The 144,179-nt window shown below is 38.4% G+C and overlaps 1 protein-coding gene across 1 annotated transcript; it reads left to right on the top strand.

Moving 5' to 3' along the window:
- The first annotated feature begins 10,415 nt into the window (after positions 1 to 10,415).
- On the top strand, positions 10,416 to 119,410 carry FRMPD4 (FERM and PDZ domain containing 4). The gene is made up of 16 exons (XM_041416489.1): positions 10,416 to 10,468; positions 55,245 to 55,405; positions 57,456 to 57,558; positions 89,971 to 90,016; positions 98,327 to 98,431; positions 99,608 to 99,715; positions 102,667 to 102,798; positions 104,888 to 105,007; positions 105,742 to 105,878; positions 107,143 to 107,269; positions 109,606 to 109,695; positions 110,269 to 110,451; positions 113,559 to 113,697; positions 114,274 to 115,335; positions 115,661 to 116,932; positions 118,059 to 119,410. The coding sequence occupies exons 1-16, from the start codon at positions 10,431 to 10,433 to the stop codon at positions 119,408 to 119,410; spliced, it is 5,175 nt and encodes a 1,724-aa protein (XP_041272423.1). The 5' UTR covers positions 10,416 to 10,430.
- Positions 119,411 to 144,179: the final 24,769 nt, after the last annotated feature.

Raw genomic sequence — 144,179 nt, forward strand, 5'->3', positions numbered from 1 at the left:
TTTGGTGTAATACCTATTTTTCATATTTTTTTATGCTGAAGTTTTTTTGAGAGGGAAACTGGAGGAGCTGGCCTTGTGAGGTCCCTCCCAAACGGAGCTGTCCTGTGGTTCTGTGACATGTGTAAGTTGGTAGGCTGCTGTTGGAGCATGAACACTGCTGCCTCAGAGCTCAGCAAGAGCTTTTGCTGCTCGTTGTGTAACATGAAAATGGCAGACAGCTGCATGGTTTGGGGCAGCTGGTACTAGAAACATCATTCAAGGCAAACTCTAAGCCTTGCTGCTAGTCTTAAAGGCAGACAAAAGGAAACGGTGCAGTCACTGACTTCACCAAGTGTATTGTAAACTGAGTAAGGGGCAAAATGTGATTCTAAGTTGACAGAAAAGTGTTACTGGTGCTCCTTATTGTGGTTTTCTGGGATAGAGGGGGCTCTTGTCAGAGATTTAAGTTTGCCTTGGTTCTGGTTTCCTTTTTTTTTTCATTTGCAACCAAGATATTTTTTCCTTTGTCTCCTGTCCTTTTGCAGCTTTACACATTTGTAGCTTCTTGTGTGGAAAGCAGTAATTAGAATTTCAGGAAGATATGGATGTTAACCAGTAGAGAATGCAGGAAAAAAGATTTTGAAAATAATTCCTGAGCAAATGTCTAGATCAGTTGTCATGGGAATCTGGCTCTGTCACTTAGGACAATGTTTTGCCCACCTTGTTCTAAACTTGCCTGTGGTTTGGCCTGGGATGTGTTGAAGGGACGAATGCTCTGAGACCATTTGTCTCCAGTTTTGTATTGGATCTGCACAGCTTCTGTTCAGATCTTCAGTTTAAGGCACCTCATATTCTGTTGATGCATATAGTTAAGTAGTGCACTTGGCCTCAAGTATGTAAGCTCTAAAATAAATTTGAAACATGAGACTTTGGTTCCACTTTATTGGCTCACACTTCATGAAGTCACTAAAGCTAAGGAAAAAGTTTTAACACCCCACTCCTGAATTATTCTTTCTCATTTGTTAAGATTTTACACATGCCTTGGTTTGTGACATAATTCTGCAGCAGAACGTGCCAAGTGTTGGTAATTTCCTAAGAATGAAATTGCTTCCAATTTTTATGTTGTTTAGAGTGCTTTAAATAACCTCCTGTCTGGATGCAGGCTTCTTACCACTGGTGAAAACGTCTGACTACTACATATCATGTCCTTTACTTACAATATTTCTCAGTATGTTGCCATATAAACCATAATTTTCTCTATGGAAAAATACAAAGGAACTCAAAGAAAAGAATAAAAAATCCCAACCTTTAGCATGATAGCAGTAGAAACACAGGCTTTTCTGCATATATCTTGAGAATGTGAGCAGATTGCTCAGCACACGTTTTATCTGGTCCTTTTCTGAAGTTCTTTTTAACTTTTGCTGGGGAGTGAAGTATACAAAAATGCGTAGTGTACCCTTTTAATAGCAGGATGGCTATTTTATCATATATTCCCAGTTTGGAGAATTTTGGTATAAAGGGAGGTGGAATATTGAGCTTTTGGGTTATTTTTAATCTACAAAGGAGAAAAAAAATACCTTGAACTACAACCATGTTCTCATATATAGTATTTGAAATTAGATCTAAGACTAGCAGACTGATTAGTTTTGTAATTAAGATTTTTGAATGGGAAATTCTGCTTATGGAAAGCAAACTCAGCCAGTGGTAAGTGGCTGCATTTCATTTCAAGGTCATGAAATATGTTTTGTAAGGAGATGACCCTTTAGCTCTCAGAACTTCTGTAATCACTGTGCAGTGATGCTTCACTGCTCAATGATGCTGGATTTCTGTGCAGGGAAAATATTTAAAACATACTTTTCTTTCACCTCCAAAACGAAGAGGATAGTATTGGTTTCATTTCATTTACAAAAGGTGTTTAAGATAGGCTTCCTTTATGTGATTTATTGGCCATTTTATTTTATTTCCCAAGAAATTGAATGGGGGAGATTAAGTCATAGGAGAAAGCTGAAGAATTGGTAAATATGAGGGTGTTCTCACTCTTCTCTTTTCTCTGCAGTACTCTTCTCTTAATTAAGGTACAGCCAGATCTTTTGTTCTACTGTTTTGCTGATGGAGCTCAGCTTGAGATGTAGAAAGAGCTCCTACCAAAACCAAGCAGTAGGAAGTTAGGCTTTAATCCAGGTTTACAGAAGCAATTTTGTTTCCTTTTTGGCAATTCACTTCATCCTTCTAATGCAAGGTCACTCTCCTACAGACTAAAATGTCACCTTCCAGCAACAGTATGCCATGAAGAATTTCCAGATGACCACAGGCCTGAAACATGAGTGACATCTTTACAGAATATAAGAAATAATTTACCAAGAAGTGCTTAAAATTTTTCTGAGCTGCTTTTTCTAGTATATGATTTTCCATTTTGCTCACAGCAGGCAGATTGTATTAGGTATAAAGATATTGAAAAAAATTCAAAATTTACTATGTAGAAAAATGAGATTTCCTTTAGCTTTTCCAAATGCTGTGTGCATAATTGAATTTTAATAACTATATACACCTCAAATTTTTATGACATAAAATGGACAGTTGTGTAAGAGGTGGTAAGAAATTATATGTTATACTGTTATTTTTATTTACAATATGATGCCACTTTACAGCATTGTGTTTGCAGTGCTTTACTCTCTACTACCATAAACTCTCATTATTAGTTGCAATGCAGTCAATGAGGTAGACTGCATTTCTATCAGAGGCTTTATGAGACATTTTTTTCATAAGGCAGAAATGGCAAAATTCCTGCACTTCTACCTGAAACACAGCGGTGAGTCATGGCTGCAAAACTGGTGAGAGGACAAATGTTCATTGAGACCAGAAGTAACACTTTAAAGCAAGAAAGAAACCCCTAAAAGTCATATGTGAGATAAAATTCAGCGTGTGATAATAATTGTGATTTTGTCAGGGGTCGCATTTTATGAAAAATTAATTTGGTGCCTGGTCTAGGGGTATGCTGCATATCATATGGTAAGATTTCCTGCATGTACTAGGTTGGGAGAGAAAAAAAAATGGTTTTCAGAAGATTTAGAAATAAATATCAATGCTCCATTTACTAAATGAGAAAGAGACAAATATGCTTCATATGTTTTCATTAGTTTGTTTTGTTGATTTTTTTTTTCTCCTCAAATACTAAGTAGGCCTGAGAAAGCCTAAGGTCAAAATCCCCATTAAAACAGAGAAAAATATCTCTCACACATCAGCTTTTAGAGACTTTCACTTTCTAGTGCACATCAGCATGAATCTAAAGCATCCTACAGAACAGAATGTTAAAGAACCTTTCACAGGCATCCAAGTCCCAACCACTACTTGCTGCTTTGGGTAATTTCTGGCTTTAGCAATACAAAATTCTGGAGGTGAAAGCAATTCCTTCAGGACTTGGATCTCTAATGGGGTCAGTGCACTTTAAATGAAAAGTCCTGGCAGTTTAAAAGAAAATAGGATGGAGACTTTTGTTTACTATGAAATGGGGGCACATCTTTAATAATAATGGATGTAAAACATAGAGTTAGAAGAGACAGGCAAAAGAAAAATGTGACCTGTATCAGATATTTTTAAAAGCCCATGAAACCAACCCCAGAAATCAACCCCACAACAAAACAAACAATGGACTTTCATAAGTGCATTAACTGGGCAGCAATGACTGTAGAGAATCAGAGTACGTGCACATTTTTTGCTAAAAGGGAAGATTTGGCTTACAGAGAAGTGGGCAGTGCAAGTAACACCTCTGTCAGTGATAAAGAGTTTATAACTTTTTGTGGAATCAGACACTAGAAAGGAAGCATTCTGGGGCAGGCAACGTACCTCAAGGAATGACAAGACCTTTGCCTGGTCCCTTTTCCAAGGCATGTGGAGATTGTTAGTGCCTGGAACAGTCCAGCATTGCCTGGACTGGACAAGGTTTGTTTCATACCTTGTCCCAGTGTCCTGCCTGTACCTTTGACATTTATGGGTCCACAGAGGACAACAGTGGCTCTTTGAGCTGCCAACACTCAATTCTGAGGAGCTTTCTATGTAACTGAAACAAACATGTTCCGTAGGTACTTCACTGTGCTGTTTGGTTACTTATGTCTTTGCACACATCAGTTACAGAAGAGAGAGGAAAGCAAAAATGAAATTTTGGAAGATACTTTGTGAAAAATGTTCTACACGTAGATCCTTAGAACAAAGTTTGTGTGGAGGTAGCATCACGTAGTTTCAGACTGAGAGGAACCATTCGTTGTACAGTGAGGTGTGTAATGGGTACGGTGTACATTTTGAAAAGGCACTGGTTTTGTTCTTCACCGTTCTGTACTGCCTGTGAAACAGACAGGAGTCTGAAATTGATGCTGAAGTTTTTGGAGCCCATGACTGGCTCACAAAGTCCACAAACAGACTTTTCTGGCCACGTGGAACTGTCCTCTTTTTTCCCTGAAGTAGTGATGGGCACCTGCTGTTATATTTCCTGCTTGTGTGGCAGGAGAGCTGACACGGAGCATTCCCCATGGCAGCCATGGAATCCCTGGTAAAAGGGATCCCTTACCTTTCAGATCAGCTACACAGCATGGGCCCTTGTTGTCTCATGACTGGCAGCAGGAGCAGTGACTTCTGGAGGAGGAATTCATAATTCCTTGGAGTGTCTTCTGTTCTCAATCCAGGCATAGGCTGCATTTAGAAAAAAACTGTTTTAGGCACTGAGGAGATGGAAGCTAATAATGAAATCTATGACAAAAACTGTCTGATAGGGTTTTCTAGAAATGTAGCTTCTCTACAATTGTGAATTGCCATAGAGGAGTTCAGTATGAATTTTTGAGTTGTACTTGAGGTTTTCTCTGGTCCCCCAAAGGATTTAAAGGTCGAGTGAAGCCCTTAGAATTGTTGTCTGTTTGGAGTAAGAATGAGTGGTACCTGGTGAAACTGTGAATAATTCAGAGCATCTGTGGTGGAAAATGGGGACAGGAGAAAAGGAAGATTGGGATTTTGTGGCTTCAGCCAGAGTTTGGGTAGTAGTTAACGCCTAAGAAAGAAAAACTTTGAGCTGGACAAACAAATTTCTGATCAACTGGTGCAAGGCAATCTGGCTTTATTCATAGACCTTACTAGGAAAATAGAAAAAACTAACACAAGGTAGAAGAATGGTGAATGCCTTTATTTTCTGAATAGCATTTGCATTTTCCTGATGATGCATGATGCAGGGAGAAAATTTCAGGAAAGTGTGAAGCATACAGTAGCCTTATTCTACCTTTGACCAGAGCATGGCTGTATTGCAGAATTATTGAGAATGACAGGTGTCAAAGGGCAAAAATATTTTTCTAGCATTTTGTTCTTATGATCAAATAAGAAAAGCAGTCTTGGACAACCATTCTACCTTTGGTGATTGGTTAATTACAAGCTTGAAACTCTAAACTCATTTGTGGGATGATACTCATCAAATTTCTGTTAACTGACACACACAGCTTCAAAAATAGAACACATTTAGATGAGGACTAAAACCCTTCTGCTTTCTTACCCATCAAAAGATTTGAAAGCTGAAATCATTAGGGTTCCCTTCTGTACTGAAATGATTTAGTAATAAGAGACTCAGTATGAATTAAGTTTTTTACTACAGCAGAAGGTGTCTGGGGCAGTTAATTTCCTTCTTTTGAGTTTCTGGCAGGACTGCTTCTCTGGGGGTTTATAGGACTCATCTCTACAAAGACAAGAAGTCTTTCAGTGTCCTTGATCCTGTATCCAGAAACTATTGTCCATCATGTCTGTGTGCCCCTCAGGAGAGTTTCAATAGCAGGGTATGATGATTGATTTTGATAGTATCCCTACAGATTCTTTAAAACTTTCATTTCTCATTTTTTCAAGTTAAAGTGGTACGATGGAGGTAAAAGTATTGCAGTAGTCTTCTGGGACAGGAGAGGATGAGCACTGGATTGAGAAAGAAGGGTTTCATTCCTGAGGCAGTGGAAGATTAAATATCATAGAGAGACGGTTACTGAACTCCACTTGTGTCACAATAATGTTTCCTATTTGCAGATAGACATGCCCTGCAGATACTTCAGGTGTGGTGTTCTTACTTTTAAAAACGAATAATACAAAATGTTTTATCTCTGGTGTTCCTCTTGGAACCTCCTTGGGATTATTGTGGCTAGAATTGCCTCTGTGCTGTGGAGCTGTGTGTCCTGAATAAGCAGCTCCGGGAGTGCAATGTAGCTTTTTTTCAGGATTCTTTCTTTTACGATGGGTGGGAGAGGGACTGACCTATGTATTGGCATGTGGGACACAGAGAGCTGCTTGAAAAGAGAAAATTGGCTTTTATACCAATGGAGAGTTGAAATGAAGTCAGGCTACATGGCAAGACTTGAAATTTGGAAGTTTTTTTCTTCATGTAAATATTAATATATGTAAAGGAAGCAACTGTTACTGTTATTGACTCTGTTACTCCATTCCCAGCGCTGAGTTTCTTGTGTTACATGGTCAGCCTCGTGTCAGTCACTGTTGCCCCTGCAGACAGTGCTTTCAGGAAAAAAATAATGCCTGTATATGAGGAAGTACTATGAACAAGATGATTCCAGGACATTGAATATTCAAATGGTAAACACAACATTATAATGTGAATCCCCATAATAAACATTATGTAATTTCAGCCATCCACCACAGTTGCAGCAGTTCAAGGGCTTGCTATAAAACAACATTAGAATATAATCCTTTAAAAAGTGGATAATACTACAGATTTGCACTTCTTCTTAAGGCATGGTTTATGCTGAGTATGTTCTGTATATGGCATAAAGAGCATATTACTGATACAGTGCAGGAGACTTTACATATGATCTCATGTTTCAGGTCATTACTCAAGCACAGGACAGAAAAAAGGCTGACCTGGGATGTTTGCTGTGGCAGAGCTATTGCATTATCAATCAGAATGTCCCTCCCACAGGACACACTGATTCCTTACACACCCCTTCAGTAATCACCACTTTGGTGATTTAATGAACTGATTGTTTAATGTCAAGCAATTCGGAGAGATCAGGTTTTATATTTCTGCAGCAGGAATGGCAAAAGCAGGTTGGGGGGATATTTTAGCTAATCTGCCTTGTTTTCAGACCTCTGCTGGCATGGTGCTGGCCTAGCTCTCACAGTGAAGTTTGACAGCCAAGAGCTGTGCTCCTAAAGGCTCTCCAGCAGCCAGGCTCTCCCACTGCTGAGAGCAAGCAGGGAGGGTGGTGGACAGCAGGCAGTGAGCAACAGCAGTGCCAGCGCTGCCTCTGCAGCCAGGCTTGCTGAACTAGAAGGTGCATTTTCTTTGTCTTTTTGGTCTTTGTAAGTGCCATAAATCTAGGCAGTCTTGGGGTGTTCCACCTCTGCCTTTGCAGGAAGGAAATGGCAAATGGTGATCAATGAGCTGAGGGATTTATCCAGGATCACCAGCATGGAGGTAGGATTTGGACAGGGATCTCCCAGGGCCTGATGGTCTTCCTCACCACTAAGGCATCCTCTTGACTTAAAGATTACCAAGATGGCTTTGTTCTTTCCCCAAGTGAAATGCCTGACTTGCTTATCATTTCTGGCATTTATTGCCTCTTTGCCATCTTTTGCCCTTCATAGTGGCCACTGAAGAGAATTCTTGCAGACATGCAGAATTATATTCAACAAGTGAAGGGAGGTGTAGAAAAAAATGCAGTTCACTTCCTCCTTTTTTCAGACTGTACAGGCAGCTAGGAACCCTAGTCACCTCTGAGAGTAAAGACCTTGTTTATTGTTATGACTTGAGTGTTTATTATTGAATTCTACCATAGCTATAGGAAAAATTATGTCTTTTTTCCTTGTGGAGCCACTGTGAATTTGCACACATCTAATGTAGGTGCATACAGTGTCTCAAGTGCTAATTTGTATCCCACTGATTGTAAGAAAATCTGGAGGAGTAGATCAGATGTAGACATATTTATAGTTAAGTAGGACAGTTATTACCTGTCATATATGATATGGTTCTGACACCATTAATGTTTTAAGGGCTCAAAGAAAGCTTTCAAGGGAATTAGATTTACCTTAAAATCCACTAATGCTGTAATCCATACAAAGATGAACCCTTAATTTGTATGTAGAGAGTTACAATACTGATCATCACCACTGGCCTATGCTCCTACAAATTGTCTGATAGTCTGATGTACTTCACTTAGGAATTTAAATGTCACTGTATCCATTTAACAGATGGTGAAACTATAGCACAGGTTTGTGAAACACATCTCATTAAAAGGAAAACTGTTAAATGGATGAGTATCCATTTATACAGTCTTGCTAAAAAAGGTTACATTCTAGTGTATTTAGTTAACTGCAGTGGTTAGGATTCCAAATACTCTGAAGTGTTATTTGAAGTCTGTACATGTAGTTAAGCTGACATTCTCACATTGTAGAATGGCTCCTGTGTAAAAGAAGGGATCCTTTCTTTGTCTCTCAAGCATATGGAGAAAAAGAAATGTTTATGCTCAGCTTAACAAGAAACTGCATGAGAGAGTGTTGTTGAAAGTATTTTGGATTTCTTCCTTGTATGACTGTTTTCTAATAAATTCCTTGGATCAGAAATGGATTAGTTGTACACTGGGGTAGTGTAGCATATCTGACATTTATGTGTTTGGTTAGCCTTGAAGAACTAATTTTTTAAAGAATTCTAGCATTTTGAATATTAGATTTAAGCCATGCCTTATGGCAAATACCAGTGTTTGAATATGGTAACAAAAATGTTTTTCTACTCCTTGAAGATAGAGTACTTAATGTAATTGATAAACCAAATGATACCTAGCATTCCATTGTAATGCTCTACTTTACATGTAAATTATATTTTGAAGCACCATATTTTTTCTCAATTGTGATTAATCCTTGAAATGAAGGGGGAGGGTTGAGCAGCTAGTCTGTTTTTAATGATACATTCCTCCTTTGGGAAAGATTAACTATGCACAACTTCATTGAATTTAGCAATTTACAATCAGTTGTTGAGTTGTCCATGGAGACCAATTCTGTTCCTTCAGGAGAGTTTGTCAGGTTACATTGTGCTCTGTTTCTCTAAAGAAAACAAGTTCTTTTGTCTCTATCTGTGGCAAGAGGTAGTAAATTCCTTGCTATGATTTGAACTTCAATAAAGCTAGCACATAAAACTAAGCTGTAATATATTTGATGGGCAGAGAAAAGACTGAAACGAGGAAGACAACTTATTCAAAACATGCTCTTATTTTGTGTAGTTTTGGTTTTCGTGTCAAAATTTCAGATTGTGTTCAGTGTTGGATGCTCATTCCTATTTGCTTGTCTGTCACATGCCCTTAGCTGGCCTTTAGCTTTTATGGTTGCTCTGCCTCTTCTTCCTGGTCTTTCCCCTTCTCAGATTGTACACAGATATTAATGGCTTGACTAGTTTTGCTAAAAGATTTGTTTGTTGTCTTCTGAACCTCTTAGTCCTACAGGAGAAAGTGGGAATGTGCAGTAATATCTAGCTTAATCCCCACAAGTGAGGGGAAAAGCATGTGTGCAAACGTTGAGTATTCCTGTGGGAAACTATGGTGGATCCTTGCTAGCTGAATCTTTTTTTGTGTGCAGTCAGTACCTCACAAAATATTTCAGATTACTGGGAAAAGAGTAATATTTCAGATTACTGACACCTGGAAGTGCTGCTGGGCCCTTCTTTGGGAGTGGGAATACTAGCAGAGAGTGCTGGAGCAGTGGGATATAACAATGTGTGGGCTCAGAGATGCTGCAGCCTTTTAAAGGTTATTTGGTGGGAAAGCTTAATGGATAATGATCAAGTGCAACAAGATTCACATATTCAGCCAATTTAGCGTGTTATGCATCAGTGTCATGGCCTTCCTTCATTCCAGCACAAGAAGAAAAAAATTGGTTTCCTAACATAGGGAAGGTTGATGCTCCTTCTTGTGCCAGGTGTTGCACTGTGTGTGTGATCTGCAGTGATGTAGTGGGTGGTTTGATTTGATTTAGTTTTTTTTTCCCTAAAACTGTGCTGAGAACTGGCATTTGCACAAGGAATGGTGATGAATGAAAATGCTTCCTGTTCCTTTTATTAAAAACTACTGAAAATTAGCACTATGTGTGTGGGAATGATGGAGAATGACAAATTCACTAACCAAAGGGTTGAACTCAAACTGTTAGAAATGACAGCGTATCTTTCTACTGACTGAAAGAATAGCAGAAATGTAAATAGATCTGCTAACCTCTGCTCCCTTGCCTGGGTTTTGACTCTGTATTTCACAACTGTAAAAGTACTCAGATGTCAAGTGAATCATTTGAAGTACAAGAGAGAAATAACTTCTTTTTTTTTTTTTTTTTTCCTGTCTTTTCCCCTCCACATTTTCCAAAACTGCAGCCACAGGAATAAGTCTTCAGGCTGGCCTCACCCTTCAGGAACCTGGAGCTTGAACCAGGGGACACCTTATGGATGGGAGATGACGGCAAACAGAGATGGAAGAGACTACTTCATCAGGTAAGAGGGCAGAGTGAGCTGTGCAGCATGGGGCACAGCACTGCAGCCCTGCTCTCGACTGTATCCCCTTGGAATCCTAATTCCTGCTTCAGCCCGACACAGTTAATGTTCACTGCTTTGATTTATGGCACAGGGATCACTCAGGCTGTGCTTTCTGCTCTTTGTTTTGGTACTTGGTTGCTTCATTTGCTCCAGAGAATGTTGATAATATAAGGACCTGTAATTCTTTGAGAGTTGCAAGTAAGGTCATTAACAAAAGATGAATAAAAAATAAAAATGACATGTTTAAAGAATGAGACAGAAGGTCAGTTCTGACTGAGACTTCCAACTGTCCTCCATGTTGATGCCTTAGGATTTAGCTTTTATATTTTTCAGATCCTGCACTGCTTTAGTGAATAGCTCTAAAACTCCACAGCCTGTCAGCTACTGTTCTCCTGTTTTATCCAGACAAAGCAATTCCTTTCTAGGCCTGAAACTCAAGGACACCTTATTGTCTCCGGCCCAGAGAGATGTAAACAACAGTGAAGAGGGGTGGCAAACTTGGAGTAAATGACTTCATTACCTGAAACTGTAATTGAGGATTAACCCCTTATATGGAAACAGACCAAACTTTTAACTTGTGACCATTGTCCATCTCAGGTAAAGCCCCCCGGAGGCTTTTGACTGCCCAAGGTGCACCTGTTGAAGGCCTTTAATGAAGACCACTTTTATACTCCTAATTTTGTTGAGCCTCCGTTTTAGGTAGCCACTCCAAGGCATCAATATGAGGTCTTTTGGTTTGTCTAATATATTCATTATACTGGTAATAAGAAAGTGTATGTTTGGATCCTGTAGAGTAAATATACTAATTCTTAGCTTTCCCATAGTTTTTAGCGCTGGTTAAAAAAAGAAGTATCAGTGTGTATGATATAATTGTTAACATAATTGGCTTTTCTTTTCCCATTGTAAGCTATGCATAATTTTTTTTTTAATCACTGAGTTGCCTTGGATAAAACACATTTTGCTGTTCTAGCAAATGTACTCTTAGTTGGCTTTAGAACTTCTTCACTAAAAAGGGGTGATGCTAGGGTTAGCAGACCATTGGCTGCTTGGCATTATTTTCTTTAGCTTACATTTCATTTTTAAGGTTAGCATTTTGATTCTCTTCTTGTGAAGTTCTGGATTTTTAAATTGTTATTTTTAATAACAATTTAATAACAATTTAATATTTTTAATTTTTGTCTTTATCAACCTATTTAGAAACTTGCAGATACTTGAAAAAGTCGTGGATGAGAATTAGAATTCTTTTAACACAGAGGAGAAGGATCAAACATATTTTTAATTGACTGTTAAAAGTCTTTAATTCTCTCAAGATCCTTCAGCTGCAAAAAATAATTGTAAAGCATAAGGCTGAAGATCCCTGTAACTGTGCTTCGCTTCCCTAGCCCTTCTGCCCACAGGGTATGCCTTGGCTTCCTAGGAGGCATTTGCTTTCGGAGCCAAAGCAAGATTTGTAGCAGCCTGGTGACCTGAAGGCTTTCAAGATTTAGAGCAATTTCAGACCTGTCCAAATTGGAACAAATTTTCTGGGTTAATGAGGGCTCAGAAGCTGACTTTGAAATGTTGTTTTCTTGCTTCAACAAGTATTTGTCATGCTTTGGATGTCTGAAAGATGGGCAGTATGAAGCTGAATGCCAGGAACAATATAACTGTATTAGCACAGGTTTTCTTCCTAAGTTAATTGGGCTTTGCAAGAAGTATAGGTGAGCCTCCAAAGTACTGTGCAGATGTGAGACTGTTGTTTCTGTTACTCAAGCTGCTGAAGATACCTGCACATCTCATTCTTACTTTCTGCAGACTGTTGGCATGCTTTTGTCTGTGTAATGAGATTCATTTGAAGGATTAATATCCTGATTATGAGGAGAGGTGCTACATTTGATTGCTCCTCTTTTCTCACTGGTCACATAATGGGATGCTGCACTTGTTGTGTAGCTGTCAACAGCTTTAGCTTACAAAAAGCAGTGCCTTAGTACTCATTAATTTTGTAATTTGGGCATGCTTACTAATCCTCTGTAGCAAATGATTATTTTGTTTATTTTTTTAATGGCTTTTAGTACCTTAAATTGCCACATCCCTCTCTTAAATTGAGAAAACTGCATCTAGGAAAAAAATCCATAACAGGGAGTGCCTTAAGTAATATAAGGCCTGTGGTTGTTTTGTAGCTGGGGTCGTTGTTTCAGGTTTTTTTCTCACGCTCTTACAAGGTGCTTGTTTTTCATTGTCTTTTGGACTCTGGTCTTCCTTCCATTTTCCTCTGCGTGTGGACAGCAGACTACGTGGAGAAAAATAGTCTGCTCTGAGAGGTAAAGGGCATGAGGCCGCTGTAGAAACTGATCTGTGGAAGCCTTTGATGTTTTGTGCCAGACTTTCCCACCCACCAGAACCTCTGAGCAGTTTCATGTGCAAGGTGAACACTGCTACATACCTACCTGCACATTGCATGGTTTACAGTACATATTCCTACAGTACATATTCATACAGCATTAAATGTTTTACAGCAACAGCATTGTCTGTAGCATGTGCACAGATGTGCTTCCAGAGCAGTAATGCATCTTACATGAAATGATGTAAGGAATGCATTAAAAGCCAGTACTTTTGGAAGCAGAATGAGATCAGGAAACCATCTGAAGCCATGTACTGCTGCAGCGAGGCACCAGCCATCCACCACTACTAGGGAACATTAGCCCAGGGGGCTACTACAACGTGACTGGGTAGTTCCATTAGATATATCTTGGTTTTAGAAGAATGACTAAAGACTAAGTAGAGCCAGTGACTTGCCAGTGAGTCCTCTGTGGAGGTGTACGTAGTATTTGTCCATACAGTGACTGCTATTTGGCAGAGAACCTCTCTCTGGCTTTCAAAACAACTGTTTTTGCAAATACTACATGAGACTATATAAATTGAAACAGAATTTAATTTTCTTTCCTTCATTTTCACACCTAGATTTTGGGAATGATATAGTGAGATGATTGTTGACTGTTATGCCAATAAAGACAGAGAGATCAGCGAGATAGCATTTTTATTGTCTCTAAGGCTTTTTATAGCCATGCAGATTAACAAATTGCATCACATTGAAGGAGAAAAAGCAATTCAAATACTTTGCTTTTGACTCTGGTTTGATTTTGATCTTTGGTTTTGATCAAAGATCTATAAACCAGGTATCATCACAACGAAATGTATGTGTGAGTTCTGTAAAAGGAAGTAACATCATTCATAGTGACATTAACTGCTTTTTAATTAAATAATTTACTTTGTGCCATATGTACATATCCATTCAACTGTAAGCAGACATATTGTAATTTTGAAATTGTGGGAGGAATAGAGAATCCAGGAGAATCTTCTGGTGAAATGAAATGTAATTATATAGTGTTGGTGCAAATGCTTTAAAGCATGAATGGGAAGAGATGTTTATTCTTTCTGCTGAGGCAAATTTGATTTCTTTCAAATCTCTGAAAGCCCTTATGACATGAGCTAATCAGGGGCAGCTTCCATCACCAGGCAGTGTTTTTGTAAAAGTGTGAGAAGAATCTTTTATCAAAATATTTTCAGATATTTCTATCAATTCATTATCTCTTCTGTACAGATGGCACAACCAGGGTCATTTTGCAAACCTCAAAAATATTTTTTCTTAAGTTTAGGCCATAGTACATAAAAGTTTCAGAACTTCACCCATTCCGTTTTAACTTGCCCCTTCTACTTGAAATAGTGTTTGATATAAGTAATGCATTTCAGTATGGGAGGATGGCAATCATCTAGTATTCTCCCAGCATATTTCTGTACTCCACAGCAGAATTAAACTGTTAATATGAAATAATTTGAATATGGTATATTTAACCACTTTAAAGTCCTAAGGGTTGTATTTGCATCTATTATATATGCAGTGTAGTATATGATTATGAGAAAGACTGTAATGTTAATGTGAATAAAAGCATGACACTTATTAAAAATGGTTTTGTGTGAATATAGTATTCCAGAGAGCAGAAGGAGCAGAAGGTTTTGGCTGATTTTGTATACAAAAGGTTAAGACTCATGGCAAGTTTAGGTCCTTATTTTTGCCACTGCTGTGATCTTACTGATTTTTCGACCTGTACATCTTTGTCCTTTCCCTTTTGCTGCTTGTCAGATCTAGAGGGAAGTTGATAGAGGGAAGTAAACAGGCAAAAGCTAATAAAAAGTCAATCTTACGGAGAAAGCAATAAATTTTATGTCGGTTTTGCTCTAAGCCAGTCCTTTCCATGGTCTGATGAAGCTGTAGAATGGTTTAGCAAGAAAGAATCCTCTGAAGGTCAGCCTGTCCAGCCTCCTGCTCAGACCATGGATATTACCAGGTGATGAGCATTGCTGCCACATGAAATATCTGAATGGTTTGAGAACAGGGTTGCAACAGAGTTGTATTGTTTTAAGCTGCCCTGCACCTGCACTTTAAGGTGCAAGTTAAAGCAACATTCACCGCCTTCAGAAGTCATACATTTTTGATTCCTATTGCTGTTTAATTCCCAAGGAACGAGATACTTTGGTATTTTGATGGATCTGGTTTCTGTCATTCAAATAAAGACCAGAGAATGTGAAATAAAATTAGGTGAAAGGAAGTGTAGCTCTTCTCATGTGAACTTAAAGTAACACAGGTTCCACTAAGGTGTAGTTAGTTATTAGATTCTCAAGATAGAGGGGTCTATTAGGTCAGTTTATTGCCATATCCTTGTTTGCAAGAGGTGCTATTGGTTGTGTTTATTTTGCTTTATTATTTTTATTGATTGCTATTGCTTGGGAGAGGATGATGGGGTCTGTCTGTGTTTCCACTTTGGTTTGCTCCCTATTTGACTCCAAGGATCCAGACCATCTGCACTTTGTGCATATTAGCTTGCTTCAGTACTCCAGTCTGGAAAAACCTGAGCAAGCCGGGATCCCAGACAAGAAATTAAAGGAAGCACACCCAGAGGTCAAAGCCTGCAGCATTATTACTGCTTGGTTTGAACCCATGAGTCAGTCTCCTGAGTGCATAGCAGAATTGGGAGAGTACTACCTGTTAAAAGTCTTCCTGAATTTTATTTATGTTAATATGGCGTGGTGGCTAGGGCAGTTGAAATGACTAAGTGACCCACCTAGCAGATGAGGGAAACTCTGAGGATGTGGGCTACTTCAGCAAAGTCTTTGATATTGTCTTCCATGGCATTCTCACGGAAAAGCTGGCAGCCCACATCTTGGACAGGTGCTCTCTTGACTGGACTAAAAACTGGCTGTATGGCTGAGCCCAGAGAATAGAAGTGAATCACATCCAGTTGGAGGCCAGGCACTGCAGGAGTTCCTCAGAGCTCAGTACTGGACCAGTCTTTTTATACCTTGATTGATGATTGGGATGAGGGGACCAAGGGCACCCTCAGTATGTTCACAGACAACACTAAGTGGGATGGGAGCGTTGATCTCCTGGTGGGCTGGAAGACTCTGCAGAGGGATCTGGACAGGCTGGATCAATGAGTGAGGCCCTACATGTGGTGTGAGGTTCTTTTGAGTAATACACTCAGTGCAGGTAGCTCAGTGTGCAGCTGCAGTGGGAGCTGGAGGTTGAGCTCTGTGGGGTGGCAGCTGGCACTACAGGCTGGGAACTGCCAACCCTTTGGATAACAAAGGGCACGGGGCCCTATGGCCCAGCCAGGTGACCTGACACTCAGAGACACAGCAGGAGCCAAGGATCCCAGACTTCCCTGTGCTAAAACTGTAAGGACATAAAAGCCCAGGTTTCCTTTTTTCAGAGTCCCTCCTCAGAGGCATTCAGCTCAAGCTGTTATTTTGTTATTACACCGTGATTAAATTATTCTAACCATCAAGACCTGTGAGACTCTGCTGTGGGAAACTTGGGGTCGAGCTGGTAAGGAAACCTGGTCTGATGATGAGTGTGGGGTGTGTAGCTGTCAAGGGGCCTTGGTGCCAGCTTAGGTGGTGTGAATGTGACAGAGTGACTCCTGGATGGTCAGACAGGAACAGTTGAACAAGTCAAATTTGCTGGCTCCTGCACTTCAGTCACAACACTCCCTGCAGCACTGCAGGCTTAGGGAGAGTGGTTGGAAAGCAGGCCAGTGGAAAAGGACCTGAGGGTGTTGGTTGACAGCAGGCTGAACATGAGCTGGTGTGTGCCCAGATGGCTGAGCCGGCCAACAGCATCCTGGATTGCATCAAAAATAGTGGGACCAAGAGGGCTGGGGAAGTAATTGTTCCCCTTTACTGGCCACTGGTGAGGCCACACCTCAAATCCTGTGGTCAGTTCTGGGCTCCTCACTTCAAGAAAGACATTGAGGTGCTGGAGCATATGCAGAGAAGGACAACAGAGCTGGTAAAGGGTCTAGAGAACTGAATCACATGAGGAGCTGCTGAGGGAGCTGGGGTGTTTAGCCTGGAGAAAAGGAGGCTGTGGGGAGACTTACTGCCCTTCTCAACTGCCTGAAAAAAAGTTACAGCAAGATCAGGGTCAGCCTCTTCTCCTGAGCAACTGACAGAAAGAGAGGACATAGCCTCAAGCTGAACTACGGGAGGTTCAGCTGCACTAGGGGAGGTTCAGCTTGGACATCAGGAAGAATTTCTTCATGGGAAGGGTTGTTAAATATCGGAACAGACTGCCCAGATGGAGTCACCATCCCTGGAGGTGTTCAAGAAATGACTCTATGTGGCACTTAGTGCTATGGTCTAGTTGACAAGGTGATAGTTGGTCAAAGGTTGGGCTTGGAGGTCTTTTCCAACCGAAATGATTCTGTGTTCACATCATATTTTGATATCCTCGGCGCCTTGTTGTTCACCAGTGTTTTTGTATTTAGGATCAAAAAATAAGTCTAGACTTCTTCCAGGTGCATCTGGCAAGCTTAATTCTTTTTTCTAAGGTATGTTATCCTGCATATTTAATCTCTGTGATATTCAGCTTGTGAAATCATTACATTTAGGTTGTCCTTGTTTGGCATAGTAGCTGTGCTATTCCTGAAAGATGAAATTCTGAAATGTCAGCTTTTGCCCTGTACAGAAAATAGAAGTAACATGTTTGTGTTCTTTGATAACTGTTGTAGCTCACAACATCCTAAATTCTCAAAGCATACAAGGTACAATATTTCTTTGCAATAAAACAATGTTATTATATTCTTCTATACTCAAATACTTACCTAAATTTTCTTTAGTTGTCTTCATATTATTCTTTTAGTGCCTGCTGTGCTTAGAAGAGGAACTCAGGTGTGTTTTCTGAAAGTTCACCTCTGTGCCTGTTGACACATCCTGTCTGGCCTGTGTGCTCCTCCTGCTTGTACACCCAGTTCTCATAGCTGGCCAGCAATGTGGAATGACACAACACAGTCATTGATGATATTAATGGCCTATCAATCAAGCATCCTGCTTATTAAGGACCACTAATTTATACCAGATGCAAAACTGAGGCTAACAGCCTGCAAATCAGTTTACTTCAAAATAAATAAGCACAGAAGATGATCAGACCATTCAGCAATTTTTAAAATTATTATTTTCTTTTTTTATGTCTAGGCTACCCCAGCCTTCTTATACACATGTTCTCTAGGTGTTTTCCTTGTTGGATAGTTCTGAAAACCATCAGTGGATATAAGTAAAATATAGTGAAGGCCTTGATTGTTGTTACTGTGTTGTTCATCTTCCTGAGTTTAGAAAAGGCTGTTGTTATTTTACCTTAAAACTACCATAATACATAAGGCCATAATGAAAGTTTGAAGTCACAGGAGCCACCTTCTGCCCTGTAGGTATGATGTTACATAGCACTTAATTGAGCACATTGCATTCTTTCGTCTCTAAGTACAGAAACAATGTTGACTGGACTCACCGGGGATTTATGTGATATTCACAAAAATATGAGCAGCACAACTGCTGCTGCTTCTTTCATGAGGGCACTCATCACTTGTGCAGGGCACCTTTCCTTGGGGTGAGGGGTGTGAGCAGAGGCAGCCTGGGCGCCTCCAGCCAAAGGCTGACTGCCGTGTGCCTCTTCGGGCATCTCCACTCCCAGGTGAGATGCCAAGGGGAAAAAAGGCAGTGGAATCACATTCTGGCCCACTTATTCCCGAGTCCCTAAAAGGGACATCCAATGAGATTGAATGGCAGGCAGTTTAACAGTGATAAAAATAGTACAACCTATATAATTAGCAAATAGAACTCTCAGCTACAGGTTACAGTAAAGCCTAAAATGCTTCATAGGATTGAAATGTACATTTGCAAAGTACATTTGTAATAAGACTTTCACTATTAAATTACATAGGATTAAAAAAATTAGAGCAGATATAAAATCTTATGTTTCAGACAAGCGGGTGAGTCAGCTGCTGACTGCCTAGGGCTAGGACGAAACTTCCTGTATTAATCAGGTTATTCTATAATTACAAGGTTTCTTGCACCTTCCTCTGAAGCGGGTACTGAGTGCTGTCAGAGAAAGAATACTGGACCAGGCGGACAACAGGTCTGATTGGTATGGTGATTCTTGGTTTTTTCTATCTCTATTATGTTGGGTTTTTTAAAAATTTCCTTGTCACTAATACGGATGGTTGATATGAATAGTGTGCTATTAGAGAAAGAGTGCTACTCTGCTTCTTTCAGACTGAATACAAATTTGCTTTCTGTTGCTAAGGATTTGACCTACTCAAGGACAGGATCATATGGTGAAAGGGGGAGTGGGTCTAGAAGAGATGAGCAGCAGCAGGGATACACAAATGGAAGGGACTGTTTAAAGCAAACCTGAATAATTAGAAAGGAGAAGAAGGAAAATTGTATAGCAACCTATTTATGTCAGTGGTTTGCCTAGAGACTACTCAGGTATGGTGAAAAAGAAAGTATTGCTAAATCAGCTCAACCTCCTGAAAAGAGAGGATGATTTAACAATTGTCCTTCCTTCACAAAGAGATGTTGCTCTAGCCGTAAATACAGCAGTCATAAATATGACAGACAAAGTGATGTTAATACTGGCTGGGATAAATCGTTGTTATAATGGAGGGTATGATAGCAAGGAGATGACAATTTGTGGGGTTGTTTTATTTTAACTAGAGCATGGAAAAATGGAGAGTTCATTTCATTGTAAGGCAGCTGTACCTAACCTGGTTAGTGTGCTGTAACTCAGGAGCTAGTCACAGCAGTGTGGCTCCCTCCCTCTCTACTGGCTTGCAGTTTTTGAGTCCCCTCTGCACACACATAGAAACCTCACTGACTGAACCAAGAGTATTTCTCACACTAGAAAGGTGAGGGGGGTTATACAAGAAGGTGTGAATGCGAGTGAGACTCCTCAGAATAGAAGAAGCTTTTGCTCAGTCATTTGCCTTGGGTTGCCTGGATGTAATTATACCTAAGTGGTGTACAGGGAATCATACTATGGGCCTCTGCTACGGCAAATTCAATGTTTCTGAGCTTTGTCTCTGTGTTTTCTCCAAACACAAACTGGATGAGGACACCATGAAAATCACAGAAGTATTGCATCCTGAGCACTGTTACTCTTGTGTGTTTGAAGGTGGATTAGGAAGGAATAACACTTCTGAAGCAGAACCTGTATTAAAAAAAAAAAAAAATCAGAGTACCCTAATCCAGGATCAGAGAGTACATTAACACAGAGGTGCAAAGATTAAATCCTCAGTATTGTTGGAGTACACAGTGTTTTAGGTAGGTGTTTCATATGTAATAACAATAGCACACCTGTGAATTGCAGCATGTAAATGCTTTTGTAGAAGCATTGTTTTGGTACACCAAGATACCCTTCCTGGGAGTGTAAAGCAAATTAATTATTGTAAACAGTTTGTGTGAGAATGGTAGTCCCCACTGGAGTCTGTTTTCTCAAGCATCTCTCTCCTATAACAGCGTGGTCCCTGCAGATCTGAGATTAAAGGTGTCAAGTTCTGGTTCTGCAAGCCATGGAAGTGTTTGGAAGAGTGGTAGAGGTTTATAAGAAGATAAGTCTTATTTTGGGTCACATGCTGGTATCCCAATTGATGCAAACACAGAGACTCTGCATATGAAAGAAAACCAGGCTATGTAAAAATGAAGAGGGGAATACAGCCCTAGAAACACCTAAAAGGTGTTTTCTGCAGCTTGCACATGGGGCCTTAGTGGCCATGAGCTTGAAAAATTAAATAAAGCAAAGCTGTCTGATACTTGATGATGGAACTGAGACCTTTCACAGCAAAGGCTAGGTGAAAATTTTCCCTAGAGCTGCAGTTACAACACTGAGAGAAAAATGTGCTGGAGCTGGGTGATAGAGCTGAAAAAAAAAAAAAAAAGGTATGAGAGTTAGCACACTCTATTGCTGCTGTTTAAATAGCACAGTTGAAGTTTACCAGTTCATCATTGTGTATCTACAGAATTTAAAATGAGTTACCTAATGTGTTATGCCGTACCAGGAAATACTGTATTTCCAGCAGACATTCATGTACTAAAGGACTTCATGCTGATTTATATGAAAGCCAGAAAGTGGCTTTCATATACATCGGCATGAAGTTCTTTAGTACATGAATGGCTAGTTCATGTACTAAACGTGGCTTTAGTTCTGTTGGATTAATTTCTCTGATATTAATATATTTACAATTTTCTGTAAAGAAAATCAAGAATAAACCTCCTGTGAGAAGTTCTTGACTGGACTGATATTGTAGAACAGGAAGATAATTTGTTTTAGAAAGACAAGATGATACTACCAAAAGTTTACTGAATTTTACTTCTCATTTGGTTTTAAATTGCCCTTCTTATAATAAAACACTGCCTAATTATACTCAAATTTCTCAGCTCCCAAATATAATGCTAAGAATCCTCATATTTTGTATGTTGTCATATATGTATAAGATTCAGGTAAAGAAGTGGTTCAACTGAACTCAAATTAATCTAGTCACTGACAACATTATGACTCACTGCAGTATTTTGAAAGCTGTTTATCTCAAGTTCGTTGGAATCCTGGACCGTTCCACAGAAGAACTTCAATTTAAAATAAACCAATCAAACTGTGTCGCTGAGCAATTAAATATCTCCATGGTAACAGGGATTAAGCACATAAGGTAAAGACCTGCTGACAGTGCAGAGATTATTTCAAATTTCTGGCTCTTCCAGCAGTAGACAAATGAATTTACATTTTCTGTATCAAACATTGAGAGACATAAAATGAAAGCAATTGAGCTACTTCTGTGACATCTTGGGACTTCAGACAGTATTTTCTTGACAGGGGAAGTAATTAGCTGGAATTACAAGAAGGAACTTAGTAGACAGATACAAATAAGCATTTGCTCATGGGATTTATTTAGCTCTTCATCATTAAAACCTGGATAGGCTTATTATTTAGGATACAAATAGCATGGAGAAATCTTGCCATAATTAAAAAAAAATTACCATAATAATAACACCATTTTAATTTTAATTTTTAAGTGATCTTAGGTTCACTTAGGAGAGAAGGTTATTTGCAGCTCTGTTATCAGGTAATATTTTTAATGAGAAATGTACTTCTAAAGTTATAGTGCAGAAAGACATAGTGATATTCAGTGAAGACATAGGGTGATGCTTTAATCAATCCTAACATCTTTCTGATTCTCTCTGACTCTATTCCTAGCTTTTTCATGTGTATTTATTAAAACTACTGGAAATGCACATCTACTGGCATGTGGCATTTTCAACTTTCAGTTATGTGGCTTAGGACTAGTTTGTTTTTCTTTTCTCAGATTGGCTTTTGGTTTGGTTCCTAGGGATATAGAAAGACTTGGAAGGGACCTTAAAGTTCCAACCACCTGCTGTGCAGAGGGAGGCTTTTCACTAGACCATATTGCTCAATGCTGCATCCAGCCTGGCCTTGAAAACTTCCAGCAATGGAGCATCCAATGCTTCTTTGTATGTGTCTTCCAGTTCCTCACCACCCCAAGAGTAAAGAATTTCTTCCTAGTATCTAATCTAAATCTAGCCTCATTCATATTAAAACCATTGCTCCTTGTCCTGTCATTGAAAGCCCTTGTAAAACGTCTTTCTGCAGCTCTCCCGTAGGGCCCCTTAAGGTACTGGAAGGCTGCTCTAACCTCTCCCTGGAGCCTTCTCTTCTCCAGACTGAACAATTCCATTTCTCCCAGCCTGTCTTGATAGGAGAGTTGCTTTTCTGCCAAACTGTGGGAAGCGGAAGTGCGCTGTAGCTCTTCGTCCTGTATTAGACACATGTAAACTCTTCAGTGCTTCTGCATTCCGAATGTCCTTTCAGTATTTTGAGCTCACGATATGTTGAGATGAAAGGTGTATGCTTCCCACCACTAGTGCTTACTAGTTTGAGGTTTGAAATTGTAGATGGACCCACAACTGACCCTCTTCAGCTGGAATTAGAATTTACCTACTCTGTCAGTCTACATTTTGTTGTCTGCTTTTGATCATGGGAGTCTGTACAGTCTTGGATGTCTTTGGCTCCCTGTTCATTTCAAGCTTAAGCTTAGGTCTCTATGCATAAAGAGACAGGATTTTTAGCTGTGCTCTTATAAAGAGACGTTGCTTCAATTGTCCTAGTTGTCTGACACTCAGCTTTGTGTTAGAATGTCTTTCCTTGCATATAGGGATGCAGTTATTTTTCTTTGCATCTCGGGATGAAAAACGTTTGTTAAAAATTCATAATAAATATGGCAGATATGTCTAAAAGTCATTGTAACTGGTACATTCCTAAAGGAAGAGATGAATACCAAGCACATTTGGTAAGAATAAGTGTAGCGTGTCTGTTTACGGCTGCACTCTTTAACCATTCAAAAAAAGCAGAAGCCCATGTTAAAGTTAGCTCCTGGCATAAACATCCAGCAAATGTAGAAGGAAGAAGTACTGAAACATTGATGAAACTTAAGGTAAACCAGAAAGTCAGGGGTATATGGAGGAGGTGTCTTAAGACACAACTTCAAAGATAAAGATAGATTTTTGGAGGAGTACTGTTTTAGATAATGCAGTTCCTGGGCTCGACCAGGTGGGAACAACAGTTTTACTTGGGGTCTAAAAAGATACTTCATATTTCTGTTCCTGCTTATTATCCCTTTTGTGCAATGTTTTCTTCTTGCTGCTGTGTTTATTGGTTTAGTTTAACCCAGTCAGTGCCTTGAGAGAAGAGACTTGGCAAAAAAAGCCATACTGATAAAAGGCATTTTGGGTTGGACCACAAGGTGCTGATTTTGGCAGCTCATAGTAATGACATTGAGAGGTGTTGTTGCATGATTCCTGTTGCCAGCATCCAATGAAGATGCAGTTCCACCCTTTTAGCAGTGTCCTATGGACATATGAGCTAATGATCTAACTCTGAGAAGGAAACTGTAAGAGCATACCAATGGTGTTGCACACTGAGAAGCTCTAACTTTCCAATCAGGAACCTTTTTAGTTAAAATATACATATAAGAAATAGGGGTTTCAATGCCTTCAAACACAGGCCAAAATTGTGGCTATGTCTTGAAAAATATTTGGTTCCCCAGAATGCCACACTATGACTAGCCAGAAGTTTCCAAAAGGCTTTGAACAGTGCCTGGTAACAGAAATCCCAACTTCAGTATACTCAAGCTCCATTTGAGACAGTCCTGTTAGTTTCCCTGACTAGAATTAATTAATGCAAGTGCAAGCTAATGGGCAGATCATAGAAACAGCTGCTTTCATGGCATGAGCCTTCAGGAACACTGTTCCTGAAGGAGGAACCCTATCACCTGAACATAATGTGTAATAGATGCACAGCTGGTTTCCCAGCCTTGCCTCTGTGACTTGCATAGGCAATTGAGCCCCGTGCTGAAAGCCTGGGCGCTGTTAGGGAGAGTGACAGGACAGGGATTCATGCAGAGCTGCTTGGAGGGGGAAGTTTGGTTGGATGGCTTGATTTTTTTCCATAAGCTTCTTTTCCAGCAAGCTGTACTCAGAGTGAGCTGGCATATCCCAGCCAGCCTTAGAAAAAAAGGATGTCATGACTGCCCATGCTCGAGATTTGTCAATGTGAAACAGCCAGGTAGCAGTTAGCTTAATGGTGCTGTTGTTTGACTTTGAACTCACATTTAAAGAATTGATCAGCAGAACCTCCAGAGAAATTTGCTCAAAAAATTGCGGGTTTTTGTCACTGGAGTTCTTTTTTTGTTATTGTTTTGTTGGGGTTTTTTTGTTTGTTTGTTTGTGTGGTAGGGGTTTCTGATTTTTGTTTTTGTTTTGTTTTGGGGTTTTTTATTTGGTTGGTTTGGTTTGGTTTTGTGGGGTGTTTTTGTTTGTTTGTTTATACTACAGGAGCATAGGAAGTCTGCCACATAAAATTGGGATCCTCATGTACCAAGTGGTTACATTTTAATTAGCAGATGGTAGACAGACATTGACTTTATTCTCATTATGGGCTGCAAATCTAAAGCATGAAAAGATTAAGTGAATTTTTTAAGGAGGGATTTACTGTCACCCTCTCCTCCTCAAATCTCTGTTAAAGCTTAAGAACTGAATGTGAATTTTTTCATAAGTATCATTCAGTGACAGATTAAAGCTAAGTTATCCACATGTTGCCAGACTAAGTATTGTGCCATATTTTTAAGTCATAATGATGTTTTAATGTAAATATTAATGATAGAAAAGTAATTTTATGTCAAGTGTTTGGCTAAATTTTCATAGAATACAGCACAAATGCTGAATGACTCTGCTACATGGAAGAGTAAAACGTGTTTGCAGTAACCAATCAGTGTCTTATTCCGTAATGAGCTTTTAAGTTCCTTGGATTGTCTGCCATTCCTAGGCTACCATAAAGGTTAGCAGGGACTATCTGAAAATTTAATTGGCTTCCCAAGCAGATTTTACAGCTCAGACTGATCTTTCTGCTACAGCAGCTAAGCTGCTACTGGCACCTGACTTTGTTACTCTAAAATTATTTTGGGATAGCTTTGCAAGACAGTATTTGCAAGTGGTCTATTCACTGCATTATGGAAAGGCTACTGCTTTCAATAAACCTGAAAAGCACTGTTTTTACTGGAGAGCTAAATGTGGATATATATGAGAATTAGTGGGATTCTCAGGGTAAAAACATGAAGGTAGAGGAGAGAGAGGCAGCAGAAGCCAGGAGTGGTTTATTCCAGTTCCAGTTTCAAGATTCAGCATGATGGAATAGAGTAGTGTGTGAGAATGAGAGACATGTATGTGTGTATATACACACATAGATACATCTCCTGCACTTGTACAGTGCTGATGCTAAGAATTTTAAAAATACATATTTAAGGAAGACATTTTTAATCATCTGAATTTATAGTCTAGTTTATTAAGTCTCAAATCTTTCAGTGATATGCATGCACCTGAAAACTGTTATAAGATAGGCATAATTAGCTGAATAATCACTTCTGTAAATACATTGCAAAAAAAGCAACAGATGTGTTAGGAAAGGTTAAAAGGACTGACCTACACTGAGAACTTCATAAAAAGCAGAAACTAGAGGGCTGTAGTGAGGTTTGCAGAAGTGTAGCATGAATTAATTCTTACAGTGGCTCTTTATCCATACAAAAAAGGAATGGGAGACCTCTGAATTTTACTGTGTTTGTCTGTGTTCTTTACACAAAGACATGATTAAGGTTTAATAACGAAATCTTCCCAATGATCTAAAAGTAATTCTTCAAACAACTGAGGAGAAGAATCTTGATTTATTAGCTGATTTGCTGAGAGAAATCCAAGTATCATCATTTGAGTATGTCACTGGAAAATGCTGTTGTAGAGACAGGAAAGTATTATTTATTGCAGCTAGACATGTTTGAGAAGGGGGATTCAAACTGTAATAAATGCAGAAACCACTGTTAGAATGGTTTTGGAGAGGGAAAAAATTAGGGGAGACAAGAACACATAGATTTGTCTAATACAGCAAAAGTAAGATAAAGAGGGAATAAACACCAGGAAGAAGCAAGAAATATTTAAAACAAGGAGTAGTTTGTGGCAAAAAAACTAAAGGCACTATACATTCAAATTGCAAGAGAGAAGACCCTTAAAGATTAGAGTAATGGAGTTAATTTCCAAGTTTGCAGCCAGAGCACTGGATTGAGTAATCCAAAATGTATTTACAAGAATGATTATTGATAAATATTTAAAGGAGGATATCAGACACAGTTTATATGATAGAATGTAAAACAACAAGGGATTGGAGATGGTGGCAAACCAGATCATTCCCATTCCTGTTTTTCTGTAAGTCAAATTACATATTACCTCTTTGTTTAGCATGTAGAACATGAAGTCTAAGCAAGACATTTGCAAAACAGACTTAATCCACTATACGCCCTTAGAACCTTTTGCAAATATTAATGAAACATATCTAATTATCTCTGTTAGGCAGATTACTTGAGGCAATTTAGATTGCCATATAAAAGCGGAATAAAATCAGTGGTTTTCGTTACTATATGGGTAATAAAAATATTTAAATGGGATGATATTCAAGGCGATGATATCATTTAACCAGGCTTTTGGAAAACTGGATAAATGCTCTTTTCTAAATGCTGTCAGAGAATGATGAATAAGCCTGTTTTAAAAAATGCTTTCGTTGAAAGATAGGAGAGGAAATATTTTCTTCCGGAACTGTTTATATGTAGTATCAGCAAAATGTTTTCCTTTCTTTGGAAAATGGACATTATCATCAATCTTATTAAAGGATAAAACAGAGAAGTAGTCTGCAAATAAAATGACAAGTAAAACACTATTTCTTTCCGGAAGTTTTGATTTTTATACTGTTTTCTGATAACAACCAGGATCAGTTATTAATTTCATCAGGATATGCTGGTTGTCCTCTTTTGCACACCTATCTAAAAAAGCAATTGCTAGTATCTGATATAATTTTTTTGAAACAACATATAGGTAATGTTGTTTTTGCTTTTGTGAACTTTTGCTTATGTGAACTTCTTCATAATTGTGGTAATATATGGTATTTTTGAATGAGAAGACTTTTGCTGCCAGTGGTGGTGCTTTAGAAGTGTGCTGGTAAGACAGCTCTTCAGAGAAGCAAAACCCAACAATTTTAATTCATTCGGCATGCATATGATACAAGTTGCCAAAGCCTCCATAGTTCAGGCAACCTGTGTAATAATCAGCTTAGTCTAATGCTACAAGTTACCTTCACACAGGGTCTTAGTTTTGGGCTTTGATGATTTTATTAGTTTATTCTAGACTGGCTTTTATTTTCGCTGTTCACTATCAATAGCACACTTTTCCCAGCATGTAGAGACAACAGTTTCCTTGAACAGGTTAGCAACAATTTGCAGTGTTGCAGCACAGAACCTACAGCACCTACCACTACACCCTACAGTAACTACCCAAAACAAGGAAATACAGATACAAAATAGTGTCAAACAAGTGTTGGCACTGGAGCAAAGCAACTGGCTACATATGTCCAGAATGTTCTGGTGGATATTTCATATGCTTCATCAGACCTCCTTTCTGACTGGCCCAATGTCTCTTTCCCTTCTTATCCTAATGTATAGAATGTAATGCTCCTTATGAGTTCTCAGACATACATATATGTTTCAATTAAAGCAGAACAACTAAAGTAATGCTAGTCAAGTGTGGAAAATGTTTTAAGAGAGGACAGATTGGTGACCATCTAGATCAGAAGGGACTCCTCCCATGCTGGTCTCATGTCCCCAGGATGCTGCATTCCCCTGTCTCCTGGTCCAGCTCCCCATTAGGCTGAGCATGCCGTCCCCATGACTGCATGCAAACACGCTCCAGACTGGCACAGATGACCACCAGATCATGCATACAGGCAACCAGTGCCTCTGCAGGCACCACATCAGCACAAACATCCCACCCATGAACAAGACCAGTACAAACAGCCTGATCCTGCTCTTACCCATCAGCAATTGGGTCTTGCATATCAGGTGCTTGCTATTGAGTCACGTACACCCATGCACACACAATCTCTCCATATTTGTGCAGAATTTGTGTCACCAGTCGCTGATCCACACCTGTGGTCTTCCCCACAGCAGACCTTCAGTGCCATGCTCCAGATTACTTTTCCTCATTGGTCTCACTTCCATAACATTTGCACCTAAACTTGGTGTTTGTGAGTCATCACCTAGATGCCATTAGCCTTGCACTAAGGCTAATGTAAGACCAGTGTCACTTGTGGCACTTCTCACTCTGCTGTGTGTTACAGCCAGCTGTTTCTCTCAATGTGCTTTCTAGTTTTTCTTGGTTGATCAGCTGCACCTTAATCTCTGTATGTATTAAGAAAAAAAAGAAAAAAAAAAAAAGATCCTTTATGAAAACAGAATAATGTGTGTTTTCACTACATAGTGCCAAGAGTGGTCAATTCCAAATTCTGTCATTCAATATCTGGGAATGAAAAGGAGGCACAATATATCACAAGTTAGAACAAAGGTTTTGCTCTCAATTTTTCAGTGATGTTTGGATTCTAATTTAGCATTACAACTATTGTATTTTAATTCTTTCTAACAGTACTTCAGGAACTTAACATTTTTATTTCTATGTGCTTTCTCTTCAGTAAATGAGGATGGTTGTCTAAGCCAGATATTGTAGATTTATGAAAAGCTATACTGCTCTATGGGTGTTACAAAATCTTGGAATACTTGAATGAAGTTATCAAGTTCTTCATGATCTCATTTTTTTACAAGGGCTGCTGAATACCTTTCATCAGCAAACCCTTTCCAGCTATTTGTAACCTTATATGCTTACCTTGACTTAGGTGAAAAGTTTTGTTCCCATCTCTTTTCTGAGACCTAATTGGTATTTTGAAAAATATCTTCCCTTTCCTGGAGAATCAGAAAATGTTCTGCCAAAGTGCATTGCAAAGCTTCGTTCCCAGTGTTTGAGACATGTTTGAAACATGACCCACACATCCCCTTGCAACCAGGGATGTACTTTCTGTTGTTACTGTGAAGCTCTCCCATTTTAAGAGCCTTCTTAAAATTTTGGAAATTGCCAGAAACATAGAAGGAGCAGTAGTACCCATGCAATGTGTCCAAAAGTCACACAGCTAAAAAGAAGTATGCTGACAGTGACTGCTGGGCATCAGAAGGGAGAGCTGAGGGGGAAGTTAGGTAAAAATATGGACAGCACAATTCGAGGAGGAACTACTCTGAGTTGCAGGACTTGGTTTAACTGAGTTTAATAGGGTAGTCATTAGGAACCATGAGAGGAGAAGGATTAGGTGGAGAATAATTGGTCTCTGAAGGAGATGGGAGCAGGAAAGATGGAGGACAGGGCAAGTAAAAAATGACATCTGTAATTTTTTTGCAACACAGTGGCACTGACTCATGATCTGGTTATGACCTGTAATACGCTTTGCTATTGCTCTGCCTGTTTTATTATAAATTTTTTGAATATGAATTCTTTGTATTTGTGCCTGTCAAATGGATAGGAGCATTAAGTCTGCAACATGAATGTCAATATTTTGTTTTGTCAAATGCCCAAAACACTTAGCCATGTGTTATATTAACATTGACATTATTAAAACATTTTTAGAGTTCAGGAGTGACATGAGTTAAGTGTTAAAACATTTTAACGCTTAGGAGTGGCATGAATTAAGTATTGCAGTTCTTGCTAACTGAATCAAAATTTGTCTTACAAAATTATAATATTTAGTTGTCCTGATATGTGACTGCTAGTAGTTCTGAAGTATTCATTTCATGCTGTGGTGCTGCCTTTCACAGAGGTGTTATTAGTATTTTAATTATGTGTATCATTGCCACTGTCAGTAGGAGACCACAAGATGAATACAATATGGCTCTCCTGCACAGACTACATTTGTGTTCTGTATTATTGTAGGTCTTTAATAATACATTTCTACAAAATCTGCTGTTGAATTTAGACATTAGTTGTCATAACAGGAAATAAAGAGACAGTCTCTACCATAAGTCAGGTTGGCTTCATTAATGTCAGCAGAGCCCCACTGATTTACACAAACAGAAATGACACAAAAGCACTTTTTATATTTTACTGCTTCTCCCATGAGTTGCTCTATTGCAGTGTTTCATGAGTCCTAGAATAACAGCTCTTTTTCTGTTTTTCCCCATCTTTTTCTCTCTGTGTTTTCATTGTTTTTTCAACCACTTGAGCTCAAAAATATCCTTACCTAGTTTGAGTAAGTGTAGAAAAAGGTTTAGTATTGTGGTGTTTGTACATAGCTATCATGGAGGCATTTCAACTTTTACTTTTTCATTAGAGATATTAGTCAAAGTGTGCTTTGGGCTTTTGTGAACGGGAAGCTGGCTGCCTGTAGCTTTTCTGGCCTTGCTCTGCAATCATCATCCACTCATAAATGTTTATGGATGTGAATGGATGTCCTGTCAGCCCCATAGTAGACCCAAATTGCAAATGATTGAGTTTAATTAGGCCTACTGAGTTCATTATGGGGACCTTGATGCATTTCTCTTAGATAAGTGCATTATGGGGTCATTTTTCTGGATCAGGGTCTCAGTTGTGACTGAGGAAGAAAGCAGGCCTGGTGCAAACCCAGGGTTCTCCCTGCACTGCAGTCACAGTGACAGTTGCTGTGCATCCTGCAATCGGTGCCCCCAAGTCAGCCCTAACTGAGCTGGCACCAGTGCCCATGCAGCTCTTGCTACGGCAGCCTCAAGTGTTGGCTGGTGTGAAGTGGAGCAGGTTAAACTTGTGCTGTGCTCTGCAGTGCAGCAGCTGGGCTTCCCATGGCACCCAAGCACTCTGGCTGAAAGTTGTGTAGATTTCAGACTTCTCACAGCTCGCTACTCAAGAATTTACTTTTATAGATAGCTGTCCTTAGTGATGGACTCGGATTTTCAGCCTGACCTATCTTCTAATGGAAATACTCTCTAAGGATGTAGTAGTCTTTCTGCATGGGAGAATCTCTTATATTTTGTTGCAGTTAGCAGCCTCTGTCTTGCACTCCTGGTTTGTATCAGCAATAGCATGACCAGCAGGATAGGGCAGTGATCATCCCACTGTACTCGGCACTGGTGAGGCCACAACTTGAATCTTGTGCTCAGGTGGGTCCCTCCCTAGAAGAAAGACTTTGAGGTGCCAAAGCAAGTCCAGAGAAGGGCAATGGAGCTGCTGAAAGGTCTGGAACGCAAACCTCATGAAGACCAGCTGAGGGAGATGGGGTTGTTTAGCCTGGAAAAGAGGAGGCTGAGGTGGGACCTTATTGCCATTTACAACCACCTGAAAGGAGGTTGTACCCAGGTGGAGTCACTTCTGCCAGGTGACAGGGTGGGAGGAAGTGGCCTCAAAGTTGTGCCAGGGAAAGCTTAGATTGCCTTTTAGGAAAACTTCCTTCATGGAAAGCATTGTCGAGATCTGAAACAGGCTGCCCAGGGAAGTGATTTCGTAACCAACCCTGGAAGTATTCAAAAGACATGTAGATGTGGCACTTAGGGACATGGTTTAGTGTTGGACTTGGCAATACTTGGTTAATGATTTGGCTCAGTGATTTTAAAGGCCTTTTCCAACCTAAATGATTTTGTGATTCTATGAGATTTTGCAGCTTTATTCTGTGAATAATTGGTTTATTCAGCTTGGTTGCTATTTCAGATTAGATCAAATGTAATGTGTGTGACTGTTTCTCGTCTTCCGGGTTGTTCTCTGACTAGAACAAAAAGTACTCTGCTTCTTCAGTAATACATGTTTTTCTACAAAAATAAAATGTCCCATTAATAGCTAGATTCACAAAACTGCCTGAATATTAGAAACTACATTTGCTTTTCAAAATGATTCATGACTTTGTGTCCATCAGTTTTGTCATCTACCATGAGATAAGCTGACGATTCCTGTTCCCTGCACAAGATTATCCAGCAGTCAGCATTCCTGGCCGCAATGGTACAGCTTCATGTTGCATAAATGTGAATTAAATGCTCACTGAAGCAGAGCAGGGACCAAGTATGACACTTGTCAGATGACTCATTTGGCCTTGCTTCAGCTTGCCTGTGGGTACTGTTTTGATGAGATTTAACTGATGGACTTTACAATGCAGCCTTATGCTGGGTGGGTAACAGTCATTCTCCAGTGCCATGGGAGCTTGCTGGATGCCCAGGCCCTGGGAAACTGAGGAACAAAGCTGGAGTTTTTTCCAGTCCCAGCGACTGCTTCTCCCAAGAAGGAGTGAGCCCAGTTTAAGTCCCAGATACTTCACTCCTCTGATGATTTTGAGGTTTTTACTTCAACAAGGAAAAAAAACTGTACCAAACCTACAGCAGTTAAAGCAGGACTGGCTCACTGCTTTCCAGGACTTTGGCTTTATGGGGGATCTGAGGGATTGCATCCCAGTTGCCCTCTCTTTTATAGTGTCTCGCTGGGAATATTAGAAGGTAGAGAGCAGCTGTGCAGCTTTATGGATACTAACATATCGGGAAAAATTGGTGTTGTGCATATGTAGCTCATGTGATCTGTTCTAACCTCTACAGAAACCTGCTCTGCTACAAAATAATCACATGATCTTCAACATATTTCTTTGAAAGCTGCCTTTGGAGATTAAAATAATTCTTTTTGCATTCAGTGGAGTGGAACAACCTCCCACATTCACCCCACCTCCACAGACTTAAGGAAAGAAAGGAGTCTGAAATAGCTAACAAAGTTGGAAAAATTAACTGCCATGCAACAGATCTTACTTTATTTTAATAAACCTTCAACTAAGTTACATTAAAATATTTAATTTTTAATTTATTTTGCTAAATTGCTTAAAATTTCATTATTTTTTCTACACATATTCTCAAAACATTTTTCTCAAAATTAATGTAATAGGATTCTTTCTTACCCCACTCTATTATTTCTTTCTTTTCCACATTTGAAAAAGTTTTTTTTTTAAAAGTAGATGCTAATTTTGCATGTGTGCTGTAAGCCTTAGAAAGGGTGGTTCAGAGGCTGTGAAAATGTGAAGTGTATAGCATTTATCCTTAGAAAAGAAGCATTCATTCCTAGACTCTGAAAAATCTTGATCAAGGGTCAAGCATAGCTTAAATTGTGAACATGAATAGTAGCAATAATTTTTGGTTTTTTGTTTGGTTGGTTTTTTGTTTGTTTTTGTTTTGCTTTGTTTTTATTTTTATTTATATAGCTAATGGCTAACACACATCATTACTTTTTGTTGTCATTATCATGTCTTTCCTTAGGAGATGTAATGTTTGGGAAATAAGTCGTACATCCCCCTCTGTAATTTATGTTCATATACATACTGGAATGTATACAGAAAGCATAGCCTTTCTTTGACGTAGTTAACTATAAAACTAATTTGCTACAATTCCTTGTTTGGTCTATAACAAGCAGTACTGCTTTACTCTTACACTGCTGTGTATTTTACCTGTACCATGTAATTTGTTCCATTCAGTTTGGTTTATTTTCTAAAACTACTTTTGCCTGCGTTATTTGGTGATTACGGAGTAATGGAAGTGATTTTCAAAATGTTTATCTAAGATTAGAAATGAAAATGTTATTAGATACTATAACGTTTTGCATTTGCAGAAAGGTTGTATTTAGAAATTGTGGGTTACTAGCTCTTTGGGAAGGCCATGCTGGAAGGCATGGAAGAGGCATCATCTTTTACGTGAAACAGCAGCTGGGAAGCAAAAACTCTGCTGTGGGGATGGGAGATGACCAGATCAGTGTGTACAGGTGAGGACTGACAGGTAAACCAACACAGGTGATGCTGTAGGAAGTCTGCTCTAGGCCACTGTTGTGGTTTAACCCTAGCCAGCAGCCAAGCCCCAAGCAAACGCTTGCTCGCTGCCCCAGCATCAGGATCAGGGAGAGAACTGGAAGGGTAAAAGACAGAAGACTTGTGAGTTGAGATAAACACAGTTTAATAGGGAAAGCAAAAGCAACACACACAAGCAAAATAAAACAAGGAATTAATTCAGTGCTTCCTGTGGGCAGGCAGGTGTTCAGCCATCTCCAGGAGAGCAGGGCCATAGCATGTATAACAGTGACTTAGGAAGACAAACACCATCACTCCAAATGTCCCCCCCTTTCTCTTTCTTCCCCCCATTTTATGTACTGAGCATGGTGTCACATGGTCTGGAACATCCCTTGGTCATTTGGGGTCACCTATCCCATCTGTTTGTCCTCCCAATCTCCCTTGCACCCCAACTTCCTCCACAGCATCACAGTAAAAAAGGGAGAAAAGGCATTGGTTCTGTGTAAGCCCTGCTCCGCAATACAAAAACATTTCAATATTATCAACTCTGTGCTCAGCATAAATCCAAAACATAGCCCCATACCAGCCACTGTGAAGGAAATTATCTCTACTGCAGCTGAAACCAGCACAGCCACCTGATCAGGAAGAAGTAAATGAGACCATAGGACAATGGGAAGTATTACATTTACATTTACACACAAAGGTCATCAGGGGTGATGTCAACCAGCCTCATAACTTGCTGGTGTGCAACACAAATCAACAGCTTTGTGGCATAGGTCATGGAGGGGCCAACGAGAGGAGATGCTTTGCTGGATGTCATACCTAAAAGTAAAGGCCAGCTGGGGAGATGAAGGTTAGCAGGAACCTTGGCTGTAGTGGCCATGATATGGTGGAGTTCAGGAGCATAAGAAGAGGGAGCAGGACAAAAAACAGGACCACAGCCTTAGACTTCAGGAAAGCAGGCTTTGGCCTGTTTCAGTATCTGCTTGGAAGAATCACATAGTATCTTATGGTATCCTGTGGCCCTGAAGAGATCAAGATTGATCTTCAAGAAGTAGCTTGAGCTGGTTGATGGAGTTCACTGTCCTGCTCCACTCTGTGCTGGGGCATTCTCATGTCAAGTCCTGTGTGCAGTTTTTGCAGTTTTGGGCACCACAATAAGAAAGATATAAAACTATTAGAGAGTCTCAAAGCTACAAAGATGGTGAAGGATCTAGAGGGGAAGCCATAGGAGGACTGGATGGGATTACTAGGTCATTCAGCCTGGAGAAAAGGAGACTGAGGGAAGACCTCATAGAAGTCTAGCTTCCTTGTGAGAGGACACAAAGGAGCAGGCACTGATGACTTCTCTCTGGTGACCAGGGACAGGACCCAAGGGAGTGAGAGAAGCTGTGTTGGGAAGAATAGGGTTAGATGTCAGGAAAAGGTTCTTCATCCAAAGGATGGCTGAGCCCTGGAACAGGCTCCCCCGGGAAGTGTTCACAGCACCAAGCCTGACAGAGCTCAGAAGGCATTTGGGCAATGCTCTCGTGCACATCATGTGAGTCTTGGGGCTGTCCAGTACAGGCCAGGAGCTGAATTTTGATGATCCTTGTGAGTCCCTTAAGACTCAGGCTATTCTATGATGCTGTGATCTTCTGCAGGATTTAATTTGGTCCATCCCAACAAGCAGTCAGCATGGAAGCAGGTACAGGTGGCCCGGGAGGAATAGAGATACTGTCCAGTCGTACAGGAGTGGTATCAGGAAAGGCAAAGCTCATGTGGCTTGAATTTTCCAAGGGATGTGAAGGGCAAGAAAGGATTTTAGAAGTATATCAGAAGCAAAAGAAAGACTAGAGAAAGTGTGAGGCCACTGCTGAATGGTTCGGGGATACTGCTGATAGTAGACAGAGAAATGCCGAGGTACTCAGTGCTTTCTTTGCTTCAGTCTTTCCTTGCCTTTATGAATCTGGAGCAAAGACTTATCCTTAGTGGAGGGTGATCGGATTAAGGAAGGCTTAAAAGGGATGTAAACAAGTCCTTAAGGCCTGGTAGATTGCACACGAGTGTTGAGGGAACTGGCTGATTTCACTGTGAGGCAATTCGGCTATCTTTGGAAGGTTCCTGAGAGTGGGGAAAAAAAAAAAATACCATGTCTCTCTTCCAGAAGGGCAAGGAGTGAGATTTGGGGAACTCCAGGCTGGTCAGCCTCACCTTGATCCCTGGGAAGATGGTGAAGCAACTTATCCTAGAAAGGATTTTCATACACAGGAAGGACAAGAAGGGGATCCAGAATACTCATCGTGGATTTAGAAAGAGTAAATCATGCTTATGAAATCTGACAGCCTTCTAAAATGATGTGACTGATTTGGAGGGAAAGGACTGGATGATGATAGCTTTGACTTTAGTGATGTTAAACAATCTCCCGTAAGATCCTCAAAGACAAGCAGATGAAATAAGGGTGAAACAAGTGAGGTGGATGAAAAAGTGGCTGAATGGCTGAGTCAAGAGGGATGTGATCAGTGGTGCAAAGTCCAGTTGGAAGTCAGAGGTTGATACTGAGCTCAGTATTGAGTAACATCTGCATTAAAGACCTGAAGGATGAGATAGGGTGCACTCTCAGCAAGGCTGCAGGTGGTCAAAAAACCTGGGAGGAATGTTATTATACTGACTGGGTGTGACACCATTTAGAGAGACCCTGACAGGTTGGAGAAATGGGCAGGCCTGATGAAGTTCAAGAGGGGGAGATGCAAGGTCCTGCATTGGTGGAGGAACACCATGCATGAGTACAGGCTTGGTCCTGACCAGCTGGAAAACTGCTTAGCAGAAGATTGTTTCTGCTGTACTCCAAGCTGACCATAAACTAGGAATGCACTCTTGGGACAGTGGCAGCCAACAGCTTTCTGGGCTACATTAGGAAGTCCATTGCTAGCAGGTCAGGGAAGGTGATTTTCTACCCTGCTCAGCAGTGGTGTGGCTGCATCTGGAATCCAGTTTCCCAGAGAGGCTGTGGAGCCTTAATTGTCAGAGGTGCTCAAAATCCATCATCTCTAAGTGTCCCTGCTTGAGAAGGGTCTGGACCAGACAATCTTAAAAGGTCATTTCTGGCTTCAATTGCTTTGTGACTCCACAGCTCCCCTGATACACCTTCTCATCTTTCAGCAATCTGTTAGTAGATTCTTGGTGCTTCCCCTGCAGAAGTTGTGCTTAAAGAATGTCTGCCTTTTGACCAGAAGCTGGCTGATTGTTGTTGGGTGTATTTAAAGGGCCATGTTTATGAATCTTTCTAGACATGATACTTCTATTAATGTGAGTAGAATGAGACACAAGACACTGATACAATTAACACCCCAAAACTTCTATTATCACAGCTTTTATTGCTGTTATCATTTAATTTCCACTAAAGCAGCTAAAGACTTTCTCAGAAAGATCATATTGTTTTAGGCATCATTGAGATAGAAGCCTTTGTAAATTAAGCAGTACTGTATGATTTTTTTCAGGGACAAGAATTTGATGGGGCCATCAGCTGAATTATTAGAATCGTTCCTGACATGCTTATGCATGTGCCACTGAAAACACTGAAATAAAACACTGAAAACATTGAAATAAACTGTGATGATAGGTTGGGATTAAGCACAGGCTGTAGGGGTCTTGTAATCCCCACAAGACTTTTTGGACATCATACCTTCTGTTCTGCAGTTTAAGAGAATAACTACAGTGAGAAGTACAGTGCAGTAATAGTGTTGGCACAGGCTGCTCTGTGCCATTTGCTCTCAGAGCCAGTGAACAGCTCCTGGCATAATTAATTTATTGGTACTACTAGGGAGCTAGAAATGTTCTAGGCCAATAGTGCTTGCATATTACTGGGAAATACATAATAGGGAGGTTGGGGATACTGGGACTCTTCTAGTCCATTTGCAGAACAAAATCAGTTATCTGTTGAGAAGTACCTGGGAAATGATAAGTGAGGATGTGCTTGGAGAACACTTCTATCTTAGCAAAGCTCCATTTTTATTTTTCACTGTACATGAATATCCATTTTTGTCAGTTATCCAGCTGGCAGAAGTTATTTTTTTTGCCAAAGGAGTATTTCTTTTTCCCAGAGAGCCCATGTTAAAGGAATTATTTCTCTTTGGGGCTTGGTAAAAGATACTTTAAAGGCATGCTGTGTAAACTTGAAAAGGTGCACTGTGTTGTCATTGAATCTTACAAATGTATTGTTATATTATTACCAAGCAGCCTTAGGCTTTGCAGTGGTTAAAAATTTCACGGCAGCCACTGTAGCCATCAGCAAAGGCAATGCCAGTCAATGGCAGCTTTGGCAGGTCAGAGCTGCAGTGCTGACAGGAGCAGGTATGCTTTAAGGAGAGATTGATCATCTGACTGCCAGAGAGAGTCAGCGGATGGGTTTGTTCCCAAGCTTGATTTATGTGCCACTGTATCTTATTTGGCACCTTATTGTTATAATGAATTATTCCTTTATGGAAGCTCCTAGAAATTCCTTTGAGATATGCAAGCACATGTTGACTTGCATTTAGCCTCACTATTAGTTAGTTATACCATACTTTTGATAAACAAGCAAAATAGCAGGACTTTTCCATGGAAGTTAATCCTTGTCATTGAAGCAGAAAATGCTTTCTGGTTACTTCTCAGTTTTTTAAGGGGATCCAAAATGTGTCTCACTGGTTCTGATTGTTGTAAGCAAGGTTGCAAGCAACCTTGAGCAATTTTAGGCTTTTTATACGTGAAGTCACCAAAGCAGTGATAGCACCCCAGGCTGCAAAGCAAAAAGGTGCAGAAACTTCATCTGTCAGGAAGCTTCAGAGGGGAACTTCATCTACTTTCCATGTGTGATTTATCGTGATCTGTAGCTGACTTACTGAGTAGAGCAGCTAAGCAGTATTTTCAAACTGATATTTTCCGATATATATGGTTGAATTTAATCTGATCTAAGATAAGGTACAGTAAATAAGCCTATACCCAGTATATTATCCACAGTGAAGTACATTAAAAACAGAGTCAGAAAAACCCTCCCTGAGAACAGTGAATAAATTTGTGCTGGTAGTGTTTTTGTAAGTGTGATAGATCTACAAATAGAACTGAGGCAGTGCTTGTTAGCAGAGATAGTACCTTGTACTGATATGACAAAGATAGTTTGGGGAAAAAAACAAACCAATAAAAACCAAACCCATGCTTTTGGGCAACAAGATCTTCTGGTTAAAAGCTTACTCATTTTCTCAGCTACATAAGCTGCTCTAATAATTGCTATTAGGCAAACTGGGACTCAAAGTAATTTTTTTATTTCTATAAGCTTTCCTTTACTGCCGTTCTTACAAAAATACAATTGCTGCCTAATTAAATAGGCATTACTCATCCAGCCTTGCTGAAAAGCAGCATGCATTCCAGTATGTATGAACCTGTTATATTATCCTTTATACAGCACCTGTTAAGATCATAAGGATCTGAGCCCTCCCCAGAAGTGCTCCCCAGGCAGCTGCTGTTGGACGTGGGGTCTGGTTTCCCATGTAGCTGCTCAGGGGTCAGGCACATGCTGGGGAGTGTGTTTCTGGTGTTACCATTGGTGCTGATCTGAGCTTTGCTTCTGCAGCTGGCTGTACTAGGAACCTAATTTGCTGGACTATATCCAGATAGACACAGAAATAATTTCAGAAGTTTCCACTAGTAGAAGACATGGGCTAATCAAAAATGCTTGACTTACAGTGTTTCCTTAGTGTATGTGCCTCCCCACAACTTGGGTTCCTAGCTCCCAGTCAGTAAGATCTCCGCCCCAATTTGAAAAGACTCTTAGAGCTTGCTGCTAGAGCCAAGGACACCAAATCCCTGGCATATAAGACTTGCTGCTCAGGTTTGGAAAACATTGTGCAATGTGAACTGAGACTTGAATCTGAATACAATGGGTGCCTTACCTAGGCCTTCAAACTGGTAAAGGCAGCTGCCTGCCTCACCATCCCCTGCACAGCTGAATTCAAACACTGGAGTGGTGCTCTCAGCTCATCAGCTTGAGTTCATTCCTTCCTGCAGCACCACTGTCCCTCTGATCATGGCACAAGGGAGGGGTGTGAAAGTTTGAATAGAGCAGGTGATGATGAGAGCAGCATGTTGGATCTTTATTTGCTGTTTATGGCCTTTGTTGATAGCATGAAGTAAGTCTTCTCTATAAATAGCTTGGGATGGAGGTAATTTTCTTTCCTGAAATCAGGTCATTTGTTCATGATTTCACTTTTTTGGCACAGAAACATATACTGCACTGCTTAGCATACTTGTACCAAAGCTGAGCGTTCATAGTCCAAAATTAGGAAGGACAAAGTACTGCATCCAGCCTCGTTGCCTTCTGACCCAAGCACATAATGTACTTACAAAAGAGTATTAGCATGCAAAACCCCCAAAATACTACTTTTTTTAAAGAGTTCTATTGAATGTAGGACAGCACTTTGCCATATTTAGTAAACAATGTCCATGTTGCTTTGTGCCAGCAGCATCATTCATTGGACACAATTATACAAGATAAGCTTTATTAATGAATTAAGATTTATATGATAGATCTCCCTGCTTTGTAGGCTCATCTGCTTTGAAGTTTCTTCCTATCAATCATTAGCATATATATACCTACTGAAGAATTCTCTTTTTTTATCTTTTAGAGGACATGTCTTTCTGGCTAAAACCACAGCCATTTCATTTCTCTAGTTTCAGTTTTTATAGTACAGTCTCCCATCCAATTTAATATTTATCAGTAGTAATAACTGACTGCCAGGGTATTTTCAACATTAATTCCGGGTGTCTGTGCAATGGAAAGTCCTGCATTCAGAATTACTAAGCAGACTATGCAGGCAGACACTTTGGCTGTAACTTGTTTGCTCATTTATATACAGAAGAATGGAGATGAATAGCTAATTTTGCTGCAGAGAGTTGTCTGCTTTGAATCCCCAATGCTCCATATTTTATAACTCCAGGAGCTTGGTCAAACTATTGTAGCAGTCTTCCAACTGGTAGAAGGGAATAATTATTCCAAGCTTCTTTTTTTTTTCTTTTTTCTTTTTCCTCTCCCTGCCCCTGCAACTTTCACTGAAAGAGAATCTGAATCATTATTTAGGGAGCAAATTAAATACTTCCAGTATGACTGATTTAAATTTCTCCTAAGAATTACACTGCAAATGTAGTCTTGACTGAAGATCCATAAATGAAAGCACATATAAAGGCAAAAGAAGACACACTGCAGCAGAGGATCTGGATATTTTCTGGAGATTTTTTCCAGCCAGATTGTGCCATATTGTTTCAGTCTAAGGGATTGATTCGACCCTAACAGCACATAAATGCAGGTTTATTCCCAGCTGTTTGATATGGAAGCTGCGTTGCAGCCTCAAGTTTACAAGAGCTATGCAAAACTCAGATGAAAATCCAGTCTTCTGTTTGCCCTTAGTTACAGCTACAAGGAGATCTAAGATGAAGAGACAGGTTTTGTTCTTGTAGAAAACATTCAGTTCATGCTCATGTTTTATTTCATCTGGCAATATGTACACAGCTTCAGGGTTGGATCAGTGATGGCTTTTTCTCCAAGGAGCTAAGCTCCACTATAGAAGATTTCACAAGCAGCATAGTCACTGAAGCGATGAGAAAAGAGGATACCGGTGGCCATACCCTGTGATCCCTACAAAGCGGCTTTAACTGGGCTTGTGTGTGCTGGAGTAGTTATACCCCTTTAAAGCGGAAGTTGCTTTAGTCTCATTACTGTGAATTAACAGTGCCTCACGTAGATTTTCAGGAAAATGTCCTTTCAGTATGGCCAGAAGAACAGGGACTGCAGGCTGATGGAGTAGACTGAGGATGGCAGTGCAGAGTTTGATGGATGGTGAGATGATAATGTTGCCAAGGCTTTCCAATGTTTTTCTATTTCCCATAAAGACTGCTTTTGTCTTGCCTGAGTTTTACCTGAATGTTACTACAAGTCAGGCTGCCTGTGGATTCAGGAAGCAATGCAATACTGATCGATGTTTGAGCTAATCTGTAAGAAAGCATCCTTGTAGGAAAAAAACAATTTTGGCTTCTTTTTCAGTCTCTGGGAGGAAGCTGGAAGTAAGATACAGAAGTTATGGAGGCTTCTAGACAGTTTTTCTTGTAATTTTTCCTGCACTGATAATGTCACAGGTATAATATCGAGTGTTCCCAGCAGTCCAGAAGTTTGACTGTGAATTTTGTGTTTGCAGTAGTGACTCTTTTCCCACACTACATACAATTAAGAGGAATAGAGAAGTTGCTGATGAGTGGCTTCTCCTCTGATGTCATCCCTACCAACCCTCCTTCCCATTTCTCCCTCTGTTTCACAGTTTAACTATGAAACAAGTCACCCTGGACTTGGTGCGCTCATGTTCCTTGGGCTTTTTTTCCTCTCCCATCTTCACTCTTTAAAGCATGTATATGTGGCCTGGCATTTAGCTGGATTTTGGCTGCTGGGTTTTTTTTTCCCCAAGATGATGCTAGTGAAGATGGGATTCTTTTTTATACTTGGGTATTCTAAATTGTTGCCATGCATCTATCTATTTTCTAAAGAAAAAAAACTTCAGGTTTATTTTAAAAGTGGTTTTATTTTCCTATCCTGTTGTCTTAGGAGAACAGAAGACAAGTTTCACTGAAGTGGTGTAACAGAAAGATTTATTGCAAAACATTTTCTATTTGTTCTGTAGCTGCAAGTTGTTTTTCTGGTTTGTTTTGGGGTTTGCTTTTTTTAAAAAAGCTTTTTGTACTTGGATCAGGCCGTAACTGGGAGGTAGAAATACAGGACCTACAACTGGCAAAAAAGAGCAATCTCCATAATTTTACAGAATATGGATGCAGAAGCTTAAATGAGACTTCTAAACACATTATTTTTTTCTACTATTTCATTTATAGCAAAACTATAATGGACAGACATAAGATCCCCTGAATTGCTCATGCTTTAGTTGATCTCATTCTTTATACAAAGAAAATAAGTAACTGTGTTCTACAAGGATATGAATTTGATTTAAAATGTTAAAACTTTTCCAAATCTATTCCTTATGTTTATGAACATAAGTAGTAGAGTAGTTGAGTTTGACAGAACAGTGAGTAGGTTAATTATCCATGGCTGAAGAAGACTTGCTGTTTTCTTTTGCCAGATGTTTTAATTAATTTTAGAAAATAGTAGAGCTTTGCTTTGTTTTCATTCCAGTTGTTTTATATCAATTGTGAGAATGTATGACTCAGGTTTCAAAACAGAATTCAGTGTAATTTAATTTCCTGATATGACAGATTTTTTTGTGTCCTATCCCAGAATCTGAATTATTTAGTTTTTGAAGTTAAACTGCTTGTCAGTAATGAGTAAAACTTCTCTAAATAATCTTTCTGAATTCTTGATTTGTGAAATAACAATTTAATTTACATATGTTTTAAAATAAAAATGCTATATTATTACATTATGAAAATGTGTTCCATTTATAGACTAGACTCTCTGTGATTTGAAAATATAAATGTTGGTCTGTAGAGTAATTAATGATCAGAAGGGTTGTTTTGCTTTTGCGTAATTAGTGTTTCCTACATAGACTGGCTTCTTATTCTATTAAAAATTGGTCTACTAAATGTCCAGAAATTTATTTCCTAGTTTCACTTGTAGGCTGTGACATGACCAAGTAGTGCATAATTTCTGGATCTGTCAGCAAAGATATTGTTTGTAGAAGAGAATCATAGAATCATTAAGTTTGGAAAAGATCTCTAAGATCAAGTCCAACCATTAGCCCAGCACTGCCAAGCTCACCATGTCCCTGGTTTTACACATCTTTAAAACACCTGCAGAGTTGGTTCCCTGGGCAGCCTGTTCCAATTCTTGACAAACCTTTGGTTTAAGAAATTTTTCAAATATCCAGTCTCAACTTCCTCTGACACACCTTGATGCTGTTTCCTCTTGTTCTATTGCTTTCCCCAAGTCACTAAAACCTCCTCCCAGGTGGTTGTAGGGAATGACAAGGTCTCCTCTGAGTCTTCTCCAGACTAAACACCCCCAGGTCCCTCAGCCACTCCTCATAAGGCTTGTGCTCCAGACCCTTGATGAGCTCCACTAACCTTCTCTAAGTCAGAAAGTTGGATTTGGCTTGACTTGGCATTCCTTGGTGGAAATGCTCTTTACTTTTATGGCAGATATTTAAAACTAAAGTTCAGTATGCTTTGTATGGACACTAAAATGAGGCCACAGTATATTTTCTGAAGAGTTGATGTTTTACTGGTATAATTAAGCAGATGTTTCCCTTTTTTTTTTTTTTTTTTCTTTTTTCTTCCCATGTGCTGTGCCATGCAGCTTAAATTCTATGCTGTGTTTTACAGGCCACTATGGTCCAGTGATGCTCTGTGAAAATTAAGGGGCTTTGGGCCAGGAAGTGTTATCTGACTAGAAAAACACTCTTTTATAGAATGTCCTACGTAGTGAAAGTAATTTATGTAGTAAATTGGGAACTTCATCACTGGAATGTTTCCTATGAAATTGATTTATCCTCATGGTATGGACTACAGCTTTATGGGAGATAGTATTGGTCTAAATTTAGCTACAGCTAGATAATCAGATGATGTCAAGAATAATGTTTAAATAAGTGTGTAATTCAGCACTTATTTTGGTTTTGTGGTGGTTTTACTAAAAAAAAAAAACCAAACCCAAAAACCTTGGTTTTGTATGGCTGCCAACTATCACTCTTTCCATGTAGTCCTGAACCCCAGATCAGCCTGATCCTAAGCAGACCTATACTTACAAGATAAAGTAAATTACATTTACTGTCAATGGCTCAGATCCATCCTTGTTCTAGAAGTTTCAGACGATAGGTAAGAAATTAATGTATTTCAAAATATTAGTTATGGCTTATTTTCTTCAAGTTTGGCCTGTTCTGTCAGTCTGACCTGTCTATGCACAAAAAGAGACATGACAGTTTCCAGGCTGAAAATGTGTACTACGGGTGTGCAGCATCAGTGATCAAGATTTTGCTTAGTTGTATTTGGTTTTTTTTAAAGTCTAGGTCTTTAAAGTCATTGTATTTAATGTCAGAATTGCACAAGTATTGTTTTTCCTTTAAAAAAAAAATCAATATTCCACAATGCTTTATGTACTTTTTTCAGTTATGCAACCTTGAAGCCTTTAATTATGTTTTTCATGAGATGGGGCTTTGCAGAATTTATCAGCTTTAGATTTCAGAAGAGAGTGACATGCCTGTGGCTTAAACAGAAAGCAAACCATCTGTAGAATTGTTCTGAACTCCAAAGTGAGGATTGTCATACTTTGGGATTAACTGCTTGCCTTACTAAGAGCTTTCACTGTTTACAGAAAATTGGGACTTCTTGAGATAAACAGGGCGATTTGATGTGCTGATCAGCCTGGCTGCAACTTCCATCATAATTTATTTTTTTGTGTTAAGGCCTCTGTACATGACACTTCTGCTTGACCTTTTTTTTCACCTGTAAGTAGAGGGTTTCTATCTGAATAGGCTTCCCTAGAGCAGCTGTCACTCCAGTTTAACTCCAATGTATCTGTTTTGAAATGTTATATATTACCTTTTTTCTCCTTCACCTCTTGAGGAAGCTTGCTGGCAGTTACAAATTGAAGGAGGTAATGATTCTTGTACATTATTACCATAGTAACATGCATAGTGTCTTTAATAATATTTATATAGATACTATCAAACACAATAATTGGCAAATGGGCAGCTTCTCACATAGGTAAGTAGGTAAATAGAAATTACCTGCAGGCTTTAGCAAAAGCTTCTTTGATATAATGAAGCTGAAATATGATCTGCAGCAGCCCTATTTCTAAGATATAGAAAGTATCCTGTGGTTACTAGAAGTGCTCTCATTTAGAGAGGTTACCTGCTTACTTTGGAATGAAAAAGTAAGCCCAGAAAAATAATTCAGCCATTTGTGCTGAAGTATAGAGAATAATGTATCAGGAAAAAACAAGAGATCAAACACATCTGATTTTTTTCTCCTTTCAATATCCTATGCTTAATTTTTGCATGACAGCTCTATCTGGCAGCCTCACATCCCATCAGTGCAATCTGTCATTCTAGCTTATTTCAATTAAGTTCTCTTTTTCATTTTGCATTTGCTGAAGAGTCATAATGGCGTGCTCCCAAATCAGCAGTCAAGAGTAATCCTCTCTATGTGTATTTGTTAAAATAGAAAGAAAGGAAGAGATGGTTTCTTTGTTTCCTCTCTGTCCTGAAGGCCTTCCACAGAATTACAGAACTAGAAGATTTGCTTTGAAGACTAACTGTGAACACTTTATTATAGATCATGAAGGCTTGATTTTGGGACTTTTGTGAGTTATTATGAAAATCTTTTAAATTCATTCTATTCCCCTTGGTTGCTTGCAGATCCCTTTCTGTCTGGTAGCTGGAGAATTAAAGGTTTTCCTTGCAGTCATTGTATCAGTTCTGGAGTTGGACATCTTTATAAAAACAGCTTTCTAATCTTTCCTGTGCTGGAATTTCCAGTGAAGAGAATTCATACCCAGCATGGAAAACTGGAGCTGGCTTGCTGTACTGATGTACTGACCGCTCCTCTGTGTTACCCTGAACTTGGACAACCTCAGTGTTTCTAACTGGGTTGTTGTGTTGCCCTTTCCTGAAGTGAACATACACAAGCAGGTACAGTCTGCTTCTGAGTGCAGAGAGCTGTACTGGCCAGAGTGATACAAACTCAGGGTTTAGATCCCTGAGTATTTAAATACTTGGTTTTAGATAAACTAAGCAGATGCAGTATTGAGTACCCACTGTTTATCAACTAACCCATATGCTGGTATTTCACCTGTTTTCACGCTGCCAGCTGATGTCCAGTTTCCCCTGAGAAAAGGTTGCACTTTGCCCGAGAGGCAATTGGTGGAATGCTGGGTTGATATGGTGCCATCAGAAGGGCTAGTTTTGGTTCAGGAGACCTCCAGTGTAGCTGGAAAGGAAGGAAATGAGTAGATAATTTGGAGCCCTTTCTGTGACCTGCTCATCCATTCAGTTGCTGAAGGAATGAGGAAGATTAAGTTCAAAGGATTAACAAATGGGTTTTGCTTCTGCTGTAATTGCTTATCTCCATATGCTCATAACAACACTGAATTCCCAGAGTTAGGCAGGTACAGAACTGTTAAAGCAGGGGCTTCAGTGTTTCAGCTACTTGTTCATGCCAAGCCCAGCTCTACCAGGGGGTTACAGTGGGCACATTAAATCTGCATTCTGTCTTCTTACCCTGTCTTCAGGTTACCCATACTTAGTGTTTACACAGAGTGACGTGATTGTTGGAGCAAGCTTCCAGCATTGCACCAGAGGAGATTTTTTAAATTAGTAGCTTTCCCAATCTAATCAGCACCTTAAAAGCAATTTCCATGCTGCTTCTCCTCTCTTGTTCTCTTTATAACATTTCAGCTGGCCAAACTGTCCATGTTGAGTTGGAGATGGCAGGTCCTTTTACTTGCTGAATGGGGAATGCTGGCAGCCCTTAGCACAGGTCTGTCCTGTTTGTTGCAGACTTGGGCCAGGGCTGACAGATTGCTCTTGATGGGGTTAGTGTGACATCTCTAGAGCAGGATGAATAGGAGTTGTTTGTTCTGTTTTCCAGAGGACACTTTCAGCCCAAATGGATTTTTTGTGTATTTGCAGGTTGGGGTTTTTTTTTCTCTTTTCTATGTTTTTAGTTGCAACAGGGTTTATTGATGCATGTGCAGAGGATAATGAAAAGCTACATTTCAGATCATCCTTAAAGGCCTTAAAGTAGTTCACTGTCCTAAACAGAGTACCTCAGATCACTTTAATAAAAATGCTTTATGTTGGGATAAAACCTAGGTGTACTTCAAATCCTAACTTTGTAAGAAATTCCTGCTGTGGAGGAAAGCCAGTAATTCTGATTTCTAGCAAAAGCATCTTGCACAGTTTTCTTCTTGAAGGAGCTGGGCCATGCAGGTGGCTAAACACCCTGCCTCCCTGTGCTGTACTACCTGCCCATGCTGCATATGAAAGAGCTGATCTGTGAAAAGGTTCCTTTTAGGAAGGAAATACCAGTGACTTTGTGGCATCATTAATCTCTTTTCCAGGAAAAGGCAAGGACCAATTGTGGTCAAACCAGCCAATGTTAGCCATTTGCCATTTCTGCTGGCTTGCTCTCTCCCACATTTTGGATTACCCTCTGTCTGTACAGCTCCAGCCCAGGGCTTGTCCTGGAATTTCTTGTGGGAGGCAGTTCATCCATAGTTTCATCCATGCAGTCTTGTATATATGAGTATTTTGTGAGCTTCCTTTAGCTGTGAATACCTGCTCAAGAATGGGCCCCTGAATCTCTGTTCAATGACAGGCTTTGAAATCAGGAGTATTTCTGCTGAACCTGGTGTCACCCAGGGGGGAAAAGTTTGCTGGGACAGAAACTGAGTGCAGAAGTGCCATTCAGCAGGGTGTAGGAGCATAAGTGTGAGTTGGGGGGCTGGGCTGCCCATGTGCATTACATGCCACATGTGCATGGCTGCAATTCAGACTTACTCGTCATTGGTACGCCCATGTTGGCTGTGCATTTTGGGCAGTGGGTCAGACAAAGGCTGGCATCATGCTCAACTTCCAGGGGAGGCAATTCCAGCATTCAGGTGGCCCTTCCTCCACCAATTTTTACTGAGATGTTTCTGTGCAATTTCTGCTATTTGGCACATGCCTGTCAAGTCCCGTCCCAATACAAAAGGCAGGAAATCCAATGTTCATCATGAACAGAGCTTTTGAAATGTTTGTGGCTATTCTGAAAGAAGAATGAATTTAAAAGAGAATTTCTCTAGCAATCTGTAGATACAATACTCAAAGCAAGCAACTGCTAGTTGGGGCTTGAGGCTTATTTCTATGTGGGTTTCAGCTGTAGAAGTTTTTTTTCTTCCCAATATATGACATTCCTATATAGAATAAGGCAGAATGCAGAAGTATTCGCATTTTACACATGTAATAATATGAGTCCTAATTGTCATTATGAATTATATTTTCTGTGTGTTTTCCCAGTGCCTGACTAAAGTTGAGCATAAATCTTTTTAGCCCTCTGAATTTGTATTCATGTCAGTTTTATTCAGTACAATTTTGGTTTGCTTTGCCTTGCTTTAGATTGCAGCCCAACAGTGGAAGAGTGGATTTTGAAATTTTTTTACGTGTCAGATTTCCCTGTATCCAATTTTATCAAAAAAGCTGTCACCAGCTTCTTCTGAAACCAGCAAACCTTTTTCTTTCTAATTACATTTTTACCATATGTTCATCCAGATGGCATATGCCAAACATTTTCTGGGGTGTTATAAAATGACCTGACTTTGGAGGATTTAACTGTTGAAGAAGCTTTAAAAAAAAAAAATAAAATTGGGGGGGCAAAAGAAAAAGTAGTCCTAGAAGGAAAGAAACAAAAGCATCTGGTAAATAGCCCCTGTTGCATTTTGTGGCTGTGCTACTGAATTCTCGGTATATAAACCTGCACAAAACCCAGTGAAAATATAGGGAATGTTTTCTTGAAGTGTTGAAATTTGACTCCTTTTTAACCACTGAAAATAAAATTTTTGTCTATTGAATATGTCTAAAAAAATTCTAGAGCTTTGAGCGATTCTCTGGTTTCCTGCAAAATGGAGCAAAAAACAGTTTGTCAAGGCACCAGATTCTCTGTAGGAGCAGCAGTTTTACTGAGAAATGTAATCACTACTTGTCCATTTTCTTCTTGAAATATAATTTTCAAGTAAAAGGCAGTTGATGCATGGTTTTGACTCTTGTGTCCTAGTTCTTAATAATTCTTGGGGGATTTCTTAGAGAAAATAAATTAACTTGGGATATACTGAGAGGTTCCAGGGAGAAAGGAAGGAAGGAAATTATTTTTCATATTTAGCTACTAGTTAAGCTAAATTAACGAAGATAAGTTTTTCATTTTCTGGAGGGTTTGCATATTTCTTCATCTCTATGACAGTTCTCTTTTAACTGTCATTGTTATTTTGATTGTCTTTCCATATTATCAAGCAGGAAAATATAGAATATCCTTATGTTGTTATCAGTTTCCATAAATCTGTCTCAAGCCATTTTACTTAGTGCTAATTCCTGAAGAATAGTGATTGAATGAGACTTAAATCTACTTCCTTGTGTTGCTACAATAGCTTTTCCCAATCCCAGGAAATTTTGAGTGCAGAGCCCAAGACTCTGAATATCATGTAGTTCATAGAATATGAAGAGGTTTTTTGGGGGCAGGATGGGCAGAGACTCATGGCAGGGACTCAGCTAATTATAAATGAAAACTTGTTCTGTGTCCTTAACTTGCACAGATCTTGTTGAAAATCACAACTGCAATCAACAAAGCAGATCCTCCACCTTCTCCAAATTAATGAGACAGGATTTTAACAGTGCTCAACAATTTGAAGTGGTTTTGTTATTTCTGAATTAAACCTTTGGTAAAAAGTCCTTATCTCCATCCTCCTTGCCCACTTCCACTCATCAGTCTGTGAGTGATTTGACATTTCCACAGACTCTTCTCTGTTATCGACCAAGTTTACACCTGCTGTGTCTCAAGTGAAAAAGAGCCTATTTTGTAGGTAAATCAATCTGTATAGCAGAAATACTGTAGCTATTTAAAAGTGAAGGATTAAACACCCCGAAATTGCAAGCTGGTGTTAACCTGGGAAGTAATTGAAACAAACTGTAATAGGGGAATATGAAATGAGACACCCGAAAGCAGCATGTCTCCAGCATGTCTTCACCCTGTCCAAATATGATGCAACAGCTGATTGATTACAGTAGTTTTAGAGTTTGTGGGTGTGCAGCTGTATTCAACTCACTTTGAGGTATCATTTTTTCTGCTTTTTTTTTGAAGTCTTTGCAGAATGGAGCTAAAGTTGTTCTGGTGACTTTGTTACTTATTTCTAAAATAATGTTTATCATACAAGGATTGCTGGGTTCATACACAGTTTTCAGTTTCTTAGAAGACTTAAAGCTCTAAGCATTTTTCTGTGAAAATGAAAACTCCATTATTTTGTCAAAAAAAACTGATGTGTCAGGGAATGATATATCAAAATGCAAAGGCTAAAAAAGCATTGTACTCAGATACTTTGCTTTTAATTACTATGAAGCATTATTAAATCAAGCTCTTGATTGCAGTGTTTGTTTATGTATTTCTTGGATTATTCAGCCTCTCATTTAAACAAGAGCAATGCTAGGAAGGTTTCCATGGGAAATATTACCAAGTTAATAATTGAAGATTTAAAGTGTCAGTCTTAAACCACATCTCTGACTAAGCCAAGCATGAATTTGGATATGCAAATGTTAAGTTAGGCTCCTCATAATGTCCTGGCCTTCTGCCTTGTGTTTGCAGGTGCTAGCTGCTGTGATGCAGCTGATCAGTGCTCCCCAGGGTATTTTTCTTTCCTAATTTTCTTCCTCCTTTGCTCACTTAAGCCCTTTTGTGGGTAAATGTGCACTTGAATTTTATGGCACCCTGCAGTGTCTGTATTCTGCTCTGTGTGTTGGTGCATGCACACTCAGATGCCTTCTCTCGCATTTCTCTTGTTACCTTCTATATTGACTAGAGCAGTTGCCACGGAGAGTTTTTGAGACTAAGTGCTTATGATTGCATTTCTGCTATGATTTTCCATAGCTGGTAGTTTATCTCTCAGAAGAGTCTGGTATATAAAATCTCTGTTCAAGGAATTCTCTAAGAATCATTCTACTTCATATGGCAGCAGTCTCCTACTGCTGACAACATGAGTGCATCAGAGAAGTTGGACTTTTGTAAAGCAGGGACTAATCTCAGCTGTTGAAAATGGGAGGAAATAAGTGTCTTTCTTTGAAAAGGCAATCTAAGGGCAGCTTGAGTTTGTGTACATGGAAAGAACAGTTAATATTTAAAATCTCAGGCTTTTTCTTTTTCTCCCATTTTTCCTTGAGAAAGTAAATCTTTAGCTATGATGTAAGAACTGCATCTAAACGTGTCTACATACTTTTTTAGGGTGTTTGAAGCAAATAGCAAGTTTGTAGTGTTGCAGTTTTTCTTCGAAGATCTTGCAGAGTGTAAGGGATGTTCCCCAAAGTGGCTTTTTTTGAGCCCAAGCTTATTAGATTCTGGTTTAGAACTCATAGCATAGTTATTCTGCAGAAGTTAATATTTTTCATAGCTGAGATGGAGATCAAATATCTCCAATTAATGCAAAATTCAAATTAGTCTTGAACTGTGGTATCACAACTGGCATCTCAATAATGAACTACCCACAGGAGGAAGCGGGTTTGTCAATGTACCATCACAGAAAGCTTTGAGCATTCATCTGATCTCTTCTGGGATCATATTTATACATCCTGCTACTCTCTTGAAATACACCCTCAACGTACTGAATGGCACAAGAATATCCGATGCAGCAAGCTGTGGAAGCGTGAGCTTTAGAGTCTTTTTAGTTGATGTATTTCAAGGTGGATAACCTTAAAAATCAATAGCGTCTGCTGCGCCACTCAGAATCATGACGGACTGCTCCTCGCTGATCCTCTTGCTTAGGCTTTGAGTAACTGATGCTGTGCAGCTGCAGATCCTCAGCACCAGCCAAGGCAAGGGCTGGAGCATCCAGGAGCAGGGCTGCTCTTTTAAGCAAATCTCTTTCCGCTCTTAGAATTTATTATGTGAAGTGCTGCTGTTTGTTGCGGGTTTTGGGGGCTGTTTTGAGGTTTTTCCTTTTTAAAACATTCTAAACACAAAAATGCTAGAAGACAGAGTAAGTACAATGACAGGAAAGTAGTTTTCAAAGGCTCAAGCAGTATATTCACATTGCTTATTAATATGGTATTTTCTCTTTGGGACAAAAGGTGCTTTCTGTTTGGGCTTGTAGTGCCTCAGTTACAAAAATAAAATCAGCTATTAGGAAATTATTAAATATATTATCTTAACTTTGTGGAAAGTTAACCTTTTGGGGCTGTCATCTAAGAGATGAAAAATGCCTCTGGTCAGCACAGTATAAAGTTTTGTCTTCTCTACAAAAAAAAATTCTCAAGTTGAAATAGATAGTTTTTCAGATACCAGTGACACCTCAGAAATTGTCTCATTAGAAAGAAAAATGTTTGAATATCTAGAAGCACAAACCATAAATAGGAATTTATGGAGGGAGGTGCCTGGGAGTTCTTGAAGACAGATTTCTTAAAGTTTCTGCATATAATTATCTGGGTTTTCTAACAGTTCATTGGAAAAACAAAATAGAAAGTTATCTAAAATAAACTGACAAAAGCTGGAGGAACAGGAGGAGGAGGAAGAGAATGAAGTATCAGATGTGATGCTCTAGCTAGTAAAAGACAAGTACTTTCCTCACTGACCTCACCTTATGCATATGTTAAGAGAGCAGAGAGATATTCTCTTGCTCTCTTATTTTTGTAAGGAAGTGGCTTCTGCTGCCTCTGATCATAAGCATAAAAAAGACAGCATGTTACTCTTAGGCAGTCTGAATCTAGTCATAGGGATAGAAAGCTTCTTTGAAGAAAAGCCCTAGAAAAATCCCGTAACAGAAATAGACTCCCACTGAGAGTTTACTGAGATTTTGCTGCTCTTCTGTGTATCAGTAATGAAGGAGACCATGGAGAGAAAGTAAACTGATGTCAATACCAAGGTGTATGTATTGGGGAAAGATCAGAGAAGTTTTTGCGTGTCATTGATGATGAAAATAGATCTCTGAATGTCACCTTTCTCCTTATGGACTGTCAGTTTGGAGTTCTTCAGGGAGTTGTAGTCGCAGACGGAAAAGGACAGGTGGTGAGAGCAACAATGTTGGTTGCACAGTATGTGCCTTAACCCTCATGTTACCACATGTTACATGTAAAATTATCAAATACTTGACTTTCATATTGTTAATTACTTATGAGGACACCAATGGATGATACTGCCTAGTGTTGTAGGGATATCTGCCTCTCTGATGTGCATTTCAGAGTTCTCAGGCTGGCTCAGGTTTTTACCTTTCTCAGAGCCTGTGCCCTCTCTGCAGGTGGGGTTACAACTTGGTTTCCTCCATTTGTCTACTGCATTTATTTAACATGAGCTAGAGTCAGTTCAGCACTTACAGACTTACAGTGTCTTGAAAGTAAAAAAAGAGTTAACTCTTGGTCAGGCAACTTAAAACAGATATTATCTGAGGTCTCTCAGGACTGCAATAAGTCGATGCCATGAGCTGAAATCTGTCTTTGTACTGTGCTGACCAGATATTGCTTGTTGCCTGCAGTGGTAGTTTGTTTTCCTGAAGCACATGAGCTCAGTGGATGGTGTTTGGGGTATGACACTGGAATGGTCTGTTTCTCTGTCTGATTGGCACTGGGAATTGGTAGCTGTGATTCAATGTGGACTCCAAGCATTGGGTGGAAAATGCAAAGTATGTTTTGGTTCTGACCATCAGACATATTTCAATGTTTATTAATGTTAATTTAAAATTTTTATGCTTTTAAACTGTTACATATTTCATGGATATGTGAAGTATAACTTTCATCCTTTCTATTTTTTTCTTTAAAAACTCAAGATCTTTCCCTCCAGCCATGAGAATTTTTATTTCTAGGTACAATAAATAGGCTTTGTCATAACGTGTAGAACAAAGAAAAGTATTTTAGTAATTCCACATAAATATATATTTTGATATCTTTTTTGTTTGTTTGTGCCCTGGAACATTTTGAAGTGATTTCAGATCGTTTATCCAAATAGCAAATTTTGAGTTGTTATGGGGGTCTTAGGAAGGGAGAGGTTTCAGCTCAGAAACTTGCTTAACATGTTAGATCCCTAAATTAAAATGTGTGTTCTCTTTTTAAAAAGGCTGACAGACTCTAATTTTTGTGTTTTATGTTATGAGTAGGTCACTACTATTATTCTCCCTTCCAAAAACTGAATGAAGAAGAATTCAAACACAGATAACAAAGGCTTTATTATCATGTTGTTTTTCTTTCATATATGGGATATGATTAAATGTGTGCTGTCAAAAAGAGGCCTCTTTAAAGCCTGATACTATTGATTACTATTTGAGACCTGCCAGCAGCATTATTACTTAATGCATAAGAAAATCTAATAGAAAATTATTAAGTTGGTGCTTTAGTTCCTCCAGTGAGAACGTTTCAGATATTCATCTCATATCGTTGCACAAATTGCTTGGCTCAAGTAGATACCACAAAATCATGTTTTAATGATTTTTTTCCTTTTTCCATCTTTTATTTTTTTTCACAGTCACATGACACAATCAGCCACATTTGAAGACCCTCGAATAGAGAGCTGCCAAATAACCCCTCCAACCCCTCGGAAAGTGGAAATGAGGAGGGATCCTGTGCTAGGATTTGGGTTTGTGGCTGGTAGTGAAAAGCCAGTTGTTGTACGCTCAGTAACACCAGGTATGTTTTCCCCACCTGACCCCAGAAGAAAACTTTGATTTAGCCTACTAAGATGAAATGCAGCTACAAATTGGAGAACTGTTGAAATATTCAGGCAGGCAAAGTAATCACAAATACTAGACATGATTTTTAGCCTTGTGGTTTCCTTCCTCACAGTCATTTTTGAACATTACATAAATGTATTGGCAAAAAGCCAGTTTGGAGTTATTGCTCAGAGCCATTACTATTGTTTGCCTGAAAGTTAACCCATTTCATTCAAGGAAAGGTCTTCTCCCTGGTATCCTTATATTGGTTTGCTGTCACCTTCATTACCATTGAATCAGCATTTTCAAGAGGTATGTTGAGTTCTGAGATTAAAACTTGCATATTTTTCATTCTCACCATCACCTTCTGGATGCTATTGCTGGCTTTTGTTTTCTTTAATGAACGCATCTGTACAACTATATGGTTAAAAGCTGGGTCAAAAGATATCCCTAAACATCTTACCTGTAGTGAAAATTAGTGAGGTTTGTGATCTTTTTGAAGATAGAAGCGAGCGGACCTGGGATAACCCATTTCCCAAACAGCAGGCTCCTGCTCTCTATGCTTAAAAGTTCAGTTGTTATGTAAAACTGCAGCCAAGGGCAGGGATTTGACTTTGCTCCCGTTCGATATGTTCTCCAGAACCCCCGCAGAGAGCAGAGGAGAGGCAAAATCGACTCTGTGAAGTTCTGATGTCATTTACCAACGTGTGTGCATTGATTACATTTGTATTGCTTTCACATGAATTGAGCAGTGTAACTAATATTTGAACCAGATCCAGACAGCTCATTTCTCTCAACTTGGCATTATTAATGTAGTATTATGTTAAAATTTGTAAAATGTGTTTACCATGTTCTGTTTCAAGTTACTAGGAAGAAATAGGAGCTCAGGAAAACATTCTCCTACATGGATTTGTATCCATTTATCCAGGATATGGAAGTGAAGTAAAGTTTTCAAAGCAAACAGAGGAAAGGATCAGCATTAGCTCAGTTGTTGAATGAATTGGTTTTGATGCTGAAACATTTTCTTTTAAGACTTGATCTTCATAGTGGTAATATTACTAGGTTTTTTATGTATCATCATTGCAGAGTGTAAAGACAAAGACTACAGAAGATACATCTTTACACTAGGAACTGTGATGTCACATCATCTTTTGGGCATGTAATTGTGCTGAGAAACAAAGTAATATGTGCATTTTATAAAATACAGTGCACTCAATGTGCATTTCAGCAGTGCCAGAATCCAAACCACATAGACATATACATGACTGATTCTCTATTCAGACTAATGCTAACTATTCATATCTAACTGAAAGTGACAATGCTTTTGGATGTACTCATGTTCATCAAGTAGTAGGAATCCAGCAGAAAAGAGATTCAAGCAGCTGGGGTATGAAAACTTTCTGTCTCCAATTGAAGAAAACAGGTTTGTTTTCCTCAGAACAGAAAAGCATAGGAGAGACCTGTGAATAACATTCAAATATGCAAGTGATGTTTCATAGGAAAAAGGAATAACTTGTTCTCTGGTGTTACTTTGCCTGGGACAGGAAACAATGTGTTGCAACCAGGAAGATCTGGTATATTTACCATGGGAAAAGACTTCCTGTTCTTAACAGCAGATAAACAGGATCATTTGTTCACAAGAAAAGAAATCCTTCTCAGGGTGGTCTTACGAAATATCAGACAAACATTGATCAAGGATGATTGAAATACAGTTGTTCACACCGTAGGGTGTTAGTCTACAGCTTATGGGTCCTTTTGGCCCTTCAGAAAACTGAGCCCTTACTTCAGGTGATTAGATACAGGTTTAGAACTTGAGGAACTTCAGCAGAAGCTGCTAAACCACTAGCTCGCAAGATTTTCCTGGTGAGGGAGTACTGGTAACGTCAGAAATAGTGTTAGTGTAAAAATGGCATTAGCTGAAGAAAAAACACACTTGTAGTGTATGAGAAACAGTGTGTCTCTGTGTTTACAATGATCTGCTAACCTGTGCTGTTTTTTTTCTTTTTTATTTTTTTATTTGTCTGCAGGCGGCCCCTCTGAAGGAAAGCTTATACCGGGGGATCAGATCATAATGATTAATGATGAGCCAGTCAGCACTGCTCCAAGGGAGAGAGTCATCGACCTTGTCAGGTAGTTGATGTCCTATCACTTAAACTACAAACCCAGTGACTTATTGCCCTGTGCAGTCATTCAGTAGTACAGCAAGTCTTGCCTTCTCATGGCTGAGAAAAGAGAAAATAATTTTGCTTTAGTTATAAAGAATGATGAATTTAGTTATGAAGAATGATGAATTATTTTAGTATTGAAATGAAGTGTCCTTTTAAAATATCATCTGGGTAGTTAAAAAAGTATAAAAACCTCCAGGAACAGCTCCAAAGTACTTGGGTATCAAAAGAGAAATTGTATTCTCCTGGTATTTATTTTTGGTATGGATTGTTGAAAAGATGATTCCTGAAGCATGGAAGGTCCACTCACTGGTGCATTACTGTTCATTTTTCATATGAAGAAAGTTAAGTCAGGTTTGTCTTATGTGAAGAATAAAGAAAATGTGATAGAGTGATTTTTGAGAGTGAATAAATGCATGTAAATATGTAGAGAAACTCAAAAAGTGTTTTGGTGAATGCAGGTAGGTAAGTTTTTGTGAAAGAAGCAGGAAGGAAAGACAGAAGAAGTCAGAAAATGAGATTTAAAAAGTGGCTGGGGATAGTACAGGAAAGGAGAAATGTCTATTTATAATGGGATAGAGAAGGAAAGAAAGAACAGTGACTGACAAATGCTAAGGATGTATTGCGATTCATATAATAAATTTTGCTTTTGGAGTAACAAGAAATGTTAGTGCATTGCACAGAAAAATGGCAAGTAACTAGAAAAATAAACTTAAGAATTAGTAATTTAAATTCTAGTAGCCTGGTTGCTGTACACCAGTTTTGTTTCTGTATTCTCCTTCCCATTGATGTAAACTCTGAATTGGTGGGTCTTGTTGATTCCTGAGAGATGCTCAGGTTTCAATGGTACAGGTACCTCTCCTCAAAACTTAGAGCTATCAGTGTTTTCACTGTTACCTGTGTAGTTTTGAGAAGTCACATTTATTTACAGAAATTTGGCCAGGAAGTGCCACAGCAGTTGTCCTCCTCCTGCAAATGGCTGCTGATTTGCTGGGGATTTAGCTGAAAGAAAACTTCCAAAGTTGGTGCAGAAATGGTGTAAAAATGCCAGCAATGGTGATGGCCTTCATCTGTGTTAGGTGGGATTAAACAAAATATATTTTGAGATTTTCTTAAAAATGGTCAACCTGCAAGGCAACTAAAAACCAAAACTTGTTAAGAGCTTCTTGTGATGAGTAGATTCCTTAAACTGAAAGAACTGTCCTGCTCCTAATAAAGTTCTGTCTTGTGCTCTGTGTTGACTACTGGTATAAGTCTCAAAAAATGGGTCTTATTTCTGAGGTCTTTGTTTCTCAATAAAGCAGTAATATTGTCTTCTTCATTCTTTCCCTGACTCTTTGATATTAAACAAAGTTAGGTTCTCTATCTCATTTTCTGCTTCTAGCAATATGTAGTAATAACCGCAAGGAAAATAGACTGATTAGACCTGAGACAAACTGAATTTATTGTATAGTTTATTCTCTGTCTGCCTTCAAATGAGAAACTCAATTAGAATGTCACCCTTCCAAATTACATTGACTACATAAGTAATGTCAAATTAAGTGTTGTTTCATTCCAGCGAAAGCTTTAGGTGATGCTTTTCTTACACTGTAGTTCTACCTCTGCTCTCAAAACCTGTCTGCTGTTGGGATTTTGACAGAGACTCATTCTTTGATGAAATTTGGAGTGAAATATATTAAGGCTGTATGTTACAGCATTTGAAAAGAAGAGCTTTCTTTTCATGCCAGTGGGCATGCCTGGAATGACTAGACAATGTCACCTGACACCACAGCATAAGCAATTCTTTACATCAATGAAATAGTGAATCTCTTCTGTATAATTGAAGGGTTTCAGACACATCTGAAACTTTTCCATGCATCTGCATTTTTCAATGTACATGGGAGAAGTTTTGAAATCTTGTTTTCCTGCAGGTAGCAGCATCTCAGTGGTCAGCAGTGAGGGTGTTTCAAAATGCATGGGTTACACAATGGGCATAATCACAAAAGCAAAGAAGCATAGAAGAACTGAGAGGACACTTCTGGAAGTCATCCAGTCTAAGCTCTTGCTCCAGGCCAGGTAGTGTCAAAGTTAGATGTGGCAGCTCAGCACTTGCCTAATCAAGTCTTTAATATCTCCAAATACAGCGATTTCAGAACCACACTGGGTAGGTGTTTCAGTTCTTAAGCAGTGGCCTTTCAAAAAGACATGAACCAACTTCTTTATAAGCTTTAGATGCATCCCATCTAGGCCCATGGACTTGTGTGTGTCACTCTTACCTTAGCAATCCCTAATTCAGCCTTTGTCTGCCTCCATTCCCTAAATTCTGTCACTGAGCTCAGGGATCAAGGTGGCAGACCTTGCCACTAAAGGCCAAAGCCAAGAAAGCATCAAGCATCTGAGTTTGTTCAGTATCCTTCATCAGGTTACCCACTCAATTTAGCAGAAAGTTTGTATTTCCCTTGGCTTTCACTGCTATTGTGGTTGTAGAGACCCTTCTTGTTATCCTTCTTTCATCCTGGATAAGTTTCAGTGCCAACTGACCTTTGCAAACCCCATTTCCATCTCTGATCTCTTTCCATTTTGCACTGGGTCTTGTTCAGGTTGTGGAGCCATGCTGGGGTCCTGCTCTGCCTGCCTGCTTCCTTGCAGATTGGAATAGAATCATTCTGGCACCTGGAGGAGGCTCTCTGTGAAATCACCCAGCTCTGCTGGGCTCTGGCCTTTCAGAGCTGCATCCCAAAAGGCCCTGCTTGCCAGTGCCCTGAACAAGCTGCACCCTGATTTTAGACTGGACTCCTCTTCCTCTTTTTCTTCAGGATCTTAAACTGTACTATCTTGTGGTTACTGCAGCACATTAATGAGAAATTGATATTCCAACACTATTTTTTCCCATGTTCTCTTGCTGATTGGGTATAACAAGGTATATTTTATATTCATGTGAAATTCAGTGGCTATTTTTATGCAGCTTTCCCTCAAAGCTTTTTGTAAAGTCAACAAACAATTTGTCATTATAATTGTAGAGAGTGTGGAAAAAATTAATCTACTTTTAAAATACTGATATAAAGATCATAGCATGTCAAATAGAAAAAAAACAAATTGCATAAGAAAAGAAAAAGTCAGATTTCACAACCAGATGAGCATCAAACTTCACCAGGAATAGGGAAGCCCAGAACTTCCAAGCAAAATACACATAAATGTTAGATGTTAAGTCAGCCTTGGATGTTAAACAGTTTTTAATGAAACACAATATTTAATTGTTTTCCAATAAAACATTGTCAGAAAATTAACTTATGAAAAGAGTTATGAGCTTGAAGGAAAAGAAAATGGATGAGGCAATTTCTGCTTTCTTAAAAAAAAGTCTATATATCTTAAAAAAAATCAAACATCCACCAAAAAGGGCAATTGAAAAATGTCAATTTTTTTTTTTTTTTTGTTGTTGTTAGGAAAAAGCATATCCCTAACTAATAAATTAGCTTTATTTCTAAATTTCCCACAAAATAAATCAGAATAATTTATTTTAAATAATTTTTTTTCTTCATCCCTTTTCCTATCAGCTCCAGATTTATTGTCTCACTGTTACTCCTACAGGATAAGAAATAGATAGACTGGTTTTTCAAGAAAGTCCCTTTTTAATAATGGTTTTACTACAGGAAAATTCAATACGTTAAATGCATAATACAGAAATTTTCCTATTAGTTTTTTATTACATTGTAATATTTTAATTATGTGTGGGCTTTTTAAACATTCATTACTGAAAATAATCTTCCTTAAGTAGAAAACTCCTACAGCCACTTCTGCTGACTCCAGGGGGTACTGAGCAGGAACCTGGTGAGAGATTTTGGTTTGTTTTTTAAGAATGAGGAACACTGTTGTATCGTAGGAAGTCTTAGGTCTGGGGATTATCAGGGATATTCATTATAAATATCCTCTGTAGGTCAGTCTGATCCATTGAATTCTTTTGGCTCTGCTTTACCAGCAACACTTAATTAGTGTTCAAGTTGTCCTTTGAAAGCCAGCGTTGCAGAAATATGAATCAAGTGTGGTTTGCAGACAAAATCCATTTGGATTCATTATTTCTGGGTGCTGTTTAATGGCTTTTGCACCATATTTTGTTCTCCTGAGCTATTTCCAGCACAAACTCAGAAGTCATGTTTATGGTTTCCCTTGCAAAGAGTGGTCAGTTTTATGAAAGTCACTTGAGGCTGTGGTCAAAATGAATTCTATTCAAGACAGACAGTTACAGAACTTCAAAAAAGAGGAAGAAACACGATCACTTTTCTAAATGTAAGCTTCAAGTCAAGGCAAGTAGCAAGTGAACAGAATACAAAGGGTGTATTTGAAGTGCAGTCAGTTCAAAATATATCAGGAGCTATATGTTGGGTTTATTTTGCTGCTGATACAGATTCTGTGAGTTATAGCTTTTCACACATACTTAACAATAAGTATTTTGAGATAACATTAAAGTCATGGCACAATGGAACAATTTTTTCCTTGTATGAAGGTGAGCAGCAATGCAACACTGACGTATTAGAAGGTATATTAATGAATGCTATAACTAATTGGTTGCTCAGACGTTCACATATCTCATTATCATCGGTTAACGTTACATTTTCATCTGTTTAAGAATCAGCTTAACCAACCCTTTTTTTGAAACAAAGAAAAACATCTAACAAGTAATTTGCCTTATTAGATGTTCATAGGCAACTCCTATAACATGAATGACTTGCTTTTCTTAGATTGCACCGAGTAGCATTAGTCTACAAGGATCCCAACTTAAGTAAACTGTCTTTTTATTTAGCAAGGTACTTTACTGAAATTTTAAGTGACACACAAGTGTACTGCTTACTCCATAAATCAAAAAGTGAGTAGTGGCATGGTAGTGGTAGTTTGTTCACACTTTAATTAAAATAGTTATCCAGGCAGCCATCCAGGAGAAATTGGCATCTGAAGAGGGTAATCCATCTGAAACATTTGTTTTGGAAAAACTAGCCTGTTGCAGAAAGCTTTACTTTCTAAAGAGGAAGAACAGAAAAGTGTTTTTAAGTAGAAACCTGACTTCTACATTGCTAAATTAGGCTAGATTAGTCCATTCCTTGCAACTGTAACAGCAGTAAATCAGTATTTTATAACCTCTAGAATTCCACTAAAATACTTAAATTGCAAAGTGACAAATGAGAAAGGTGACATTCATTAAGGGCTTTTATTTCTTGTTGGCTCTATTTTCTATTTAAGAGAAATGACTCAAAAAAAAAAAACCTCTGAAATAACACTGGCAAGTTAATGTCACAGCAAGTTTTCATCAAGAGGATCTAGAGGATTCTTTCAATTCTGCAGTAGAATTTATGGTTTAATTGTGTATTACCGTAAGATTGGAGAGAAGGAACCCTCCAGGATTTTAGGCAGCATGTTGCATTTTAAGTGCTAACATGAATTTAATCAATATTGACCCTCCTCACCATCATTGCAAAATGAATGAGGATTCTGTCACTCCCATTTGACTCTGTGTATGTCAGGGAACCACTTTTCCTACTCTGCATCCTCAGAGCTAAATGCAAGTGTAAAAGGGAGCTCAGTGACAGTGCCTGTCATCATCATCTCACAGCAGCTGAAAATGCCGCTTTTCAAATGTTTCTGGATGTAGTTTAGACTGTTTATTATACTGGATAAAGTGATTTTGGTGGACTTACTATTATTCTTTCTTCATCAGCATCATAGAGAAGAAATCAAGCACATTAAGCTATTAACTATGATACTGCTTAGCAACCATGAACCTTGAAAACGGCTTTTTTTAAAAAACCAGTCATGCAGACATTTTAATTTGAAGGTACTCCATTACACTCCCAGTTCAGTATATGAATCCAGAGGCTGTACCCACTTTGTGTCAAGCCCTGATTGATGAATTGCTACTGTTCTAGGTTTTAAACACTAATATGGTGAACAAAGGGACAAAATTTTGGACCAAGTGATCTGTAAGAGTTTTACAAATGCCATCACTGGAGATAAGCTTCCTGCCAGGGCATTTAATTAGCTACACTTGATCAGCTAGCCCATGCAGGGAGCTCAAAGTAAGGATATTAGCAGTCAGTTCCTCTCTGTCTTGAGGGGTGTTGTTAGATATGTATCTTCTATCTTTTGAGGTGTTTCTGCAATGTAGTACAGAGATAACTGGATCATACTTCAAATTAGCTCTGAATGTGTGAGAGCACACGTTTAGTATTATCTCATTTATCTTCTTTTCTGGGCTGTTGTGGTGCTTCCTGTTCTTGAGCTAATATATTGAAGGCTAATTCACGTTTCTCCAGATTTTAATTACCAATCTTCATTAACATTTCAGAAATACCTGCCCACCTTTTCAAAGGCCTGTAAGAGCTGAAAGCTGTACAGAGATACTACTTGTTATTGTTAAAATCAATGCCAACTATGGACGCTGTTCTCTTTTAAATCCATCATATCTCTCAAAGCTTGCAGTGTCATAACCTTGCTTATTCTTAGCAGAAAGTTGACTTACATGGTTTAGAAAGGTTTGGCCTTGATAATTCAGATGTTGTGAGTGCTGAGATCCTTATTTATTGTGTAAACTTAGTTTTCTTTTTGTGTTAATCATGCTGAATGGCTCTCAGAGTCAGCAAGTGTAGGCCCTTTTTTGAAATTTCAAGGCTTGATGTGTCATCTGTTTGAAATGTTGTGTCATCATCTCACTCTGTTCTCTAGAAAAAGGAGTCAGCCGTGAGGAATTTCAGGTCAGCTGTTCCTTACAAGTTGCTTTATGGAATGCGAGGGTATGAATGGAGATGCAGAACAGCTGTACCCAAAACACAAGTAACTGTACTGATTGGTTCTTCAGATGTGAACCAGCAAATGTTGCTCTCATTAGCTTGTTCTGACAAGCTTATTGCTTCTCATCCAACTAAACAAAAGCATTGGCTTGTCCAAAGGGAAGATGTGCTCTAAAGCCAGATGCACTGATGTGAATGTTTCAGAGTAATTGTTTCCATGTAAAGCCATTCATATGAACACCCAGATTTGAGTTTATTATGAATTAGTGCCTCCATGTGATGAATTACCTTTATATTGCATGCTTTGCAATAGATGTTTATCCTTCTTTGTACTGTTTGTGCAAGCCTCATGCGTCAAAGGATTACATCTGGTTGGAATATGTAGCAGGAGGTAGCTAAAAATCTCCTGTCCTGTGTTTGTGGTAGGGAGGGTTGGAGACTAGGTGTCAAACTACTGCAATTGCAAGGTTTCTCCTTCCCAGCTGCACTATATGTCTCTTTTGAAGTGACATTTCCAAATCCTCAAAGACAGTGGTGGGCAAGCCAGCCCTTTACATTGTGCTGTTTGTATTTGAATGTTCTGTGGATGCCTTGAAGACATTACAACAGGACAGCTACACTTACACAGGTGTATTCACTATGAAATTTAATCTGCAGAAAGTAGAAGTCAGGGAGAAACACAAGCCAGAGAAGGTTTCAGGAGCAGTTTGGGAAACGCCAGACTCAGCAGAACAGTTTCCGGACTGGGGAAGCAGTATAGGCTGACAGGAGAGGATTGTGCCATGCACCAGGGGCTGCCAGCATGGCGTGGCTGTAAAGTAGGAAGATGACAGAGATGCCTTCACCACTGCATGCACAGAACTCACAAAGTAACTCTGTCCTTCCAGAAGTGTCTGTCTGCCCTCACTAGGAAGTTTAAAACTCCCTTATCCTGCCAGTCAGTTGCTGACTAATTCAGCATATACACATCAGCTAATGAAGCTATTTAAGGGCAAAACAGCCATTTCTGAGAAGACATGATGGTTGTGGACCTGTGATTCTTTGAGAAGGCTTTCACAGTGTGACTTTTCCCAGTGGTGGCATCAGCATTCCCTTTTATCCTGAGCCAGTGCTGGCTGTACGAATCACAGGAATTAACTAGCTTTTATCTGCTCCCTAAATAACTTCAGGATGGCAGTGTTCTTTAAAACACTGAAATGTAGATTGCATTGTCAATAAAGTGTCTTGTAGTTTCTCTGAATTATACCAGAATGGTGTATTTTGACAGAATGATGGCAAAGGTGATGTCAAGAGCTGAAAGGCAAACATGGTATTTTTATGGTTTTGTAAGTTGACCCTTGGAGACTTCTGTCAGCTACAGGTACATAGGGAAAGATATTTGCATTGCCTCCTTAAAAGGAATGCTGTTTTGAAGGTGGCAGTTTTACATGCAGCAGTGTTCATAGGAGGTAAAAGGCAATTTAAACTGCTGAGAGAGAAGGGTGAAAGGACTGTGACCAATTTGCAATGTCTTGTGTATTTCCACTAATGTGAAGTGTCTTTAGTTTTCAGGCTTTTTCCCCTGTCAAGGTGGAAGCAGCACTCCCTGGGGTGGGAAGGACATAAGGAGAGTGAGTGTAAATGAGTAAAACCCTACTCAGAGAAAAATGTCATGGAGAGGTGTTGGTACTCCATGATCTGCTGCTGTAACAGTGTAATTTTAATGAATTGCGTAATGGAAGCTGACTCAGGAGTCCCTGAAGATGACAGGATTTTTCTGTGTCTTCCTGATTCTCAGAGTTAGTTTTTACTTTCACAATTCTATTTATTTTCCAGATGATATTTAGTCTATAAAGTAAAATAAAATGAAGAATGGTGCTTCCTGAACTGTGTGTGTCTGCAAAGTGGCTGTCCCTCAGAACATTAGGGTCCACTTTCAGTGGCTAACTCTACACTTCCATTTCATATTCTTTCTCTCATGGCAATGTTACCTTTCAATCTGCCAAAAACATCTTAGGGATGTCAGTTCTTGAAAACTATAACCTGTAGTCTGTGTAAGGAGTTGGAAAAGCAAAAAAATAGTAGAAATGAGAAAGTTCTAAGTGAATACTTACTAGTTAAACTAGATTGGAAGGGGCAAAGAGACAAAAACAGGTTTGACATTGTGCTGGGGGAGGTTGAGATTCAATATAAGAATAAAGTTCTTCACCGAAATAGTGTCTGGGCACTGGAACAGGCTCCCCAGGGAAACGGCCACAGCACTGACCCTGACAGAGTTCAGGTACGCTTTCAAGCACGTGGTGTGATTCTTGAGGTGGCCCTGTGCAGGGCCAGGAGCTGCACTTCAGTGGTCCTTGTGGATCACTTCCAACTCAGGCAATTCTATGTTTATATGATTCTCTGAATCCTAGTCTGGTAAAACTCTCTGTGACTTCCTTTTGATTGAGAGATGTCTAGATTTAATTGTTTTGTAAAATAATTGGATCTGGCTCTCAGTGCAATTGACTTGATTTTTTTTTTCTGACTTCTCTTTTTTTTGTGTGTTTGCAAGGCCTGATTTTTGGGGTTCTTTGAAGCTTTTTAAAAAATCTGATCAAAAGACTTAAGACTGTCACTAGCGAGTCCTTTCTCTTTCCCATTTCCCTCCAATAAGAATAATTTTGTGATTCACAGTCTCTCTTAGTTGTTGATTAATGTAGTTGGAATAGAAATGTTGTGGGGACTTCTGTCTTGGTTGATGGACTACAAAAGTTTGAACAAAAATTTAGATCATATTTTTATTTTAACACTAATGCAGCCAACAAGGACTGCCAAAATTGCCAAGAGATTGAGTATCTACTTCTAACTGCACCTGATATGCCCAATAAGGAGGTTAGTTAAAAGGGGAAGAGAACAGTTTTACATATTCTGACTCATTAGTCTCCAAAGTGAGAAACTTCAGTTAAATATTACCACTGATTGGGATGACTGGGTCACAGTGGGATGTCAAAGGAGAAAAAGTTTCTCATTAATCTGAGACAAAAACCAGTAGAAGCTAGTAAAAAATAAATATAGCTAAAAATAAATTGATTTTAAAAACACTGAATGCTTCAAAAGGCAGCTTAATGTGATAGATTTCTCTGGGATTTATTAGTCAGCTTTTCCTTGATTTCTGGTGTGACAGTTGATCATCTGTAATTTATTACAGGCAACACAGGACAAGCAGACTAAGAAAAGTATTTTAGCTACTACTTTAGCTTTTTTAGTCTTTTTTTTTCCCATAGACATAATTTTCTGTTTGACTTTTTGCTTGACTTTTAACAACCAAGTCTTCAAAAACCTCCTGAAAGCAGCAGCACAAAGAGAGGAAAGAGAAATGGTGTATTTCAAAGCAGGTGACTTCCAAATTATGTTGGCATTAGTCTTGCTTTGGCTTTGTTTGAGAAACAAAGCAGCTGGTTCTGAGAAACCAAGAAGACAGAATATTGAACTAGAGACTGCAAATACCAAAGGAGAGACTGCAGAGATAAAACCAGATTGTCATCAGCCTATGTTTCCCCAAAGGCATATTTCTTACATATTATGTGCTGAAATGTTAATTGTTCTTTTAGCTCCTATTCCTCTTCATGCAGACTAAAGGTTCATATATTTTACTTACTGCACAAGGGAAAATCCCTGAAGTCCACTGTCTATATTGTTAAATAAAGTGATTCAGTTTGATTGGAGGTTTAGTTAAAACCACATTTGTTCAGCTTATGAATCAAACAAGACTCTTGGAGAGGCAAAGGTCTTGTCATCTTGTATCATCGAACTTACCCATTTTATGATCACTTCAGCTTTTCAGCAGAACTGTTACTCAGAAAGCACTGTGTGAAAAAGGCGTTTTTTTTGTAGAAGAAATTGGTTGCTACAGCAGTCGAACATCCTTTAGGTCATCTGTATTACATAAAAAACATAGGAAACATGAGGTTTAGTCATTACACTGAAATCTTCATTCCATACTTCATCTTTTCTGCTCAGTGTTATTTTCTGTGTGTCATTAAAGTGTGCCAGAGACTTAAAAAGAAAATATCATCCACCTGAGTTTATCAAGAGAAACAGCAAAAACTCTCCGTGATGGAAGAGAGCAAAAAATTAAAACAATGAATTGAATTTGTAATCCATATTTTTTATATTTTTTTTATCTTGTGTCATTCTCCTTACTGCTCAATTTTACATGGAAATTATACTTTTGTGACCAGAAATACCCTTTTGTTCTGCATTTCATCTGACATTCTATTTGTGTTCAAAGTCTTTAATTAAATATTAGGACAACTGCATTAGTAAAGATACTGATTCCTTTTCCCCTTAAAAAGTATTGAATCAATTTCTTAGTGTTCTACACCAATTACAGTCATGTTGCAGTGTCCAGCAGATGGCTTGAGTTCATCAATAATTCATTCAAACTGCCATGGGTATAAGGAAGGAACTGTACCACACTGACATATGAGACAGGAAGAAAATTCAGCACATACTTTAGCAACCATGGTTTCTTGGACAAAGAGGAAATTGCATAATTTATGCCCCCAGATATATAGACTGAGGATACAGTTTGGTAATGTAAGACTTAGCATTTTTTATTGGACAAATAACATGCCATAAGCATGCAGTATATATTCTACATTTGTATGCAGGCATTTGCATGTTTGTATGTATGTGTGGAGAGAGAGGAATATGATTCATAAAGCTCTGTTATAATGGATTTGGGATTTATGAGTCACTTAGAAACAAGATCATGAGGTTCTGCAGCTCATGTTACCCAAAATCTTGTCTTGACATTTCACATGGTTTGTCATGACCATTTTACATGGTTTGTACAGCCAGGCTGTTATAAGGAGTGTTACTTACTTTTAAAATATTTATTTGAAGCATTTCCTTTATCTCAACCTAAAAGTGATAAATAAAAGGTGCAAATGCTACCATGTCATTGTGATTCTCTCCAGTAGAAATAAAATAATGTTTCATTTCTTTTTCACAAGAAAAATACATGTTAAAATGGGGAAAGATGTGGACAGAGGGGATTTTTATAACACCTATAATTTTATGAGTATTGCTAGTTTTATGGGGTTCATAGGATATACATGTTACCTGTGGGGGGGAAGAGAGAAAGAGTACATTTTGCCAAAGATACACAATACACTTAATTTGATTCCTTTGGAGATTGTCTCACCTACAGAAGAGGCTCTTATCATGAGGCTTTTCTAAGTAAGGCAGCAACTGGAACTCCATTTCCTGTGATGCTGAGGTGTTCAGGAGGGCAGAGCTGGAGGTCATGGCAAAGCTGGTACTTAAGGATGACAAAATAAGCACGTCGTAGAGCAGTTTGTATTGGAAGGGACCTTAAAGAGCATCTAGTTCCAACCTCTCTGCAATGGCCAGGGACATCTTCCACTAGATCAGGTTGCTCAGAGCCCCTTCCAATCTAAACTTGGAACACTGGCAGGGATGGGGCATCCATAGCTTCTCTGGCCAACTTGTTCTAGTGCCTTACCACCCTGAAGTAAATAATTTCTTCCTTATATTCTAAACATACTTGTCTTAGTTTAAAATCTCTTGCCCTGTTGCAGCAGGCCCAGCTAAATAGTTTGTCCCCATCTTTCTCAGAGGCCTTATTTAATTTCATGGAAGGTGATATAGGGTCTTCCAAGAACCTTCTCTTTTCCATGCTGAAGAATCCCAATTCTCTCATTCTGTCTTAATAGTAGAGGTGCTCCAGCACTCTGATCATTTTTGTGACTCTCTCTGGACCTGGGCCTTTGCACCTCTATCTGACGGAACCACTGTCATATGGCAATAGCTGGTGAAATTCCAGAAGTTCAGAAATTCAGGGAAGGAGCTTTGAGAGTTGTGTGCTTGCATTACAAGGGAGGTGCTGTTTCCCAGTGTAGTGTGTTGAATATGGCCTCTGGTGGCAAAACACTTTGTTTCAGAACGCTGGCCAAGGTGAAGTGCACGGTGACTGCGCCTGTTGCTCAGAGCAAGTGGATTAAAGCTGCTATCGAGACCATTCCTCTCTAGATCCCCTTGGCTCACATAATGAAGCTCATCCTAGGGTGAAACTACCAGAGACTGTTAAGATACAGCAGTTCGTGCCTCAGCTTGCCATGGCATTAAATAATTCATTGAATCTGACCTTTAAGAGCAGTGCATTGTAGCTAATAGAATGAATATAAAATGGATATAAAAAGAATAAGAATATCAAGTGGGAGTAGGAAGGCAATATAAATTTTATATATAACCCTAGAAGGTCTGCAGTGCTGTCCATTCCTGAAAGTGTGCTGGTAATTGGATGTAGATTGGGAAGAGCAGCAAAAATTAACCACAGGTTTGCCTTTTATGAGATTCATAAGAAATTCAGCCTAGTTAGCTTGCTGCAGGACAGATAAAGACAGGTTTACCTGAACAAGGACAAACTGGGATAGCAGGTATTTTTCAGCTTGATAAAAAAAGTCCAGTGTAGTCCTAAGAAACCACAGCTAATAACACTGTGAGAGATAAGAGACAGAGAAATTATAAACTGGTACCTGTCTGGAAAGATGTGCTATAGCTCAAGCATAACATAAAGCCTTTACAAAACATCAACCAACAATGCTTAGCCAGGAAGTTTGGACGAAGTCAGATATAAGTTGTGTGTTGGACTTGGATCTGTGAGTGCATGAGAATAGTAAAACTGCTCTATCTCATACCTAAATCTGGACTTTGAGGGGTTGAATAAGCTGTACTTACTCCTTTGGGACTATCAGCCCTTTCTGGCAAGATGTGAGTTTTCCAGGAAGGAGGAAAAATGAGTAGCTCTCTCTTACAGCAGTGAATTTCTGCTCTTGGGCTCGTGTTCACTGTCATCCTGCCTGTGTTCTGTCTACCTGCACTTAGTGCTGCATAGTCTTTCAAAGGCTTCTCCACAGCTGGATGTCTTCTGACTTGCAGCCTCACCAGATACTGATGCTACGCAGGCCATGACGTTTTTTGGGGGTTTTTTTAATTATTTTTCAACTTCTTTCTTTTATTTGATTGGTGTTTTGTTTGGTTTTTGTTTTTTTGAGGTGTATCTTATTTCACTGGGGCTCATGACCTGGTTTTTCAGTGGAAGTCAAATACGGGATGATACGGAGTTACTTTTCTGGTACACAATACTGAACATACACAGTTTACAGTGTATTTCAGTAATACTTCTTTTTTTCTGCACTGAAATTCTGTTTTGGCAATTATACCTCTGAATGTCAGAAACAGTAGGAAAAAGTGATAATTTGGTTTGGTTTTATTGTGGTCAAGAATATGGCATGACTGCCTTAATCTGATAGGATTTACTGATCTAAAACTTATTTTTTTATTTAAACAACAGTTTATTTACTAATCCCTTGATTAGAAAGATGATGTTTTGTCAAAGGGCAGTGCACAATAACTTCTTTGAATAGTACTGTACTGTACTGTACATTTTAAAAATATTTTCCTATCTTACTCTTCAATATATTCCACAGAAATTATAGTCTATTGACTAAATACTAAACTTGAGGAAAATATTCTAATATTTCCTTGTGTGAGTATTTGATAGATGCTTTTGAACAGTTAAATTATTTCAAGAAAGTAATATTTGGATTTTTAATTGTCTGCTGTCTTCATAGTACTCTCCTCATGACAGATTGCCAATATCTCCATGAGATTTTTTCTTTCAGCTGCTGCTTTAGAATAGTTACAGTAATATTGTATGTATGTCATTAACAATGAGGAGAAAAAAAAATGCTCTTATCAAGGCTGTTCATTTAGTTATCTAATATATGAGGCAGATACCATGAATTTCCCAGTAGGTGCTCAAAGTGCACCACCAATGGACTATTTTGTTATTTCAAAGAAGGTAACACTATTATAAACATGGACTTTTATGACTAGCTTAATTTATAAAGACAAACATCAGTGGCTCTTCCATCAAAAATACATTTGTTAAGATAACTGTTTAGCAATACTCTTTATTATCGTAAATGGAGCGATAAAACACAGCAATTTATAATTATTAAGCATAATACAGAGAAATAGTGTTGTTTCATCCTATCCTGCCAGTGCCAGATCTATTAAAACTCCCGACTGTTAAACAGTCACGAGCAAATAAAGCAATTCTAAGCTTTTTAAATTAACTATTTTTTGTTTACCAAAGATACATAGTGGATTTGCTTTTGCAGGCATGGAGAATAATGCCTGGGCTTTTTGTTTAAGGACAGCTCTAAACATGATGAATATTTCATATGCTGAACCTATAAATGATGTGTCCTTAAATATACATGCTAAAATACTACAAGCTTCTAGAAATGCTTATATTTTGCTTTCTGACAAGAAGGTCCTACTTGCTTAAGGCTTTGTTAAGGGAAAACTTGATAAAGGTGTTTTAGAAACGGCAAGAAAGGTGTTGCTTTGCTGCCTGTTGTGCTTTTGTGTATCATTTTCCTGGGATGGAACAATGTTCATCCCCCAGCAACATGACTCTGATCCAAAGCCTGCTGAAGATGATGGTAGTCTTTTGGTGGATTTCAGTGGCGTTTGAATCAGACTTTTTGATGATTATCCCATGGATTGCTTGTAGTAGTTCTACTTGTAGGCTCCTAATTTTAAGATACAGCTGAAAAATGGTGGAATAACAGGCTTTAATAAAATGTTTCCCTATTTGATCTAGGATAGTTCAAGGGATATGCCATTCCCAGTGATAACCCATGCCAGCCTCTGCAGGTCCCTTTCCCATCACCCTCCCTTCTCTGAAACTCTGTGCTTAGTACAGCACTGTTTGTGGGGTTTTTTTTTTTAGAAAACAGAATGACCTAATTAGATATTTCAGGTAGACCAGACCTTGAGGTAATGCTATATGTTGCAAAACAAAACCATATAGGAGAGAGACCCTGGAAGAGTTTTTAGAGCATGAGGTTTTATGACTGTAGAAATGACAACAAATGACAGTTGTAAATAAATCACAGAATCGTAGAATAGCCTGGGTTGGAAGTGACCTCAAAGATCATCCAGTTCCAGCCCCGCTGCCACGGACAGGCGCATCTTTCCAACCTGGCCTTGAACACTTCCAGGGATGGGACATCTACAGCCTTCCTGTGCAACCCATTCAGTGCCTCACCACCTCAGGGTAAAGAATTTCTTCCTAATATCGAGTCTAAACCTGCTCTCTTTCAGTTCAAAGCCACTGCCCCTTGTCCTGGCACTACATGCCTCTCTCCATCTATTTTGTAGGCTCCCTTCAGGTCTTGGAAGGCCATAATCAGGGCACCCCAAAGCCTTCTCTTCTCCAGCCTGGACAATCCCAATTCTTTCAGCCTTTCCCCACAGGAGAGGAGCTCCATCCCTCTGATCATCTTGGTGGCCTCCTCTGGACCTTCTCTAACAGGTCCATGTCCTTTCAGTGCTTGGGATTCCAGAGCTGGATGCAGCTGTCTATGAGAAGAGAGGGGCAGAATCCCCTCGCTCACCCTGCTGGCCATGCTGCTTTTGATGCAGCCCAGGACACATTTGGCTTTCTGGGCTAACAAGTCTGTGTTACCAGGTCAAATCCAGCCTCTCATCTACAGCCCCTCCAAGTCCTTCTCAGCAGGGCTGCCCTTGATCTGTTCATTCCCCAACCTGTAAATAAAAACACATAGAGGTTTAAAATGTTTGAGTTTGTTCTGTGCCTCAGTACAATGGTCTGTGTACTGACTTTCCTACCATTTTTTCACTGCATCACTTTGTGTTTGAAGCAATTTCACATCAGCATCTCTGGGGCAGGGTGCAGGGGCTAATGGGCTGCATAGTTTGCAATAACACCCTTCAACATCACTGGCTAGCTACAAAAGAAAAAGAAAGAGTAGAATTTTTAATGTAGGAGCTGAAAAAAAGCAGGCATTTTGAAGTCCTTACTCTGTTTCTTTCATGAGTCTAAATTAAACTCTTAGGTACTTTGTAATGAGTTATGGTATTCAGGTGAATGGATGAAATTCCCAGTGTTATTTCAGTGGAAGACCATGGTCCTCTTGACCGCAGAAAGCATAAAATCATGAGCTTAGAAAGACCAAGAATGCAAAAACAGAAGATAGAAGTTTATCATAGTTTGTATCATGGCTTTGAAGTGACAGTAGGCTTTGATACACCATTACTCAATGCATGAGTTTGACAGCACTGAGATAAAGAGTCTGATACAAATCAGTGCATCTTCTTTTCCCTGAGGCTGTTTTACTATGAAAAGAGGTTAGAGGGGGAGAAAAGGGTGACTGTGCCTTTACCACATCCCTCCTAATTTTGTCTTGAGCCTCTTTCTCACAAATGTTATGTGCAGTTTGACCATTTATCTGATGGATTGTAATAAGTACCTTTATCTGCATTATCACTACTATCTTCTCTGTAATAATGGGAAAGATTTTGCAATCACATTTCATTGCTTTTCATGTTTCTGCTTTTACTTTCCTTAAGTTAGTTGGTTTAATTTTCCAGGTATCAATACAGTGCTAGAGATGAAAATACAAAGCAGGCTGCATCAGAAATGCCTCAGTTTCAAATTCTGACCTATTAAATTAAAACTTCAATAAGTAAAACAAAATATGTTGTTAATTGATAACACCCTTCTTTACAGCACATATTGTCATGTGGTTTGCAGTGAACTAATTTTCTTTCCTGAACTAAGCCTTTTGTGCAGAGAAAGTTAATTCTATTCAGAACTTACAGTTATATAATTCCATATAACAAATACATTTGTGATGATTGCTGAAGATCAGGAGAACTTTGATGAGTAGCAAATGTCAACAAAAAATGTCAATACTGTCTGTACTGGGTAACCTCTGAATGTGATCACTATCACAAGCTTTATGAAAAAGTTAATCACTTGGAAGAAGAAAACAACCATTTAGGAATCACCAAGCCAAAACTGATCCGAGTTCCTTTATTGCTACATGTTGTATTTGATAGACCTGGCTCCAGTTGTTTCAGAGAAAGGTCAGAAAGACCAAACAATGGCTTGTGTATGGAATATTCTTTCTTGGGGAAGATCTGTTTCTACAACCCTTTTAATTAGAAAAAGCATAAGCACTTTTTTTCCCCTCCCTTACTGCACTTTCTGTAACAGTCCTGAAATTTTCCTTAAAAAGCAGCACAATAAGAACCTAGAGGTTCTATAGGCTCTTCCCTTCAATCACCATTGGCTGCACACATAATGAAAGACCTCCTTAATGAATATATATAATATGGATTTTCAAGTGGAAAGTATAGAGTGATCATTGTCTTTCCATTTCCCTTGGAACGGGAATGACTCTGTGTGGATCTCACCCTTACTCTGCAAAGGGAAAGGACTCTTACATTTCCAGAGTAGTATAATTTTCCAAATTACTTCTTAATAATGGGTAGATGGACAGGCAGTAAATGGCATCAGAAGCAGCTGGAGTGTTTTTCAGCCTAGGACACAGGAAGAAAAGGCTGCAGCTTGGAGAGGAGTCATTCCTTCTTCCCGTGCTCCCCATAGCAAGCTCAGGGAGGGTGACTTTGCTGTCACTGCCTCTCCAAGAGCCAGCCCTTTGGGAGCAAGATAAAAGGAGTGGCAGGTCTAAGGTCGTGTCACACAACTGCAGGGATGCATAAGTATCTCCAGTGGCTGGCTTTGAGTAACCAACGACTTTGTTGTGCAGACTTTTGCAATGCATAGAGCCTTTGGGACACCTGGAATTCTTTGCCTGTGGACAGAACAGAAAGAGGTCTTTAGGCCTCTGCTCATGGAAGGCACTGCTCTGATGTATAAGGTGGCAGCAGCAGCACTGTGAGGGAAGTACAAAGTCACCACGACATGTTCCAGAACTCTGAGGTGTGTCAGGCTGACTGAACAGGTTAATGCTGCTGCAGCAGCAGCATGCAGAACAGCAAAGCAAAACTTGAATATTTGGTCTCAATGAATGGACGAATTAAAGAACTAGGAGAGTGGATTGTGGATTGTTTATAATTGCCTTTAAAAATGTGAATAGTATGTCATTCAAATGGTGAATTTGAATGACAGATTTTGAAGAGCAAAGATCCCTTTCGCAGGTGACCTTCCTGAAACTTTCCTTTTGGAGTTGAGATCTTTAGAAAAGCCATGGGGAAGGTATGACCTTTGTACAATTCTTCGGAAGCTGCAGCTGGGGAGAGGGTAGAGGGAGAAAAATAAACAAAATAAACCCTCTCAAACCTCTCTGATCTCCCTCCTCCACTTTTTGTTTCAATGACTAGCTTTGAGAGTGTGATTCTATAAACATGCTTCTCTCCCCTGCCTCTTTTCCTTATATGCCTTTGTGGCTGTTGATCCTTTAGATAAAGAGCTTTTGCCCTGAGGTTATCTTTTAGTTAGGACAGGACAGAGATAGGGAATGAAAAGTATATTGAAAATAAAAAAAGACAACCAAACAAAAAAAATTAAAAAAGGATTAGCAAGGTTTAAAAGATTTCTAGTACTTGGATTATTTTTTGTAGAATAACAGATTAGTAAATCTGAACTATTTTTCATTATTTTTATTCTTCTCTTGCCATGTGTGCCATAAGGAATTACTGACATGCATGTGGGCAGTTTGGTGTCTAGTCAGGGCTGCAGGTGATAAAAAAGCATCATCAGTTTCCTGTGACCTCTCTGTTTAGATCTTGATTTCATCCTCTTTTTGCTGACTTCAAGGACAAAATCATGCCTGAGAATGGACTCATAACTGTTTTCCTCACTTACATGTATGCAAAAAACTACTGTTTTGTAGATGTAAAGAATCTGCCAGCCAACACGCATAATTTGGCACTGTGGCATTAGCAGTAAATGTAATTTTGAAATAATGATTCAATTTGCTTTTTAAAAATCACATTTGCAGTCTAATTAGACTCCAAAAAATTACTTGAGACTACATAATGAAGAATATTATGTCCATTGAAACATAGAGATACAGTGATTTCTGTCAGACTCCATTTTGACAAGTCTATTTTTAATCTTGAGTTTTGACCTATAGCCCTTAACAAACATATATCCTTCCATGCTAAATCCACTGCTATGTCCCCTTTGAGAACTGAATTTTAATGCACGTCCTTGGAACAAGGAATTTATTCTTGCACAGATAGATTGTTGTCAGTGTGTACAAGTGAAGCAGATTTTTGAAGCGTTTTTGTTGTGCTTATCTCGTGATTGCAGCTGAAGTGAGGGATATTTGTGATGCCTAAAGTTCATGAACTAGCTTTAAATGAAAGTCCTCAACATACTATGAATGAAACAGAAGTACAAGCTGTTCAAAAGGAAAATGGGATGTTCATCCAAGAGAAGAAAACTGCAGACCCCAAAGGTTGTTCTTTATAGGAGTTACTCTGTAGGAAGGGCACCTTCATAAACTCAAACTTGGTGAAGTTGTTTACATGGCTGATACAGGATACATTTTTATGCAGCATACCATGAGCTGGCTCAGACTACAAGAGCCAGCCCTGCAGAATCCAAAGGCCAGGTAGCTGACTCAAGGTTCCTAAAACCGTGCGTGCAGCCCACAGAGCCTGTTCTGTTTGTGTGTCTGACAGGCCAGGGTAATTTCTGAATAAAACTTCTCTCCCACCTGATTGAAAATTCATCTCTATGAGCTCAAACTTTTTAAAACCAGGCCTTTAGCCCAAACTAGCTGCCTATAACCTTGCTGAGGATGGAGAAGCTATTTGCAGCTGTTTCTCTGGTTTCAGAAAGCACCTAGAGAAGTGCTTTGAGCTGTGGTACCTGATGCCCTGACACAGCTCGAGGTGATTCTCCTGTTTGGATGGGCGGGGGGGTGGCTGGTCGTGCTGGCTGGACCAGCAGAGCCCTTCTGTTGTCATCTCTCCCCTCGGCTCAGCTGCAGCTCCCAGTGAGTGCGTGCTCCATCCCAGAGACCCGGCACAGCGAGTGCCGGCCTGTGCCCAGGGCCATGGTCATGGACAGGCTGCTTCAGAGCGCCAGCCAGAGGCAGCAGCGGCGATGGCCCGCGCCCCTTCGCTACCATGGCTTCTGCTTAGAGGGGTTTTGCATAAGAAGACTCTTTCACTGTTTTGTGTTAAGTAATTGCTTGCCCCGGCAGAGCAGCCGTGCCGGGAGCAGGGGCTGTGCCAGGACAGGCTCTGTCCCAGCGCCGCCGCTCTCAGCGCCCGTAGCAGGGCGGCGGCTCGGGCACTCCTGCGGGCCGCAGCAGCAGCGCCCTGTCAGCCGCACGCTAGCAAATACTAGTGCCAAATAAATTATGTACGAAATACCTATGAAATCAATTTAGCAAGTCACATCGAGTCAGTCCCTTCTTCTTTTTCCCCTACACCAGTACGCAGCTTCCCTCCTACCACCTTCTGGCTGCAGCTATGTGGTGAATTATGTATTCACCTCCCCCGTGAACAGCTTCCCTCCTCCCCCTGTTTTCCTGAAGAGCAGAGCTGTTTTCCTGTCCTTCTCTTCAGGCCTGATTGTTACCCGCAGCTCCTAAGAGGCGGGAGAGGACAAGGAGAAACTGGTTAATTTTCACCTTTTTTTTTTTTTTTTTTTTTTTTTTTTTTTTTTGTCGCTGCGGCGCCGAGTGTGGCGGCGCAGCGAAGGCGGTGGGCTGGGCCGGGCCGGCCCCTGTGTGCATCGTGTCCCCGAGCGAACTTTAATCCCCGGCTGCGGGTACCGAAACATCGGCTTGGCTCGGCAAGCGTGGGCGGGTTTAGAACCGATACTGAAGAGACTGGCATCGTATTTTTTCTGCTGGTGTTACCCATCTAGACTAGAGCTCACATCTCTGTGTCCGACTGCACTGCAATTATTTCTTCACTTTCTGTGCGGATAGAAGAATGCTACCATTCAGCATTTTATGCTTGGTTTGAGTCTGCAGGGCAATTTTCTTCTCCCCTTTTCAAACATTCGTTCTCCCTCTATAATTTACAATATATTTGCATTTATCAGGGAAGAATTTCTGCTTAAGTATAATTTAAGTTTTATCTTAAGGACTGTATTTATAAGCAGCATACATTTGCTTTGAAAGTTTTCAGAGAGACTCATCCTAGTGATTCTTTGTCCCAAGAAAAATGTAAAAAAAAAATATATATTGTTCTAGTGATTCTAGAGATACATAAAAAGGGGAAAACAATAAAGGGTGTAGCAGCATAAATGCATTTTTAGGTTAACCAGCATAAATAATAAGATTTATTAAATTACAAATAATAATATGATTTTGAAAGATTGGACAAAGCTTCAAAGAGGATATATTTTTAAAGTGACATCTAATTGATTTTAGCAAAGTAAATAAATTTTTCCTTTAAATAAATTTTTAAAAAAGAGGATGAACCTTTGAATTTGAATCATTCCAGATACATGGTTTATATTCATGGCAGGGCTTTTTAATAACTAATGCAATTTAACAGGAACGGGTGGTTAATTGTCTGGCAGAATTTGTGTCTCAGTTTCTTCTCCTTTCAGTCTACTTCTTAAATAGATTAAATAATGTGTGAGGGTATAAATATAACCAAAGAGTTTGCACTTTGAGACTGCTGTCTGAATTACTGAGCTGTGTGAATGGTAGCTTGAGAAGGTAGCCCCTTTGGCTGCTCCTCCAAATCATTATAAAATCACGTTTGCCATCACTTGTGCTGTTCCAGTGGCACATGGATATGTCTTTGGCATCTGACCAATCAATTTTCTATTCCAGACGCAGTAAGCAAAAATCATTCTGCATTAGTCTCTGCAGCTCAGTATCCATCAACTGTCTAACCTTGCAGATATAATGATAATTACAGTAATACTAATAATAAAACCCACAATGCTCAGGACACTGCTGGAACTTTTCTTAATGAGGAATTGAATGATCTTGTTTTGTTCGAACATTTACTTCTTAAAACCGTTTCCAGCAACCTGTAATTATTTAAAACATTATTCTAGCATTGTGTTCCATAACAAAGGATTGAGATGCTCTTAGATTGGATCAGATCATTTGGTCCCAAAAAAGCAGATAAGACTGAAAAGCAAAAGTAACAGTGTTCAGACATCTGAAAGAAAAATATCATCACTCTTTGAATGAATGTGTTGGGTTTTTTTTAAGAAACAATGATAAAGCCAATAATATTGAACTGAGAACAGTATATAATATAGTGCTTGAAAATACATTATTTTTCAGAATTCAAGAGGTTTATCTCATTTCCAATTGCATCTTCCTCTTCCTAATTTCTTTTTCTTTATTGACTGAATTACTTTGAGCTAAGATAATGCTATGAAGGAATTCCGACACAAAATAGCCCTAACTGAGTGTTATGCATTATTATAAAAACTCAGATAATTCTCTAAAACAAGATGATCCTAAAGCATTTAACATTTAATCAGCAAAATTTATCTCATGTTCTGCTTTTTGAAAAGCATTAAAGGAAAGAAAAAATTTAATAGCTGCGGGGATGAAGGATGTGTGTGAATGCCTGACCTTTCATTACTACATACACAACGCCCAAATGTGAAAATGAAAATGCCAGTGCCGTACAGATTATGAATAGCAGCTGTAATGGTTTGTAATGCTTCAGTACAAATGAAAATGAAGCTCTGATCGTAAAAGATTATGGTTAATTTGTCACATAGTAAAAATATCTGTAAGATTTTCTCATCTTTGGTGATCTTTCGTCGTCTTTAACATGTAACTCCCATAAATCTCTTTTGCAATTGTACAGATACCAGCCCAGCATTGCTCCTCTACAGTTTCTGACATCTTCAACTATCTTTTCTTTTTCAGTTTCTTATTTCCAATTTAAAGTATAATTCTAAAGTGTGTGATTTCCTTGTTTCTCAGCAACGAACAAAAAGTCATACTAGTGTTTATTTTAATTCATTGATGTAATTATTTATTCAAGGTGTTTGGCATTAGATAATGCATTTTATTAAATAATTGCTTTTATTGATCTCTTAACATCCATAGTATCTAGTATATCTACAAAACTATACAAAATACTACAGCGGCATATATGGTAGATCTTCTCTGTCCAAAGTATGTCCATCTATGTCAAAAATCAGAGTAGGGGAGAAACTGATGGGAGAATACAAGTGCTAGTGAAGCAATATTTGCATTACATTAGTATCAGTATATCAATTGCTTAAGTTTTGTGAAGATCAGGCAGGCAAACGAGTTCTGCTAGAGGCAGTGTTCATTGTGGAAGACAGCAACATTGCTTTTCCTGCTCCAGAAGATGCTGTGGCCATCCCAGCAAGGGGACTTTCCTTCAGATCCATAGGCAGTCATTCTTCAGTCCAGCTTTGGATTGATAGTTTGTGACAGCAGAGCTGCACCTTGCTTGTTGAATCAGTGTAGTTTTAACCTGGGCACAGAGTTACATTTCTGCAAAAATAGTCATTAGCTGTGCCATGACGTTTTTGTTGGCTTCTAGGCTAAGTTTAAGCTGCTTTACCACCTAAAGTGAAGAGAAATAGCCCAGCACAAATTATCTCAAAACTTTCCCTTTTCATGGAGCATAAGATATCTGCTGCATCCAGACTAGAGAAAAAAAATGATTGAGTAAAGTAATGATTGTTGCCTTCTAACATAGTGTCAGCAAAAACAGGCATTAAAAATAAGCCATCAGAAGACAGAAATTCTTTTCTAAATGAAAATTTACATAGCATCTCTTTGAAAGAAAGAAGAGGAAATCAACAAGTCTTCATTATGTGAATGTTAGAATTATGTTTACTCCCTGAAGCATCCTTTTCAATCGCTAGATCATATTGATAATCTCTGTTATATCTGAGATAAGTGAATGGAGTAACACCAATTTCCATGGTTTGAAAAGTTGTCTTATAATACCCTTCAGCTTTAACCTTCATTATTTTATCTGTTTCCACTATCGAAACAAAAATGAAATAAGAATTCAAGAGACTATGTGACTGCATCAAGGTGTCTAAACAAGTGCTGGAAATTCAGGAGAGCATAAGCAAGTTTCTTTTATTTTAATTCAGATAATGTAGAGGAACATAAGAGACCTCTACAGAGGCGTTCTCAAGATGTTGTATTTCTTTTTTTTCTCTCTCCCAAGTAAGTGAACTCTGAACTCAGTCTGACCATCCATATATATATTTACAAATATTTGGAAGTTATTTTATAAAACAGAAGGATGTTGTTATTACATTTAGTATTTTTTAAATTAAACTTTATATGAAAATGTATGCTATTATAGAAATATCATGATGGCTCCATTTTTGAAAGCTGAACATAAGAAATGACAAAGTAATTGGAATGTGTTTAATAACCATTGCTGGTTATCAAAGTCTCTGGTGGCTTCCTCAGGTGAATGGTTCATACCACTCTTTCAAAGCCTAGTCTGTCATATCAGCATTGGGGTGGATTTTCTGGAATGGTTAGAATTTACCATGTTGTGCATTTTGTTCTGCAGCTTTGGTGTTTTGTTACATCCCAAGTTCCTGGACATCCTCAATGAGAATGCGAGTGCAAAGGATGAGTGAACCCAAACTGACTGCATGGGTTTGACATCCCTGAACATTGTGAGCAGTGGGCAGGTGTTGTGTGTCTGCTGGATCCGTGCATGGACAGCTGCTGATTGGGAAAGCAGAATTGCACTTAGCTGGCTTAGAAACTGTCTGAAAGGCCCTCCACAAAATGCTCACAGAAATGCCATTTAAAAGTAATTGCAGACTGTTGGAAACAGCAGAGTCTGACAAATAAAGATGAGAAATTTTCAGGAGACTAGAACTGACCTTTCCATGGTGAGACCAACCTCTTCTGTAAATATTTTACTTTGCTAGTATTATATTAAAGCTCCATAGAACTATTTCTCAAGATACATCATCAATAGACATCTTGGGGCTGCCTCATATTCATTTTCTTCATTACACTTTGAAAATTAACACTTCCTCAGAGCTTTTGAGACTTTGGCAGTTAATGATAGAAAAACTAGTACTGGAATGTTGGACTGGATGAGTGACCTGAGAGACCAATATTATCTCATTTTGTCTGCCTTTGATCCTTTAAAACTAATGTGTAGAAAGTCTAATTAGAAGAGGACAGCTGAACAATTAATTAATAGGGGAATAAGCACTACATTTTTCTCCTTGGCTGTATGGCATCTTCATGCAGCATGAATTAATTGACGTGGTGATGGTGTTGGCAGTGGTATGCCAACAGTTGGACTTGGTGACAGTCTCAGTCCATCAGATACACACACATGCTCATCTGGCTCTTGGTTGTTTTTTGATACACTGACCAAAATAAGGACATACTGCTTCTACTGGATCAGAGAACTCCAGTGTGGTAACTTCTAATATGTTGTCGGTTCCATCTTGAAGTTTAACCCCTTGAAGTGCTCTCAGGGGTCAAGGGAGGCCATCATAAATCTGTGTAAGTAGGAAAATGATTATCTAAGGAAAGCACCTCAGTCAATGTCAAATTTTCTGCCTATTGCCAATACTTAGAGGTGCACTCAAGAATTAGTTGATGGCCAGTGTAGTAAGAAGCAGGTAACATTGCTCAGGAGTCAGACAGCAGTGTAACAGTGCCGCTGGTATTCAAGCAGCCTGGCCAAAGCACTCCTCTACAGCATACACAGGTATTTACAGCATAGACAGGTATTTATTTACAGCATACACAGGTATTTACTGTTGGACCGACATGTTAGTATCTCGGTTACAAAGTTTTAACAGCCTTAAAGTTGAAAATATGAACAAATGGAAAATTTTGAGTATTTGTGAGAAGAAGGTGTATTTTGACAAGAGGTAAATATAGTTGTCACACAGCACTAAAATTCAACAACTTTATAGGGCTTACCTTGCCACAGTGCCACAGTACAGAAGGAAACAGTGTGAATTTGGTACATGTGAAAGCTTGACAGATGAACAGCTTTAAAGAAGAGGAGGCTTCTTTATTCTCAAAACCTTTATTGCAGAGGTATCTGAGATGGCATCTGCTGTATGAAAGCCCACCAGTGTGCCGCAGTCCTGATCTGAAGGGACCACTTCTGTCAGAGGAAGCGAGGGTAATTCAGCCTGCAGACACATTCACTCCTTGACCCCTTACAGAGATTGCCAACAAGGGTTCCAATTAGTGCCAGCAGCAGACTGTGACAATTTTAAGGATGGACTTTCACACCATGCCAGGCCTTTAAAATAAAGAACATTTATACAGAACACAATTTGCTTTGACAGTAATTTTCAGTATGCTATTATTGAAGTTATTTATGTTTGAATCAGAGCATCTTTTCACTCAGCTGTGTTTCTGCCGCTGTTTGATCCTGCAGTGTTGTAATAATCCCATCCTTATGTGTTTTATACTTCATGTGTCAGGGGTTGTTTCAAGCATCCATTACTTACATAGTTTTTAGGGCTCAGGCATTCAAACAGGATTCTTGCAAAATTCCCAAGTTCTTGTTTAGATTACTTCTGCTGTTGCAAGCCCTCAGATATTTGATGGCACACTTAAATTTTAATGACTTTGTGAAGCAGCAGGCTATGCAAATTAAACTGTAGGGTTCAGGAGTTCACAAGTTGAAGTTGCTTGGATGTCAGGAGTATTTAACTCCATTGACAGCAAAGCTAAGGACAGATAATATCATTAACATCAGCAGACAGGGCAGCCACAGCTTTCCAAATGTGATTGTGATGTCTCTGCCTTCTGATACCAGGGATTACAATGCACCATTCTGATCTCCAAAAATAAGACCTGGACACTATGATCTTTGTGTTCTGTGCTCTCTTGTCTCCAGAAAACAGTATCCAAGCTGATGCTCCTCTTTGTGTCTGAACCTTGGCCTCAAATGAGACTTCTCGTGTGATTTCTCTGTGACTGCCTCATATGACTTCTTCTGTGACTATATTTCATACAGTATTACCTGTCCTCCCTAAATTGGGACCCCAGACCTCACCTCTATGGTGAGGTACCTTATATCATGAGCCTCCTGCTGTGCTTCCTGCAGCTGTCTTCTGAGATGGAGTTGGGGATGTAATGCCATGTGTGGTGTACCCTGCCTTGCCTGCATGGTGTGATGGCAGGAATGCCCATCTTTCATTGTGTACAGGATCTTCAGAGAGAGCTCCCAGGGGTCAGCTGAACAGGCAGAGACTGAAATCCCATTACCACTTTTCCAGCAGTTGGTTCTACCAGGTATTGGCAACCTCTAGAGAAAGTATAATTTTCTGTGTTCACCTAAAAAAAAATCTGGGAAACATCTTCCTAGGCTTGGAGAGTCTAATTCTTCACCTGCTGCTAAAATAGTGATTATCTATGGGTAGATGTAATTACAAGACCAAAAGGTATCTGCCCACAGTAGTATGGCTTCCAGCTTGGTGTCATCTGTTGTACTTGTCAATTAGAGTCATGGAAATATTGCCTGTAGTTCATGTTCTGTGGGGCTCCTTTGGAAATGGAAAGGGAAGAGCCCTACATGCCATGGCCCTTGCTGGAGGATTGTCTGGTGCCGAGGGCTTTTAGCTTGGGTGTTTCTGTTGTCGCAATGCTGCTTCTCCTGTGACAAAAACATCCCAGCACACCCTTTTTAAAGCCTTTCTCCCTGGATCCCTCCACGTTGTTTCACATGTGTCCATGAATACTGAGCTTGTCTGATAGTTTATCAAGGTGCCCCAGGTCAGCTCAGGCAGATTGGCATCATCAGAGGACCTCAAGGCTCACTCTGCCTGTCTGTACTGTGTAATAAAAACTGAGAATGAGGAAACGGCCTTAGATAGGGTCTACTCTGTCCCACCAAGGTCCTTCCAGAAGATGTCTCCATCCCTGGAAGTAAAGGTCCCTGGATCTCTGGGGAAGACTCTTCCACAGGAGCTGTTGCTCATGATAAAAGCCTGGGGAAGTGAAAGTTGTCATTTCCCTAGGTGAATATAAATACTGTAAAACAGGTTTTATCTAAAAATGTATATATGGCTTAAATAAAAATGATCCTTAGTTTAACTAAATTATTTTAAGGTCCCTTCCAACCCTGTGATTCATTCTATGAAATAATTTAAAATGTACCACAATAGAGTGACTTTGCAAACTCTTTGCCCATTAATACTGTGTTAATATTCATAATATTGAAAGATAATTTCCACTTTCCTTAGCTTTGAATAGGGCATTTGAGGTAACCTAATACATTTTTTTAGTTAGCTTTTGACCCATTAATTTCCATTTCCTTACTTCAAAAATGTAGTGTAAAGATGCTGCAGATCAGGGCATCAAAATCCACAGTTGTGGAATTCAGACCTTTCTCATCAATAGTGAGACCCAAATTTAAACAAATGGTTTTAAAATAGCAGATAAAAAGTGTTTCAGAACAAGAGTTTCAGAATTAACTATTCATTTTGAATAAAACAGCTAAGTTATGGTTAGAAGATTTTTCTGAATTGTACTCCCTGAAAATTATGTTATTTATTATAGCTTTAATTAATTATTTGTTCATCCTCAGTGTGAAAGAAACCAAGTATTCCTCTAGTATGTAAAACTGCTAAAAGCTTTAAAATTAGCATAAGCAATTTTTCATTCTTCCTTCTTAAGAGCAATATATATATTTTTTCTATTTATATGCTATATTTGCTGTAGGATGCATCCAAGTAACAGACCAACTTACTCTGTTTGGCTCAGATACTGGGATTCCCCCATGTGCCTCACCTGCCTTGTCCCTTCCTCTCTTCCAGCTAGCAGGAAGCAGAAGAGAGGCAGTGATTTCCAGCCTCAAGTTCACAGAGGCTGGTATTGTAGCTGAATGTTAATGCCTCATGCAGCTCGAGATGCCTGATACTTAGTAGTGCAACTTTAACCTTTATAATAAACATAATTTGATTCTCAAACCATCTATATTCTCTCCTTGTTGCAGCCTAAGTAGCTGTGAGGAGTAGTGAGAAGGGACAAATATAATCACCACACAGGACATGGAGAAGGACAGAGATGAATCACAAATTCCCATCAGAGTTTTCAGATTTTAGCCTTGTTATCACTATTTGATTCTAATGTCAGGAAATGAAAGAAACATGAAGATATTTTGTTGTGATGTTGGTGTTAGCCAGTCAGGTGGCAGAGCACTCAAAAAGTCAGCAGCTTGTTTTCTAAGCTGGTATTGCAGATGTTTGGTCTTGAGTGACTCTAAAAGAGCACAGAAATAATTACGTAGTTGTTAAGTGAGTATGAAAGGTAATAAAATAACTGTAATATAGGCTTTTTTTTTTTTTTTAATTGAGGCACATTTTAAATGAGGAAATACATTTCAGGATGAAACTAAGACTGCAATTGGGTTTTTTTTTAGCATTTGCCACTGTGTTTCAGGTGTTGTTTAAAAGACATAGCTCACATTTCAGTGTGATGATGTACCTTGTTTCTGTAAACTTAACTCTCTGTATGTTCTGTGTCACACTGGGACATGTTTGTCCACATACATTTAAGCTACAAAACGCAGAGATCTCACAGTCAGTGATTCCATTGTTTCTCATTCTTGTGACACATACAATAGATGGTACAATTGGCAGTCTCAGTCCAGTGCAAGGTTTATCATGTAGATCCATAGGATATGCTAGCCATACCAGAAGTGGAAAAGATTAGCTGTCCTGTAGAGTTTTGTCATCATTAGTTGAGGAAGTTTTCAAATGAGCAATGGAGTCATGACTGAGTACTGCTGATCAAAAAAGCTGATGATTAAATACTTACTTCTTTGTGCTGTGTTTTGTGTGTAGCACAAGTTTTATTGGAAATGTTTACTCTGGTGATGAGGGATTTGTGTGTGTAGTGCTTGACACCAGCTTTTTCAACGTGTGACATGATTGTGTCCAGATACTCCAAAGGGTCTTATTATAGCCTCAAGTGCTGAATGTATGGTGCAGAGTCTAGCATCCTTCCAATGCAAGTGTTCATCCTGCAAGAAAGTCTTGTCCACCAAATATATCTTTTGATCTTTTAGTTAAAAAAAAAAACAAAACACTTGCTAATCTAGGATGAATCTTGTATAGCCTGACACCTGGACCGGTTTAATCCAAGAATAATGATTAGCTGAAAAACATTTTCAGGAGAAGCTGATTTTAATTTTTAAAGACAATTCTCTAACATAGCTGGACTGCAGGAGGCAATGGTGGTGGGGTAATCATACACAGCATGAGAAACATAAAGTAGTGAGTTCAAAGTAATTGAAAAGATCAGTTGGTCATGGTGCAGTTATCCCAGGGCTGCAGTTTATCCCAAACTAACAACTGTGAGCCTTCCTGTCTACTAACCTGCCTAGGTTAATATAGCAATCATAATTGCATAGATGTGGATAGCACAGAGATGATGAGATTCTTGAAATAAATTGCCTTTCTTAACATGCATTTGTTGATTAAAAAAAAATGTGGTAATGATACAAATATCTAATAAAAAAAGTAAAAAATTGAAGCTCTAAATTTTTTTTAGTTACATGATATTTGATTAGACTTTGCTCCTTACATGACTGATGACTTTGGCAAAAGTAGAATTTGTTATCCCTGCTGGCATTTGGTAATGTGTTTGCTTCATCAAGTATAGACTGGCTTTCCAGAACAGTTTTCTGACTAGGCCTTCATTCTCTCCTCCTTTTTTTTTTTGCCTTTTGGCTTTTTAAGTTGTATATCAGAGGTGTCATTTTGCCTATAAGGTGACCCTATATACAACCAGTACAGTATGATTTTTTTAGTTAGTTCTGCTCAAGAGGTCAGGTGTGCAAAAACAATTCCATTTCAATTTAGCCAGGTGGTAAGCCACATAAATAAACAATTTATGTTTGAAAGTAGAAAAACCAAGAGAAATATAATCCTATTTCAACAAAATGGCAACTGACCTTTTCTTAACTAATATCACCCACTGTAACCGCCTGATCAAAAGGTAATACAAGAGATTTCGACTGTGATTGTCTTGTCTTCCTTCTTCCACTTTACTTTTCCACAGTTATCCACCACCCCCACCTACCCACCAAGTGTTAAAATATATATATATATATATATATTATTTGTCTAGGCCACTTGGTCAAATCAAGATTCGTAATAATTTCTTCTCTTTATCCTGTAAATCAGTTGTGGATTTTTAGAGATTTTCCTATGTTTTGCATTTACTAGTTTCATCGTAAAGAAGACCTGTTTAAATTGAAAGAAAAACCTTTCCTTAGTAATCCTGTAAAACCTTATAAATTCTAATGGTAGAATTCACCAAATATTAATCTTTTCCCACCCATTTAAAAAAGTGAGCTAGAGAAGGAATGGCGGTTATATTTTGTCCTCATTTTTGTTTTGAAAAAGAATGCTGCTGTTTCAAACAGATTTGGCTTGGAGTGTATAAGAGCTAGATGGTATAAAAGTGATTTGCATTTGTAAAGTAGGTAAAAGAAATTAATGGACTACAGGTGCTGAACTAATACAATTAATCAAAGGTTATTTCAGTCTTGCTAGAGACAACCATTATTGCAGCATGCAGGTTTTCTCTGATGAAGCAAAAAGTTTGTAGCACAAACTGCAAAGTTAGGCCAATTCAATTTATTAGATTGGAAAAAACCTTATTTCTTAATACCTATCATTATTTTGGCGTATTATTAATCTCTGTACTTCTCTCCTATGGCATTGTAATAAACATTCTTCCATATTACTGCAATTTTCTCCATTAAAAAGGAAAGCTGGTTATCAATAGTGAATAAAAATATGACTCTTGATTTTACTTTGTTTTTTCTTTTTATAGAAGCTGCAAAGAATCGATCCTCCTTACTGTTGTTCAACCTTACCCTGTAAGTATTGTCAATGTTTTCTGAATTGGTTTCCTAGCAACATAGCAGCTTCTTTTTCTGCCCATATTCTGCTTCTGTGCCTACATTATCTGTGCAATAAAAGGAGTAAGTGCAACAAGGGCTGTGTCAATTAAAGGTGGTGTTTAAGATGGCATTACTGTGTCCTGTACTCAAAGGCTACATTATTAAATTTAAAAATAACTGTCTTTAAACTCGTAGTGATAGATCAGAATTGTGAGTTCTGCTTCAATTTCTTGTTTGTTGCAGCTCCTGGGTTTTTCTTGATGCTGCCCTGGTCCCACAAAGTTACACTGCTGCAGCAAAGCAGCTGTAACTCATCTAAAAGGGGGGTTTTGTCTGTATCTCAAGCTCGTGGAGGTGAAGGGAGAGCAGAGACAGAGAGGCAACCATGTGAGGCTGCCTTGAATGGACTGGGAGAAACTGCAGCCCATTCAGAGCTGGTTGATGCGATGTGACTTTGCAACTCACTCAGTGGTTTGTGGGAGTGGGTTCATGATCTGTCAGCTCAAACCCATCTCCCATGAGAAAAGGGGAGAAGCCAAGCCAGGGGAGGAAACTCATCTGTCCATGCACAGCCATGCGGACATTGCAGGCTGCTGAGGGGCCTCAGCTGTGCATCAGGAGTAATTAAGAGTCAGCAGGTCCATTTGGCTCCCTGTTGTTTAGCCTGATACCTAGCGGTTTTCATTAACGAGGGATAATTGTATCCTTTTCATGCAAGAATAAGAGATGAGGTGGATTTGACACAAAGACTTGAAAACAAGTTTATCTGATGAAGCTGCCAAAATGTACATCTTGAAAATGCAGCTGTGTGTCTTTGTACTGGTCATTAGCCTTTCTGGTTAATTTTCAGGTGGCCATGCACTTTACTTGTCCTGCACCTTTCTAGAAGCCAGCCTGCGCTGCACCTAATCTGTGGGGGAAAAGCATGCATTCCACAGCAAAAATGGGCAAGGGCTGCCACCCTGCAGTAAGACCTCTGTCAGGAAGGTGATCTGGGAGCAGGCCAATATCAGTCACCTTAAATGAAAATGAGGCCTGATCTAACTAAATAAAGAACCTATCTGCCTTTAAAGCTTGCTGGTTTACAGCCAGTGGTTATGGTCACAGTGAATATATATAATGGGGGAAAATAAATCCTCACTCACTTTTCTTTTTAATGCAGGTTTCATCCATTGACAGACTTAATTCTTGTCTATAAATGTCAGGTGAAGAAAGAGCATGTACTTTAGTGCACCTCTGTGTAGTCCTTGAAAGTGGACAGCAAAGTGTAGTACTATGTCTGTGAGGTGCTGTAGCCTCTTATCATTATGCTGCTGGTCTGAGAGCAAGCCCTGTATGTACTGAATGTAAGGGAAGCTGAAACCCAAATAAAATTTGCACTCCATGTTCAATGGGAGACCTTACTGCACAGGTACTTCTCCAGCCTTTAACCTTGAAAAGAAGGAAAGTAATGACCTGGTATCTTTACCAAGGGCAAGTCTTGCCTGACCAATGTAGTGGCTTTCTATGGAGTGACTGCATCAGTGGACAAGGGATGGGCTACAGATACTTTTTATCAGGGCTTCTGTAAAGCCTTTGACACAGTCCTCCACAACATCCTTCTCTCTAAATTGGAGAGAGATGGATTTGCTAGGGGTACTGTTAGGTGGATGAAGAATTTGTTGGATGCTCACATCCAGAGGGTTGTGGTCAACATCTCAGAATCCCCATCATCAGCTGAACATCAGTGACAAATGGTGTCCCTCAGGGTCAGCAATGGGACCAGTGTTATTTAATATCTTTGTCAATGACATAGACGAAGGGATTAGGTGCCTTCTCAGCAGATTGGTAAGTGACATCAAGTCAAGTGGGATGGTTGACCTGAAGGACCAGAGGGACTTGGACAGGCTCAAGAAATGAGCCCATGGGAATCTCCTGAGGTTTAACATGACCAAGTGTGAGGTGTTGCATGTAGTGACAGGACAAGGGGTAGTAGCTTTGAACTGAAAGAGAGTAGGTTTAGACTAGACATTAGGAGGAAATTCTTTACTCTGAAGGTGCTGAGGCACTGCAACAAGGTGCCCAGGGAAGCTGCAGGTGCCCAGTCCCTGGAAGTAAGTGTTCAAGGCCATGTTAGATGGAGCTCTGAGCAACTTTGTCTATTAGAAGGTATCCCTGTCCATAGCAGCGGGTTTGGAACTAGATGATCTTTGAGGTACTTTCCATTCTTTAATTTTGTCAGTATGTGATTCACAGCTATTTGTTCAAGCTCTTTGTGAGGCCTGACAAGGCAGAATCTGCTTCTCTCATTAAGCAGCAGAAAAATCTAATCAATAGCTGAAATACCTCTAGATGTCACTGAGCTAAGGACACGACTGAAACACTTTTCTGTCAGCCATTTGGACTTATGTGCCCATTTTTAACATGAATTTGCATCGCCCCACTCTGGTATGTCTGAATACCACATGACTCTGACAGACATACCAGAGTGGGGCAATGCAAATTCATGTACAAAATGGGCACACAGCATCCTCCCCTTACTGCTTTCAACTTCAATTTTTTCTGCAGTGAAAGCAAGGGTGTTTGTAGGGATGTGGAGCAGTTGGCATGATGCCAGTTTGTGCAGCCAAGTTTTGGCCCTGAAGCAGTGCAAGACCCCTCAGTTTATTCAAACCTTGGGCTGCAAGGTCACCTGGGTACTCCTGAGTCACTTTGAACACCTGGTCCATGCTGGCCCTCGTACTGCCACACCATTGCTGTCAGTAGTGCCTGAACCTGTTGCCTGAACCTGTCTCCAGATGTGTACTTATCCTGGTCTTCTGTGCAGGGGATCCTCTGACAAATATGATTTGCCTTACGGTTTGGAAATAATATTTATGCCTTCAAAAATTATGATGCACATGTATTTTCACCCTTTGTTTAATTTTGCCTCCTCCATGTTTCCTTTTACTATTTCGCTAATAAAACTTGGATGATGAAGTAGAAACCAGACAAATGAAAATAAGAGCTTTTAAAAAAAGACTGAATTTCTTCCCTGTTCTTGACAGAAATACATCTCTACAAACATTTCATCAGTCTCTCTTCTTGATGGTGATTTTCTTTCTACATTGCATGAAAAATATCTGCCAAGATGGATTACAAAAGTGCTATTTCTTAATTGGTTTTATTTTTGCTATTTAGAGTGTGGTTTGATTTTTCATTTAAGTAACCGTCCTTTATGATTGCAGGTGAAAGTAGATGTAATCTAGATTTATAGTACTCTGTAGTTCACTTAGTATTCTTTGAAAGCTTTTGCAGATAATTTTTGCTTAAATGCATTCAGTTTTGTTTAATGCTTAAACACATTAAAACACATTAAAATTTCATTTTAATTATGACCAAGCCAAAGCATTAGGCTATCTTTTTCTTTCCGTCAATCTACAAATCTCTGTTAGGTTCTTATCACCAGTGGTCCTAAGGAGGTCACTGAGCAGCTCAAGCAGTTAAAGCAGTTCAGCAGTTCAGAGTTTTGATTTCTGGAAGTATGGCATTTGATTATAATTTCTGACTGTTTTATTCTGTAAATGAACTGTCATTCTGATTGTTGCCTTATTAAGTTTTAAGCATTACTTAAATCAAATAGCTTGCCTGTTTGATACCCTTTCAGATTTTATGTGCAGAGATCATTTGATAGGTTGCTTTCATGATTAATCTCTTAAGCTCCTTGGATGAAGTCCAGGCCTGACTGAGATCTATGGCAATTTTGCTGTGCATTAAGTTTTGCAGTGGGAAAAAGATAGGATCTTCTTCTGTTTTGAAAGAGATGCTTCTTGTTTTAACATGGTTATACTTCTGAGACACAACAGTTGCAGAAAAACTACAATAAATAACATTTATGGATGATAATGGTCGAGGCAAAAATCTTATTGAGAGTTTGTGGGACTAATGATCAGACTGTGACTACCATCTAAAACTGGTAAAATATAAATAATGCAAATAATTAAATACAATGTCTATGATAAATTGCTAACTTTTTAAGAGAGAACCCAGATGTGACCACTGTTCCAGCAATTAAATTTGTGCCAAGAGTTTAACAAAGAAATAATCCTGATGATCCTCTGTCGGTGCCATGTGGTTATCACAAATTACTGTGTGGTAAAACTTCTCCACATTATTTCTTCCATGTCCCTACCTGCTCTTCTATAATGCTCTTGTGAGCCAGTGTAGTCTTTTCAGCCTTGTTCAGAGCTATGAATTACCATATTTAGTTTGCCTTTGGGCATTATGTCCTGTTCCACTTAATAAATGTAATTCTTCCTCTTACTCACCTTTTATTTGCTTGTTAAATACTGGTGCTTGTAATTGCTGTTAGCAGTGAACCAAAAAGTCAACACATTTTTTGCACTTATGCAATTTTTTCCTTATTTTCTAGGAAACTTAATACTTTATATTAAACGAATGACTGTTTTTAAATAACATGGTTAAAATTTATTGCATATATACACTCTGTGACTATTTAAAAACTATAGTATTTCTGTACTATTTCTAATTTTGATGCTTACTGTCACAGAGCAGATTTTCTTTTCACCTTGTGATTGTCCTATACTGCTGTCATTCTATTTCTTTATGATATCTCATTATTACACTGTGCTCTTCTAGCTACTAAATCCTTTTTTTTCTTGAGCATGAGTGAAGGTTTTGCTGTTGCAGCACCTCTACTGGCAAGAGCACTCAAAGGGGCTTTTTCAGCAAATAAAACCAACTTCCTTTACAATCTCCCCCAAATTATAGTTTACCTGCAAAAGTGCATGAAGCACTAGGCATTTATACTTTCATCAAAAAAGTTTCCCTCATAATATAGGATATTGCTTCTAAAATCTATCAATAAATGACCCGCTCTAATGCTGCTGACAAATATAGGATCTAATTTTGAGAAGTCTAGAGAATGAGAAAGTAACCTTTTCCTGAAAGTCTGGTCTGCAATCTTTTGTGTTTTGACCTTGCTGATGGGAAGCCCTTTGATTGCAGCCACTATAAGCAGGGTTCAAAGTATCGTCTACATCTTCACTATTATTTCCTCCAAGTATATCTCTGCGCAACGCTTCATTTTTCTTGTTAGCAGTTTCTCTAGGTAGTGTTGAAATGATCAGCTGATATTTTCCTTTGAATTATATGTAAACAAGTAAAAATTATTTAAAATCCTGATAAATTTGAACTTTTAATAGGAAACAGGGCTTAGGTCACACAGAGTGAAGTTTGGGGGTCTTTGGGTTATTTTGACTCCTTGTTAAAATGTGTGCCCTCATTTTGGAAAAGTCACTCTAATTAAGCTGTTTTTATCTGTGACAATGCAAATACTTTACTTGCAGTGATAGATGCCCTGCATTAGTGCAAACACCTCTTGCTTAAGGTCATTAACTGAGAATAATGGCATCCATTTGGCTAAAACACAGAGCATCAGAAATAAATGTATTAGTATCTGGCACTATGAGAATCATTAAGTGATAGCATTCTTCTACAAACCTAAAGACATTAAAATACAATAGAGCTGCACATCATCTTGCTGAGGCTTTGTTAGATGGGCAAGTTCCAGTAATCAAACCCAACTGGTTTTGCAGGTATTTGCACATCCTTTGGAAACAGTTCTATTCCCAATGAGAAAATGTCAAGTGTCAAGTTGATGCAGAGGTAGAAACAATGACATTGTGCAATTAAATGCAAAAGCTGTGCTATTACTCAAACCTTTAACCAGCAGAGAGTGTTCTCCCAAATACCTGGCACAGCTGTTTCATTTTCTTACACCCCTAGTTTATAGTTTGGAGCTTTTTGGAAAACAGTCTTCTCCAGGCTCACCCAGAGTGTCTGGCAAAGGGCCAGAGTCCTTCCTATGTCGCCACAGCAAAAGTGGAAATGAAAGGAAGCACCACGTTTTATGGTAGACCATGGTGTGCTCCCCTGGCTGTGCAATGGGTACATTAAACCCCCCATCCCAGAGGGGTTCTTGGGAGCCCATGTATGTTCAAACCTTTAGTTGTCCAATTGCATTTTTGCAACAATATAATTTAAGTGTTTATGCCTCCTGCAAGTGACTTTTGAGGCTGTAGAGAGAAAAAGAAAGAAGTTGTAGAGAGCAATAGGGACACATAGTGGTTTTCCAGATGTGCTGTATGGGAATAACCTTGCCAGAATCCAGAAAAAATTTGGCAGTCTCCCTGTTAAGAGAGGCCAGACTAGTGACTCATCTCATAATAAGAGGAAGCAACAGCACAGAGATTTTTTTTTTCAGCAAGAATAGTAAGAGAAAGCCACTGTTTCCCCCATGTTCTTGCAAGGGAAAGCCAGTAGCCTAATCCTGCTGCTGTGCTGCCCTGTAGCAGTGGAATCAACAGTTTGCAGTCTATTACTTGGGTGCCAAATAGACTATTCCCCTTACACATTGCAGAGGGGGACTACATGGAGAAGAAGGAAATTAGAGAAGGCATTTCTAGAGTTGTTATATTAATCATGGTACTGTTTTATACTGGGTCTTTCTAGGAATTAATCTCCAAGCAGTATTTAAACTGCTTCATCATTTCCATGTTGTCCCCTCTTGCTGAAGAAGTCAACAAGGTCCCCCACTCTGAGGTGTCTTGATTTTTTTTTCTTTTTTTTTTTTTTGCACCATTCCTTTTTTTTTTGGTGGTTGTTTCAAAACTTCTGGGGACCTTCCATTTTTTTCAGCGCTGGCTCTGGATGCTGGGCTTGGTTTGTTCATGCGGTTGAATTTTCTGTTATTTACAGTTATTGATTATTGCGTAGTCATATGTGCTAAAGAGGTAAGAAAGAATGAACTGTGAAAGCAAAGAAGCATTTATTTCTTGATTCTATTTTGTGTCTCAGGAATTACTGGATGTCTCTGATATTTCCTGGGAAAATGTGGCAGTGTTCATTCCTTGTTCCCTGGCTGATACTGAACCTATGGTAATAGTTACCATGTTTTCAATGTGATGATAGATTTGAGGCATGCAGAAGGAAACTAGACTTCTTCCTGCTAGTTAGTAGAAACAAGGCTTCTGCATCATAAGAAAATAAATTTTTAAGCAGTTTCAGCAGAGATCAGAGACAGAAACAGAGGAGCACGTTGTTTCTGCCTTGGACTACTCCATTACTCCTGCAGATTGTTAGTTCAGTCAGAATTTGAGTGATAGTAACAAGACTTCCCAAATTTACAAGAACAGCTCTCATGCCACATTGATCATTACCACTTGTGCCTCTACTTATTTCTCACAGGAAAACCAACATGACATAAGTCTTTATTCAAAACTAGTAAGGTCACTTCTCAGGACTTAGAGTAAGATTCTGAAAGTCTTAATTCATATTTTCATGAAATAAATGGATCAAAACCTGGCCCAAAACAGCTCAGTGACTTTCAGTGAAAGTGAGAAAGTCTTCCATTGCCCATTATCACAGTCATGAAGTAAGGCAATGTCAGAAGCACTGTGTTTGTAACTGACCTGAGAATAAACCAACCTCACTTCTGCTGCTGCAAATGGAAATCCCATTGACTGTGAACATTTAAGTTGTTACTAAAAAGTAGCTATTAGTCAAATTTCTCAAGTGAGGAGATGTTTTTTTTTTTCCTGGGGCTGAAAACAGGTGAACCCATTGCATCATGTAGTAGGTAAAATTCAAGTAGGTCCTAGAAGAAAGTTTGGAATGCTTCTACAATTCTAATCCATGAAGCCCTACAACATGTCAGTATTGATGGCGTGCCCTGCACAAGTGTGTTTAGGGGATGCTTTCAGGGGAAGCCTGATGGCCTGCAGGTGCCTCTTGGTGGTTTTCACCTGTGTTCTGAAGTGGACAAATGCAATGAGATGCCACTGCATTTGGAGACCTCACAGACACTTTTTTTGCAAAAGTTGCTTGTATGTCTGTCCAGTAGATCACAGATTATGCAAAGATTTTCCATTCAGTCTGTAAAGAAAGTGTCACTGATAGGTCTCTGGTCAGTGTCCCTTCATGCAGACAAGGCTGGGGACAGTAGTCATTGTGGGAACACTACCGGAATTTGTGTGTGCACTGAGAGCCCTTCTCATCGATCCAGTCTAACAGTGGGATAATTTCCAGTATGTTCAGTATGTACTGATGTTTCCTTATGTGTATGTACATAGAGATTACCTTAGGATGCATAATGGTTTGACTATATTTCCCTTCTTCTGTATGCAAAATGTTGCTGTGTGCATGGAGTTCCCAGTATATAAGAAACAGGGCGAATATCTGAAAAAAGAAAATAAAGGTTTTAATTTTAAGTTATGTGATATATCTTGTCATCATCTTTTCTTCCAGTCTCCTAAATCAGCTTTTATTAGTGCTGCAAAAAAGGCAAGATTGAAGTCCAATCCTGTCAAAGTGCGTTTCTCTGAGGAAGTAATTATCAATGGGCAGGTGTCGGTAAGTATTCAGTTATTTAACCTCAGAAAGGATTGTGCATTTCATCCAAAGGTACAGCTCAAACCTGGAAAGGGAGGTAATTACATGGAAGGAAAAGCAGTGACAGGCTTGCAAAGAGAGGGGTTGTTCTGTTTCTGAAGTTTTCCAAAGATCTTTTTTCAAGTCCATCAGGCCCATAATTTTGTGAAAAAATTGTCACTTAAAATAAAATTAAGATGCTAATGAATGAATTTTGTGGTGATAACATGTTTGTCTTTATAGACTTGATAGTGTTTGTCTGTTGGTTTCTTTGGATCAACTTTGTTTTCATAAAACCCAAAAGCTCAAGAGAGTACCATGTCAGAAAAACGGATTAAGATTTTAATTTAAAAACTGATTAACCTCACAGACCACTTCAAAATTTGTTTTATCTCCTTGAACTTATTGTTTCCAGACCTCAGGCAACGTCAGCCTCCCTTTGAGAGGCACTGAACTCCCAGCTCATTTTCATAATTTTCCAAAGCATCATTCCACACTAATGTCTTTAGCCAACTCTATTCCAAACCTAAATTGATATTGCATTTTTTCTAAAGCAATTTCTGCTTTTTAAAATAAAAAGAAGCAAACAAAATCTCCAAAGATTTGTTTCCCTTCCTTCTCCCTCTTAATTTTTCTATACTGGTTATGAATCATCAAATTAGGTAGCGATGTTATATGTTGTTTCTCTTAAATGATGAAAGAAATAGCAGCATTTAATATCCCCCTGTAAAGGACATGTTAATTACCTTGACTGTAATCCTTACTAAAAAACTGTAGTTTCAATTTTTTAGATTGATAGCACTGAAATAGCTCACTATATTCAGAGAAACAGTAATTTATTTTGCTATTTTAGTGAAGATGTTTCAACTTCAGAGGAAATATTTATTGTCAGACAGATAGTATTTAGGGAAAGAGTGTACTCCAAGACAGACATAAAATGTATGTGAACGGTTTTATTTTTCGAGGACAGAAACCTATAGAGGACAGATGTAATGAGCCTGGCTAGACCCTTGCAGGGCACAGATATTTCTGCTTTCAGTTTGGGCCAACACCTTCCTTCTCAGTTTTTACTTTTCTATCAGAATGGTGTACTTCTTGATAGAACAATGTTTATCTTTCTCTTGTTGCATGTTGTAATCTGACTAATTTGCTTAACAGGAAACAGTTAAGGACAACTCGCTTCTTTTCATGCCAAATGTTCTAAAGGTGTATCTTGAAAATGGACAAACCAAATCTTTCCGCTTTGACTGCAGCACTTCAATAAAGGTAAGCTAGCTATTCCTTGGTGTGAGACCTTTGATAATTATCATTTACTTGGAATGCTTTGAAAACAAAATTACTGGTGTGTTCAGTTTGAGCTGGACTCTTAGTTCACAAATAATGAGAATTTGGTCCATTTTTCTGCTCCTAAAAATGTATTTTATTGACAGTGAAGAAGAAGCGATGACTTTAATGTGCTTGGAGCACAATCAAAATTGTGTGCTTGTATCATTTTGATATGCTGCCAAACACTAGCATGATTTGTCAGCAAAAGTCAGGAGCTAAGAAGATTAAGATGTTGGTTACTGATTGAATATCATCCAGCTTATCATTCAATGAATTTAGGATGGAATATTGTAGGATTATGTCGGTGATAACTTACTTGCCTCAGTGCAGTGCCCTTTATACTTTCCATAGCACATTTCACATGCAGAAATGAAAAGGTAAAGCCCTGGCACAAAACTGAGTGTGCCAGGGAATGTCTGTGACACTGTTCCATGTGGGTTCCTAAATCAGAGGCATCATCAGTGTCTGTGAGAGCCTTGGACTAGCATGGTAAGCAGCAGGGCTAGCATTGCTGTTTGGGGAAGCTTGTTTCAACACAGACTGGTTACCAAATCTAAAGTTTGGTTATCAGATCTACACCAAGACATGAGAGGGGCATGGGTGGGATGATTGATGAAGGTTGGGAATGCCAGCTTTAGCTCGTTTTAAGGGATTGTGAAAGCAGGCATGTTTGAAGAAAGGCTGCCTTTGTGCTCACTGCAATACAGCAGCATGCTCAATCAGTTAGAGCAGCAAAGAGAGTTATTTACTAAGGTAGACAAGAAATTTACTCCAGTCTGATGGCAAAACAGCTGCTAGAGTCACACGTAAAAATGGCATGCAACATTTGTTAATAAATGTAGCATATATGCCTTTGGCATAAGTTGAATGCAGGTATGGATGCAAGTATTCCATCCATGGGATACTGAATTCCTTGAGTTAATTTGAAAATTTGGCTGGTGAAGAAATAGGAGACATTACTCACGTAGCTAGTGAGGTCTCTGTACCCTTCTAATCTGCACAAGTCCACTTTCTAGTATTTTTTATTATGAGCATATAAACAATCAACCTATTCCAGGATGTTTTGCTGCTGAAGACCAGTCTTTGGCCATCACATTACATTAGTTTTCAGTAGTTCTGTCATGGATGTGTCAGGTACTATCAGACCAAATGTCAAATCTGAAGTCGTTGGTACAAATACCCATGTGGACTCAGTCACCTAGCTGTATTCATGTTTTAAGCTTGCTTTGAACTTAGTAATTTTGACTATTAGTAGGGAATAATTCCTTTGCATCTAATTCAGGCAACTATATATTCTGAGGCCTTCACAGCTATAAATGACACATTCTTGCATGTGTGTTTATAATTCTCAGTGTGGATGGGTGGGTGTGGATTGTCACTTCTTTGCTTAACGGGGGTGGCGTGACCCAGGTGAGTCAAGGTAAATGCAGGATTTTTCACCTCTAGCAGTCCAGTATTTCACCACTTAAAAAGGAGGGTACAAGCAGCACCGAACTTGCAGTCCTCACTTTCCATATTGTTGGATCATGGCACCTGGGCTGACTCTGAAATTTTCAGATGAGAGGAAAAGCAAAAACTTTGGTGCAGTAATTCAGAGTCTGTGTGCCTCATATGTTCAAAGGCCCAGAAGAGCTAGTGGTGAAAAACAGTGCCATTACTACCCTCTCTTAAAAGCTTATATTTAGTATTATGCTGCTTCATGTTATTATTATGCCCATAGTATTTTAGCATAGTTTAGAAGTATAAATAAAAGTAGATTTAATATGTAACTAATAAATTCCCCATTGGTCAGAATAGTATAACATTAGCCTTCATTATTTAGAGTGATAGCTAGCGATTCATTAATGCTATCTTATATTCTCTACATTGTAGACAGCTGTCCCCATCTTCCCACGTACATTTTTTTCATCCGTCCACCAGTTTGGTCTTGATTTTCCATAAACACCCTGTAATTGATCAATTAATCTTCCTAAATTATGTTAAAACACTTGGATTATGATTCGTCATGATCTCCTTAGTAATTCCTATCCATCTGGATACTTATGTATGTCTGAAAATCTTTCAGATGGAAGGAAATGTTTTAATCTTGTCACCAACATACTGTGAAACTGTTTCTAAATGGTGGGTTATTATGTATTTCTTTTTTCTACAGTATTCACTAAAGTAAAAGATACCTTGACAAATGATATTAATAATCTGCATACATTTACAAAGCATTATATGTAAGTTAGGTAGGGATTAGTTGAGTGGTTTTGTGAAGAGGTTTGTTTAGCTGTTATTTAAGATACAGTCATTACCAAATTAACAATCCTTAGTCATAATTCAGTGTGAAAAAGCTAATCAGGAGTCTCTACAAGCTGATACGGTCCATCAGTTTAGAGCTATTGTTTTGCACAGGTATTGTCATCATTGACTTTTCTGTCAGCATTTAAGACTCAAGAAGTGAACTTTAAAAAAAACCCTTTGCCATAAGAACAAATAAAGGCCATTCATATAATTTTTTTGTTGAACTTATAAATTTGGTTTGCCTGCTTGATGGCATGGCCCCAACAAAGGGAAGAGAATAGTGATAAGACCATCTCTCCTTTGCTGATGGGTTTTATTTCCGGGGAGACAGATATGATTTAAGGGCCACACCAATATGATTTATGTGTTAAATCACAACAGAATGTTGTCCATTCCTGGCAATCCCATTTATGTATTTCACACATCTGTAACCATCTTGGGGATGTTTGAGGAATAGTTGTGATGTCCTGGAAACTTGTGCAAAACAGGAACAAAGCCTGGGCTTCTGCCCTGTGCTGGGTACATGCAGGGTGTGTGGCAGTGAAGAACTGGGTCCCAAGCATTTCATTAATTTAAGCACTTTTTATAAATCCTTTGTTAATTAGGATGTCATCTTAACACTCCAAGAAAAGCTTTCCATCAAGTGTATTGAACACTTTTCCCTAATGCTGGAGCAGAGAGTTGAAGGATCTGGAACGAAACTCCTTTTGCTTCATGAACAAGAGACTCTAACTCAGGTTTGTGTAATGGTATATGAAAACAGATATTAGTGAGATGCCTTAATCGGTAAATTTTCCATCTTTTTCATTACTCAGATGAGTTAGCTGCAAGCTTTTTAGTTTGATACTCTCAAATAGCTAGGATATTTAGATGTGATTGTAAGAATAAGGTTCTCACAGGAATTTTCTGTTATAAAAACAGGAATTTTCTGTTATAAATATATAAAAAACATATTTCATTGCTTTATTGGGCCTTTCAAAAATATAAAGAATTAAAAAATCAGACTGAAATCTGAAAAATACTTACCTAACCTTTTCATATCACATGAGGCCCAGCTACTAAACACACTCAACAGCTGGCAAATTCATGGCAACAATTCTGAGAAGCACCATCTGCCCAAATTTCTTTAAAAGCCTTATTTTGATATTTTGTTCCGATTTGGTTATACAGATCTGTATCTGTGTGACAGGGAATAGTCCTATTTCTGATGAGGTCACGTTTGGCTTGTTTACACAGAGGTACATTATGTCACTTCATTGATGATGAAATGTGACACAGAAAGTAGTGGTGTGACTTTCTTCCTTAGATCAGGGAAGTGTGACTAAAGTTAAAGCTTCTTCACAGTTACAGGGTACCCTGATTTTATCTGCTTATAATTTTGCCGAATTGTTTAGCCTGAAATTTTCTATTATATTTCTGTGTTTCAGGAAAACATTAATATTTTTTTTTACATTTCATTTAAATTGGAAAAAGAAGGAAAAAGGGGAAATGGATTCTGAGATGTGGAAAAATACTTAATTTAAATTACAGAATTCCTGTAATAATAGCCAGAGTCTATGTAATGGTGTGAAGGAGCTTGGTTTACCAGATAGCAATCTTTCTAGCATTTTCTAACCTTTAAGCACTTGCTTTTGCCATGTTAGCATTCTTTTCTTGTGGGTATAAGCTACCCAGTGATTGAACAATATCCAGAAATACTCAATACCTGTCCTCCTAGCCCTGCCATCTCCTTGAAGTTATTGGTAAAATTCTGACTGAAATCAGAAAGATCAGAATAAACCAAGTTAGTGAGCTTTCAAAAATCCCATCTGGAGCTTTTGTTAATATGTACAGAGTATGTCTATATACTTAGGAAAGAGGTGAGACAATGTGCAATAAATAGAACTTTTGAAAATTGTTTGAGCAAGACAGAGACTTCTATTGGAGATTTTTAAAAGCACAGTTTTAGCAAGTAAATGCATTGATTTTAAAGTACCCTAACTCTCTAACTGCATTAGCCTAATGAATTAATTACATAAACAGCATTAATTCTGACTACATTAATTCTGAGGGTGTCTTCTTTGAAGTTCCTGTAAAATCAGCAATATTTTAATTTGCCATTATAATGTTGCTGCTGACCATGACTTACAGTGTTGGATTTGGATTGTTATCCAATTACTCCTTTGCTAGCCAGTGGTCTCCTTTGAATATACCCAGCTTAAAGAGTTAGAGGCTTAAAAAAGTTTTGCTGATCAACACACAAAGCAGACGTTTTAATTTCTTAATGTATTGCATCTCAGTCAGAAGTTATGGAGTAGGTCTCTCAATCCAGAACAATGCAGGAAAAAAAACTAATTTCTCTCAATTTGCCTAAAAGAGTAAAACAAACAAGAGAAAGTGAGAATAATTGATGCCAAGTTGGGCCTCATTTGTGTTCTCAGACAGCCTAAGAAATAAAATGTAACCTTTCCCCAAACACCTAACTCTTCTCTTTTATGTATTTGAGTCCTGCTGAAGCTCAATTCAGTTTGTATTTCACTTGGATGGTTTTTGTTAAGATCTGTTTTATCTCATTTCACCCTGGTTTTGAGCGAATTCTGTTGCTTTGAGGATGAGTTGTATCAGGCAGTCATGCCGTATGAGTCTAAGAGTCCTTCCACAAGATTATATATACAATGTTCTTTGGTGAAGAACTTAATAAGTAGCCCATGGCAAAGCTCTTTTTTGGGCAGAATTATTTTTCCTGCTACCACAGGGCTCTGGAGCAGGGTAACATTGCCCAAGGCTATAGACTCTGTTGCTCTACCAGGGTTGCCAAGCTCTAATACTATTATTGCACTGTTCTAGGTGACCCAAAGGCCAAGCTCGCATAAGATGAGATGTCTTTTCAGGATTAGCTTTGTCCCAAAGGATCCCATTGATCTTTTAAGAAGAGATCCAGTTGCTTTTGAATATCTCTATGTACAGGTAAGTGAAATAATGGCCATTGCTAGTGTAAAGGAGAATAAAAAATACACTTACTCTCTATATAAATTTATATCTTCACATAGAAAAGCATGGTTGCAGTGAATTCTGGCTTTTATTACTGCTGCATAAAGCCAATGAATGCACTTGGGGAATGCGCAAATCTCTATCATCTGCAAAGTCTTCTTTCTTCATAAGTCTCTCCAAGCATTAATGCTTTGATATCTTTCCAAAATATATTTGGCTTTAGAGTGAAGCTGAATTAATTGTTAAGACTTATTTATGGTACTGTAATATCAGACAGAAATGATGTCTGAAAAGGTGCTTCCAGTAAAGGGGATGGGAAAACTGATGTACAACCAAGGTGGTTCTCCTGAGTATCTCACCAGGTGGAATCCTGCTATCCTGAATCCAGATATACTGATACCCTCCAAGCACTCTTTGTGATGGAGGATTAGTCTTCTCTCCAGGAAGAGAGCTTAGGTGAAAGTAATCATGCCTTTTGCTCTTTAACAGAAGTACTGGGTTTCTTCATTAGTGCCCATATCCTGAATATCTGACACCTCTGAAGGCAAACACAGAGTCCTGCTTCTGAATTAGGGGTTACTTTTCATGAAGTGTTAATTAGAAAAAATAAAAAAAAATTAAAAGGGGGGTGAAATAAAAGAAAATAATAGTAGCTTATTTTAAGTGCAAGATTTTTTAACGTGATGCTCCCTCTACTGGTTCTTTGGCAGAGCTGTAACGATGTGGTCCAGGAAAGATTTGGACCAGAACTGAAATATGACATTGCTCTGCGGCTGGCTGCATTACAAATGTATATTGCAACTGTGACCACCAAGCAAACTCAGAAAATCTCCCTCAAGTACATAGAGTAAGTTGAGAATGCTGTGTATTCTTTAAAAGTGAAATGTTAGGAGTAGCTTGTAGATTATTTAAGGTTATTTCTTTAGTATGTCTGTATGCGTGCACCAGTTAGGTTTAATCTTTTTCACGGAAATTAATTCAGGTGTGTTAGGAGTGGTACATTTTGTCCTTTTGGTCTGTTTACCTTTTGATCATCTGTTTGGGCATGTGAAATAGACTATAAATGTAATATGATTAGCTCATTTGCTTTCAGTGATTTAAGATCTAAATTTATATGGTCTGAATCCTACAGTTATAGTGAAGATTATTATAGTAAGATTCAGATTATTGGTTAGTTCAGAGGACAGTAGGTCATAGATTGGGTTTGTAATATTTTGTTAAATGCAGATGTACTCCAGTAGGCACCTGTCTTATGTTAGACACCATATATATATATATATATATATATATATATAAAACTGTGTAGTACATATACATATATACATATATATAACAACAATGAAAAATAAACATTGGAAAGTGCAAATGTGTGCATGTCAGTTTGGATTGAAAAAAATAACCAAAAACCCACAACAAAATAAAAACCCCAAGCCCTAAAACTTTTGTTGCTGTTGCTTAGTTTGCTTGCAGAATGGAAATAATAACTGTTACACACTCAGTCTTGAAGAGTTTATCCATCATATTGAAGGCAATGTTATATTCTATCCTATTAATGAATCTGGAAAAATAGTGACAAGTGAAGAGTAAGTCTTCTATCAAAAGGGGTGCTTCAAAAAGAAAAAGAATTTGGTAAATGGAGGCAAACTGGTTGCCTTTGAGGGGGAACCAGCCCTCACCCCCCAACCCCCCAAACATAAAGGTGACAAGAAAATGGCTCTGTTTCCATGTTCTAAAAGAAACCAATAAAATAAAATTAAATCTGACATTGCTTTGTTAAATTATCTGCTACTTTAATTCTGTAATCATACTTGTCATTGTAATTAAGTGGTGTCTAACATAGACTTTTGATATCAAACTTAAATATTCTTTGCTGAATGGCATGAATGAAGAGATGGAAGGGGTAGAAGAGAGATTATTTATAATTTTAAAATACCTTTCTCATCAGAAATAAAATGTTTAAATTTAAGAAATAACATGTTATTGCAAAATGCTGGACTTGATCAACTCTCCTTCTGTTTTCAGGTAATCATTCACTTGGCATCGTAGTCACCAGTCTTTAGATAAATAATCATCACAGGAATGTGAAATTAAATATATGCCTTTTATTGCAGAAAAGAATGGGGATTAGAGACTTTTCTTCCATCTGCTGTGCTGCAAAGCATGAAAGAAAAGAACATAAAGAAAGCACTTTCCCACCTTGTCAAAGCAAATCAAAACCTAGTTCCTCCAGGCAAAAAGGTATTACATTTGCATCTTAATGTAAAATATGTTTTAAAGAACAAAAGTATGGCATGCATGGGACACATTTAAAGCTAATCTTTTGGAGAAACACCTAGCCACTTTATTTTCAGATTTAACTTTTGGTGCTGGTGCAACATAGCCAAGAACTATTAAAAATAATTAATAATGTCTCAGCTAAACTATCTTCTTATCTTGAGAATGACAGAGAACTGGTTATTAATACCTCATGTATGATAACCATATATATATAAATTTTAAATTAACTTTGCACTTTCTATGAATGACAGATTTGCTAGGAAAGTTTTTGTTCTCTCTCTGATGCTCTCATCTGACATCAATGCTGTTTTTCAGATTGTTTTCTGTTACACTGTAGAGAAAGACTTTTCGCTGGCCAAGATCTAACTGGATGGTCCTTGCAGTAAATTACCCCTCATTGCTGTTGTAAAATACTTTTCTTAGCACTAAGCTTTCACTTCAGCTGGAAAAAACACAGATAAGACAATGTCTCTGAGAAATGCCTTTATTACATGGATGGAGCTGAGACTGCTTTTAGACACTATAATGTGGTTTCTTAGTGCAGATCATCTTCTCATGCGTAGCCAATGGAGAGAAATAGGCACTTCCAGGGAAGCAATACATCCCATCCCGCATTCGGGACCAGAAATAGGTCAGGTTGCTTGTGTCCTAGAAATGCTTATGTCTCTTCATGGACTATAAAAAGACCCTGAGAGTGACTAGTTGAGACATAAAATGAGCTGAATCTTGCTTCATGACACTTTGCTTCTGAACCAAAAAACCTCAAAACAGCTGGTGCCGGAGCTAAGGCTTATTGTCATCAGCAGAAATCCTGCTTGGAGGTTTCAGAACACATCTGAGTGTGAACATAGCTCTGTGTGTCTGACCTCAGGAAGAAAGGCTGAAGCAGTGCATGTCTCCTATACTTCTGAAACTAAAGCTAAATTATGCCAGTTGCTTATTATTTATCTTGGTAGTATAAATTTGGATTTATTTTGGAAGCCATCACTGCTGCAGGCCTTACTGGTGTGAGATATGCCTTGCAGTGGCATACCAGTATCAGTTCTTGGTTAGAAGAGGTCTTCCAACAGTCCCCTCCTGCAGCAAGCAGACTTTGTTGGGTTTGCTTAATTATTTTTGATTTGAGCTTTGGAAGTACGTGTTTGCCAACCTGTTTTTCTTAGTAGATTGGTCTGAGAAAGAAATTTCTTCAGCACCTCCTGTCTCACTTGTAGGTACCACCAGAGGATCTAATTGATTTCTTTCTGGGGGTTTTCTCTTCCTTCACATGAAGGGAAGCTTTTCCTTCTCAGGATTCTCCTGGATTTTTACAATCCTTGCGTATTTCTGCACCAAGTGAACACCTGGTGCAGCAAAGGGCAAAGCATTACCACTAGTTGCTCTGCTTTGGATCCATACTCTCCTTGTTGTCTAGGAAAAATTTAGGATAGGGGCCCTTAAAATGCTGTTCAAGATTAAATAAGATTTTGAATTAGAAATTAGAAATCCAGTGACTGTAATGAAACTAGCAAATAATATGAGAATGTTTTACATTATCTTCTAAACATCCAGATGCAAGGATTTACACGAGGGAAGTGTAAGGTTTGGATTCAGACTGCTGAAATTAACTGTTCCGTGTTTCCCTTCTGTCTCATAAAATATTTCCAAGTTTTCTTTTTTAAGTAGGTAGTTTAAGCTCAGAGGAAAAAAAGAGGAGACAATTTCTAACATCTATTATATAACATGATCATATGTATTCATGTGCTGTATTTAGCTTTCTGATTTATTACCTACTAAATATAGTGGAAGAGTGTTACTTTAGAAAGTAGGAAATGCAATAACCAGGTGGAATAATATGCCCAACACCACAAGTACCTAGCAAAATGTAAAATACGTAGCTGACAAATGCAATTTCTCTGTTCTCTTTCTCTGCATAGGTACATAAGCGTTTAAGAACTGATGGAGTTTATGAATGGAAAGCTGCTGTCTTAGCCTTGAAATCCCTCAGTGAACAGATGTTTAATCTGAGTACTTTAACATTTTCCCTTCATTAAAACAGTTAGAATGTTCTTGAAGTACTCTAATCTGCCCATTCCCAAGTCCTCAGTGCATTTTAACTAAACAAGCAAGATACTAATTTTAGGAATGAAACTGTTTCACCTCATCTGAAGTTCAGGCATCTCAAGATTTAGTTTCAGGCTCCAAAGACCTGTTATTGCAGACCATTCTCTTTATATTACACAAATACATTTTCTTTTGGAATTTTATAATGTGATGATTTCCACAACTACCTCTTACCCCTGTTTCTCCTTTCGCAGCTCTCTGCTCTGCAAGCCAAGGTGCATTATCTAAAGTTCCTCAGTGATTTACGATTATATGGAGGGCGTGTCTTCAAGGCAACACTAGTGGTAACATTTCTCTTAAAATAGTCTCTTCTCTTGATTTTTTTTTAATCTAATGCCTTTTTTTTCATATCATTTTCTTTAGAAGTTTAGGTTCTATTAATATGCTTAAAATAATTTTTAATTGAACCAAATCACTTTTTGTTTCTTTTAATCTTGAAAATAACATATCTGTCATCATAAAAATTGTATTGGGAATTTGGAGATAGATAGCACTTTCTTAGCAAATAGCACCATCCAATTATCTATTGAATGCTAAAATTGTTAATCTGGAAAAATCTTAATGACCAAGTTTTTCTTTTAACAGAAGCAGAGTCCATCCATCGTCTGTCCATCTAACTATCCACCTAAAATCTAGAGTGCAATCAACATACAGCAAGAAATTCCTTTACTTTTTTTAAAATTATGAATCAAGTATGCTCTTGTGTATCATATCTATCTAGTAAAAACATAGTAATCTTTAATGTAGAAATGCCGTGCAATGTAACTGTGTAACTGAAAGAAGGGAGTGATGATTTCTGTCACTATGCAGTAGCTATCAGTTTTTTTATTTGTGTTTTCTTTCTTTTTCTGCTAAAGCAGGGAGAAAAACATTCAGAAGTGACTCTGTTAGTAGGGCCACGGTACGGAATCAGCCATGTGATAAACACCAAAACAAATCTTGTGGCTCTCCTGGCAGACTTCAGCCACGTGAACAGAATTGAGATGTTTACAGAAGATGAAAGCAGTGTTAGAGTTGAGCTGCATGTCTTAGATGTAAAAGTAAGTTTGTTATTGATTCGTGTTGATATAGCATCTTTTAATAATGCTTTTCTCTTTGAGTATTAGATTAAGCTATGCTCTGACAGTACATTTTCAGCTCTTTTTTTGGTCATGGTACATTTGTACTAGAGGTTGGGCCTATAGTGACTAGGCTGATGTTTTCCAGCACCTACCTTCTACTTTGATTTTTGTCTCAGCTGACCCCCAGGAACTTGCTTTGTTATTGTCTTCATGGATTTCCATGGTAAGAAGAGGTGATGATAACACTGATCTTCTCTTGAAGTTCCTTCTAGCGTAATATACAGTGTCATTACCAGTAAAGAGTCGCCAGCTGCACTGGACCAGTGTCCGCTGTACTCCAGTGTTATACCCACAAAGTTTACTGCAAGTAACCACATAGCAATTGTCAATTGAAAAAACTGTAAGAATGAATGGGGTTTTTTTTTAACCTTTATAATTACACTTCAGGATTCACAGATGCTTATCATCTACCTATAATCATTTAACTTCTTTTAAGTATCACTTAGCACTCTGCATCTGTGTGTCATCTAGGGGCAAAATGAGTGGAGTTTTGTATGTTATACTGTCCTGATTGTTTTTAGTGTGGTTTCTATTTGACTATACAAACAGCACACATGAGGAATATTTTACTAGGCTTTTGCTATGAATGCTTTAGATGTACTGACCTGGAACAGTTTCTCTGTATCTAAGGTAATGGAAAAAGCATTGTTGTAAAGTAATCTAGATGCTCTTTGACAGCAATTTAAGAGAAATTTACAGGTTGGTGAACACAGGATCTCTTTCACCTTGCTTGGTAACATCTGAGGATATCAGGCTTCTTTGCCTGCATTACTGTGCTAAACCTGTAGCTCTCTTGTAAGAAAGCTATTATCACCTTTCTACAGATGGAGAAAGTAATATAGAAATTAAATCCTTCCCATCTGCCCATATGTAATATGCAGCCATAGTATTATGCATTACCATGGTATTATGTTGTTATATATTATAATATAGTTACTGTCTTATTGCAAATTGTGCATATCCTCATCTCCTTGCACTTCAACACATGTGATCTTAAACCCAGAGAGACTGACTAAAAAATAAAAATCTATGAGGCTCTGGGTGGAATTTGACAAAAAGTCGCCTCTCTGTGGGGCACAATTAGGGTTTGTGACCGTGTCCTGTGAAGGAGATGCAGGCACACACTGGTAGGTATTCTCAATGATGTTTTTATCCTTTCACTTACCCGCAAGTAGCAGATTCATGTATTCATGCAGCTTCTGAATGTATCAATATATATGATATTATTTTCTTAACAAACAGTGCAGATTTTTGTTTTATTTTTGTTTCTTTTAATATGTTCTCAAGCACGTTTCACTTGGAAGAAGCAGGCAATAAAAGTTTAGCTGTCACAGGACTTTTCAGCAGATTAGCAGTACTTCACAGAATTGTTTTCAGCAATCTGAGAGTTCTGCAGTGTTCATCAATTTCTGCCAATCACTGCAGAAAATTTGAGATGAATGTAGCATTTCAAATGTCAGTTTTTAGTAGTTGCTCAAAAGAAGAGATTAATTAATCCACTCTAGGTTTAATAATTTATAGTAACTGTTTAATAATTTATAGTAACTGTAATAGCTATAGTTGAATACCTTGAAAGAAGCATGTATTGAACAGAAGCTCAGGCTGTAGCAAAAATAGGTAAAAAAAAAAAAAAAAACTTAATATATTTTTCCAAGCTGTGGAAAAATATATTAAGTTTTGTACGGTTTGTACAACATTCAGGGTACCTAGAACATTGTGGCCTGAGATGCTATAGCACAGACTTAAAAACTCATCGGACCTATTGTGGGTTTGGTAGTAAGCTGTGATCAGTTATGTTTTGGCCACAGCTTCCATCAGAATCAGTTGTGTTTTTACTAGTAAGGGGTTGAGTAGGTTGGAGAACCATCCTTGTTGCATGTGACATTCCTCCTGGAATGAATGACATAGGTCCTTGCATCTGTCTTGTGACAGTGGGCTCTGCATGCTAAATTATGATAAATTGTCACAAATGTCCACATACTGTGAGTCAGTACAAACTGTGAGTGATGAGATGGGTTGTCTGTGGTCTAATCTCTTTCTATGCATCATGGTAAGGGCTTCATTTTTATTTCCTGTCTAGGAGTTGTAGAGGCTAACCACTTTAATAAATTACATTTGAGGAGAACAGCTTTTAGTATTAAAAGCTATAGAGACGAAAAAAATGTTTAGGCAGGAAAATGTTTACATAAAGAAAAGTGAAAGAAAATTAAAATTGAATTAAAAGAAAATGAATTAGAGAAAAATGAATTAAAGTAAGTTTCACATGGATGTCTTGGATTTGATGCTTGCTATCCTGGCAGCCACAGTTTTTCAAAACTCTGAGGTCTCACTTTTTGTTAGGACTGTCCTTTTTTTTTTGGTGTTTTATGTTTGTTTTCTTTGCTGATCACACTTCTAGTGATCTTTCTCCAATTTCTTTGTCTCTGCTTATCTGCTTAATTTTTCACCACTTGTCTTTTCAGTAACACCAGGCCACAAACACTGAAATCTTTTAACCTGTCCCTGTCTTGCAGTGCAATGATAGCTTTAACCTGACTGCTATATATTATATAGACCTCAACTTTCCCTGTCTGTTGCTTCCCCTGTCATGCTTCTTTGCATATACTTAGTGCACCACATTTTCTGGGAAGCAGCAGATTCCCACACAACTGCAAGACTCCAGCACCTAATGTACCAGGTTCTTCACTTCTGCCAGATTCAGAGTAGTATTAAATAGTGGTTTTGCCACAGTAAGATATTTATGCAAGAAAAAGATGAAGCAACAGTGTTACAATAGCTTTATTCAGAAAGAGCAATCAGTTGTTAAGATGGACTGGACTAAGATGTTGGACTTCTATCTTACTGCAACTCCAATCTTGACTAAACGTTTTATACTGTTTGGTATTGGTAGTGAGGAAAATAAATTCTCATGTGTATTTTCCAATGTGGTGTTTGTGATGTAATTACTTTTGCTCCGATGTAATAGTATTGTCAACAGACAAACAAATTGAGGAGGAACAGCCTTAACTTGATTGTATTCTTCTTAGCCTATTACTCTTCTGATGGAGTCATCAGATGCAATGAATCTTGCTTGCCTAACAGCTGGATACTACAGACTGCTGGTTGACTCAAGGCGTTCAATATTTAACATGGCCAACAAGAAAAATGCAGGGAGCCGAGAAGCAGGTATTTATCTCACAGTATGTTACCCATGGTCCAGTGTGTAAAGCAGAAGTCCACTTAAGCCAGAGCACCTCCAGATAAATAGAAGGCTGTGTCAAATGACATCTGATTGCTGGCTCAGACCGAGCACTGCAGCTTTATAGTGTTCCAATGCCCAGCTTATGATAGCATCTCCATGGTAAAATAAACCATGTGTCGAATTTCCTTCATAGTCTAGTAGACAGATGCATGCTTCCTGTGAGTGTTATTATTTTATATGCATATATCTTTTGTCAGAATACATATGGTGTTGTAGAAACCAGCTGCTTTTGTGTTACTATGCCTGGAATAGCATTTGTACCTAGCTGAGGTTTAGATTTGTTTTAGAGTACAGAAGTACCAATTAAACTTTAGGTCATTAGGTCAACAGGTATTTAACTTAGAACAGAGGTGAATTTGAAAATACGTTTCTGAAGTATTTGATGGCTGAGCCATCCTATTCACTGTGTTTAATACTTAGCATCAACAAATTATTGTTTACAAATTATTTGACTTTGTTCTTTGATTTTACAATGTTGATTTTATTTTGCCATGCTATAGGACCTGAAAGTAGAGGGAAGCATAATATCCTTGCTTCTGAGTGGAACTGTATACCAAAAACTACTACTTTCCTGGATGAAGGAGATCAGGAGGCTCAAATGTCCTTTGCTGATCCAAAGCAGAAGACTATAGATGTTTCTGAAAGTCTGTTATGTCAAAAAGAACACAGACATCTGTATATAGAAAATACTTATAATTCAGGTGGATTTGATCAACATCTGGCCAAGCAAAGTGACCCTGCTGAAACAGAAGAAAGCAGAAATTTTAACCAGCCTTCACTGTTGTCACTCTCAGGTTTGGAATCTAGCAAGAAAGCACAGGAATCTCCCAGAGGAGCAAAAGTTTCCTTTATATTTGGAGATCCCAACTTGGATGGTATCAGTCCCCAGACTCTTGGCTATGAAAGGCTTTTGGATGAAAGTCCAGAAGTATTAGAAAAACAAAGAGCCATTTATCTTAGTAATGCCAATGATATTAAAGGCCTGGAGTTGTCATCAGATGCTGAAAGCATTCAGTTTGCTACAAATTCTGTTTATGCAACTATAAGCGATGGTAAAATATTTGGAGCTGCAGAAGGGATAGAAGAGCCTTTGCTGCATGATATCTGTTATGCAGAAAACACAGATGATGCTGAAGATGAAGATGAAGTAAGCTGTGAAGAAGATATTATGGTAGGAGAAATCAATAGGCCTGCTCTTCTCAGCCTTTCTGGTTCTAGTGATGACATTATTGATTTGACTTCACTTCCACCTCCAGAAGGTGATGACAATGAAGATGATTTCCTTTTGCATACCTTAAACATGGCCATTGCTGCTCCTCCACCTGGTTTCAGGGACAGTTCTGATGAGGAAGACTCTCAGAATCAAGCGACACAGCCTAGAGACAACAAGGAGCAAGACAGTAATCTAGGCAGTGATGACATTCCAGTGTCGCTTATCGATGCTGTCCCTACTAATACAGAGGGGAAGTGTGAGAAGGGGCTAGATGATGCTGTAGTCTCTACTCTTCAAGCACTAGAAGCTTTGGCTGCTTCAGAGGAACAGCAGACGAATGACAATTCAGGTTCTTTCACCATAGTTACATTTATTCATTGAGAATCATTTCATCTCATCCATTTAGCTTTGGAAATACTCCATTTCATGAGGGTTGGTTTGTGTTTTTTTTTAGTTTTCCTTTTCTTTTTTTGCCATCATTTTGCATACATCCTATTTCATATTTAATGGAGCCACCACTGTTATTAAACTACCTGTCTCGGGAACTGTGCAATAAAGTCAGAGTATTCTTACAAAGAATATTTTTGTCTCTAATACACCCCCTTTTGCTTGTCACTTATCCAGGTGCCTCAGCTGCTGTCATTTAATTGACTCTTATTTTTTGTGGCTTGCAGGTGTAGCTATCCTGCGAGCATATAGCCCTGAGTCATCTTCAGATTCTGGCAATGAAACAAATTCCTCTGAAATGACTGAAAGCTCTGAACTAGCCACAGCACAGAAACAGTCGGAAAACACTGCACGTATGTTTTTGACCACAAGTGAAGGCTACCAACCGCTTGTGGAAGAGCAGACTGAGTTTACCATTGCTAAGAATCAGGCTGGAGGGCCAGGTATGAAGCCCTCACAGCCTTTGGCTGGTGGTCAGGCTGCAGAGCTACAGTCAAAAGTTGTGCCTTCAAAGCAGATTCTTCATTCTGATAACATGGAAATGGAGCCAGAGACCATGGAAACAAAATCTGTCACTGATTATTTTAGCAAATTGCACATGGGATCCTTGGTATATTCTTGCACTAGTAAAAGGAAAAATAAGATGACAGATAGCGAAGTAAAAGCATCCTCTGATGGCAATGCTACTGTGAAAAAGCAACAGGGAAATAAAAAAGCAGAGTCTGATGAAGATCTAAAAGCTAAATTTGGAACTCTTTCAGCAAGAGACAGCCAGCGCCTAAGCACTTTTAATGTGGAGAGAACTGCCTTTCGCCAAAGATGGTATGCTGCTGATGATGGGGCAGCAGATAAGCCAAGCCCAGAAACAGTTAATGGGAAGACTTTTCCAAGAGTTCCTGTCCTTGGTAAAACAGAAACTGACTGTAAGGATGAAGTGGATCCTGAGGTGGATCAGGATGACACCTCAGGGCTTAGCCACGGTGAAAACTTCCTGTCTGACATGACTCCTGTGTCTTCAGCCAAAGACCTAAACGATGCAGAAGATACTGATTTATCTGCAGATGACCATCCTTCAAAGCTTCCAGAAGCTGAGCAGAGTGTGGCTAGACTTTGTGAGTATCACTTGGCTAAGCGCATGTCATCTCTGCAAAGTGAAGGCCATTTCTCGCTGCAGAGCTCTCAGTGCTCTTCAGTGGATGCAGGATGCAGCACAGGCAGCAGCACATGTGCTACCCCCGTTGAATCACCTCTTTGTACCTCTGATGGTAAACACATCATCTCTGATCCATCAATGAAGGGCATTGCCTATGTTCCAGCAGATGAAAGAGCTGCCATTCTTCCAAACCATGGAACGACATTCAAGGACCTGCACCAGCAGCCTGAAGCCGTGTGTCACAGAATGACGGTGCCTGTTGTGCATTCAGCAATCAATGCTGAACCACTTTTTGGCACTTTGAGGGAAGGATGTCATCGGATCCCCAAGATAAAAGAAACTACAGGTACAGCAGTAATAGAGTGTTTCTTCTGTTTATTCTTAAATCTACAAGTTCATGTTGAGGTCTAGGTAAGACATTTCTATTATCATTATCTGGAACTACATCATCAAGCTGTAGCAGACAGGGAGATTACACCTTTAGTTTATTTGTTCATTTTATTTGTTGAGATATTCTGATGAGCTGCATACAAAAACCAGCTTTTTTAAAAACCTCTCATTGCAGTTATAATATTTGGAGGGACACTGATGGAGAGGTCTCTCTTTGGAAGCGTCTCCAAACTCCATAGTCATTTGAGTACCAGATATTTGTTGGATTGTATAATTACTTTAGAAGTTATATTAATGTAGGGTAGCAAAACCTTTGATTCATTTCTTAGGTATCTTATATGCTATTTTAGCAGGTTGTCAAAAACATGCCAATATGAATAAAAAGCTCTAGATGTTAAGAATAAGAAAATGTCACTACCTTATTAAGCATGAATTTACTTCACAATCTGACAGTAGGCGTTTCTTTAAAGTTATAAAAAATGCAGTTTTCAGAGAAAACTGCATTGAAATTCTTTCAGTTGGATTTTAAGTGTTTCCCTCTTCTTGGATTGCAGCCCACATGTAGCAGTAGTGTGTGAATGTATGAAAATCCAAAAGTGGCACAGACTAAGATTTAGAATGAGAAATAATCTTTCTCTGCCAAAAACTGCCACAAAACCAAACCAAAATTACCACGAGCACATCTTTCCACGGGCTTTCAGGTGTAGTTAAAGAAGGTATTTTAATCTGAAATTATTCATCTAATTAGTTAATAGAAAACTTGCAATCCATATATTAGGGGAGATTTGGGATGTTTTGTATATAATTTGCAATTCCTTTTCTTGAGTAAGTCTGCTGTAGTGAAATGAACAATTACTTGTTCATAAATTACAATTTGTTCACTGGCTGTAAAAGGCATTTTAGTGAAATAGGAAGGACTTGTAATGAATTTTTGATGGAATATTTTGAGGAATGGGGACGATTGGGAAATACCAGGAAACCATTTGTACTGACTGTTAAAAGATATTTAAAAGTTCAGCCTATGAATATTATCAGGGTGATGCTTAATTATTCTGTCTGCTCTTCTACTACCCCTAGTGTAGCTTTCACAGAGCCTGAAAAGGGAAGACAAGGAGGCATGCCTACAGCTTTTCCTAGACAGCCTCTAGCTGACTCCATCATGCTATCATCCATGCTATCAGAATCAAAGGTGCCAAGTCAAAATGAAGACTCTTGTGACATTCCCAAAGTAAATCAGGCTTGTGGGGCAACAGTTAGTTTATGGCCATATGACATGATAGGAGGAAGCCTCAGAATGCCGCAGAGCAAGAAAATGCTGAGACGCAGCAGCAGCAGCAGCAGCATTGGAGGATCTGCAGGCACTGAGATGCTGTTTGAGAAGAAGGCAGCCGCGGCCAGCTTGAAATGCCTGGACACCACCCAAAAGGATGAATCCAAATCGGAGAAAAGGGTGGAATTTTCCCTGGGCAAAAAGCTGTCAAAAAGTTACTCTCAGAGTTGTGTGTACGTCAGCACTGATAGGAAGGACAGTAAGAAGTGTTCAGGCACAGACACCAGTCAGAAGGACTCCAAGCAGTGTCGAACACTGCCCTTGCGAAAGCTGACCAGCAGCACCTGGAGGTGCCGGGGTCCCTTTAGCTATTGCTTCCTCAGCAGAGGAAATGATGACAATGAGGAGGAAGATGACCAAGACAGCCATCAGCTCTCACATCTCTTTGAACCACAGACCCTGTGTGAGCTCACAGAACCAGTTGTTCAGTCGTCCGGTGACAATGAGCAGAAAGTCTTGGAGTCCCCGAAAGCTGCTGAGCCCCCACGTGATGCAGTCAAAGAGCATGAGAAGAGCAGTGCTGACACCCAAGGTGGCCAAATTGATGTGAATCTCAACGATGTAGCCTTCGATGCACGAATCACACGAATAAATGTGATGAAAGAGAAGACATATGCAATGCCTGATGGATTTATTGCAGCACAAAAGGATGCCAATGAGCTACTCTCACTGGTCCGAGCAAGTATGGGCAAGAGAGAAGATTTACATCCAGAAACATATGACCTTAAACTTTCTAAGTACAAACAACTGTTATCTTTGGAATCGAGACAGTTGGGAAGTGCCTGCAGGAAAATGGCCATGGCTGATAAAAGCCCTGAGGAAATGCTTTTAGCTATGACTTCCAGCTTTCAAGTACTCTGTTGCTTAACAGAAGCCTGCATGCGTTTAGTTAAAGTCATGAACTCTGAAACACAGCAGCAGGAAATTATAGCTAAGGTGGATGAGGTTGTAATAAACTACATTTGTCTTCTGAGGGCTGCAGAAGCAGTGTCAGGCAAGACCTCTGGTGATCCTAGCATTAAACTCTTGGCTCGACATCCGAATACCATGGCCGCTATTGTAAGCACACTAACACGTTCTCTTAAAATGCTTTTAAACAAATAAAATACAAACGTCACTTCATAATCTACCTTTGCAAAGCCATACATTAAAAAATTTTATTTACTGTATGTGTATGAACTAATGTAACAAACTCAGCTTTCTCTGTATATTTTGTTATTTTATATAAAATAGGTATGAGATTAAAAAAAGTTAAAATACTGAACATTGACAAAAGTAATGACTAGATCTGTCCTTCGGTTTATACAAAAACAACAGCCAAAAAACCCTTTCCCCAAGATCAGAAAAACAAACAGAAAAAAGTCCCATATAGGAGCAAATTGATGTTTGGCTATTTTTCATATAGTCAAATTTATGGTTGTATGAAGTGAACTTCTAAAGCCTGTTATGTCAATGAAATTGTTTTCTGTTTCATCCAAGTTTTCACTTGGAGAATGCTCCATGTTTAGAAGGATTAATTAAATCATAATGTATATAACACAATATTTAATGTTTTAAAATTATAATTTTTAAGCATTGAAAATAGCAAAAAGACATTTAAAATCCAAGAGACTATTATAACTTACTAGAGAATATATATATAATAAATGACTCTTTTGTTCATATGGACTGAATTACCTGATTCTTCTTTTCTAGGACATTCTGTATTTTAAAAAAATGTATTGAATATATGACTATACCAACTTCAGAGGGGATTTGATGTATTGAACTTACAGTGTTGGCCTTTTAGACCTTTAGTGAAGGTAACTCTGGAAGACTGAGGACACAGAAACCAGAGTGGTAGTGGTGTTCTCTCTGAAATTAAAGATTGATGCCATAATGGTCAGACCAGAATGTATGAGGCAGGTCTACATACTCTTTTTCCTGGTAAATGACAGAGAGGACCATCAGAAAATTCCTATGCTGTTTACTGTTTCATCATATATTTATGGTGCACCTGAACAACATGGACTGCATCTATTTTGTTAAATATTTTATACTTCATATTTTATGATTCTGAATGTTTAACTGTAAATAAGTTAGAAATAAAATGAAATTTTCAGAATACAATAAATATCTCTGAAATATTTCCAGCTAGACAGTTCTTCTCTTGAGTGATGACAAAGGTAATTTGTGAATAATCTCTTCCATCCGAACCTTTCTGGAAAGCATTTTGTAGCCTTGTATTTGAGAGGCAGCCAAAGCAACAGCTCTCAGTTCCGGCTGGCAAATAGGCTTTCACAAGAGCATCTGCTGAACCTGTCAGTGACCAAGGAGCAGCAGCCTCCATTCTCCAAACTGATGTAGGTAATTTTCACCTGTATCTCATAACACCATATGCAAAGGGTATTACTGCTCTTGTTTTGAAAACTTAGCCTTTCAGTTGAAGCACACGTGAAGCTTTCTGGGCTGAACTAGAATGACTAAACCAACAAAAACTTTCTTGCACTTCACTTCATAAAACAAAGACTTGCCTTTCCCTCTGACTGCAGAGAAACATCTTCAGAAACACAGTACGAGAAGCTTAATCTGTTGTCTGTAGTAGAAAAATCTGATTTCTGAGCCCAATCCAGTTAGTGCATGGACACCCTTTGGAGGGCAGCTCAGAGGTAGGCTGCAGGCTGACTTACACTGTTGGAGGATGACAACAGCTTGTCTTTGTGATGCTCACACTTGGTGCTCTCGTTCTGGCAGCCAGAGAATGGGGCTGTGAGTGCTGCTCTTGTGCAGCAAATACTATGGGATTTGAGCATTTCATACTGAGGGAAAAAACCAAGCTGAACTGTTGCGTTGTTATCCATTCCTTGATGGTTTTCTGAGTTTATAAAAATGTCAACAGTGATTTAGAAATGCTAAGTTTCAAAAATAAATTTAGGTTGTTGCAACTAAGCATTGACATAGATAAGAATGTGTCACTTTAAGCACTTTTAGTCCAATTCTTTTCTTTCCACTTGTTTTCAATTGACCTAATTGTATTTCAAAGGTAAGTAGATTTTTGTTCTTCTTACTGTTCAAGAACTTTTCTGATTGTAAACATGTTAATTTTGCTCCTTAATGTTAACTATGGTATCTGGTCTCTCTCTCTTTTTTTTTTTTTTTTTGGTCTGTTTTTTTATTGTTTTGTTTTTTTTTTTTTGGGGGTTTTTTTTTTTGTTTTTTTTTTTTTTTTTTGTTTTGGTTTGTTTTTTTCTTTTTTTTTTGTTTTTGGGTTTGGGTTTTTTTTTTTTTGTGTTTAACAAGTGGTGGTGGGGGGGAAAGTGGTGTATCTTCTGCTTTTTAATGCATTTTCATAGAATCATAGAATAATTTGGGTTGTAAATCTGAGTGGTTTTCTGTAGTTCACCTAGTTCAACCCCTGCTCAGGTCTAATCTGATCAGGTTGCTCAGGGCTGTTTAAAGGGTCTATTGGACACCCTCCAAGGACAGATGTCCCACAATTTCTCTGGGCACCAGTTCCAATATTTGACAGTATTTATGGCTTAAAAAATGCAAAAATCTTTACGTCTAATCAGAGTTTTCCATGTCCCAACAATATCCATTGCCTTTGATCATATCGCTGTGCATCCTTTAGAAGAGTCAGGCTCTGTCCTCTCTCTATTCTTTCATCAGGCAGCTGTAGGCTGAAATAAAGTCTCCCCTAAGCCTTTCTTCCTCCAGACTGAGTAAAACCAGTTTCCTCAGTCTTTCCTCATATATCATGTGCTGCAGCCCCTGAACAGCATGGGCACCCTTGACTGGGCTCCATGGTGTGATTTCATAAACCACCACCATGCTCTTGTGTCAGTTTTGATAAATAGGATCATCTAGCCAAGCTCTCTGAGGCATCTCTTAGAAGGCAGTTTCTTCTTCCCCCAGGACTTTAGGTATCCCCATGTGGTACCATGTGAATGTCTTTTTCATAATGTTTCCATACAGATTTATATTCAGGCTTTTAAATGCTGCCTTGTGAGAGCTTTGTACAATGGCACAGCTGCTGGAAATGATTTGTCTGCAGTCTCCTAGAATCACATGTATTCACAGGCATATTAGGTTAGTGTCTCACAATCATCCTTTGTCAGAAAGTATTCTCATATTTCTACTGGGCTTTTGGCAGACCTTATTGCAACTTTCAATACTTAAAGAAGGCCTTATAAGAAGGATGAGGCCAAGCCTTTTAGCAGGGTCTGTTGAAGTACAAAAAGATATAATGGGTTGGAACTACAGAAAGAAATTTTTTTATTGAGAGTGGTGAGACATGGAACAGATTGCTCAGAGTGGAGGTAAGTGTCCCATTCCTGGAAACATTCAAGGTCAGGCTGGATGGGGCTCTGAGCAACCTCATCTATTTGAAGATATCCCTGCCCATCACAGGGGGTTGGACAGGATGACCTTGAAAGGTCCTGTCCAACCTAAACTGTGCTGTGATTCTAAGGTTGTATGATTGAGCTTGTCCTGTCCAGCTGAGAGTATTGAATGATAATAGACATAACTTTTATTTATTCTGGGGCATATCAATTGCACAATTGCTGCTGAATTATAGCCCATTTCTATTAATTTTAAGCATTAAGGCAACCTTGTCTTCCTGTGTGGCATCTTAATTGATTCCTGCATTAATTGCACATTTTAACTTCATGACATGAGGGAATGTCATCAGTATGTACCTACTTCAACTAAGGCACTAAAGAAATGCTACGTGATATCATGTCATATGTATACAATATAATACAATATTTTTATAAACTTTTGTGTATACACTATATGTTCAGTGATTTTTAACTTGGCAAAATGACAGGCATCTTCATGTCTGAGTCCTTGAGTTCAGGCTGTTTTAAAAAGTAATTGGGCAAAGTTTACCATTTTGACATTAAGAAACAAAGCTGCACACCTACACTTTTTTCCTTCTATTTCATTAATACTCCTTCAATTCATGATCACTGGAAAATCCAGAATGCTTCCTGATGTCCTCACTGCTCACCAGGCATGTGAAATAATCACACTAGCACATGACTCAAAGCTGAGAAATTAATTCCTGTTTCAATACAATTTATATCAAAGAGAGACCTGATTACTGCACTGAAATCCAGTTAAATTTAGTAGTATTTTATTAGGGATTAATTTTCCTCACTAGGGTGAGGCCAGAGCCTCTTTGCACTAAGCACTATACTGTTACAAATTGAAAACTTGGTTCATGTCACATATAGTTTAGTGATGAACATGTGGCACTAACATTAACCAGTATTTTTAATTTGCCACTCAAAATTCAGCAGTAGCTGTTCTGCACAAAAAGAAGGTGATCACAATCCACTGCACTATCCATGGAACAGCCCTAATATGTTTTCAGACCTAGAAATGGCCAAAGCCATAGAAAGCTTGAGGCACAAATCATTAAAGTCTAAACTAAAATAAATAAGTTAAAATAAAATAAAATACTAAATACATTTTCCTATAGGTGTTCACAAGGTAAAATCTGAAATTTTCTGTCAGTACTGATGGAATTTGGAAGATGCTGATGGATGGAAATTCATGAGACTCTATCAAAACTCTTCCTTTAGTGCCTGTAATGATGGATTCTGGGGAAAGCAAATTCTGGCCCATGAGATCTGGGAGAAAATCTTTGATTTCATAAGGGTGGGAGGGAAGGCAAACTAGCCTGACACCCTGTTGTACTATAGCAAATATAAATATTTCAGTATTGATTTTGGGGTACATTTCTTTTACGAAGACAGACTGTGGCACATTTTTATGCAATAGGATATACTTAATTGCATTTTAAAGCTCATTTTGTCATTCTGAAAAAAAAAGCAATTTACTCTGAGCCTGAAAAGCTCAGAGAGAGCAAAAGGAATGTATTGTGTCTCCTGGTCCTCTAGGAAAATACTCTAAATTCCTTTTTTCAAGTGGTTGTCCTGCTGCACTGGGTTTATGTGGACCTTATTGCTCAGATTTCTGGGGTGTTTACTCCTTATGATACCTGCACTTGCAATAGTCTTCTCTTAAAAATTTTGACAGATGTTACCTTGAACTATTTCAGTTTTTCTAATGGCCAACTAAGTTACTGTCATTTGTTCTTCAACCATGCCTTCTTTCAGGATTACCTTTTTGATCAGAGAAATTTGAATTATATCTTGCCACCTGTTTAAGAGGTGCCTCTACTGCCTCAAAATAAGGCACCTATGTGATCCTTTCACCATACTTTTAAAAGTGAAATGAGAGGGCATCTGAGAGTTTATCTAGTAGCCTAAGAAGCTTCTTCTCATCTGTGAGGCCAAAACTGCCTCACAGACATGAAAAAAATATTGGGAATATTGGCCAAGCTGAAATGCTTGTCACCTTCTCATAGGGAATGGCTTCCATTTTGACACAGCCAGAAATGGTTATCCTAAGACTTATCCTCCAGGTGATGCTCCCCCCTTTCCATGATGCTAAAATGAAGCAGGATTTTTCAATCCAAGTGGCAGGGATTACAGCATAGACAAAGTCCCTACATCATCATTGCTGTTCCTTGAAGTGGGAGAACTTCCTCTTGTGGTGGCAGCATCAAGTTTCCACTGCAGGATCATGCCTACATTTTTCCACCTTTCTAGGAAGTGGCATTAGATGTGTTCCCTCCAGTTTGACTGTCCATTTGGGCAACAGGATTAAACAGGGACTGACCAAAGGACTGGAAGCTTCACATCTGTATCATGGAGTTCCACATTATCTGAACTGCAGGAATGGCTTTCTATCATATCTAAAGTTGTTCACTCAAATGTTCACCACTAAACTACCCTTTTTTAGACTTGATAACCTGGAAAGGGTGTGCGTAGGTTTCCTTTCTCTCTTCCAGTATTTAATTAGGCCTTGGCAGAATGTCATAGAGAATTATATTAATTTATTAGTATTTTATCTACCAGGTCCTCCCCCAGAAAAGTCTGAGCTCTACCAGCGAATCTATCACAAGCAGATTGATGTATCAGTTTGTGTCCCACAATGCAAGTTTTCCTCTATTTTGAATGTTCATTCATGTGTTTTCACACTTTCATGAGAGTGGTTGAACTATCAGGCTGCCTGTTGGACAGTCCCCTGGTAATGTAGATGAAACATATCCTCCAGGCCCTGTGTCCCTGTTGATGATTCCTCTCTGTGTGTGGAGACACGAGGCTTGACTCTATTTCAGAAGGCTGATTTATTATGTTAGCTATTATATTAAAATGCTACATTAAAGCTATACTAAAAGAACAGAGAGATCAGAAGGCTCAACAAGAACAGAACAGATCAGAATAGAATAACAAAAATCCTGTGACTGCTCACAGCCTTGGCACAGGTGGCTGTGATTGGTCATCAATGGAAAACAATCCACATGGACCAATCATGGATGCACCTGTTGCATTCCACAGCAGCAGATAGTAATTGTTTACATTTCTCTCCTGAGGCTCCTCAGCTTCTCAGGAGAGGAAAAATCCCAGCAAAGGATTTTCTTAATATCATGGCTACATTTCCCCAGTTTCAGTTTCCCCAGCTGAGGGTAAGGTGGGATGAAGGATGGAGAATTTTAATATCAACACTTTCTCCCTTTCTCAAAGAGACTTCTGCTGCTACTCATCTACCTGTTAGGGATGTGGGCTACCTGTGGAATGTGGGCTATTTGATTCATCTAGAGTCTAGAAATGCTTTTTTCCATGCTGCTGATGGAGAAAGGCTCACTCTTTCAGCACTCCTATTTCTCTTGTGCCTTTTAAGTAATGGAATGGAATATAAATTATTAACCAGATTAGATTTTTGGGTTGATGTTTTTGTTGGCATTCCCATCAGTCCAGTCTGTTCCAAGTTACCTGCTCAGACTGAAGCAGTCTGGTCTTTTGTTGCATGTTTCTTACCCTTAATGAAATCTGTTTACCATCTGTCACAACCTTGAGCTGTGCTTATCAAGATTTTTCCCTCTGCCAGGCAAGTCACCTGCAGGAATTTTAATTTGGTGTTTCATGTTCTCATGGATTCTTCTCAAAAAAAAAAAAAAAAAAAAAAAAAGGGGTTTTTTTTTTTTTTTTTTTTTTTTTAAAAAAAAAAAAAAAAAAAAAAAAAGTGGCATTCTTTGTTGTTATCTTCTCTGTTAGAAAAACCAGAGAAATCCATACCCCTCTGATTCCTTTTTGACCTTACTCTTCAAAGATAGGCCAGCTCTTAAGATGCTGCCATCGTTTTTGCTGAAGGTAGTGTCTTTAACATCACTTATTTGTTTATGCTTTCCTTCACCTTCCCTTGGGCTTTTGAGAAACATGCTTTATTTTGTACCTTTAATAGCAAAAGAGCTCTCTTTATATTTGTAGTCCAGGCTATCTCAGAATATACAGACTGTGTATATCTCTGACAGATCCAGCAGTTATCTAGATGGATGGTAGGTGTCTCAGTATTTGCTATAAAACTTAGGAATCGATACTTCCAACTGAGTGTGCAGCTTCTGTGAGACTGCTGAGTTACTGACCTGCAGTATATCCAGCACTCTTTCCCCAGGCACTGTGCCATCTCTGGTGAGCTGCCTCGAGAGCTGCCACAGCACTTGACTTGGTAAAGTCAAGAACCTCTGGGAGATAATTTGTGTCAGTTAATTTTATGAAGTCTCACAGTGTGAGCAAATGTGGATATTAATTTGAAAGTTGAAAAGGAATGAAGTTTTATTAGCTTCATTATCAGGGCTTGCTTCAATGTTTTAGACCATGTCTGTGTGGCTGATCATTTAAACAATTTATGGCATGATATGGGGAGTTTTATGCTGTTGTGTCAAAGGTGATGACAACAGTGTGAATGCATCATCCATGGTTACTGCAAAGGAAAAATCTCTGCAGTCTGGAGGGATAAGGTGTAGGTGTACCCTCAGAACAGCTTTATTTATAGTCTGTGCATCCTAAAGTTGTTTCTTTCTTGAAGACCAATCTCTATCCTCTATTCTACCCATGGATTGCAATAAAGGATAATGGGGCAGCATCTTTCAACAAAGATTAATTTTTACTTATGAAAATAAAACAGATTGGTGTTGTTTCATACCATAAACAGAAGATCAAAAGAAGATAGTTGCCTCTAACACAGATGTGCCTATAAATACTAACAACAAGCGCTACCCTCCCATTTTTATGTATTTATTTGATATTGGGCAACACTGAGATGTTGCACAGTTGTAATTGTTTTTACAATGTTTTTTGAGTTGCTGTTCAGAGAGAAGATATGTTTTTTTAATTCATTTTTGTCAGTGCATTGCAAGATTCTCCCATGTTGCTCATGCCTTTCAAATGACAGCATGGGGTGACAGTAAATGTCGTCAACAGCTTTATCCTTGTAAGTGTTCTTTTTCATGTACTAAACTCCAAGATTGTATATAGGGCAGGTTTGAAAATGGTGTATCTAAGTATTATTGGTAACAACCTGAAAGCTTTAGTCTGTGTTCCAGGGTTTGGTTTCAGTAGAAGTGCTGAGTTCCTTAATATAAGTAAGTCTTTCAGTATCCATGCAAGGAGGTGTTCTTAGCACTTTATGAGAATCCCATTTTCATAATGGCCAGGACTGTTTTTATTTTTTCTGAAAGAAATGCCAAAGGATCCAGTTTTACTTTAAACCTTTATTGCCAATGAAATGGCCGCAGATGCAGCTGAGGATCTTGTTTGTCCCTGGGCTGGCAATGTAGACACAGTGGAAGCCTGAAGAATTTCCCAATCTGTCATTTTGCTGAAATGGAGCATCCTGTCATCCTCACCACAATTTCTGATATGAAATCTTCATGAATTGCTCAAAGAACTGACAACCTTGAGAAAACAGAATCCCAAGATAAAACTTCTCCAAGTGCACAAACCCAAGCTTATTTCTCCAGCTTATCTTCAACTGCTTTCTGCAGTAAGAGGAGAAAACTGCTTGTGCTCCCTCTCTTAGTTCTAGTCCAAAGTCAGAATGTTTTGGTGGAAATTTTTAATGTTTTCCAGCCCCAGTGAATACGTTTTTTAGGGCTTCTGTTCAGGTCATTTCGATGAGCAAATAATGGGCACAAATGCAGTACAGCTAATTGTACAGCTGAGCTACTCCTGCCTAAAGCAGGCACCTTCTAACTTAGTCAAGTTTCAACAAGTGGAATGCCTCTGAAACATTACTACCTATGCATGACACTACTTGGATCAGACACTTCAATACAAGCTATTTATCATACTGAAATTTGGCTTTTTGTAACAGTGATCTCAGTTTTCCTTCATACATTTCAGATACTTAAATTTTGCACTCGAAAACCATGTCTCAAGAAACAATGCATTAAGTATATTTCTCATTAAGAATGATTTTTTCTTCTTGTTAGGTGTTTTACTTTTAAAAGCAGTTCCTACCTTCTAAAGAGAAAAATATTTACTGCTGCATCTTCTCTTTAAATCAATGAAACAGAATATTAAAAACTAACTTCTTCAAGTATATTGAAGAACTATGAGAGCAAGGCAGCAGTACATTGCTTGAGGAGTCAGGAAGGGTAAGTATTCACCAGAACAAGTGAGGACGTGCCTTTTGACTGCTTCATTTGTACACTGATAGGGCTTCAGGTAAAATATTATGTCCAGGGGGGAAAAAAAAAAAAAAAAAAAGCAGAGAACCTATGCCTTGGAGATGCTTCTATGGAGCTTTCTGCCAGCATGTCCTCCATAAAAAGAGAAAGATGCATCTGGCAGAAAGGTTCAGGATCCTGCACTAAAACTTGAAGAATGTCGTGAAGATCCTTGGGCAACACTTGTGTCTCTGTGGAGGCAGCCTGTTCAGCTCACATGGCTCTGCTTATGTTGTGAAGGTAAGATTGCAATTTAAATTCTTTTTTCACTTTTTATAAAGTCAATTTCAAAGCTCCTGTTCCTTTTTCTGACTGAATTTCTCTTGCCAGTCTTACTGATTTAAAAAAATAGTTTTCAATGTTTTTTCTCTCTTCTCTTGCTGTATGAAAGACCACATAAATGAGTAAATTAATCACTAGATTATGAAAAAAACCCTGATTCTACACAAAGGCTTGTGTTGCAAAAAAAATTTATCAAATAAAAATATAATCAGTACAGTCAGTATAGATTTGACGTCTTCTACAACAATTGCAGTATTGCTGTAATTGCAGTAATGTCAGTAAAAATTTTTAAAAGAAATTTCATTTTGTGTAAATGAGTTACCCACTGGCAACTTATTTAAATTACATTGGAAGATACTGGAATCTAGCTTTTTTGAATTCCTGCTTTTTAAGCTTTATTTTTCCTTCTCTGCTTATTCCAAAATTCAGGAAAATGCAGTTTTCTTTGGAAAGCTTGAAAAGGAATCTAATTTAAAATTGCGTTAGTCTTCCTGAATGTCATTATTTGCACTTCACAAGTTACACATTAATAGATTGGGAGTCTTTTTCCTTGCAGAAAAATGTGCACTGTTTATATCTCTTATGTCAATAGGACCTTTGCATTGAGAGGTACCTTCTTCTAGCTGAGTCTGTTTGTGTTTTCTCAGTGCAGACAGGCAGGCTCAAGACCCATCTTAAAAGCACTTGGGGTTTTCTTTGGGTCTTGGGTCTTTCTTTGTAGACAGCTGTTCCAGGACATCACTGCTTTTATTTCTTTCCAAAGCCTTGAATAAAAAGCTAGTTCTAATACATTTTTTATTTAAATAGTCCTCTTCTGTTACTGGTGCTTGTGCATCAAATTCCAGATGAGATCTGACCCATTTTTATATAGTGGCAATATTTCTTCTCTGTCTGTGGAAAATTTCTTGTCTGGCTTACCACAGGATGCCTTTTACCCTTCATGCCTGAAGCACACTGGTGGCTTAGAGTCATTCTGTGAATTACTGGTACGCTCAGTTCCTTCTCCTTAATCAATTAAAACTGATGAACTCCTAAGTTACCATGGACTTTTTTTCTTTCCCCAGGGCAGAATTCATCTTGCTTGACTCTAGTTGTCTAAATGCTGGGTATTGGGTATAAATCACATAAACACTCTCTGCAGTAAACGCATGGAGTGGAAGAGACATCTCCAGAGGCACATTCAAAGATGTCTGGGATAAATCACCTCCTGGATGTGTTTTTTATTCTCTTTCCATTGGCAATGTAGAGAGCCTAGACAAGCAGCTTGTCTCAGTGTTGAATATAGGGAGATGAAGATTTCTGCCCCCCTCCACCCTCCCTTTCTCTTCACACTGTTTTAAATTTTAACTCACATCAATTAGCATTTGTCAAGGTCATCTACTCTTCACTTCTTCGAGTGACATCTGATCATCACTGAATTGATGATGAGTCCTATCTTTGAGTCAACAAAGTGCTTTGAAAGGTACAAAGCACTCCACAAAAAAATGCATTTAAATCAAGAGATGTGCAGCTTTTTCCAGTATGTTTGAAGATATTGTTTAGGCAGTTAGAACACATCTCCCAGCTTTTCAGACCTTTTTCCTTGTTTGTCCTATTCATACTTGCATTTTTAAATTTTTGCTTGCAAAGTTTTAATGCACTGTGAAAATTTAGGGTAAGGTTTCTGCAAAACTACTGGAGACATTTGTGTGATTACTTATCAAATTTTTCATGCAAAGTTAATATGAATTTGGTTTCTTTTGTTTGATCATCCTGCTGATTTAGAACAGTGTATTAATTCCACCAAAGGTGCTTAAAACTGAAGCTACAGCTCACTTTAGCAGTGAACAGTAAGAAACAGTTCCAGAACTAGTAATGTTAAAGATTTTCTTTGAGTTGCTAGAGCTAAATTCTGGTACTTAAATGCATTTGAAGTTCTTGAATCAACATTTCTTTTACTGGTTCATTAGCAGAATATGGCTACTGAAAAACAAAAAAATGGGATTAATTTAAATGACTGGAGATGTATTTATCAGAAGTCTTCAAATGGGAGCTAGTCATGTTGGGCTCCCTTTGAACTGGAGAGAAATAGGCACTACTAGATGCTACGCATATCACTGGGAAGTAAAGATCAAAAATAGGTAAGTGAATTCACATCTAGAAAATGCCCATTTCTCTGTGATAAATTATTAAGGAAGTCTAAGCTGACCAGCTCAAATGTTCATGCTTACCTTGTAGATGCTTCAAGTTCTTTGCTTTTAAAGCCAGCAAATGAAAGAACCCAGCTGAGAAATTATAAGAGTATTGAATTTCATCAGTTCAGAAGGTCTATGAAGCTTTCTACATTTTCCTTTATTTGTTGTGGGGTTTTTTTGTTTCGGTGTGGTGTTTTGTTTGTTTGTTTACATTTACCATTATAGCGTTTTCTCTTCCTACTTTTATGTCATGCTATCCTGTTAGCCCTTTTGAAAAGCACATTTAAGCCAGCAGAGGGCAACATGGAAGAATAACTTTGATAATACTACACAACCTGGTGTTGATTTTGGCACCACCATGTCTGCACTCGTTTGGTTTGGGATGTACCAGCCTTCCCAGTCTCTCTGAGTGCTCAGGGACCATCACTGTCTGCCAGAGCTCCTTGAACACATGCACTGGCCTCCCTAAGCCCTTTGGACCACCAGTGCTGGAGATAAAGCAATGAGCTTTGACAGCCTGAAAAGGAGTGTCTAAGTTCTATATAAATCTCAATATTTTATTTTGCATCAAACTTTAATAGCAATGATTAACAGCCCTTTGTAATTGTTCACAGTTTAACAACAGATCTTTCTGAGTACTTATTAGTATTGGTATAGAAATTACATAAATTGTATTTTTCAAGATTTAGAGGGGGCAGAATTCCCAACTATACTTTTCCTTTATTTCTAAATCCCATTTCAAGTAAATTGCAGGTCAGTATAATAAACAGCAGAAAAAAGGCAGATGGAGAATGTGAAACAATTTCAGGAATAATGCCATAGTTATGAATTAAAAGTCAAAAGACTGTTTCTCTTTTCTTAGGAAAATGCCATGTTTTTACTTTGAGCATATGTTGTTATTTCCTCAGAGGTGCACAAAAACCTTGTGTAGTTCTTACATTCCAATTCAAAAGGCCAAGGTTTTTTACAAATGAGTCTCACCATCTCAGATGGGCCATTTTAGGGGATTGTAGCAGCTGTTTGTTTACATTTATTGTTTAGGATGCACATCAATTTCCATGAGACTACTCACATTACGTATCCACAGCTTTCATTATATCTCTTACTCAGTTCCAATTGGCCAAGTATGGTCCTTCTCTGAAGGTTAAACTGGTTTAAAAGCAGTGAGTTTGTTGACAGAGCAAAGTACATTTTGATGATTTTAAAATATTCTGCCAACACTTCAGAAAAGAACTACATCAAAAGCAATCCAGCCTCTTCACTCTTTGCTTTGAATGTGCATCATCAGTGATGTCAGTGGAGCTCTAGTAAAACAGTTGTTAATTAACTTATGTCCCTTCTCATGGTGCTGCAGAATAAAAGCACAAAATGTTGTAGGAGCAACCTGAAGAGCAAACATTTGTTTGTTTGGTTCCTTATTAATAATTTATCATGAAATGTTGTCAAATTCTCCCAAGCTATGATGACATTCCTAGGACTGGACCCCATCAATCTTGCCCCATCCTGATCATTAGGATACACGAGTTATTGTAATACTTGCTCCTGCAAACACTTCTTGACCCAGCATGAGTTCAGGTTTGGTTGGCAACTTAGAGTAACAGTGTCCTCTTGAATATACCTTTGAAAACAGAAAAAAAAGGCTGCAAACCTAAAATTAAATTAAATTGAATTTGTTTTATGAGCTGTCCTGAAAATAAACAATCAAAGCATAATAGTGGCTCTTATATGAAGACCAGAAAGTAAAACAGACCAAAAATCTTTTACCAAACCTTAGTTCTTCCTATTACTCTTTTCAAGGTTAGAAAAAGCTTGCATGGAATAAACATTGAAAAATCAAAATTATTTCAATATCCTTAATTTATTAAGGCTTTGTGTGTGGATAATTGTTCCTTTCATTTAAAACAATAGCCAGCACTTGCCTCTTCAGATATCCCCATTTACTCATTTGACTTAGTGAAAAGTGTTGACACTGAGACTTGTTTTACATCAGGTAAAAACAGAGACTTTTTGCTCATGTGGTCTTCAGGCAGAGTCTATAGAGAATGCTGTGAGCCATCCTAGAAACCACAGCATGTCAAGCTTCTCTGACAAATAGTAGAATCCCATTCTGTACAGCCATATCTGGGTACTGCCTTCTTCACATGTCTTAGCTTTCCACATTCCTGTTTCACATACCACTGACATCCTAGTGCCTGCCCTTTGAGTAGGAGTGCTGTAGAAATCGTGCATATGGGAAACAGCAACATAAATTTTGCAGAGGTAAGAAAGTTTAATTTTGAAATGTCACAACTTTTGAGTGTTTGACTTATGACCTTCCCTGATATTTTTAAGCAATTTTCTGGAGTTAGAAACCCCAGACAAATCTCTTTGCATGCTACAATGATATTCACACAGGTTTTGTACCTGTTTCTCCTGGACAGATGTTCTGCAACCTCATTCCTTGCAGAGCTAGAAATTTCTTCTTTATTTCCAGGTGAAAACAACATTAATCTTTGTTGCAAACTTTGGGCCTTTTAAACAGTTCTCTTTCAATCTATGATAGCATCTTTCCACTTCACATTCCCTCTGGTTTTCTTTAGCTAATCAGCAAACTCTTCTACCATTTTAATCCAGGAGATTCTTTAGAATCTGCTTAATCAGGCCTTTGATAATCATCTGTCTCTGCTGACAGTACCTCATATGTACATACTACCATCACATGTACATTTTTCAGTACATCAGTAGCTCTTGATCATTCTGGCCCTGATTACTGCCAGTGGTTGAGGTTGTTACCATTACCTGTTGGCACTACACATTTATCCCATGGCTATCACTTATAGTCTTGAAGGGTATCTGGTTCTTCCTAAATATTATCCTCACCAAACCAAACAAAACAACATAAAAAACACTGACAGAATAACAGTGCTGTAAAAACGTTGTGAAATGAGAAGTTCACTTAGAGTAAAGAAGCGAACAGTGAAAATTTCTTTTAATGAATAATTTAGAGGAGTTATAATTTAGATCCATGTTACAACTGAGTTCAAGTTTACTTATACTTGAGACCAAACATCAGGAATGCCAAACAGCTGTGCTAGGCCAAGTGAGAAAGTCACTTAGCCATAGATGAAACTTGTCATGAGAATAACATGGATTGTGCTTTTAAGCTGGGGCATTTATGTTTCACAAATGGCAAAGAAACAGAAAAATTAATCCCATAAACCAAAACTCCATCAGACACAGGAATAGCTTTCAAGCTATTTCGGTGTTTCAAAGGAAAACAGAGTTCTAGAGTTTAGACCTTCTCAAAGAATTGGACTTTCCCTACAACGTGTCAAAGCCCAGTCAAGCAAGCAGAGATGGGGAGGAATGGTAACACAGATGAGAAGATTCCTGAAATCCCAAAGAGAGAGTACCCAGAGGAAACAGAAAAAGAACACAAGCATCGTGGTAGCAAGGCAAGTTGTTACTTCTTGTCCTTAAAACCAGCACAGACCAGGAGCCTTGCCAGTCCCAGCAAAGCAAAAGTATTGAATACAAAGCTGGAGATTTTTTCAAGCAGATGAAGCACTGGCAAACCTTGAAGGTGGGAAAAGCAGACAAAACTAAGAAGTGGGATGAGAATTTCAGACATGGGGGTGGGAACTCAGTACCATTGGAATCTCTTTACATCATTGAATTATGTGGCCCATCCAAGTAGAATATCCAAATTTTCCAAGCAGGATGAGAAAGAAAGTTACTAGAAATTATTCCAGTGTTGTATAAAACCACATGCCTCTTTTCATTGAAAAGTGTGAACTAAGACTAGAGTGTAGGTTGAGGCAGAGACAGCCACTGTGTTCAGATAGAAAGGTCTAGGGTACTTAACTGGATGATGACTCTCAATTAAAAAAAAAAAAAAAAAAAAAAAAAAGCTTTGAAGAGAGGTATTTCCATTTTTTTTTCATTAAAAGGTCACCAGAAGATAACATGGTATTTTACAGCAATATTGAGACTTTTATTTGATTTGCCTAGCCAAACTTTCAGTTTTAGTTCAGTTATAGATATATATCCTGCAAGCAGAATTGGAAAGAGACTGTGTGGACAATTCTTCAGAAGAAAAATAAAATTCTTTTAACAGTCATGCATTTAATTAAGGTATGTTGAAGCATAAAATGAAAAATATGGGGTTTTGCTGTCTGCTAGATCAGGTAATATTAAAGCCAGACAGCTTCTTATTACAGTTAGTCTGCTATCTTTAAATTTCATTTGGGGGGGGAAAAAAGAAACAGTGCAGTTGTTTAGAAATATTTCTAATGTCATTCCAGGTCTTCCAGCAATCAAAATGAAATCAAATATTTGAGTACAGACTCTTTTCTGGCTTTTATTTAGATTATGAGAAGAAATTAAATGGAAATGGAAACAAAGAATGAAAGATTATACAAAGTATAAAATGACTAACAGAAAAAGAGATGAAAGATGTAAGTAAGAAAAAGATGTCGTGTATCCACCTTGAAATATTCTATGCTCTTTGTTGCAAAATTGAATAGATATTTCTATGGATTTCCAATGTGCATGTTTATGCCTCTAGTTAAAAATAAGTTTTTCCAAGACACTGATTTCAAAGGTGTGCTACTCTACAGTCTCATAAATTGTGTAGGTCCATAAGATCCATCAAACACTTCAATAGGGAAGTAAAAATTAAAGTTTATTCTTTACTTAAATATTTGTTTCACTGCTGCCATCTGAAGTTTGACCTACCTGGTTCAAAACAAGGGAAAACACTTAAGCTCTGTTGTTATTTTCTGAGTATACAGCTCACACTAATGGATTACTGCAATATCACTCCCCTCAAAAGACAGAACCCCATCAGGTCTGTAGAAGGACTTTATAAGTCATAGTGCATGACAAAGAAATAATTACAGATAACAAAACTTGCAAATTTAGTTTTGTCAAGACTTTTTTTTAACAGGAAAAATTCACTCAAACTAGCAAATGCATCTTATCTCTGACATATTTAGATTTGATACTTAAATCATTACATTATTTTAACATTTGATACTTTGGCATATTTAGATTTGATACTTAAATCACTACATGATTTTAACAAAAAGCACACAGGAAGTAAGAAATTTTTAAAATTATTTTGGGTCTGGTTATGTAAAAAATAAATCTCTGGTGAAAGAAGATTAGAAAATAGAGATTAGCTTCTTAAAAGATATGAAAATCTAAAGTTAAATTGTGGTGCCACTTTCAATTATCTTTTCTCATTCCACATTATCTAAAGCTACCCAGGAAAAGTAGATGCTGCTTCAGTTTAAACAGTTTATCATGTCTTGTTGAATGTATTTGGTGGCTTTATTGACATCTCCTGATTATATACAAAGTGTGGGGGGAGAACAATTAATCATTCTGGAATATATCCTAATGAATTTTTAAATTAATATTCTCTTTGTTTTTTCTGTGCAAGCACTCAATGAATATTTGATAGCCTGGTTTTTTTAGTGGTTTGTTTACATTAGAGTAGTCTTGTCCCAGTCTGTCACTTTAAGCTTTTCAATTATTTTCAGAATCTCAGATAAGCTTGACTGAAAGACCTAATCTTTTAGTTCATGTCTTCACTAAAGATGGCATCAAAATCAATCCTTCATTAACATCTGTTGAACAAGGCCAATGCTGCTAGAGAAATGCTGCTACATCCCCAGACAGTGTGAATCAAATCCTTAATGAGACTATCTTCTGATTGCTAATGTCTCCTTATTAGCAAGTGAATGAAAAAAAAATTTAATCTTAGTTCCTTGTCAGCTTAAACAAGCAAATCAGAAGGGGCATGTTTATTTTTGTTCCAAGAGCAAGAACAATAAAGAGAAAAAACACATAAATCACCTAATGAAAATCCCAGAAAAAATAATGTGCATGCAACTTATGGGAATGATGGGAAGATGTGAAGATTTCCAAAGCTCCTAACTTTGAAGATTCAAAACTCTTAATCTGTTCACAGATTTTAGCATCTGTTTTGTATCAGCCTAAATGAAGATGAAGTGGAAAGCAAATATTTAATATGACCGTCTGAATCTCACAATAAAATATAAACATTTGCTACAGATCATTTAAATGAATATACCTATAAAAATGTGGGATAAACTGACTTTGCTTATTCATTTTGCCACTTATTCTACTGCCACTTATGGACCAAAAAAGCTTCATTCTAAATTTATGGATGCATCTTGTCACAGTGCAAGGCAAAGAGATTTGGTTGCTGTATCTGTTTATTTTTAAAGAGAACTCCAACTAAGGTTTTTTTCTGTTAACACTCAGTGTGGCATTTCTCAGACCAAATACTAATCATTCCACCTTCACTTTATAGGCAACAGATAAACAATGAGCAATTCTGCAACAGAATTTCTCTCATCTTACAGAAAATATCGTAAAGAAGGCAGTTTATTTGTGCTCAGGAAATGCTGGGTTTTTTTCTCCACCCCCTCTCAATGGGAACTGTGTAGGGAGACTGGAATGCCAGTGAAATTATGGAAGTCTAGTCTGTAAAGGTGTAGATATTGATGGGATGAATCCTGCCAGTACAGAGTTTGCTTCTCATTTCTAGGAATTACACTGCATTATAGCCCAGTTTTATTTGAATGGACAGATTTTGAAATCTTTGGCTGCAGCTCACCTTTTACAGAGTTTTCAGATCAAGGAGGCCAGGAAAAAAAAATCTTACAGGTAACAGCAGAAACTGAAAGCCTTTAAAATGTGAGAAAACATAAAAAGCAGAGGAAAACAGAAAAGCAGGGTTCATGTGTAATTTTTTTTTTATATTGTTATAGGCCATTATACAGATGTCACTCCCTGTTTCAGGCATCTATTACACATCTGAGGTTAATTTCTGAAGCTGTGCAGATTTAAATATAGTTAGACACAATCCTTGAATACTTCTACTGATTTCAAGAACTCAATGTGATCCTCTGATTTCAGTGCCTTATGTCTTGCAGTGTTCATTTTTCTAGCTTTATTTCAGTTTCTATTTTTATGTGCCCAGGCATAAGTACATGAGGCCAAATTCAGTAGAAAATAACTGAGTACTCTACAATCCATTCTTGAGTGTTTTAGTTAGAAGTGGCATTTCTCATTAGCTGTGCTAAACACTTTTCACAGGGCTTTGTAAGTGAAAGCTGTGACCAAAACAACAACAAAACCAAAAACAAAACAAAAACAAAAACAAAAACAACTAGAAAACCAACCAAAAAACCCCCTTGACTTTCCAGCAATTCCCTACCAAAAGTTTTCTTCTCTCTGAGACAGAGTCTGACATTGTCTTGCGCCACTCACTGCTGGTGTGCTCATGGAAACATTTCTTCTCAGCCTTGGTAATTACTTGCTCACTAAACCTGATTCAGTGGAAACACCATCAGCTTCATGACACAACCATTTGCCTCCACCAAGCTCAGCTCTGCCACGCTTGCTTTCCCTGAATGTTTCCGGAATGTTCCTCTTCAGCTGCATTGTCTCACTGAGGTGGAGGATGTTTGTCTAAGCCTAGACTTTTCAAGTGGAGGAGCCTTGCTGCTCTGGTTAATTCAATTCTTTAGATGCATCTGACACTGAAAAATATTTCCATCCCCTCCATTCTGGGGGCTACTATTCAGAGCCCTATGCTATACTCCATTCTGCCCCGATCTGTACTCTCTGACAGGTGGGAAAATTGGGAACCCAGCCAAGAATGAAAGTGGTAGTATGTTATTATCCCCAAGGAAAGGAAAAAACCCTAGCCAACTAAAGAATTTAATGAATTCCCACCTAAATAAAAGCACAGAGAAACATCTTTAGGTATGTCTTAAAATTCAAAATAATTGAGAGTAGCCATTTTAAAATGACATTTGGGAGTGAATTCCAGAGAGAGAAACTTTTTTAACATGCAGAAGATAAACACCTTTTCCTAAATTGACTAGCATTGTGTTCATAAAAACTGTCTCTAAATGCTTTTCTAGGTCAAGAGCAGCATCCTATATTATGTTTGTAAACTACCAGTCAGCCAAGGAAAACAGAGGCATCCTGGTTCTCCCCTAATTAGGAGAACCCCACAATTTGCTTCAGCTCTCTTGACCCATGATTTTGAGGGCTACCTGGAATGAGAACAGTCTAGAGACTGTTTGTACACAGAAGTGTTGAAACCCCTGTCTGGCAGAAGCAATTATCCTGGCTGCTTTTGCTCCCATCTCTATTTCGTAAGCACCGAAGGTCACCAAGAGGGAACTGAATTAACAAGAAAAAACCCAAATCCTCAAATGAATAACCCTGCTGAAAGAAAGATCTTATTCTTCTCATATCCTTTGGTTGTTAGCCTGAGTAGACAAGACAGGTCTATCTTAGTTTTTTTCAAATCCTAATAGAAGAGACCATGTACAGGAAGTCACTGTAAGAAATGAGGTTTCGAGCAGGGATCATTAGCAGCAGGCTCCAGCCTTCTCTTTTCTCTCATAAGGTCTTTGATCTGAGAGTAAGAAAGAACTGTCTTCTGGAAACATTCAACAAGAAAAAATTTGACTCCCAGTGTATCCATCCACTGCAGCTACAGGGAAGTTACTGCCACCTCACCAATGTTATTTTTACAGCATCACCCAGGTCCTTTCAAAACTCTGTTATTGGCTGCAGAAGTGCAGGACTTCGCCTTTAACCTAACTCTGCTTTTAAGCAATGAGTGTGCTGTGTCATAGCCAAGGTTTGAAAAGCTGCAGAGGATCTGGATATGCTGTTTTCATAGACTCATTTGAAATTCAAATATCAATTGAGTAACTGATTTAGAAAAAAATGTGTTATTCTGCAGTGCGTTGTGTGGCAATAATTGTGTGACAAATTTCGAGGTACAAAATGTAAACATTTTTGCTTGAGAACTCTGAGGAAGTGCTTATATTTTGTTACAGGGAAAGTGTGTCTTTTACCACCACCTGACCTGAAAGCAGTTAATAAGATTTTTTCAAAATATTCTCTGTAAAAATTAGATGTGAGCAGATACCAAACTCTAAAAGTGCATCTCTTACAACCTAGAGGCATTTTGGAATGGGTTTTTTAACAATGTGATGTCCATCTTTCTCCAAACAGGTCAAGTATTAATTATTTTAAAGCAGTGCAATGGGATACAAGGGATGAGAGCAAGTGTGCACATGGCAAGAGATTGTTAACTGGGATATTATTGGGAGAGGAGGCCAAACCCTTGAATTCTATTGGTGTCCAGTCCTGATTTTTTCACTGGCAGATTGTATGATTTTGAATAACTCATGTAAACAAATCAGAAGGCTTTTAAGGATTTAAGGATTTTAAGGATTGATAGGTAGATGCTTTAAATAATCCTTTGAAGGAAATTTTCAGTCAGTGCATGCACATCCAAACAGAAGCTTCAGCAGGGATTTAGCAATGCTAGAGGAGACGAATGTGAAAGAAAGCAACTAATCCACATTCAGTTTTACTAGATGATTTCCTTATTCTAGGAAGTCAACTTTTTATTACACAACCTATATGATTTAATTTTATTTCCTGTGAATTCTCTTCAAATTCCGAGAAAGAAAAACTACTTGTGTAGGGGAGGATGGATATGGGGGAAATATTTTATTCTGGAGAGACATTTTAAGCAACAGAAAATAGGGAACAATTATTTTCTTCCCTAACTGCATTTACTTTCCCACAGAATACTTTGTAGACAAATGTCAGGGGCCATAACTTTACTTGTTCAAAATTGTTAAGCAAATTAATCTGTGAATTTATTTAGAAGTACATCAGGTTCTCTCTTACAGTACTGGGCTTTGAAAGTTCACAATAGGTTTCACATGAGAAGCATGAGACTGATGCTGGCAGTGAGTTTATTTGCTTAGGTTAGGACAGGAGCAAGAAGAGAAACACTGCAAATGTTTACTCTGCATAAAATAATGTAATCACATCCATTAAGCTTGCAAGACTGAGTCAAATCACAAAAGCCTGTAGCATTGGTGAATTGCTAGTTATTCTCTGCAGAATTATGGGAAAACATCAATGACTAATATTTTATTAATGCTGTTAATGTAATATTTTTTTAATAGAGGTCACTAAGAATTGCTGCCTGTAACTTAGAGGAAAATTAGTTTGAAATTGCTCTGTGTGATTCATGTTGTGTGATTCATGTTTTTGCAAGTTCTCAATCTACTGCAAAATCTGTACAGTATAAAAGCAGTGGGTGATCATTTAATACACCAGCAGAGCATCTCAGATAGGGAATTATGCTGTAAAACCATCTTAGCATGCATTCCCTGAGTGACTGTGCTGTGCTCTGAGTCTGGGAAGTGCAGACAATTCAGTAAATGGCCCCACAGTTATTCCCTGGTTCATCTTTTAGAGCTGTCAGTTCCTTATAATGAATTTTTCTGCTGCTAAAATGTCACTCTTAAAAATAATATGTTGTGGAAATTGTTTAATTCTGGCCTTTGAAAGTACACATCCTCTCCTTTGTGAGATTCTGGTCTTTTTCGTTTTTTTTTTTTTTCCTTTGCTGTATTTATGACCATAATTACATTAAAAAAGACAAAACAAAACAAAACAAAAACAAACAAACAAAACAAAACAAAACACAACAACAAAAAAAAAACAACAACAAAAAAAAAACCCCAAAAAACACACGAAAAATCCAACCAACCAACCAACCAACCAACCAAAAAACTCCCACACGAAATGACAGCACAGAAAGAACAAAATAGGCACATCTTCCCCCCATCCATCCCCAGTCCTCATACATTTTTCCTTAAAGGAAATCAGAATTACGTTTCTCAATGGAGATGTGAAGGTTTTTTTCTTTATTTTGAAAATCAAACAAGTGTACATTGCCCTTTTTTTTTGGCTCCAGCAGCAAAAACAAGCAAAAGCATGCATCAGTATGTACAACACTCAGTATTTGCAAAAAGTAGTAAATTGCCAGCACCATCTTAAAACCATTTGTAAATAAGGGTCAAATTCTCTAAATAATTTTACTAAGAAAACTGTTCAGGTTTAGCAACAACCAAGCAGCACTGACTGTGAAGTAAGCAGACTTTTCTTTGGATTTTGTAATTCGGTGGTCAGAGACATCATGAAGTGGAATTCAGATTCATTGTTCCCTGTGGTTTTGATGATTTTGAACCCACTTTGGGTATAACCACAATATGTGTCCCACCAGTAGTCTTGTCACAGTAGTTATTTAACACTGATACTTATTTAACACTGGATATTGCTAGGATAAAGGATGAGCTATTATATCACCTTCAATCACATGTAATAATTTAATTTACAAAATAAATTTGTTCTGTTTGTATGTAATATTCGCCCATTCTGTCCCACAGGGTATGTCCCTGGGGCAAAATATGCTAAATAATTAGCACTCTGGAATATCTGTACTCTCCCTTTACCAGGGTTCATACAGTTCATTCAATCATCTGAAAACATTTTGGGTGTAGCTAAGGGCACAATGAGGGCTTCAGAAGCAGTATTACAGATATGAGGATAACCTAACTTAGTTTTCAGAGCTTGGTTGCAAGTGGCTGGATATGAAATTAATAAACATGTGCAAACCTATGAGAGAAGTAAGCTAGACTTTTATCAGCATGTAGTTACCTCCAAGGAGAAACCTGGGTCCCAGCAGAGCACTGGGCATTGTCCATTGCTGCCTCCCTGAATCCATTCAAAAATTAGGGATGACGGGTAAAATTTGCATTCCTTTTTTCCTGCTTATCTTGCAGTTTGAGCCCTGAAGTAGCTATTTTTTAACTCGCTACAATAAATATGCTTGCGAATAATTTTGCTTTTAAAGATCACTTTAAGCTCTCAGAAACCTTTAGGTTCTCAGTGACTGGAGAAGATAAATTATACAGGCAAGTTTGAAAGGCTTATTTATGTAGTCATTCTGCTATACTGTGATCCAAAAAAGTGGTCTGCAAGTCATTTTTGAGAATTATAGACAACCTTTTTTTCTTGATACCTAGGCATGGAGGTTTCAGCAGCATTTCTCTTTCCGTTTTTTCTTCCCTTTTTCTCTTCATATATTTTAAGAGTGTCTTCTCCTTTCCTTTTTCTTTTCAGTCCTTTCTCAGCCTCTGCACCAGTTTTCATGGCTAACAGATTTACTTCAATATTTCTTTTATTTTGTTAAATGTGATGAACTGGATACTACTTGAATCTGAAATGACCTTTGAGGAATAACAAGTCAGTAGGTTTGAAATGGGCCTAAAAGGATTCTCTTGGTGATGATCCAGAATTTTGTCTTCTGAATCCTAAATACTGCTTATTTTATAGTATCACAAACTACAGTGCCAGACCATCCTAGAATGACAATGGGCCATTCTAATCTGGCTGCAATATAATTATATAAATAAAAATATTAGCATAGACTAACATATAGGTGAAACAATACAGCACCTGAAACTGCCTTTGGAAAACCACTGAGGAACTTCTCCATGTCCACAACAAATTAGATTAAGCTACTTCCTGCAATAAAATTTGATTGATATTTTTATATCTTAATCTTTCAAGTACAAGCATAAGGCCTACCTGCAAAATAAAAATAAAAAAATAGTAATTTTTATGTCTTCCAGAGGCTTTTGAATGCCTAATTCATTTATTAATACTAGAACATGTTTTGCAAAGGGTAAAAGTATAAGTTATCTTCCTTTTTTGATAGATCCTCTCTCACATCTCACAGTCCTCTGTATGCTTCATTTCTACAAAGTGAGACAAGTGGCAATATCTCTACAAACTTTTTGCCCAGTGCCCTTTTGCTGAGTGGGTCTGGTGACTGAAGGCAAAGTCATCAGGTTGTACAGAAGTAGGGAAGGAAGGGATGCATCATCTTCCCCTTCTTTTAAGGTGACTTGGAAAAGCAATGTAGTATTTTATTCTGCTTCAG

This window comes from Onychostruthus taczanowskii, unplaced genomic scaffold, assembly GCF_017590055.1.
Source record: "Onychostruthus taczanowskii isolate IOZ18803 unplaced genomic scaffold, ASM1759005v1 scaffold52, whole genome shotgun sequence".
NCBI lineage: Eukaryota > Metazoa > Chordata > Aves > Passeriformes > Passeridae > Onychostruthus > Onychostruthus taczanowskii.

What these genes read in the sequence shown, in the direction of transcription:
- FRMPD4 (XM_041416489.1), top strand. Translation starts at nt 10,431, where the DNA reads ATGACGGCAAACAGAGATGGAAGAGACTACTTCATCAG. An exon ending in TTATCAATGGGCAGGTGTCG is followed by an intron (nt 98,432 to 99,607) that starts GTAAGTATTCAG and finishes TTTGCTTAACAG; the next exon opens with GAAACAGTTAAGGACAACTC. An exon ending in GCAGACGAATGACAATTCAG is followed by an intron (nt 115,336 to 115,660) that starts GTTCTTTCACCA and finishes TGTGGCTTGCAG; the next exon opens with GTGTAGCTATCCTGCGAGCA.